Source organism: Cupressus sempervirens, chromosome 10 (genome assembly GCF_028749045.1).
Source record: "Cupressus sempervirens isolate cs-2001-9-10 chromosome 10, ASM2874904v1, whole genome shotgun sequence".
NCBI lineage: Eukaryota > Viridiplantae > Streptophyta > Pinopsida > Cupressales > Cupressaceae > Cupressus > Cupressus sempervirens.
The window spans coordinates 991,960,834-992,105,012 of record NC_143127.1 but is presented as its reverse complement, the minus strand read 5'-3'; positions in this window follow the sequence as shown (position 1 = coordinate 992,105,012).

Here is a 144,179-nt window from a genome sequence, read left to right as displayed (position 1 = left end):
GATCATGTATATCTTTTTCTGATGAATAGTTACTTTCAATTGATTAAAATATTAAAGTTATATATTAAAAAATTGGCTAGGGATACCAAGATCACCCCACAAGAGTTCACTCGGTCCAAGGCTGAAAAGATCAACAACTATTCATAAAATAGAAAATAGATAAACAACCCCCAAACAACCAAACTAGTGTTAGTTGAGAGAGGAGGATCATGGCAATCATCAGAACCCCATATAATAGTGGGGTTATTATCATTAGCAATAACAATATTATCTTTATCTTTCTCTCCCTTTTCCTTGGGAGACTAAATCACCAAATCTAGGTAGGGGAATGACCACTTCGGGTCCCTACTAGAATAGGGCCAACCAAAATCAACAGGAGGAGAAACTAGGGACCAACTAGAACCCGATGTAGAGAGATAGAGTGGCAATGTCGACCAAAAAATCCATCGGTGGAAGAGTGGTGGGGAGCCTAAGAACGTGCTGTCTGGGGGCAATGAGTAGAGCAACTTTGACCTTGCCAGCAGCCATGGGGTAGAGTACGGTCTATGGAGGAAGAATCCAATGGCACTCTAGCAACCATACATAGTGCATTAACCATTAGTTAAGTGAATCCTTAAGGTGGGCCACCTCCAGCACAACCTTGTTAGTTTTTACTTGAATCTACATCATGACATTGTTACATGAAGACATTAATATCCAAAAAATTGTGAGTGAACAAAAGAACATTTTAATCCTTCGATAGAGTAAATAAGATCTCTACTCAGAAAACATGCCAAATTAGATAATATTTGATGGGAATTGTGGGATAATCTTTCAACAGGATCATATGCCTAGAAATTAAAGGGCTCAAGCTGGAAGGGTATGAAAACTATGATATTGCTATCAGAATTTTAACTATGTGATTTTGAGTCAAGAGGAAGTCTTAGTGCTTCACCTCTGTGAGCATCAACTAGATCCAATGAGTGCTAAGTGTAGACACCTAAATTTGATTACACTACTTCGGTAATCCTATTTAGTTATCTTTGAAGGCATCATTAATTAAATTCTTATTTAATTAATCCTTTTCCATTCCCAAGCTAATTAATTTAATTAATCATCTATAGTCCTAATTAATAAATCAAATAACCCATTATTTATCAATTAATCCTATTCTCCTATCTAATTCCAAGAATCCCCATTTATTAAATAAATCTATTTAATAAATCTATCCCTCCAACCTAGTAACCCCTAAGCCTATCCCTAATCCCTCCATTAGCCTAATCCACCTCATCCACCCATACTAACCTAGCTTAGTCACTAACTCACCCATCCTCATGAATGCCATCCACTTGCCCATCTCTAATCTAATCCTAACCCAAGCCTAATTCATCCCCTAATCATTTGCACATTCCTAAGCAAGCTTAAGACTTTCCTAAACCAAGCCAAAGTCTCCTCTCAAAAATATCCCACCCACCTAGTCATAAAGGAAGCCCACTATCCCTTAAATGCCCTTAAATGCTCTTACAAGCACTTATGAGGGCCATTTAAAGCCTTGAGCCTCCCTTGTTGACTCATCCATGCCCTTTCCTCCACCACTCTCCCTGTGACTTGTGTCACTCTTTGATTGGTTGTAAAGAGGCACAATCCATGTGCTCTCCTCTCATTCAATTTGAGCCCTCCTTAACCATTTTCCCATCCTTGCATCTTGGCCCTCCATCCCTCAAGCCTCTTGCCTATAAATTGGATCCTCTCCCAAGCCAAAGGATCACAATCCATAACCTTAAAGTTACCATGCCATTTTGAGAAGCCAAATTCATACCAATTTCACATATCCACACCAAAATCCACATAAATTCCATCATTGAAGCAATTTGAAGCTTGAGCATACATTCCAAATCCACATAATAGACAGATCTCCAAATCAAGTGATCATCCTCATTGAGAGAGCCTATCCATGGCTCATATTCTCATTTGAGGACCTCACTTTGTCTCTCTTGAAGTTTATATTGATTTTGTTAGTTAATGCTTTAGTTTTAAATAGATTAGCATTTCTTGCTAACATATTAGTGTACACATTTTGGCACGCCCAGTGCGACCCCGCAAGGGTCATTTTAATCTTAATTAATGCTAGTTTTACATGCTTTTTCATGTTTTGGCTAACCATGGGAGACTAATGTTTTATGCTTTAAATTTTGTGTCTTTATCTTGTGGTTTTTGATTGAAAGGTACAATTGACCACTGCAGGAATGCGCACACAACCCTCTAAGCGACTTTTACACAGTCAACTCTCGAAAAACCTATTTTTTTCATCCTCGCAGTGGTAGGAATGCGAACCCGTCACCTCGAGAATGTGGGCGTATTTGCAAGAACGCTGTCAACATTAGCCAACACATCAACAATGACATGACATGTGGCAACAATTGTAATTGATGAACTCGTCGAAAAATCCTCTAGTGGGAACGCACTTTAGAGCAGCGAGATCATCATTCCCGCTTGTGGGGATGTGCACTAATTTTTTTAACTGCTGTTAAACTTGTAATAATTTATTTTTTTGTGGGACTTTCATTCCTGCATGTAGGAAGGTTGTAAAAATCATAAACCAGCGGGATCACTCTGTTCAAAACAAGCTCCCTAGTTTTTCATTTTGTTTTTTTACCAATTTTTGCTAGCATTCCAGCGCCGTGCTAAACTCATGGGAACGCATCCCTGTGAAGAAAATTCCAGTGGGATCACGAACCCACATGCAAGAATGTAGGTACCCATGCGGGAACATTGGTTCTCACATTTTCTCTTTGGGAACGTTGTCTATTTTGTTGGTCTGGTTATAGTCATTGTCACTTGTCTTTGCAGATTGAAAAACAATGAACTTGTATGTCTAAAAACTCCACAAATCAAACACTTCATTTTGGAGCTTAAAAAGAACAACTACAAGCTTTCAATTCTGCATGCAATCTAGGCAAACTTGAATTCTTGGGCATCTTTGAAATTCTCTAAGTTAAAACAATCAACAAAAACAACTTGAGTAGTTTATCATTGGACTCACCTTTTTCTACTAACCCATCAATTCAAACCCTTTGGTTGCAATGTTAGCACCATACTCGGGGCGATGGGTCCACTAGAAAAAGGTGTTATGTGTTCCACAATCAAACTTTACTCACTTAGTTTTGAGGGTTTGACTTAAGTTAGAGGATTTCTTAAATGTATAAGAATTGAAATTAGATCTATCAAACACTTCAAGCTTGGGCTCTAAAATTGAACAAAAAACAATTGACGTGGAGGGCCTCCAGGCGCGCGAGATTTAATTTGCAGACCCTAACTCTTCTTCTTGCTTGCATTCTTCGATCAATGTTACTTTTGTTGATGCATCTCAAATTTGGAATTGAACATCTATATCTTAATCACTTGAGTTTTCAATAGATCAGACAATCTAAGAATTAGTTGGTGAAAGAACTCTGCTTTTTAGCCCAAGGTCATCTGAATCTTCTCTCCCCTTTTCGCCTTTGTGGGCTATCTTGGGTGCATAAGACTAGGATCCAAAACCTTGTTTTTAGTTTTAGGGGGCATGCTTGGAGATTTCATCACCCCTTGGGATGACCTCAAATCTAGCATTCTGGCAAAGTATAAATACCGGGAGGTGAATCGAAAGACACCTCTCTTAGGATCAAGATTTTGTCACTCGGGCTAAGCCTCAAGGAACTTTATACCCTTGAGAAGTGAAAGAGGAGAAGTGGGTTATCACTCCTCTCGGTTGTGTGACATATTTTTTTTTTCATCTATGAATTTGGGCCTCACGTACCTTGCGTATATCGAGGACTCCCAGATAAACCAATTGTCAGTTTTGTAGCCAACCATCTAGGATGTTCATGTGCTTGAAGTGATTGTTTGAAACATTTGTAAATACATACAAACTCCTTGGCTCAAGTATCACATTCTGGAAATCAAAACTTCTATTTGGTTGTTCCTATCTATTGCTTGATCTTTTACTTGTTGAGTGAATGTTTGCCAAACTTGGTCAATCCTAGCTTAGGGCACTTAGTGTAGTTACTACCCCCAACAACCCCACGATTGTGATTTTTAATCCTTGGAAATATATCATGTCAAGCCATCCCAAGATTAAGTTTAAGAAGGCTAAGCTTCCTCAAATACCAGCCTATAACGAAATCAAAGCTAGAGCATAAGAAACATACCCCTAACCCTAGGATTGCCAAATTGGATCAAATTGAGAAAGACGGAGCTGAGGTATCATTGCAAACTAAATGGGACTACAAAATCCAAAACCTAACCCTTTGACATGGTGTTAATATGAACCTTATCAACAACTCTCCTGTTACTCATTCTGATTAGGTCCTTCCTTTTTCCACACACACTTACACACTTATAGGTTTAGTCTCTCATCTAGGAATTGCACTATCCCATTCAAGCATTTGAAGTTAGACCATCTCCTCTCATCTTAGGTTGTTGAAGAAGAATCCTCCACCTGCATTGTTAAATTCTTACTGTTATTTCCTCACTCACTTAGAAACATTTTTGCATCACATCTCTTATCATCTTGAGTATCCTTGAAACACAACACTTTGCTAGGAATAGGTTGTTTTTGGTTTCCCACATCACCTTGAGCCAAAGGTTAGGGTCACACTTTTTTACATCACCATCACATTTCCCACATTCATATTTTAGGAAAACACAAGTTTCTTGCACTTAGCACCATATCATTTAGACACCCTTAGTATCATCCCTCACTACATTTGCATCTTTAGGAAAAGCATCCTTTCATGCCACCCACCACACGTTTTGGTAGGAACACACGAAAAAAAGACATGGATCCTAGTCAAAGTGGTAATGCATCCTGAGCTCAGCCATACTCTATAGTATCCCTAACACCATTAGACCCACCACTGCAAATCCCAAAAGAACCAGGATCATCCATAAATATTGAGGCTTTCATGAACCAACCTGGTCATGCTACCATCGTAAATGCCATCATAGATTGCAACAAGGAAACCATCATGGAAAATTTCTTACGAGACAATGTTGGTGTCTTTGAGTTTGGACATCCACCACCTATCAACATAACAAATTCTACTCACCCATTGTTTGGATGGAAACCACCTTAGGTAGAACCAATAGACCCAAATATCCCCTTGACCTAGGTGTCAGTTCCCATTCCATAGAACACTCATCCCATTCTCACTCAACCATTAGTGGATACTACATCTCAATCAACCTCAAGTATACCATTTGCATCTGTTTCCACCACTCATTTTTTTGCTCCACCAAATCCTCCATTTGCATCTAGCAGCACTACCTTTTCACTTCCACCTCATATTGCATCTAGTCCATTTGCTACTCAAATACCACCATTAGGGTCCAATACCTCATCTTCCATCCCACCAAACATCACTATCAACCCCTTTGTAACTAGCCAAAGCTCTTCAGCTGCATTTCCTTTGGGACCTTGGAATATTACTACGATATAGTCACCTATCACTAGTCTTTCCCCTAGCACTGCAGTCACATCCACACCTCCGACACTGTCATCCACTACTTCAGATAGCTATTCACTCCCACCCCTCGCCAACTATTTCTCCATGCCACCTCTAGGAAATAGCTCAAATCCACCACCACTGCAGTTCCCTACAGTAAACACTTTGCCACAAAATAACTACCTTGTGCCTACTCCAAATCAGTCCTACTCTCAATTAGGCACACAACCCACATATATTGGACATGGTATATATTCCTAGAGCATAGCACAAGCATTATTTGCATTACCACCTTTTCAGCCACAGTCTTCACATCAGCAGTATGCCCAAGCACCCACACAGAACTACCTCATAGGGTAGCAACCTCATATTTATCTACCACACCAACCTCAGCAAATGCAACAATATGCACAACCCATATTCCAAAAAACCATAGCATCCACTCCGCCAGTTATGCAAACCATTTTTCCATAGATGCCATATGGTCATTAGAGTTCTCCATATCACACTTTAGATTCTGGCATGTATCCTACACCAGGGGCACCCACTCCTCCACATGTAAAGTCTGAATGGGGAGAGATGAAAAATGCTCTCAAAGCCCTCAAGGATGGGACGAACACCAAAACTTTCAAATTTGAAAATGATTGCCCACACCCTTTTGATAGGACTAGCAAATTGACTCCATTTCCTAAATATTTCAAGATCCCCAAGTTTGAAAAATTTAGGGGGAAGAGTGATCCAGTCACACATGTTAAGGAATTCTATATGCATTTTTAGGAGGTAGCTTATAATGATGTGTTCCTCATGCGGCTCTTTTCCAAGAGCCTAGTAGGACCAACCTTGGAATGGTTATGTCATATACCTCAAGGTACTATTTAAACTTTTGCAGAACTTTTTAAGGCCTTGTTGCTTAGTATACCCATCTTGTTGAAACTGAATTATCTTTAGTAGACCTTGTCCATACTAAACAAAACAGAGGGGAAAGTCTTACAGATTACTTGCAACACTGGCAGATCCTCACAACAAGGATCTCTTGTACCATCCCTGAGTGCCATCTTGTCCAGATGTTCATAAACAATGCACACCCTACCTCGCTCATCATATGGTTATGAACTATTTTCAAACATACAAGGACATCAAAGAAAAAGGAATGGGCCTCAAGCAAGGCCTCACTAAGGACGGTGTCATCAGATTATACAAAGAAAACACCTAGGACTACGGTTTGAGCAATGAAAAAACTTGATATTGGAACAAAAATAAGAATATAGTGATAGATGGTGCCACTGACACTCGACAGGTCCATATTGTTGGGGCAGCTACCAGTGTTCCCACCACATTTTTCCAACAAAAAACTTATCAACAACAACCCCCTGTGTATCACCAGCCACTCGTGCAAACTCAGCATCAAATACTAGTTCCTTGTAATCAAACTAATGCTATCACAATGTTTGCAGGTAGTAAAACCCATGTTCAGAGGCAACCATGAACATACACCCCATTGGGGAACCTCTTGATACAATCTTCAAAAAATTGGCCAAAGATAACCTTGTTCGATATCCACAAACACAACCCTTGGAACCCAATCAATCCAGAGCATCCTGGTAAAAAGATAACGAATATTGCAAATTCCATCATGTTAAAGGGAACACTACCCTTAAATGCATGCAACTTAAGGATTATGTATAGGACCTCATTGATAAAAAAGAGATCATAGTGGGGGCACAACCCTCACCTAATGCAGGATTAATGATGTATCAAAATGCTTTCCCTCCTCATAACACAAACTCGAGAAAGGCACCTGCAAACCCTTCTATCAAAAAAACCTAACAATGCTCCAGGTAGACAAGGTGACAACCAAGACATGTCTAAAAATGATACCTCAGCATACTTAGACTATGGTAGCTTAATTGGTTGCATATCCTAGGTTGAACCATCCGTCAATGTCATCAATATCAAAGGCCCAGACACTTAGAGTGCAGTTGCTACCTATCAGACGTGACTCAATATAGCTGGTCCACCTATATCCATATAAGTCAGACCACGATCAGCACAACCACCTCCATCTCAAGCATCTACATCAGAATCACCTTCACTAGGGCCATAGTATAACATCTTGGAACACCTTGGAAACACGTCAGCCCAGATCTCCATCCTGGATCTCTTATGAACAAGCCCACTTTATCAAGAGATCCTTGACAACACTCTACATGAGTCACGCATCCCCTCTGACATAAATGCCACTGAGTTTTGCAACTTGGTTGGCCATATTTCAGCCTCCTATGCCTTATCTTTCAAAACCACTCATATCCCAACAGTTGAACCTGATCACATCCTTCCACTTCACATCGCTGTTATGGTTTCTGACTTTGTAGTTAAACATGTCATGATAGATAATGGATCGACTCTAAACCTATGTACTCTAAAGTACATCAAGTAAGCAGGATATACTGAAGTAGATATCATCAATGAGGTGATCACCATCAAGGCATATGACAATTTGGAGTGTACTATTGAAGGAACCATCTTGCTCCCTATCAGAGTCGGCCCAGCCACTCAAGAAACACTTTGTCATGTAGTTGATCTTAATCTTCCATATAACATCCTCCTCAATCATCCATGGATTCATTCCATAATATTTTTCCAGTCAGTTGAGCACTGATAGTATCCACTAATCACTATCTTGGGATCGAAATTGGCACCACCATGGCTAGTTCCTCTGGCACCTACCATGATCCAAACACCATTTTAGCATCCACTCTTTCCACAATTAAGATCAACTACCAAGATTGTGGCAAGTATAGTCTCACAGATGCTTTTGCTGTTGGCACTCTACCACTTGACCCACATACTCAAGGATACCCAATACATCAAGGACCTATACCAGAAATCACCTCTTGACTTCACTAGTTAGGCCCTACCACATTTGTCAGCAAAGGTATCCTTGATGGAGCAGAAAATACACCAGACATTAACACATGGCTATACAAAGAGCCACCTCCTAAAAGTGAAGCACTTCTTGATCACTTTAAACAAAAATATACCTGGTCACATCGCTTGGCCATGGAGCAATGAGATTATCAAAGAGGTGGTTTAGGCTGCTAGGAATTAGGTATGAGATAGCCTCCAAAGGCTTAGGCTATGGACTCCCCACAACTGGGGGCACTACAACAAAAGGCCACGCCTTTATGAACATCCAAAACACCCTCGTCGAGGTTGAAGGCATCCCTGAGGAAGTTGAAAAGAAAGCTTACAATAATATTTTCCTTGATGAAATAATCCTTTGAGCCTCTGTGCTCTGCCAGTTATCCTTGAATCTCATAGACCTCCCGCTCACTCACCCCCCACTCATACATTGGGACCAACCAAGTGTCATTTATGTTAACGAGTTATCTACCAAGCACGTGCTCCTTAAATTCATGGGGGCAAAAATGCCACATAAATGGCTACCTCCACCATCGACATATGTCTACAAGCTGGATCTTGAAGGTTAGTTCAAGGAGGAGGAAATCTCTAGTCACAAAAATGAAATTCTAAAAGAAACAAAAAAGATAAAAGATAAAAGAAAAACATCCCATGGTGAAAAATCCTCTGGAACGCCTTTGGGTGATTCAAAAAATGAAATAAAAATAAAGGATGTATCCAACGGTGCAAACCTCTCAGAGGCACCTGAGGATGGAGATTTCATCCTCCCCCCACAAGAGCATTGACCTCCTATATCTTTAGTTTTGACAGAAGAAACTCAGCCTATAAATATCAGTCTGACAGAGATACCACTTATCACATACATCGCAGTCTCTTTACCACCTAAACAAGCAGTTCTTCTTCTTGAAGTTCTCCGTGAAAATATGGGCCACTTTGCATGGTCATATCAGGATATGCTAGGGTTGGACCCCAAAGTAGTTGTACACCATCTAGTAGTAGATCCAGGGGCCAACCCATCAAGTAAAAACTTCAAAATATGCACCCCAAGGTGGCTTTATTAGTCAAAGCAGAGCTAGAGAAGTTGTTAGAGGCCAAAATCATTCGACCAATAGATTATTTTGAATGGATTTCTAATATGGTACCTATTACCAAGTCCTTTGGTGATATCAAAATTTGCACTGATTTCAGGGATCTTAATAAAACTTGTCCAAAGGATGACTTTCCATTGCCAAATATCGACATGATTGTGGATCTCATCGTAGGTCATGAGCTCCTATCACTAATGGATGGTTTCTTTGGATATAATCAGATTCATATAGCAGAGGAAGATCAGCATAAGACCACATTTACTACACCTTGGGGCACATTCTGCTAAAATATGATGCCATTTGGGTTAAAGAACACTGGGGCAACCTATCAGCACATGATGACGCTCATCTTCCTTGACCTAATCCATAAGATACTTGAGGATTACGTGGATGATATTCTAGTCAAGTCTCTCAATGCTTTGGATCACTTATCTCACCTTGAGGAAGTGTTCAACTAAGTGGCAAAATATCATCTCATGCTAAATCCAAAGAAGTGTGTCTTCAGTGTTACTTCAGGAAAGCTCCTAGGCTTCATTGTGTCATAGCACAGTATTGAGATTGACCCTAAGAAGGTCAAAGCCATCATGGATATGGCTCCTCCTAAGACACTCAAGCACCTTCATTCTTTGCAAGGAAAACTCCAATCAGTCCAACGGTTCATTTCTTAACTTGCTGATAAGTGTCAACCTTTCACTCACCCGCTTAAGAAAGATCAAAATTTCAAATGGAACTCAGCTTGCCAGTGCAATTTTGAACTCATCAAGCAATACTTAGCTAACCCAACTATTTTGGTTCCTCCAGTTGTAGGGCACCCACTCATATTGTACATCACAACTAATCCCACAGTGTTAGGTGCTCTGCTAGCACAACTTGATGATGTAGGAAAGGAACAAGCTATTTATTACATCAGCTAAACATTAGTGGGCTATGAGCTCAACTACACGCCAATGGAGAAGGCATGCTTAGAAATGGTGTTTTCCATGCAAAAGCTATGTCACTACATGTTGAGTCATACTGTACAACTAATATCAAAGATTGATCCATTGAAATATATGCTCTCTCATACAGTACTCACCGGACGCCTAGCAAAATGGGTTATGCTTCTCAGTGAGTTTGACATTCAATATGTTGACAGAAAGGCCATCAAAGGCCAAGCTATTGTAGATCACTTGGCTGATGCACCTTTAGTTGCAGATCACCCACTCATCATGAAATTTCCAAATGAATACCTTTGGAAGCTATATTTTGATGGCTCCTATACATCTCATTGCTCTGATGTAGGCATACTCTTGGTTACACCTCAAGGCGATTATATTCCTAAATCTTTCAAGCTACAATTTTGGTGTACCAATAACATTATAGAATATGAGGCCTTTGTTACAAGACTAAAAATTGCCATTGAATGGAATATCACATAGCTTCAGGTCTATGGTGATTCTCAAATTATCATCAAACAAGCTTTGAATGAATATCAAACCAAGGATGACAAGTGACTACCTTACAAAAATCTAGTTGATCAATTAAAGGAGCATTTCACTTAGATCTAGTTCATATAGGTATCTAGACTCTAGAATAAGGTAGCTGATGCTATGGCTACCATTGGTTCTCTCTTGGAAATACCACACAAAGCTATGCAATATGAATTCTTGGTTGAGCAGCTACATGAACCCACATATGAGAATGATGAATCAACACAGGTCTGTATCCTGGTTGGTCCCCAATCTCCATGGTACCATAAAATTCATGCTTACCTACTAGATGGTATGATATCTCCTAACCTCACATGAACCCAATGCCAAAACCTTATTTGCAAAGCTTCCCATTACACTATCATCGCCCAAACCCTATATCGTCATGGTTATCATGATAATCTCTCTCGATGTTTAGATCAAAATGAGGCTGTGATGGCTCTCAAAGAGGTACACGCTGGACTTTGTGGTGCTCACACAAGCAAGATGGTTCTAGCAAAGTAGATCTTTTAGGCTGGATATTATTAGCCTACTCTAAAACAAGATGCATGTGAATTTGTGAAACAATTTTTACCTTGTCAAAAACATGCTAATTTAATCTGAGCTCCAGCACAGGACTTGCAACCCATTGCACCACCATGTCCTTTTTCCTACTGGGGATTCGATCTTGTTTGTCTTATTGCACCACTTTCTTTAGAAGGGCACAAGTGGATAATCATCGCCATTGATTATTTCACTAAGTGGGACGAAGAAGTTCCCCTTGTTACTGCTATGGGAGTTTAGGTGTCCAAGTTTATATTGTATCATATCATATGTTGCTTTGGTATCCCAGCTACCATTTTCACACACCATGAAGGTAATTTTGAAAACCTAAATATGGAGGAATTGTGCACTTCCCTTCACATCCATCATCACTTTTCTAGCCCATATTTTCCACAAGGTAATGGTCAGGCAGAGGCAACTAATAAAACCCTACTCAAAATCCTCAAGAAACTTGTCAATGACTCCAGTCGTGATTGGCATTTGCAAATTAATCCTACCCTATGGGCATACTACACTTCATTCTGTACAGCCACTGGCACAACTCCATACTCCTTGGTCTATGGTGCTGAAGCAGTCCTACCTATTGAGGTTGAACTCCCATCACTCCACATTTCTCTCTGAGGATAGATATCTGATGAAGAATATAGAGTGGCTCGACTTACTCAACTTGATCTACTTGATGAAAAAAGGAAATAGGCCTACGACCACCTCATGGTTTATCAAAATCGCTTCAAGCACAATTTCAATAGGAAAGTCCATCCCTGCATTTTTCAGGAAGGTGACATGGTCCTTAAAGAGAATATGAAGGTTCAAGTTGACAGAGAAAAGAAAGGCAAGTTCGAGCCCACATAGCTTGGTCCTTATGTGGTCATGACATCTTGGGGCTCAGGAGCCTATCAACTATCTACCCTTGAAGGTGAAGTCCTAAATGATCCTACCAACATTATTCACCTCAAGAAATTCTATGCCTAAGGATAGAATTTGCAAATCAAGGATAGAAAAAAGGCATAAAAAAATAAATAAAAATAAAGCGTCCGATGATGAAAACTTGGCAATTCAAGTGCCTTGGATAGGTCCCTGGTGAAATCCTAGCAAATAGGTACTAAGTGTACTATAGCTCTTCCATTATCTATCACTGACACACACCACTTTATCACCCCTCCATAATATATCACTCATCCCCCCCGCTTTTCCAAGGTGTTCCTTATTATTTTTCACCATGCTTCACAACATCATCCTCTACCACTTTGCACTATGCAACATCCCACCTCATTCCTATATTATAGCATCCCATTTATCATACTCGATGTATCCTATAGTTGTACTCTACTAGATCTACCCTATCAAAGTGATTTTTATCCTTGTACTTTACCATATGTAGCATATATAGCCCATATAGCCCATATAACACGTGTCTCTTACCTCTGCACTAACCCTTGTCTCCCATGTACCATACCTATGTGAATGCAGCAATATCTGGACCCGTGTACACAAAATCATGCTTTACATAACCCCACCTAAACAAAATCGTGTATTATAGCAATGCTATCTCCTCATCTTGAGCTTTCCCCCGTCATACATATACCTACGACTATGTTTTTCTATCTAGTCTCGAGTTTCCATGTCCTTAACTAGTCATACTTGTACATACTATCCAGGTCTTGTTGCAACCTATCAGTAGCTCATCAGTTGATCTCTTTGGCAAAAGGTTACTTTTTCACTTTGCATAATCTTTTGTTATTTTTTTCAGTTGATTGTTTCCACATATCTTTTTTTTTTTCCTCCTCAAGATTGCCATGATCATTTCATATTATGGTGTGTTTTGACTGGGGCAACTAAGGAGGTTGGTTTTGATCATAGTATTTTGCTGCTTGTGAGTCAGTTTGATATTATCCTTGCATATTTCAAACATGTTTTCATCTTTTGATAAAACATGATGCACTTGGGTAATCTCGTTTGCTTGTGGATCACCCAACATCATTCCAACACTGATCTCTCCGAGACTCATGTGTGATGCTGGGGCAATCCTTGCGTGCCTTTTTGAGTCAATCCTATGGACTTTTGGGAAAAAGGCCTTGACATTCTTAGTAACCTTGGCAGATCCCTAACAATCCTATATCAAATAAAGTGCTCACACTACATAGTGGTATTTCCTCATGAAGTACCCCATGCTCAAGCTTCCCCTATGCCTCACTTTTATTTTTAAAACCCCTAGTATCCTCCTCTTTTCATCACCCCTCTCCCTTGAACTATCAATTTTTCCACCCTCAGAATCATTTGATGCAAAACCTTGAACATCAATTCTTATTCATTCTCATCATGATGTGATCCCTACCATACATTACTATCCTAGCTCTAAAAAATCTCTGCTATCCTCCTGACTGCGAGTTTTTTGGTCACTCTTTTTCCAACATTATTCTCCTTAGTGTTAGTATCTCCTATGATCACTTTTCATGTCATAAAACACTATCATAAGTTAAAGCATTTGGTTATCCTATTCCACCATCATTGTTTGTCTTGCATCTCCTAGAATCTAGTATGTTGTATTATCATAGCTTGTATCCCTTTATCATATCTCAAAATATCATTGCATTCAATTTTTTATGTTATTCTCACATGTTTATCATAAATCTCAAGTGTATCTTTTAGTTTTTGTTTTTTTAGCATATCATAAATTTATTGTTCTCTCTTTTAGTTTACTTAAGCTTTTGCATTATAGTCATTCATCATTAGATTATGGTTCATTTTAGCATAGTCATTCATCATTAGATTATGGTTCATTTTAGCATAGTCATTCATCATTAGATTATGATTCATTTTAAGAATAGTCATTCATCATTAGATTATGATTCATCTTTGCATTATAGTCATTCATCATTAGATTAGGTTTTATTTTAAGCACTGAAGTTCATCATTAAGTTGTACTTCCTTTTTTGTATTTTCATCTTTTATTTTGTAATTCATTTTTTTAAAACTCTTTCATCCATCTTTAGTTTGTGTTAATATATCCTAAATATCATGACATTATATTCATTTTTCATATCATAAATCTATTGTTTATCCTTTAGTTGGTGATTCATTTTACATTTGTTTATACTTATCATCATACAAATACTCTTTAAAGAAATCAATTCTCTGAGATCACATCACATCCATCATAAGCCACATCACATCATCAAGATCGTATAAAAAACATATCATATCACATAACATCTATCATACAACAAATCTCATCATCATCACATCTACAATATCATAACGAAAATCATGTCATCAAGGATCACATCAAATCACATCACATTTGTGCTATCATAGACAAAAATCACATCACATCATATTTGCACTATCGTAGCCAAATCACATCAAAATCATATTATATCATATATACAATATCATCAAAACTCACATCCTGCATCAAAAACTATCAGAACAACCATAAAATCATAGCATGTATCACATCCTACATCACCAATCATCAGCAATATCATTAAAACATCACTATCTATCCAACACATATCAACCACTCAACATAACATCACTAGTCCATAATACATATCTCACCAAAATCATCATATCTATATATCAATGAAAGAATGAAAGAATAATAGTCCATTAGTGTACAATGTTCATATCATACAAACGGGTCTGAGCTCGCACAAAATCTACATGTTTCTCAAAAAAGTCGATATATATAGAGTACTTAGTATCCCAAAAAGTCACCTGCTCATCAATGGTCAACCCATCATCCCTACATCATCAATCTCCTCCTTTGCCCCTCTCCTAGCTCCTGGTGGTGGTGGTGGTGGAGGTGGTGGCCTCATTAGTCCTCCCCCTATCTCGGAGCTCTTTGTCTCCTCCCTCCTCCCCTGCCGCTAGCTTGGCTCTACCCTCTGCCTATGCCCTGTGCATTGGGACCCACCTGTAATCCCCCCTCAATGCTCCATCCACTGTCCCCTCCTCCCTACATCCCTATGTGGGAACCTGCTATCCCTGATTGTGTAGGTCACATGTAGTGCTCAATTTGTGATGCTGGCACTGTGGCATGTTACCTCCCTCGATAGAATCCAGCCCTCTCCCTCAAATCCTCCATCTTTTCTTGTAGTCTTTGCAGCTCATCCAAACCCCCTCCCACTACCACCTGCACTTGTATGGTAGCCACCTCCACCACCAGCCTATCTTGCTCTTGTCAAAGGGATTCTAGTCTTGCCTACACCCCCTATCGCTCCAAAGTCACGGCATCCAACCTCCCCTCCACTGACCCACCTCCATCTGTAGCCTCCCCACCTCCACACCTAACCTATCTGCCTACCCCTAGGCTGTATCCCACTCTTGTCTAAACTAGTTTTCCTCTACCCAGAGCTAATCTCTCTCCTACTATGTATCATGGAGTAGTTGGCTCATCACTGTGTATGCCTACTCTAGCAAGGCATACCGGGTTGCCAATCCATCATCTCCTCCCCTAGTAGACAATCCCCCTGCATCTCCCTATGCTACCCTCTGTTGCCCCTATGACTCCTTTCCTCCTCTCTCTAGCTTGGCTCCCCTCTCCTCTTCTCTCCTCTCCTCCTCCCCACCCTCCTCCTCTAGTGGGCTAGCTCCTCCTCTTGTGCAACTACTGCTGCTCACTGTCGCAACCCCCTTGCCACATACTGCCCCTGTCGAGCTACTCGGGCTAGCTCTCCTGCTACCACTACTACCCTTTTTCCCTGTGCTCTCCCCATTGGTCTTGACCACACAAAAGTATCTCGATACTCTTGTGTGGAGCCTGCATCTACCAGCCCCCTGAATCAATCCCACTACTGTAGCTCCAGCTCTCGCCATGCCCTCAACAATTTGTCTCAATGCAAGGCTGGCCCATACATCAACACTGGCTTATGTGTGACCCATTAATACTAGTGTAAATCTCTTAATGCCACCTACTACCACCCAAACTACCGTAGTGCCCTGTCTGGCCTATACTACTTTGCCACATACTCCCACCTCTTGAACTCAAAACATCGAGAATAGTGTATGGGAGCTTCTCTCCCTCCTCTGCCCATGGTCCTAGGCCCATGTATGGCCTCCACACCACTGTCACTATCTCATCAATGCACTCTCTCCAATAGTCCACTGAATCCATGTGGTGGTATGTCAATGGCTTGGCCTAGCTATATGCCACTGGCTCCTCTACCTGCCTCTCTCTATGCCCCAATGGCCTGAGCACTACAACATGCTCCCATGCCCATACCTGTAACAGTGTCAGAAACCAAATACTCCTCCCCTATCGGCCACCACCCTGGTATACTATTTGATGTAGGTCCTGATATACCTTGGCCAACATCAGCAAACCCCATGCCGCTGGGCATCCCGCATCCACAATCTGCATCACTACTAGAATCAATGCTAGCGTAACCCCTGTACCACCTGTATCTAGGGCAATGTACCCTGAAACAAGCTCTAGCACATAGAAATAGATCTGCCTCTCTATCATCACGTGAACCAAATACTCATCTAATGTGAACTGTCCCCATCAAATCCTGTACTCCACTCCAGGCCCCACTAGTCTCTGCACAATCACCTCTGCTATCATCTCTTTGGTTGCCATGACTGGTATCACCTGCACTGGCAGTCTAAATATGTGATACACATCCTCCAGTGTCACTGTCATCTCCCCCATCGGTAGGTGGAATGCTGATGTCTCACTTTCCTATCTCTTGCATAGCATTGTGACCATCGCCATGTAGGTGTGGGTATGGGGCAACCTCTCCAGGTAGCCTAGTCTGATCACCTTGATCTGTGCCCAGCCAATCGACATTAGCATCTCTCCCATGAACAACACTATTGCTAGCCACTCCCATGACACTAATGAATCCAAGGACCACTGCACACCACCAACACAAATCCAAACGTCAGCTTTCTATCTTCTTGTTTATCTTTGCACCCTCCCTTTCCTCAAGCCTAGCTCATTCTACCTTTATTCTGCAAAACCCTTGTTCCCGCGGACTCGCATTCCCACGAAGCCTCCATACTCGCATTCCCACAGAACTCTTTTCTAACAAGATCACGATGTTGACCTTGGTTATCCACTTGACCTTTTACCCTAATCCTACTAACCCTTGTTACCATGAGATCGTGTTCCTACACTGTCTCCATTTTCTCACTTTCCTATTGTGCAAAGACCTTACACATTCTTGCTACATGAATCACGTTCCTCTTTGTGGGGATGTGATCCTACCAACTCTACTCCATTCTCGCATAATTTCCCACTCCGAGATCACTTTCTTGCAATAGACTATTTAGCTACCCGCATAACTCCCACCCGATGCTATTTTTGTGAGATCATGATCTCACTAATCCCGCTCGTGTTCCTGCTAAACCCGTGCCTACCAAATCACATTTTTGCATTCACGAGAATGCCCTACCAAGTGCATACTAAAAAATCACAAACAAGTTTTAGACACTACCGATCGATCGAGTATCCCTCATACTTGTACTTGTCGCACTATGTTTGCTCGATGCTCTGGTCGCCTAATACCCGCCATCGTAATCTTTGATAGATCCTTGTAGGATATAGCTTTCCTCCTGTGTGATATTGGTTTGTTAGTACCTCATCCTACACCTCTCATTGGCAAATGGTTCTCTTTTGGATTTTTGTTTTCTTTTGATTTGGAATCTTCCCTTTGGGTCTTGAAGTATCTTTTCCAAGTAATCTTTTTGTTCCCTCCTCAAGGTTGCCACGATCTTCCATATCATGGTACACTGCAAATGGGGCCATCTGAGTGTAAGATTTTGATCAGGTCTTTTGTTTGTTTTTCTTTCCTGCTTGTGGGTTACCTAGTGTTGGTTCCATGCACTTCCTCTGGGATTCATGTGCGATGTTGGGGCAATCCTTGTGTGTTTGTTTTGAGTCCGTTCATCAGTCCTTTGGAAACTTGGTAAAAAGGTCTTACTGTTCTTGGTAACCTTGGTAATTAACCAACATTCCTATATTAAATCTAGTGCTCAACTACGTGGTGGTACTTCTCTTTGAAGTATCTCCCCACTCAATATGCTTTAATGGCTTCCTTTCATCTCCATTATCCCCCATCCATATCCAACATCCATCTCTCTGACTCTTTGAAATCCTGTTGCCTCAACTTTATATTCCCATCATCCATCTCCTCCTCCTAGTTTTGTTTTATAGTGCTCCCCTCCTTCATCCTCCCCCCAGTCCTAGAACATCTTAAGCTTGCTTCCTTTTGTGAATTTGACCTCCCTTTATCATTCTCTTGTAGTGAGAGTTTGAGCTAATTCTACCCCTTCTATTTGCCAATCTGTATCTCTGCTCGTCTCGAATTCTTATGCTTTTCAAGAAGCTATCGAGTCACGTATTCTCTCTTTGCCACCTTCTTGAGGGGGCATCTCATAGTCTAGTCTCTCCTCTTCTTATCTGAGACTAGGGAAACTTTGTTGCTAAAACATCTTCTTCATGTCGTTTATATTTAAACTTCTTTGAAATAGTGTTGTCTCAACACTATGTCAAAGAGGGGAAAAATGTAGACACCTAAATCTGATTACACTACTTCGATAATCCTATTTAGTTATCTTTGAAGGCATCATTAATTAAATTCTTATTTAATCAATCCTTTTCCATCCCCTAGTTGATTAATTTAATTAATCATCTATAGTCCTAATTGATAAATCAAATAACCCATTATTTATCAATTAATCCTATTCTCCTATATAATTCCAGGAATCCCCATTTATTAAATAAATCTATTTAATAAATCTATCCCTCAAACTTAATAACCCCTAAGCCTATCCCTAATCCCTCCATTAGCCTAATCCACCTCATCCACCCATACTAACCTAGCTTAGTCACTAACTCACCCACCCTCATGAATGACATCCACTTGCCCATCTCTAATCTAATCCTAACCCAAGCCTAATTCATCCCCTAATCATTTTCACATTTCTAAGCAAGCTTAAGACTTTCCTAAACCAAGCCAAACTCTCCTCTCAAAAATATCCCACCCACCTAGTCATAAAGGAAGCCCACTATCCCTTAAATGCCATTAAATACTCTTACAAGCACTTATGAGGGCCATTTAAAGCCTTAAGCCTCCCTTGTTGACTCATCCATGCCCTTTCCTCCACCTACTCTCCATGTGACATGTCTCACTATCTGATTGGCTGTAAGGAAGCACAATCCATGTGCTCTCCTCTCATTCAATCTAAGCCCTCCTTAACCATTTCCCCATCCTTGCATCTTGGCCCTCCATCCCTCAATTCTCTTACCTATAAATTGGATCCTCTCCCAAGCCAAAGGATCACAATCCATAACCTTAAAGTTACCATGCCATTTTGAGAAGCCAAATTCATACCAATTTCACATATCCACACCAAAATTCACATAAATCCCACCATTGAAGTAATTTGAAGCTTGAGCATACATTCCAAATCCACATAATAGACACATCTCCAAATAAAGTGATCATCCTCATTGAGAGAGCCTATCCATGGCACCTATTCTCATTTGAGTGAAGTTTATATTGATTTTGTTAGTTAATGCTTTGGTTTCTAAATAGATTAGTATTTCTTGCTAACATATTAGTGTACACACTAAGTGTTCCATTTATTCTCATGAGATATGTATTCATGTTGAATCAATACTCATGAAACATGGGTCAATGAGTTTGACTCAAAATCACATAGTTAAAATCCAAATAGCAATTTCACAATTTGACTTGTCGAAATTATCTCCTACTTATCAAGGTTTTAAAAAACTCATGAATCCAAATACAATACTAGTGAGCCCTTCTACAAAACCAAAAGATGTGTAGAAACTTTTTAGGTTTCCTAGAGAAAGGGCACCTAGGATTTGCGACCCCCCAAATGCTTGAGATGAGGGCCTAGAGGCAAACCCTAGAAAATAACACACCAGGAAAAGTGTCTAATATTTGGCTTAGTGATAGCATTCTAGAATAGTGTTGAATCTAAGCCTCTAGTTCTTTTGACAATACAAGAAACACCATCTTTGATTGAGCACATTAATCATAGGCAAGTGAGGAACCAACCAAAGATAACTCATCTTGGGTTTGTAGCTGGTCATAGGAGTGACATGGTACCACTTCCAATCCTTCTACCATGGTTTCACTAAATGAACCCCTAGTTTGTGTAGCATATGAAGAGGCACCACATAAACTAGAAGATCAAATGTCTAATGATTTGTATGTTTAAGTGGAAACTGGACTTGCATGTCCTCCCATGAGCTAAGACTCATGGTGGTCCTTGAAAAAGGTCTTTAGGAGTCTGGATGCTATGTTTGAAATAATGCAAAGAACTAGCCCCTTGACCCTTAGCCAACAAGATTCCTTTGCAGGTAAATAAGGGAGACCACCAAATGTTGTGATGGTTCATAGAAAGGCCATCTTTGAAGCCATGTCTAGACTAGTGAAGATAAGGTTTGAGGGTTTTCTAGGCTTTCCAAATACTTTGCACCACAAAAGTGCCTTGATTTGCACTTGTTTAGAGTTATGATAAGGGTTTGAAAACCAATCCCCTTCCAAGTCAATCTGTTGATTGGATACCCTAAAGATATACAATGCCCAAGGAGAATCTTCCAACCTTCATTGCTAGTGAGATCACGAATGTATTATTTGATACACATGACAATATCCTACTTTTGGGTGGAGAGGAGGCTAAGGCCTCCAGACTCTTTAGGGAGACAACAATACTCCCATGTCACTCTGTGAAATCCATTATGCTCAAAGTTTGTCTCCCAAAGAAAAACCCTAAGGAGACACTCTAGTTTTTGGTAGGAAACTTTAGAGGGTGCTGCTAGACTTTTAGTCTCCCCCCTTTTATGCTTCTAGCTTGGAGTCAATTTAATGCAAATGTTTAAATCAGAGTCTAGGCTTGCCCCTTACGTGGATCTCTTCTCATTAATTAACCTTAAGCTTGTCTAGTGCAAAATTTCAAGAATTCCCTACTGTACCTTCTTCCTCGAACCTTCATGTGGGATTCATGCCAATTAAGCACACAATCACCTTAGGAGGTCTTAGGATTGGGTGGGATTATTTTAGAGTGTCTTCCTCTAGTAAGAAGAAAGATAAAAAATCAATTTGTATCATCAAAGTTGCATAAGTATGCTCCTTTCAAAGTTTCCCATTTTCAACTACTCCTCTGCTAGAAGCGAAGCTCATTTAGTGAGTTTCTGACACATGAAGAAGATGGCCTCCTAAAGATGAAGTTTAAAGGGATATGAAATGGAATAATTTAGAGAAATATGTTTAAGGAAAAATTATTCCCTATTCTATCCTTGAAATGAAGAATAACTTAGTGTTAAGACTGCCAGATTTGCACCTATTCGACTACTTCCCCGTAGGAGTAGTCTAGAACCCACTTTTCCAATAGAGGGAGATTGATACATTTTTTGGTGATAAGAAGTGAAGAAGATGCTAAAGGGAATTCTATGCCATATTTCTCAATGAAGATCAAGTGCCCAAAGCTTCCTGATGTTGGTGTTTTTCACAACTACCAAGTAGAAAATGCCTAATACCAATATTAAGATGATTTATCTCGGTCTAAGGGCTTAGCTACTTCCTATGTTTAATTGAGAAAACTTTAGATCTTGTTCCAACTTCAATAGAATCACCAAGGTTCTCTACTCTTCAAGATTTTCAAAGCTTATGCGGGTGCACCTTAGGGATATATTGGTTATATAATTGATTATTTGGAAATCTTCTCACAATTCATTCAACTAATACTTCTCCTTTCTAGATCTATCCCTCTAAAACAAATAGTGGTCATATATCTTCTATATTTTGCAATTAATCCTTGACAATAGTAGCTAACAGTGACACTCAAGAGATTATTGCAAATAAGTGTTGACCAATAGTTTAATTATTCATACACTAAAGTAAAATTGATTTGATTTTATGTTCATGCCTAATGCAACCCTATGACTTCTTCAACATGTAATTGCATGCATGATAAGTGCCCTATCTATTGGGATTCAGAGTCTACCCAACCAAATATTTTGAACTTAATTAATTGCAATACAATTAATCTTATCAGTAATTGCCCTTAAACTCATTCTTATGAATACCCTTGCTATATAATTGGAAACCCTATCAATTTATCGAAGCATTTACTTAATTCCTTGAATTAAAAGCAACAAAAAATTAACATAAAACATATCCTACATGGATTAAATCACATAAAACTTGCATATACAATCCTAAGATAACCATCACACACCAATGGAGATAGAATTCAAAGACAAAAATATGGCAGAACTTCCTCCTTTGCATTAATTTTCATTGAAAATTGTAAGAATGTTGGTAAAACTACATAAACCTTCAAACTAAATTGGTAGGCCCTTCAATATTCACTTACATTCTCAAAGTTATAAGAGAATACATCATAAAGTTTACAAGAGACTCAACGGACTAATAATAATAGCATAATTCTCAAAATTACAAGAAAATCAAACATCTACTCCACATCTTGGGAATCCTTTTATAGAAAGGATTGCAACAAGCTTCAGATGAGAGGACACTTGTCAAACTATTAATAATAAAAAAATACAAAGAGATTCCTATTCTATTACAAATAAAAGATTCTTTTTTACTTGGCCTCATAACTAAGATGCAGTTGCAAAACTGATAGGTGATGCTTCTCTGAAAATATCAATTTGTCTTTAGCTCCTGTCACCATCCATGCCTTTCCTTTTCCTTTTCCTTTTCCAAACAACATCTCAATTGCATCTAGTCACTATCACTAGTTGGAAATGCCTTGATATCTACAATTAGCTCCCAAATGGTGATATCTGTCTCAATATTAGGTTAGGTAACATCTATGATTGTATCCAGCTCTTCCAGGCATTTGGTCCACTTGGCATCAATTATAGCTTTGACCTTAGCAAACACCTTAGGCATCTCTACCTCTAGCCTATAGAGCATATCTATCATATCATAAACAACATTGGCACTTCATTGTTATAAAAAGCTAAGAACTTGGGATGATCAAGAATATTGTCAAATGATGATGACAATTCAACCCAGTCCTTTATTTTTCCCTCACTCTCCAAAATTGTAGGCATAGAATTTGGTGTCCCAGCAACAATTATTTTTCATCTTATTTTGGAGGTTAGGTGCATCTTCCCCCCAAAGAAACCATTCAAATCTCTCACCTTATGGATTTCTTCAGTCAAATATAGATTTAAATCTATTAAAGATGATGGATGGAATTATTTTAACATTTTTAGATAGTCAGATCAATGCCATAATATAGTCACTTTTGTTGAAGAACATTCAGAGCTGTAGTAGTGGAGAATGACAAAGATGAAAAAACATGCCAGCTTTGTTCTAGAGAATGTAGAGCAAGAATAGAGGAAAAAGGCAAGGACAAAAGAAAAAAATGTCAGTTTTGTTTTAGAGACAGAGAAGAAAAAGGAAAGAAAAGAAATAGATGAGGCTATCTCTAGTCCTGCAAAAATGGCTTTTCGTAAAGAAGTCATCTAATTGGCAAAATAGACTTGACCTCATCAAGTGTGGCACAAGTTTATTTACAATTATGGAGGAGTACATCACTGCAACCATAAACATCCTTGAATTACAAAAGGCACCACTGTAATCTCCAGTTGCAGATGAAAAGTAGGTGAGAATCCAAGTTTCTCAAGCATTTTATTCAAGATCTTTATCATTCTCTTTGATCTGGGTTTTAGAGATTTAACATTCTTTGATTTGGGCTTTAGAGTTAAACATGCATGATTATGCTTGATTTGGGTTGTAGACATCAAACATTCATGATGCTTTTGTTTTGTGTTTTGGAGATCTAACATTTAATCATTTCCTTTGATTTGAGTTTTAGAGATTAAACATTCATGTTTTTCTTTAATTTTGCATGGTTCTCTTAAATTTTTATTTTAAGACCAAAGGTTCATAATTCTCTTTGACTTAGGTTTTAGAGATTTAACATATTTGATTTTCTTTGATTTGGATTTTAGACATTACACATTCATGATTTTCTTTAATTTTGGTTTTAGAGATCAAACATGCATTATTATGTTTGATTTGGGTTGTAGAGATCAAACATTCATGATGCTCTTTGTTTTGGGTTTTGGAGATTTAAACATTAATGATTTTCTTTGATTTGAGTTTTAGAGATTAAACATTCATGGTTTTCTTTTATTTTACATGGTTTTCTTTGATTTGTGTTTTAAGATCAAAGGTTCACAATAATCTTTGACTTAGGTTTTAGAGATTTAACATTTTTTATTTTCTTTGGAAAAAGAGGAGTCAAAATTTATTTAGAATGAAATACAACAAGGAGAGCTCAACAAGGAGCTCGATCTTGAGAAACAAGTTCATCAAATTCTTGCACCATCTCAAAGGAAAGTTGCCCCCTATCCATAATATTCCAACTCGGAGCATGACTAGAAGCCCATTTGGCTAAACAATCAGCAGCTCTGTTCCATTCACAAGGAATATACATAAACCTAATGAATTGAAAAGAGGTATAAAAGAGAATAATCTAATTAGCAATAGTAGCCAGCTACCAACTAACATCCTCAAGCTCCTGCGAGGAAAGCAAGTTCACCACCACTTGGGAATCAGACTCATAGATAATCTTACTCCATCCCTGCAAGCAACATTGTTCCACAACATATAAAATAGCCTAAGCCTCCATGAGATTGTTAGTGTAATCATCCTTATGTACTAAGAAAAATAATTTAACATCACCATAACTACAATGAGCCACTCCCCCAATATTAGTAGGTCCTAGATTCCCTCGGGAAGAACCGTCACTGTTAATTTTCAGAACTCCATGAGGAGGAGGAGTCCAATGCCCATCCTGATTCACCCTACCTTTCCTCTAATGCTAAGGCAGCCTAGACACATAAGGAAATCTTTGACTTGTAACCCCATCTTGAAGATGGAAATTGAGGTGATTACATATAGCAAGATCAACATGATCCATACCCCCATCAAGCTCACACTTCATATGAATAGTTCCCTAACGAGAATGTGAGATCTTCCACCAAAGATGCATAACACCAAGATGAACATCTTGGAAGTTTTATCGATTCCTCTCTAGCCAAATATGCCAAAGCATGAATGGATGGGCCAACAATCCAAGTAGCATGGAGAGGAGAAGACTTGGAGGGAGCACTGCCCAACTGGTCCCAAAATTCAAGCAAAGAGGAAGCATGCCTACAAGAGCAACCCCAAGAACTCCACCAAAGGTACCCTAGCTAAGTAGAATAGGAGCAATGGAAGAACAGATGGGAGACAGACTCCTCCCCATTACCACACAAAAAATAATAAGAGGGGCCCTAAAATCCACATTTAAAAAGATTATCCCATGTAAGACAATGGTTGTGAGCCACTAGCCACATGAAAAAATTGCACTTGGACCAAGAAACTTTATTCCAAACTTTCTTCCACCAAGGGACCTCAGTATCCCTAAATAATTGTCTAGTTATCTCCTAATACCCAATAGAGACATGATATTTACTAGACAAGGTACCTCCCCAAGCTAAAACATCTGGACCTAGCAAAGAAGAACACTCTCTAGAGGCCAAAATTTGACAAAGCTCCTAACGGTTGATTTTTGTGCCTCTAGGAGACCAATCAAAAGAGTGCTTCCATCTATAAGCAACAATAGGTCCCAATTGATAAGGAGTCTTATAATGAGCCACTTTATCCCATCCAGTGGTATGAAAAGAATCACAGAGAATCTAAAGATGAGAGTAGATGGATAATATGGATGGGAATCCATCCCAAGCATCATACCAAACCAAAGCCTCAAAACCTTGCTTACATATCCAGAAAAAACCTCTCTTGACTAACACTACACTCATCTTTAGAGTATGCCAGACCATTGAACCATGACCTTCAAGAGGAAGTGCAGAAACAGACAAGGATTAACACCCTGAAAATATTTATGAGTGATAATATGAGCCCAAAGTTGATGTTGTCCAAAGCACCATCACCAATAAAGCTTAGCAACTAATGCTTGACTACTCAAGAGAGCTGATTGAAGACCAAGACCACCCTCCTTTTTAGGCCTACAAAAAATCTCCCAACTAATCAAGCTCCATTTAGTGCTATGCAAATTACCACTCCAAAGGAATTACCAAGAAAGAACATCAAACTCCTTGAGAGAGTAAATAGGAGCAGCCTGAACCATGCTTCTATAAGTAGGAAGAGCTTGGATAACAGATTGAAGAAGAGTAACTTGAGCAGTTGTAGAAAGCCATCTATGAGTCCAATGATTTACCTTATCTTGAAGCTTGGTAATCAAATTTTACCAGAAGAGATGTGGCTACCTAAAAACAACAATAGGAATTCCAAGATAAGTGAAAGGAAGTGACCCAATTTGAAACTATAGTATACCAACAATCCTATGTTGAATAGAATCGGGAGTGTTAAAAAAGAAAATAGAAGATTTGTGATCATTAACTTTTTGGCCTAAAGCTTCCAAATAAATGTCTAGAGTATGTTAAAAGGCTTCAATTTCCTTGATCCTAGCAAGACCTGCAAGAGCAAAATCATCAACAAATTGAAGATGGGAAAGAGAAGGTAAACCATTACCCCACTACCATCCCTAAATAGAATTCTAGGACACCTAATACTTAATGAATCTCCCCAAGCCCTCATCCATGATTATGAATAGATATGGGGAGAGAGGGTCACCTTGGCAAAGGCCTCTAGAGGCACCAAAGGGCTGAGAAGGCTGACCATTAAGAAGAATAGAAAAAAAGGCAGAAGTAACACAACTCATAGCCCAACTCACCCAGTTAGAGCTAAAGCCAAAAGAAAGAAGAATACTCCTTAGGAAACTCCATTTAACTCTATCATAGGCCTTAGCCATATCCAACTTAACAAACATTATTCTCTCCCTTGAAGAAGCCATAGAGTGAATAGCCTCAATAGCAATAACCACCCCATCCAAAATTTGTCTTCTAGCAACAAAACCACCTTGTTCTTCTAACATAATAATGGGAAGCCACTTTTTAATTCTCTCAGAAATCAACTTAGTAACAACTTTGTAAACCACATTACATAAGGCAATTGCTCTTAAAAACTCCAATTGATTAGCACCCTCTCTCTTTGGAATAAGAGTCAAGAAAGTAGAATTCAATGCCTGAAGCATCTGCTTGCTAAAATAGGATTCCTTAACCACCTCCAACAAATCATGATTAATGATGTCCCAAAATTTTTGAAAGAACTCAACTAGAAAGCCATCAGGACTAGGAGCCTTCCCCTTAGGCATGAAAAATACCATCGCCTCAAACTTTTCTAGAGATATTGACCACATGAGATAATCATTCATTTCTTGAGTTATAAGGGAAGGAATATAATACAAAATAATATTTTCTTCATTATTAGCAGAAGGAGAGTCCTCAGAAAAGAGGGTAGAAAAGTACTGAGTAGCCTCCTAGAACAAAGCTAGCAAGGAAGTTAGTTGGATACCTTGAGAATTAACCAAAGAAGAGATATTTCTCTGATTCTGGCAGGATTGCACTGTTTTATGGAAAAAGGCAGTGTTCTGATCACCTTCCTGGAGCCAATCAACTCTAGCCTTTTGCTTCCAATAAATTTCCTCTTGAAGTTCCCATTCTTCTAGAGCTCTAGAAGCAAGGGATTTAGCCCTTCTAATATCCTCTAAGAAACCTTGATCTCTAATATCCCTTGTGATGACATTAAGATCTTCTTGAGCAAGCCTCTTCATAGAGTGAAGGTTCCCAAAACATTGTCTATTCCATATCCTAAGCTGACTTTTAACATATTGAAGCCTTTTAGAAAATGAGAACATAGCAATACCATATGTAGGAGCACCATCTTTCCATGAACATAAAACAAAATCACAAGGAGAGGGGTCATGAAGCCACATCAACTCAAACTTAAAAGGAGGACCTTTGGAATACAAACCCCAATAGCTGAAAATTTGATTGGCCAATGATCAAAACCCCTCCAATCTAGGATTTTCGAAGAGAGAGTAGGGGTGCCACTAACCTAGAAACAAGAAACAAGAAATTTTTCTAGATGCTCTGAGATAACATCAACCCCAATCCTTCAATTATTACAAGTATAGAGACCATTAGAAGGCTTAACATCAGAGAGATGCAAAAGTGATATGTGTTACCAAAGAAGAGTAGAAGAAGGCCCCAATCTAGCCAAACCACCTTTCTTCTCCTTCAGACTTAAAACTGAATTGAAGTCCCCTGCTAACACCCAAGGATGATAAGGGTGACAATTTCTAACTGTAATGCCCCACCAAGAGATCCAAAGAATTAACCTAAAGTTTCACTAAGTTTGGTAGCATTTTTTTTTAAAAAATGAAAGTAAAACTACAACATACATATAATAATGGAAGCATTAATCAACAATTCGAATAAAAATAAACATAACATACATAATAGATTACATTCTTGATGAATCCCTTAACATTGTATCACATCTAAATTAACTATTCATCTAACATCACATCCTTAGAAATGATACATCCAATGTTCATAAATAATATACAAGTGTCCTTTTTGTAATTACATTTTAGCTTAGCTCAATCATCCACTGTATATGTTACAAGGTATGAAAGGCTTAAAAGAATATACGTGTGTGTAAATAATCTACATCATCATACTAATTCTAATCCTTGATGCAATAACATAATGAAACCACATATCATACATGATACATCATCATCATAAAAGATAACCATATATTACAAACATAAATAACTAAGTTCATGGTTCCTCCCAACCATAAATAGCATCATTAGACCATCATGGATCCTAGCCATCCCTCCATGTGTAACATCCCAAAGTACCGAAGAGATCATCGATATTAACATAGTAGGAATGTCACTCCTAAAACATCCTACTAACATGTAAAGTAAAGCATAAGATAACATCATCTAACATATGCAAATAATCAATGTGAGGATACATGTCCACCATCATAATCTACAAATAGAAAATAGATGCCAACAAGAGAATGCATCAACCACGGTGTCTCAGATGGATCTCAAATGATAAGGGTGATAAGCACTACCACCCAACGGCATGGTACCTAAATGGTCCACTCCCACTGCGCTGAGGAGATAATCTCAAGTCCCAAATAGGTTATCAAAACCACATAGCATAAATACTCTCTAAGTCCAAGAATCCTAAAAGTATACTAACTCAAAGGTTCCAATCACAAAACTGACATCAAATCCCAAAGGCACACAATGAAATGTAGGAAACTTACTTTGTAAACAAGCAAGTGTCATTACATATATCATGTAGAAGTTACCCTGGCAGTTAGCTTACAACTCCATGGGTCCCTACTGATCCTTATGCGGCCACTAGTATCCTCTCATACTGACAAGGCATACTATGGAATGCGAGGTCACAACCAAGAATCCTCTCTGCTCCCATCCTAGTCTATACTAGCACTCGAGGCAAGGGTGAGAACATAAACAATTATCTTTTTAGGTTCATTTAATCCCCATTTAGTGTAAATGTTATCACTTATTAACAAAACTTACAATGAGTTACCCTAGCAGCCACTTAGCGCCCTGACCCTCATTGCAAGCCACTTCCTGACACTACAAGTAGATAACATACCCTAAGCTCATAGAATCATAAAATCACCCCAGTTCTACACAAGTGACTAGAAAGAAATAACAAAAGATAATCCAAAATAAGAATCATCAAATATCCACAATAAAAGCATCAAATCTCCATGAGCATCTGAAAAGCATCCATAGATGATCATGACCACAAAAGTTCTCTATTGGCAACTGAAGGCATCACTGATAATAAAGAATATCTATTGGTTCTCAATAACCAAAATATATCTCAAAATCATACTGATTGAAGACTCCAAAATGGTTGAGTCAAAACATGTCACAACATGACATCATCAAGAAATAAATCAACATTTCAGTCCCATCATGGTGACTAGAAAGTAATCGAAGGATAACTGATCGATGACTCAAAAATGGTTAAGTCAATTGTCTCAGATACATATAAATCAGCTTCACTCAAGAAGATTGATGAGAAATAACAATCATTAAATACAAATATCTCATAGAGCATTCCATCACATAACCATGGTTGGGTTTATAAAGATCAAGACCAAATAAGATAAACATGCCATCACATTTGCATAACTCCCAAGCCTCTGGTAATAACCTAAGATTGGTCAACACTAGTCAACCCAAAAACCCAAAACAAGAAGCATAGAGAAATCACAATGCAAACACATATTTTGGTTTACTAAAATCACATAGTTGAATTAAGTGTAGAGGTTTCAATTTTCTCTTTGCAAGTATACTTCAAGTGTATAAGAGTAATCATTTGACCTACAAGTCAACCTGTTTGTTCCCTCAATAACATTATCCTTCCATTATTAAAATTACATTCCAAAAATAACTGAAGGATAAATATTTACTCATTAAACTAATCTTCATTGACCTTTAATCAAATCATTCACTGTATTTTGCTAAGATCAATGTTACTAATTGAATAACTCTTCCTTAATGTTACTTCAACTTCTCAACATAATCAAAGGATCATTATTTGTTATATTATAAGAAAACTAGTTATCAATCTTTGAATAAGAAGATTATGACTTTATTATAATGATCAATTAAATCAATCATTTAACCTAGGTACACAATCCATGACTTTTATCATTCTAATAATACTTAATTAAAACTTAATTAAATATTACTAAAATTTAAGCCTCTTAATTTAATCGTTACAATAATTAAATCATCACTAATAACCATTAAAATATCTAAAGTTATTAGAATAAGACTTATCAACTTTGATGTAAATACCTAAAAACTTTTCTTGATGTAAGAATTATCAACTTTGATGTAAATACCTGACTTTCTAATGTTACAGGAAACTAAGATGAAAAGGGACCTGGTAAGAAGGATATCTTTCAGTAAAAAATTTTGCTCCAAAGCTTTTGATTCAAATGGAGCTTCAGGTGGTATCCTAACTTTGTATAATACCAGAGCTTTCAAGTTAACTAATCTTTTCAGCTCTACTAATGCTCTTCTTTGTAAGGTTTTTCACTTGCAAAGCAATGAATCTTGGTTAATCTTTGACCTATACACCCCCAATACCAAGAAAGAAAGGAACTGCTTCTGGACCAAGCTCATTGGCATCTTATCTAATTGTAACTTGAATAAAGGGATTATAATGGGGGACTTCAACTCACCTCTATCTGATGCAGACAAAAGGGGGGGTCATGCCATGGATTAGGATAGTAAATGTGACCTTGCTTCATTCATTCAGCATCTCGCCTTCCTGGATTTGGACCTTCAAGGTGGCAGCTTCACTTGGTCTAACAGAAGAATTGGGGGTGATAGTATTCAAGTTCGCCTTGATAGAGCCCTCATCTCCCCCAAATGGCTCCTCTCCCACTCTTTTAGATTATCCCTCCTCCCTAGGGTGGGCTCTGATCATTCCCCGATTTCTCTTTCTGCCTCCCCCCTTTCTAGCAATAAGGCCTTCCCTTTTCACTTTAAGAAAATGTGGCTCTCACACCCTGCGCTGGAAGGTAATATTTCCCATTGGTGGAGCATTGAGGTTGAAGGCACTGCAATGTACAGAGTTGCCCAAAAGCTGAAAAATGTGAAAAGGAACATCAAATCATGGAATAGAACTGACTTTGGCTACATCTTCCAAGAGAAAGATGAGATATCTGATTAGCTCTCTTCTATTCAGGATGAAATCTAGCATTCAGAATATAATGCTCATAATAGCCAGCAAGAAAAGGCCATCCTTTCGGATCTACACAACATCATATCTAAGGAAGAGCTTTTCTGGAAATAGAGATCAAGAGTCAGTTGGTTGAAGGAAGGAGACCACAAAACCAGATTTGTTAACTTGACCACCCTTAAGCATCAGGCTAATAATAGAATAACCAACATTGTTAAGGGCCAGGTTCAGGTTACCAAAGAGGATGAAATTGAGAAGGAAGCAGTCTGCTACTTCTCATCTCTCCTCTTAGTTGATCCTTCATTCTCTGGGTCTGAACAAGAGGAAATCCTGGTGACCATTCCCCCCATTCTTCAAGTTCACCACAACTCCATGCTGAAGGCAATCCCCTCCTTGGAGGAAATCCATCAGGCCCTATTCTCTCTCCTGGTGGACAAAGCTCCTGGCTCGGATGGTTTCCCAACATTTTTCTTTTAGATCTTTTGGAATGTATTGAAAAAGGATGTGGTTAAAGCGGTTCAGGAGTTCTTTGGAGCCAAGAATTTGCTTAAAGAACTTAATGCTACCTTTCTGGTCCTCATCCCTAAAATCTTGGGTGCTGATTCTCTGGATAAATTCAGGCCCATTAGCCTCTGCAATTCCTTCTATAACATCATTGCCAAGGTTCTCACTTCCAAGCTCCTCAGAGTTCTCCCTTTGATTATCTCTCCTCAGCAAACTGGCTTTGTCCCAGGCAGGCAGATCCTTGATTCAATTGTTTCGGTTCATGAGGTTATCCACTCTCTTGAGGTGGGCAAAAAGGAAGGCTTCCTTCTTAAGCTGGACTTGTCAAAAGCTTACGACAGGGTTGACTAGAAGTTCCTCTTTGCTATTCTTTGTGCCTTTGGCCTCGATGATCAGGTTTGCAAGCTCATCTCCCAGCTTGTGTCTTCACCCTCTTTGTCAGTTTTGGTTAATGGCCACCCCTCTCCTTTCTTCTCCCCCTCTAGGGGTCTAAGGCAAGGAGACCCCATCTCTTCGATCCTGTTTGTTATCATGGTAGAATGCCTTGGCAGACTCATCTAGAAGAAGATCAGGGATAGGTGTTTAGTGGATTTGAGGCCTTCTTTGGGTCCATCCACTTTCACTCATCAACAATTTGTGGATAACATGATTTTGGGGGGTGAAGCTTCAGTTCGGGAGCCCAGGACCTTCAAAAGCATTCTTAATTCCTACAATAGGGGTACTAGACAAGCTATTAACTTAGATAAGAGCTCAGTCTTCTTCCTCAACACTCCTTTGGAGAGGTAGAGGAAAATTGCTCGAATTTTGGGTTCTGGCATTGGGTCCCTACCGGTGACTTATCTTGGGCTTCCTCTAGGCTCCAAATCCTCAGACTCCTTTTGGACAAGCATTATCGAAAACTTCATCAAGAAACTTGCTGGTTGGAAAGGGGCCACCCTCAGTTAGGCAGGTAAATGCACCTTGGTTAACTTGATTCTCTAGAACCTCCCCACCTATGCCCTCAGTCTCTTTGGGATTCCAATTAAGTTTGCAAACAGAATGGAGAGGATTCAAAGGGATTTTCTCTAGACTAGAACTGATGACCACAAGAGATACCACCTGGTAGCTTGGGACCAAGTTTGCTTGCCCAAAAGCCAGGGAGGTCTTGGAATCAAGAAAATTTCTCACCTCAATCAATCCCTCTTAGCTAAACTCCCTTGGTACATCTTTCAAGGCACAGGGGTTTGGAGGGACATCTTTGTTGAGAAGTACCTGGGAGGCCTGTCTCTCTCCTCCATTTTCCAGGGGGCTGAGCTGCCGTTGGGTTCTAACATTTGGAATGGTATCTTGAAGGCCCTTCCCCTTGCTAAATCCAAGGCCAAATGGAAAGCTAGAATGGGAGACAAAATCCTTTTTTGGCACGACAGCTGGCTTTTTCAAGAACCTTTCATTAACCATCCTTCATTCGGCAGGTGGGCTGATCAGGCAATAGGCAGATATGGTATGTTGGTTAGGAACTACAGAAATGGGAATGAATGGCACAATCTGGTAGAGCTTTCGCAGGATCTCGAGCCTTTGATGGCCTCTTTGAATGCTATCAACATCAACCAGATAGGCAATGCCTTAGTTTGGGGAGACTCTTCTGGAGGCCATTATACTATAGCCTCAAGCTATCTCTCCCTTGTGGGCACAGGGGAGAAACCTATTTGGGCCAAGGCCTAGACCCCTGGATTAATGCCCAAAATTAACATTTTCTTTTGGCTCCTCTTACAAGACAAAATCCTTACCCTAGATAATTTAGCCAAGAGAGGCAAAATTATTCCCAGCAAATGTTGCCTCTGTAAGCATGACCTAGAAACTGTTAATCACATTTTCATTCACTGCCCCCTTTCCTCTAGAGTGTGGAGTCTTCTGACTTCCAATATAAACTTCTACTTGTGCTCACCAGCTAGTATCCAAGAATTCTTTATACATTGGAGTAGCAACCACAAAGGCCTGAACTCCCAAATTTTGAGTTCCTAGATTATCCCACACTTTTGCTGGGGAATCTGGAAGGAGTGCAACAATAGGATATTCAGAGACAGAGAAGCTCCTAAGGGTATTATAGCAGAGAAAATTGATGGCCTCATGAAAGAGAACTATTCCACAACTAGAGATGGAAACATAAAGGATGGAGGGAAAATTAAGACCAGGAAAGAAGATACGATCAAAAGAAGACAGTAGGCTACTTGGTCCTTCCCCCTCAAAAACTGGCATAAAGCCAATTTGGATGGGGTGGCTAAGGGGAACCCTGGTCCCATCGGATGTGGTGGAATCATAAGAAGTAGCTTGGGAGGGGGCATTGCTGCTATCTCCTCCCCTATTGGTCATCAAACCAACCATTTGGCTGAAGCCAGTGCGGCTAGAGTCATTGTTAAGATGGCCCTAGACTCAGGGATCGAACAACTGTGGCTTGAAGGAAACTCTCTAAATATAATAAATTATATTTTAGGAGTAACCAAACCATCATGGACCATTGAAAGCATAATTGAGGACCTAAAAAAGGACTTGAGAAAATTTTAAAACTGCCAGGTCATCCATGTCTACCATGAAGCTAATGTGGTTGCTGATTGGTTCGCAAATGTAGCGGTCACATTCAATTTGGTGATGACGTGGGGAAACAATAATCATTTTCCAGTGGTGGCTATGGAGCTCATCTGAAAGGAGAAAATTCAAGGTACCAACTCAAAATATTTTTTATGATGATGAGACATGCTAAATCATGTTTTAAAAAGGGAATCATTTGGAGTTATGCGGAACCCCTACCGTTTCATAATAACATGTACGGATTACACAAGCAGAAGAAAGCCAGAGTTAAACCCAATAACACATGCATTAAAGCTCTCATCCTTAGCAATTTTTTCATCTTTGAGCTCTGCAGATCTGTTAAGGATTTAGGGTTAGAGAGGCATAATATCACAATGGTGGGAGAAAGGATTAGAAGAGAGCAATGGGGAGAAATAGAGAGCTGGAAAGAAAAAGGGAAGGTTTGGAAAAAACTCTAAAGGGCAACATAACCAGCTTCTCGGAGAGGCCCCATGGTTTTGATGTAGGGGTTACCAAGATTATGGTTGAAACTTGGCACAACGAAAAGGTCAAAATTGATGGTGTCTCCCACCAAATCACAGAGGGTCTCATTGCGAAGATGACAGGCTTCTTCCAGGAAGGCATGAGCTTCTTCAGGGATAAGAAGATGTTTGCCAATGCTATCAATGCTTTCATCAAGAATGACAAGGAGAAAAGAAAACTGTTACAAATTGACACCTACTATGACATTGAGTCCATCAAGAAGATCTGTGGGCATGTTCTGAGGATCAGCATAGAGCATTTCACTTTGGAGCCCAGGTTTGATAGAGTCAGGACCCATCATTTTGTTCTACTTAATCATTTTAGACATAAAGTGAAAATCTCCTTTCCTTTCTATATTTATACTTCTATGACTAATAATATAAAGAGTTACAAGAAATGTCCTGTCAAGAACCCCACCCTTCACGAAGGTCTTCTGCTCCTCATTTTTGAGTTTCTGAAAACCCAGAAAAAGAGTCAAGTCCATAGGGGTTTTGGTGGCTCCTAGAAGGACATCACCAGCTCAGACTTAGGGGAAGTGTGTGTTGTGAAATCTGTCAAGTCTAAAACCCCAAAATCCAATCCCTCTCCCCGCTTCCCTAGAAGGAAGAGCCCCAGGTGCCCTCCCCCTAACCCCCCTTCCCCTCATCCTAAGGAGTCTAGTGATGATTCGGATACGGAGTCAGAGGAGGCAGATTTGGTGGCAAAGAAGGAAAGTGAGTTGGAAGACAACAAGGAGAAAGATAATGAAAAGAAGGAGGTGACTATCATGTCCCCTTTTCAAATAATTAAAAATAATAATCTTTGCTAAGGCAGGCAGGCCCAAAAAGGTGAAGTTTCAGTAAAAGGGGATAATCTTTGGAAGTGAATGGACTAATAAATGAAAATTAATATTAAAATATGTTTTATTAACCCCTCTTGGATGTGAGTTAGGGTTATGCCCTCTTTTAAGGGGTTTGGAGGCATTTTGGCCTCATTTCAGAACTTGATTTTTGGCTCATTTCTTTGTTATTCTTCAGAGGCTGCCAAACCTGTGGAGAAGGAGACCCAAGAACGGGAGTTTGCAGGTTTCTAGGGAGACCCAAGAATGGGAGTTTGTAGGTTTATAGGAAGGCTAAGGATGGGAGTTTGAAGCCATTCCATGTGCATGCTCATGTAGAGTTTTCCTTTGTGCTGAACAGTGTAGATTTGTGGGTTTTCAGGTGTATATTTTGTAAGAGTTTGATGTTTCCAGTTGAGGATTTCATATCAGTTTGGGTTGCTACTGTATATCAGATTTTTAAATGTTAAAATAGAGCTTAAAATATGTATTTGGATATGATTATATTTTTGTGATAGATTATTAAGTTTTTGTGGTGATTTCGAGCTATTTTGTGCTATTTTCGGGAGCCCGATGAGCATTGTTTTTGTCCTCCGTTTGGGAGCTATTGTGTGAATGTTATACAGATCTAGAAATGCCATTTTATAGGCTATTATGCTGCTCAACTTTCTATAAAAATATCCACTTTCAGATTTATTAATAATAGGTGAAGCTGTGAAGCTTTTGGCACTATTTCTGGCATACCCGATTTGGGGTTTACTGAGAAATTGGTGGATCTTTGAAATATTGGTTGTTTGATCTTAAAGATCTGATTAGAGGTTGGAAATATCATACAAAATCAGTAAAGGGACATTTCAGTGGTATCAGATCCATGATCTTGCCAGCCTGAGGGTTTGTAGAAGTTTGCATGTCAATTTTGACAACTACCCAGATCTTGCATGTTAGTTTTGACAACTACCCAGATCTTGCATGTCAGTTTTGACAACTATCTAGATCTTGCATGTCAGTTTTGACACTACCCATATCTTGCATGTTAGTTTTGACAACTACCTAGATCTTGCATGTCAGTTTTAACAACTACCCAGATCTTGCATGTCAGTTTTGACAACTACCCAAATCTTGCATGTCAGTTTTGATAACTATCCAAATCTTGATGTCAAAATTTATGGTTGCATGCAACTAAGTGAAAGAGAAAAGAGATATTTACAGAGAGAAAAGAATAAAGAAATTTTGATCAAACCTCCAGTTGAAAGTAAAAGTATAAAATCCAAGGAAGAAAAAAGTATGGCTAATCTAGATGAGATGGCAAAGAAATTCTTCCAAGACATCCAAAATACTCAGAAGCAAATAGTGGATAGTTTGGTAGAAACTAGAGAGGGTTTGCGAATATTGACAGAAAAATTGCAAGGAGTTGCATCTATTAATGAGAAAGGGAGCACTTCAGAGGAGTCAAGAAATCTGAAACTCACACCCTCTCAATCAACAAGAACTATTTTTCTGCATGCAGATGTGCCACTAGTGCCAAATCCAGCCCTTAATCCCATGGAAAAGGTTACAAGTAACTTGATTGCATTAAGAGCTACTTACAATGGTTTAGATAATGACTTTCACAGTTTAGTTCCTTTTAGAGAATATGTGGATATGATGAACACTTTGATGCCCAAGAAAGAGTACAGAAGGGAGCATGACATAAGTGGAAGAGAGCTCAAAAATAAAATAAGCAAGTTTATAGCACCTACTTTTGATGGAACAAATAAAATTTCAGCTAGAGCATGGCTACAAAAATTACAGACCTCTTCACACTTAACCCCATGAAGGAGAGTGATGCTGTTCAAATTGCAAGTCTACACTTGGAAGATGTAGCCTATGATTGGTGGTATCATGGAATGACTACTCAAGGTCATGATCAGGTAACTACATTTGATGATTTTAGTCAAAGAGTGATAGATAGATTTGACCTCAAGGATGATGATTACGAGGATGTTGTTGTGCATGATGGTGAGATACCTGGTAGAGATGAGTAGACATTGAGCAATCATGACTTTTTTGAGAAAGAGTATCAGGCACAGCTAGATGCTTCGACACATGAGGTTGAGACGGGTAGTACTTCACATGATTTGTCCAGCCAGCTGAAAGTGAACAAAGACAGTATTTTGACTTCATTATCTCATCATGACAGGTATGTGAAGTTAGTTAGTATTGGTCATATTACTTAGGTGAGGAGTTTTCTTCAGTTACCAGCTGATTCTAGTTTACAGATAGGGACTCGAGATTATTATATTGGCATTTGGGATTTAGTTGACTAGAGATCTTTAACACTTTTTGGTATTAGTGTTTGTTTGGGTGCTATCATGGATTTGATTAGCAGATTGCATAGTGTTGTCTTTTCTTGTGCCAACAGCTTGTCCAATGCTGGTATTAGTTTTATACACCGGTGTTGGGCTTTGTTCATATATCTAGTCGACCATACTTGAGGGAATGTGTTGATGATCTTTCATATTTGGCAGTGTGTACCAATGAGTCCCAAGATCATATTGCCATTGATGACATCAAGGAGGATGTAGTGGGTAGTTTTGAAGACTTAGTTTCCTTGGCAGTTTCTTTTGGTACAAAGGAGTTAGACATCAATGCTATAGTTTTTGAGACTCCATATGTTAATATGAGCTTTGGAGTTGATTCACAGGATATGGATGGTAATTCTCTAGAGACTGGTAATTTTGAGGATACTCCTTTAGACAGTGCATCAGAGGAGATTTGTAGGAGACAGTCTAGCCAGTGCCATCATGTGTCTAATCAGTTGAGAGTTAGTGAGTGAGACATTGCTATCGCTTGCCAGCATTTTGATGTTTCTCGTCAGTTGTTAGCCATTTATGGATGGGGTTCTCCTACTAGTGATGAGTAGGGAAGCAGTTATCTTTCCTTGACAGAGTTCCACTCTTTATGGGGGGCTATCCAGATTCTAAGACAAGATTATATGCAGTTGGTAGTTGATAGAGATTATCATATGGAGTGGGGCAGTACAACATATGATGCATTGTTGGCCAAGGAAGATGAGGTGAGTGAGCTTACTCAGTAGCTTGAGGTGACTTATGAGATTCTTAAGAGTACACAGTTGGCTTTCAAGGAGTCACATTTTCATTTGGCTAAGGTTACCATGGAGTTAGAGTGACTACAGTCTTTACTTGATTCTATATAGTCACAAGCTATGGTGTTTGGTGATCCAAGGATGTCCATGGCCAAGATTGTCAGAGATAGTGGAGATGGGGATGCATCCATCCTTGATACTAACATTGGCATATCAGGTTCATTCCCACTAGAGTCAGGTTCAGTTGAGTTGGGTGTTGTACCAGATTGTTGTACGCCTGACATGGTGGTGGCCTCTAGTACTGATGGCACGAAGACTAGAGATGTATCAAAGATCATGTGTGATGTTGGTGAGTTGGCAGTTGGCATGTTTCCTGCTAGTAATACTACTCCCTTGGTGATATCTTCGGAGGTAGTAGTCAGTTCCAACATGGCTAATGATCAATTGCAGTTAGTTTCATCTGGATTATAGTCTGAGCCACTGATTGAGATTGGCGCATTCTATCAGCATTACACTATGAGGTACGCTCATCAATTTGCCTTTGATGACCATGTTGATGAGATGATGATACAAAGATGTACTTTGGTTCCTAGTGCTTGTCATTAGTTATGAGATAGTTTGACACCTCGGGATGAGATTTGTGATGGGCATGACATGGTGATAGGTTCTACAGTTGACAGCTTGATAATACATGATTTAGAGCAGGAGTTTAGGGGTGATGCTTCAGCAGTTATTGTTACTAATTCTACTCCTTTGGCTATGAAATCTCCTAGCTTAGCTGGTAGTCAGTCACAGTGGGCTATATCACTTGTTCATGGAAAATTTGGTTTGGGTTCCATTTCTTACTCTTTATCTTCTAATGTCTTTTCACCATCAGCAGTGCATGGGAGTTATGGTTATGAGATAGTGGCCGGTGATTTGTAGAGTTGTGTTGACTACAAGAGTTGTATAGTGTGTGGATTCTCCATACTTGGTACAGTTTCATTCGAGAGCATTCACCATTGTTGCAGAGTTGGATTGTACATTTCGTATAGGCCAGTGGGATGCATTGATGGTATTTACTGTGTTGGTAGTTTGATTTGTCCACTTTACTTGGTTTTTGATGTTCGAAGAGTTTGTGTCTCATGGGTTTCTAACTGTGGCAGTGGTGATTTTGGAGTTTGGTTGAGCTATAATTGTTAGTTTGATTATGGATTCCTCTTGGTCATATTGTAGAGGATATTGCAGGAGCTTCTGTTAATTGGCAGTAGTATAGTTCATGAATACATTTGGGATCCAGGTGGATTGATTGTTTTATTGTTCAACCATTTCTTGAGGACAAGCAATATTTGGGAGGGGAGGACTTGTCATGTCCCCTTTTCAAATAATTAAAAATAATAATCTTTGTTAAGGCAGGCAAGCCCAAAAAGGTGAAGTTTTAGCAAAAGGGGATAATCTTTGGAAGCGAATGGACTAATAAATGAAAATTATTATTAAAATATGTTTTATTAACCCCTCTTGGACGTGAGTTAAGGTTATGCCCTCTTTTAAGGGGTTTGGAGGCATTTTGGGCTCATTCCAGTGTAGAACATGAATCTTAGTGTGCAAAGAACATTAACATTAAAGAAAACATTCACAAACTAAAACCATATTCACATATGAGATTAGACAAAAGAAACAATCAAGGAATGCAAACCCAAAAAAAGGAAACACTCCATGCTTCCTTGATTTTGTAGATGTGTCCTTTGATGTGGATGTATGCTCAAATGCTCAAAGTTGTTTCAATGGTGGAGATGGATAATAGCAAATTGGTAGCTTTGTGAGCTCTCAATTTGGCATTATAAGGGTATCGGTATGGCTTTGGTTCTCAACATAGCATGGTAACTTTAGCTCCAAGCTTGTTGATGAAATGGCTTGGGATGGGATTCAATTTATAGGCTAAGGGGTAGAGGGATGGAGGGCTTAGATGGAAGGATGGATGAAGGCTTAAGGAGGGCTAGGATGCACTCAAAGGAGAGCACATGGATTGTTCTTGTTTAGCACCAATGGGAAGGTGACACTTGTCACAAGGAGGATGAGTGTGAGAGGGTAGGGTAAAGGGTTGGTTAAGGGTATGATGAGTGGGGTTGAGTATGTAAGAGAGGTGTAAGAGGAATGAGTTTGGAAGAGGGAAGAGTGTGGAAGATGGATGTAAGAGTCATGAGTGGGCTTGTAAGAGTCTTTTATGGTTTGTAAGAGCACTCATGACTTGGTGGTTGGGATTTTTGAGGGGAGACTTTGATTTGGTTTAGGAAAGTCTTAAACTTGTTTAGGGAATGTGACAACATTAGGGGGTGGATTAGGCTTGGGTTTAGGATTAGATTAGGGATGTTAGAGATGTACAAGTGGATGGAATTAATGAGGGTGGGTGAGTTAGTGGCTAAGCTTGGTTAGTATGGGTGCATGGGGTGGATTAGGCTAAATGGAGGATTAGAGATAGGTTAGCGGATTTTGAATTTGAGGATTTCATTTATCAAATAGATTTATTTAATAAATGGGGATTTTTGGAATTAGATAGGAGAAAAGGATTTAATTGATAAATAATAGATTATTTGATTTATCAATTAGGACTATAGATGATTAATTAAATTAATCAACTAGGGGATGACAAAGGATTAATTAAATAGAAATTTAATTAATAATCCCTTTTTTAGATAACTAAATAGGATTACTAAAATAGTGTAATAAAATTTAGGTGTCTACATTTTGCCCCTCTTTGACATAGTGTTGAGACAACACTATTTCAAAGAAGTTTGAATGAAGACAACATGAGGAAGATGTTTTAGCAACAAGGTTGCCCCAGTCTCGGATAAGAAGAGGAGAGACTAGACTTAGATGATGCCCCCTCAAGAAGGCGACGAGGAGAGAAATGAGGCTCGATGACTATTTGAAAAGTACAAGAAATTGAGATGAGCTAAGACACAGGTTGGAAAAGAGAAGGGGCTGAATTAGTTCAAACTCTCACTACGGGAGAATGATAAAGGGAAATCAGAGGCACAAAAGTAAAGCAAGCTTAAGACTTTCCAGGATTGGGGGGGGGGGGAGATGGAGGAGCGGAGCACTATAAAAGGAATTTGTGGAGGAGGGGAGGGATGAAGGGATGATAAAAGCTGATGCAACAAGATTTCAAAGAGTCAAATTGGCGGAAGATGGGTTTCGGAGATCCCTAGGACTAGGATTGTGGATCTCAAAAGATGAGGCTTGGTGGATTGATTTGATTGGTGGATCCCTAAGACTAGGATTTTGGATCCCTAAAGCTAAGCGTGAGGAGTGATTCAAAGAGATACTAATGCATAAGCTAGGGTAGGAGTGACAGATGTAGGATATGGATGGGGGATAATGGAGATGAAGGGAATCCATTGAAGCTTTTTGAGCGGGGGGATACTTCAAAGAGAAGTACCACCATGTAGTTGAGCACTAGATTTACTATAGGACTGTTGGTTAATTGCCAATGTTACCAAAAACATCAAGGCCTTTTTACCAACCGTCCAGAGGACTGACGAACTTGACTCGAAACAAACACGCAAAGATTGCCCCAGTATCACACATGAATCCTAGAGGAAGCAGCGTGGAAATGACACTAGGTAACCCACAAGCAGAAAAAGAAAACAAGCAAAAGACTTGATCAAGACCTTACACTCTGATTGCCCCATTCGCAACATACCATGATATGGAAGATCGTGGCAACCTTGAGGAGGGAACAAGGAGATTGCTTGGAAAAGGTACTTCAAGACCCAAAAGGGAAGATTCCAAATCAAAAGAAAGTGAAAATCCAAAAGAGAACCATTTGCCAACAAGATGGGTAGGACGAGGTACTAATGGACCAAGATCAGACATGAGGAAAGCTATATCCTTAAAGGACCTATCGGAGAGCACCTAAGCTGATGGATCGGGATGAGTGATGCGTCTAGCAAGCTGAACTAAGAAGGATAACACTTTGGTGATAGGAGATCTAGCTAAAGGATGTATTGGAATAGCTAACCAAGGTGTGCGATGTGTGCAAGATGTTGACCAAGGATGAACTAACATGAAAGCCGGATAGATACAATGATACTAAGCTAAAGAGGATGTACAAGCTGACGGACCAAGATATGTTACAAATGTACAAGTTTGTTCATGTTTTTTTTTTTTTGTGAGATGGAAATGTTTGTGAAGGATGGGATGTCTATAATAGTTGATAGATGGATAGGTAGATGGTTTGTGAAAAGCTTAAGGAAAATGGGATTATGTGTGTGCATGTGATAGGATACAAGCTAGGATACAAGATTATCTACAAGCTGGAGTATGGTACAAGCTTTGGACAAGATTTGGATATACAAGGTATGGTACAAGATTTAAAAGGTATAATACAAGCTTTGGTACAAGATTTACAAGCTGTAAGGAGGTATTTACAAGCTCCATCAGATTTTGGATATTTGATTGGAACACCAAGGGAACAAGTAGGTGTTTTATGGGATGGTGGGTGGATGGATGAGGGATAGGATAGTGATAGATAATGGATTAGTATTTAGTACACAAGGCGCCTAAATTACCAGGTTTTCACCAAGGTACCTGTCCAAGGCGCTTGAATTGCCAAGTTTTCACCATTGGATGCTTATTTTTCTTTACTATTTTTTTGTATTTTTCAAAAGCTGGGTATACCAAAGATCTTCAAGCATAGAACTTCTTGAGATGAATGATGTTAGTGGGATCATTCAAGAGTTCTCCTTCTGGTGTAGATAATTGATAGGCTCCGGAGCCAAAGGAGGCAGTAACCACATAGGGACCAAGCCATGTAGGTTCAAACTTGCCTTTCTTTTCTCGATCTGCTTGGACTTTCATATTTTCTTTGAGGACCATATCACCTGGCTAAAAGTGTCATGGGAGCACCTTCTTGTTGAAATTCCTTTTGAGACGAGTTTGGTAGACTGTGAGATGGTCATAGGCTTGTTGTCTCTTCTCGTCTAAGAGATCTAGCTGGGTGAGTCGAGCTACTCTGTATTCTTCATTTGAGATTTGCCCTCGCAAAGATATGTGTAGTGAGGGAAGTTCAACTTCTATAGGTAATACCACTTTGGAACCATAGACTAGGGAGTATGGAGTTGTGCCTATGGATGTACGAAAGGAAGTTTGATAGGCCCATAGAGCCAGATTTATTTGAAGGTGCCAATCACGGCCGGAATCATTGACAACTTTCTTTAGGATTTTGAGGAGGGTTTTATTAGTTGCCTCTGCCTGGCCGTTACCTTGTGGGAAATATGGGCTAGAAAAGCGGTGATGGATGTGGAGGGAAGTGCATAATTCTTCCATGTTGAGATTTTCAAAGTTACCTCCGTGGTCAGTGAAGATGGTGGATGGGATGCCGAAGCGGCAAACAATGTGGTACAAGATGAACTTGGAGACTTGAACTCCTGTAGCTAAGACTAGGGGGACTGCTTCCACCCACTTAGTGAAATAATCTGTAGCTATTATTATCCATTTATGTCCATCAGATGAGAGAGGGGTGATAGTTCCAACTAGATCAAGGCCCCAACAAGCAAAAGGCCAAGGTGGTGCAATACGCTGTAGATCTTGTGCTAGAGCGTGCAAAAGATTTGCATGCTGCTGACATGGGAGACACTTTCTGACAAAGTCACAAGAGTCTTCTTCAATGGTAGGCCAATAGTAGCCTGCTCTAAGGATTTGTCATGCTAGGACAATACCACTCGTGTGGGCACCACAAAGTCCATAATGTACTTCTTTTAATGCCATCGCGGCCTCATTTTCATCTAAACATCGAGAGAGGGTATCATGATAACCCTGACGATATAGGGTATTGGCTATGATAACATAGCGGGATGATTTTTGAATAAGGTTTTGGCGTTGGGTGCGTGTGAGGTGAGGGGATATGATACCATCATTAAGGTAAGCGTGAATTTCATGGTACCAAGGGGATTGGGGACCAACCAAGATACAAACACAGTTTGAATCCTCATTCGCATAAGTGGGTGTGAGGAGTTGCTCAACTAAAAATTCATACTACGTAGCTTCTTGGGGAATTTCCAAGAGCGAGCCGATAGTGGCCATGGCGTCTGCTACTTTATTTTGCATTCGTGGCACTTGTGTAAACTAAAGCTTTGTAAAATGCTAGGTCATCTGATCAATTAGCTCTTTGTAGGGTAATAGCTTTTCATTTTTGGTTTGATATTCATTTAAGACTTGTTTGATGATGAGCTGGGAATCACCAAAGACTTGTAACTCAGTGATATTCCATTCTGCAGCTATCTTTAATCCTACTACAAGAGCTTCATATTCTGCTATATTGTTGGTGCTAGGGAATTGTAGCTTGAAGGCTTTTGGAATGATATCTCCTTGAGGTGTAACTAATAATATTCCTACCCCTAATCCATGAGAAGTGTATGAGCCATCAAAATAAAGCTTCTATGGGGGCTGTTCTTCAATTAGGCAGATATGCTCATCTAGAAATTCTATGAGCAAAGGATATGCATCTACTAGAGGTGCATCAGCTAGGTGATCTGCTATAGCTTGCCCATTGATTGCCTTTCTATCCACATACTGGATGTCAAACTCACTTAGTAGCATAACCCATTTGGCCAAACGTCCTGTAAGTGCTATTCTGGAGAGCATATACTTGAGAGGGTCAATCTTGGAGACTAGTTGGATGGTATGACTTAGCATGTAGTGGTGAAGCTTTTGAGTTGAGAAAAAAACTGCCAAACAAGCTTTTTCCATAGGAGTGTAATTGAGTTCATAACCAACTAGGGTTCTACTGATATAGTAGATGGATCTCTCTCTGCTATAATCATCATGTTGTGCTAGAAGTGCCCCTAGAGCAACAGGTGTTGCTAATATATACAAGATCAAGGGATGACCAGGAACTGGTGGAACAAAGATAGGGGGATTGGTGAGATACTGCTTGAGCTGATCGAAGCTGCGCTGACATAAAAGATCCCACTTGAAGTTCTCATTCTTCTTTAGCAAGTGTGAAAATGGTGTACACTTATCTGCAAGTTGGGAGATGAAGCGCCAGACAGATTGAAGTTTTCCCTAAAGAGAGCAAAGCTGTCATAGTGTCTGGGGAGGAGGCATGTCTAAGATAGCCTTGACCTTTTTGGGGTCGATCTCTATACCTCGTTTAGAAACTATGAAGCCTAAAAGCTTGCCAGATGTGACCCCAAAGACACACTTCTTGGGATTTAGCATGAGATGATATTGGGCCAGCCTATCAAAGACTTTTTCCAGGTCATCAAGATGATCCATGAAGGTGTGAGATTTGACAAGGATATCGTCCACATAATCTTCCAAAATGCTATGGATAAGATCATGGAAAATGGTTGTCATAGCTCTTTGATAGGTAGCCCCAGCATTCTTTAGGCCAAAAGGCGTCATGGTGTAGCAAAAGGTTCCCCAAGGGGTAGTGAATGTTGTCTTATGTTGGTCCTCTTTTGCAATCTTGATCTGATTATACCCAAAAAATCCATCCATAAGGGACAGAATTTCATGTCCAGCTGTAAGATCTACAATCATATCTATGTTGGGCAAGGGAAAATCATCCTTTGGACAAGCTTTGTTAAGATCTCTAAAATCAGTGCAGATTTTGATGTCACCGGAAGGCTTAGTGACAGGGACCATGTTGGAGATCCATTCTGAGTAGTAGATAGGTCGGATAACCTTAGCAGCTAACATTCTTTCTAGTTCAACTTTGACTAGTAATGCCACCTTGGGGTGCATTTTTCTAAGCTTTTGTCTGACGGACTTGATCTTTGGATCGACTGCAAGATGATGAACTACAAGCTTTGGATCAAGTCCTGGCATGTCCTGATATGACCATGCAAATCGGCCAATGTTCTCTCATAAAACCTCAAAGAGGAGGTCAGCTTGGTCTTGTGATAGGGATGTAGCAATGTGAACAACTCTAGGGATCTCTGAAGAACCAATGTTGACTTCTCTAGTATCCTCTATTAGAATAGAAGACACCTCTGGTCGATTATCTTGAGGAGGCAATACTAAATCCTCATGTTCTACTTGTGGCTCCAAATTTTCTTGCTGAGGGGTTCTCTTTGCTGCCTTAGCTAGTCCCAGATTTACCTTAGTTCCTATTTTTGGTGTATCAAAACTAGGTTGGGGATTTTCCCCAAAATACCCCTTGGGATCTAGCTTGTAGATGTAGGCAGAATCTGGCTTTGTCTTCTTATGAGGAGTATGGCATTATAAGGGTATGGGTATGGGTATGGCTTTGGTTCTCAAAATAGCATGGTAACTTTAGCTCCAAGATTGTTGATGAAATGGCTTGGGATGGGATTCAATTTATAGGCCAAGGGGTAGAGGGATGGAGGGCTTAGATGCAAGGATGGATGAAGGCTTAAGGAGAGCACATGGATTGTGCTTGTTTAGAACCAATGGGAAGGTGACACTTGTCACAAGGAGGATGAGTGTGAGAGGGTAGGGTAAAGGGTTGGTTAAGGGCATGATGAGTGGGGTTGAGTATGTAAGAGAGGTGTAAGAGGAATGAGTGTGGAAGAGGGAAGAGTGTGGAAGATGGATGTAAGAGTCATGAGTGGGCTTGTAAGAGTCTTTTATGGTTTGTAAGAGCACTCATGACTTGGTGGTTGGGATTTTTGAGGGGAGACTTTGATTTGGTTTAGGAAAGTCTTAAACTTGTTTAGGGAATGTGACAACATTAGGGGGTGGATTAGGCTTGGGTTTAGGATTAGATTAGGGATGTTAGAGATGTACAAGTGGATGACATTAATGAGGGTGGGTGAGTTAGTGGCTAAGCTTGGTTAGTATGGGTGGATGGGGTGGATTAGGCTAAATGGAGGATTAGAGATAGGTTAGGGGTTTTTGAATTTGAGGATTTCATTTATCAAATAGATTTATTTAATAAATGGGGATTTTTGGAATTAGATAGGAGAAAAGGATTTAATTGATAAATAATAGATTATTTGATTTATCAATTAGGACTATAGATGATTAATTAAATTAATCAACTAGGGGATGACAAAGGATTAATTAAATAGAAATTTAATTAATAATCCCTTTTTAGATAACTAAATAGGATTACTAAAATAGTGTAATCAAATTTAGGTGTCTACATCCAGAACTTGATTTTTGGCTCACTTCTTTGTTATTCTTCAGAGGCTGCCAAACCTGTGGAGAAGGAGACCCAAGAACGAGAGTTTGCAGGTTTCTAGGGAGACCCAAGAACAGGAGTTTACATGTTTCCAAGAAGGCTAAGGATGGGATTTTGAAGCCATTCCATGTGCATGCTCATGCAGAGTTTTCCTTTGTGTTTAACAATGCAGATTTGTGGGTTTTTGAGTGTATATTTTGTAAGAGTTTGGTGTTTCCAGTTGAGTATTTCATATTAGTTTGGGTTGCTGCTTTATATCAGACTTTTAAATGTTAAAATAGATCTGAAAATATGTATTTGGATATGATTATACTTCTATGATAGATTATTAAGTTTTTGTGGTGATTCTGGGCCATTTTGTGCTATTTTCGGGAGCTCGATGAGCATTGTTTTTGTCCTCCATTTGGGATCTATTGTGTGCATGTTATATAGATCTGGAAATGTCATTTTATAGGCTGTTATGCTGCTCAAATTTTTTTTAAATGTCCACTTTCAGATTTATTAATAATAGGTGAAGCTGTGAAGCTTTTAGCACTATTTCTGGCATACCCGATTTGGGGTTTATTGAGAAATTGGTGGATCTTTGAAATATTGGTTGTTTGATCTTAAATATCTGATTAGAGGTTGGAAATATCATACAAAATCAGTAAAGGGGCATTTTAGTGACCCCCTTGGTAACCCAGGATAACCCCAAGAAAAGAAAATTGTACCAGACCCCAAACCATGATCATCTCAGTGACCACGCCGATTTGCCCCCCAGCCCTAGTGCGCCTACCTCCCCCCTGGAGGTCCCCATTTCACCCCCAAAAGAGATGATAGAAATCATGGTTGAAAAGGGGGGGGGAGGCCATCAAGAAAAATAAGAGAAGAGCCTGGAGCAATTTCAATGTGGATAGGGTCAGTATGGGCATTGTCAAAGAACCTGCTAAAATACAAGTGTTGGGGGATCTCGATAGTAGCACCCACTATGACGAGCTCCTTGACCCGACTCTTCTGGTTCTCTATAACAATGTTCGTGAAACAAGTTTAAACTTTTTCAATAATGCAAAGAATAGCCTAATTGATAATTTATGCTCCATTAAGTGGCTTTTTCAAGAAATTGAGACTTTGAAGGATAGGTCCAACCAGACCAACAACAGGGGGGATGTCAAGGATCATGAGGCCAGAGGTAGTAAAGACCAGGTGGGCAGCCAAGAAAAAGATAGAAACTAGGACCCCAAAGACAATCAGGAGGACAGAATCACTCGGCTCAAGCAGAAGGTCCAAAGGCTGGATTCCATCCACCAGATTGTGACTAAATAGATTGTGGATACCCTCCATACCTTCAATGAAAATATTTTTAATCTGGGGGACTATCTGACCAATGCCGGTCTTGTGGGGAATGTGGAGCAGAGTACAGAGGATGAAACTAGCTAGGAAGATCCTCAGAAAGAGACTGGAATCTAGGAAAGTCAGGGGGACTAGATGCTTCCCTCCCCATGATCTAGGAGGAAGAGGCCAACCAGAAGGAAAGTGATGTTGCAAAAACCCTACAAGCAATGGAAAAGAAGGAACACTAGTCTGCCCGCTAGGCTCTGCTCCTGGCCTTTGTTTCTCAGGCTTCGGGCCTTTTTGTTTCTAGCCTTTTGAGGCAGCTTTTTTTCTATCTTTTCTACTTTAAGTTGTTTTCTGCTGTAAAACTTTGGGTTTCAGGATCCCTATAAAACCTGTTTTCCTAATCAAAAACTTTGCTTGAAGAATCGATATTAGCATATCAATTAAAACTCTATGATGTATCTTAATTATTAATTTAATTTAATTAACTCTAATTAATTAATTTAATTAATAATTACATAACCATACCAACAACCCAATAAATATTAGTTGATTAATAACTAACTATAATTTGTATGTTTAAAGTCAGCCATAATCCAATACACAAATATCCATATTCATAGTTCAATAATAATAACTTGTTAATATTTAATAACAAGCTATATTGGGAATCTTATTAATAAATCTATAATGACCACCTTCATCACTCTTCAATGAATACTAACATTTAACGATAATCATTTAATCCATTATACTATTATTTATTAATAATTTGCTAGACCCAACAAACATTAATAAATAATAAACTCATCAAAACTATTATTAATTGATCTAGAGAAACCTTACAAAACTTCATTGGTTAATATTTAACTAACTCTTAACACCATTAAGGTATATCAATAAGTTATTTAATAATACATAACGTATTAATAATAACATAATAATTCAAATCGTAGCAATGTTATAACAATGTTATAATGTAACAATGACCCATTGTCAATTAAATCTTAATCCAATATCATTAAAGTCTCTTAATTTAAATCAACATAATAATCATCATTAAACATCTTTACATAATATAAATTACCATCTCTTAATTATTTAATACATATATTAAATAATATTTAATATACATTAAATAATTAATATTAAAAATCAACCATAGTCCAACTCGCTAATACTCATACTGATAGTTCAATAACAATTTACAATAATTTTCTTAATGAAAATTCTATTATACTAGATTCATCACTATGGATACTAATGTCTTATTCCAGTTTAGTGATAATTATCGAATTATTATCAATAATCCATATTTAACATTATTGTGATTATAACACTAGCCAATGTAACATATTGACCATAACAATTAATATTTGTAACTTTACAAATATTAATGTTATGTCATGACTTTATATTACATAACAACATATATTACCATTGATAGCTATATATATTATATATTAAATTTACATTACTTAATACCATTAATATTCATAACCATCAATTTATAAACAAAATCGATTTATACTACTATTTATTTTCACATTAGCATATGATAATAAATATTACTTACAACCTAAAACTTAATCGAATTCCAAATTATATAACATATACTGCACGTGACTAAAGTTTTGGGCAATTTATGAATCACTGTTTCACATACATATGAAACATGTACATTTTTTGTAAAAACGTAATCAAATTTTAAAACAACTCAAAATGCAATTTAAATATCACTACAGGCCTTCGTTAGTACAAGATCTGCTTGATCGCAGGTACCCTACAATGACGTAGGTACTCTACGATCACGCAGACCTGTGCCATCAATGTTGCCGAAAATAAAAGGACGGGGTGCGAAGGATATACATCTCGTCCACCCAATGTAATATATATACAAACATTTTTTAATAAATGCCACTCAAAAGAAATTTCACGTTTTCAAATAATCCAATTCGAATTTTATATATATAATTTCCACTGCGATTAAAAATAAGTGTTTCAATAAATAAATAAATAAATATATGTATATATATCTATGTATATATATACACAAAGATTTATTAAGTACTACAACATTTTTTAATAATAAACATATATATGTATGTATGTATGTATGTATATGTATGCAGATTCATTTATTTAAAAAGAGGACATATAACCTTTAAACAAAAAGGGCTTCTCAATTCTATAAATCAAGAATCTTGTTTTTAAAATAACTGTTCTCTAAAAATGTCCATAAATCCATCTGATAGATTTGTCCATATGCATCTAAAAACCCTTTTCTAATCAAATCCTCGGCTCTATTACAATTTGAACCCAAACCCGATTTAAAACTAATTTCTTTTTTTTCTCTAAATTGAAGCTAGGGTTTTCTATTGTTTTCTTTGCAACCAAATAACATACATATCTAGATTCCAATTTCAAATTGCAGATTCAATCACAGAGAGTATTCAGACACATATAACAGACACGATGAATATAGGAAGAGAAAGAGTGCAAATAGAATAAGCAAAAATCCCGAGTGCACCTGGACACTGATGCTAATTTGCCATGCCTCAGAAGTCCATAGAAAATCCCTTCTTTCTCCAACATTCGCAATTCCTCCAATATCCAAGCCAACCGAAATTCCCACGTGACTAGAAGTGCTTATAGAAGCATATGAGCATGTAGAAACGTATGAGCATGTAGAAGCATATGGGCATGTAGAAGCATATGAGCTTCTCAAATGCATGTAAGCTTTGAAGCTTGTCCAAACACACTAGGAGAGCCTCTATTTAAAGGCCTCTAAGATGCATGTAGAATGTCTCTAGAAACAACTAGAAGATAAGCATGACAACTAGGCATGAGTCTTCTCCAACCTTCTAGATGAGTCATAAGGTTGTAGACACCATCTGCTCAAATAATATGCAAACTCCTAAGTGTAGACAACATGTGTATACTTAGAGTGCAAACTTCTGTGTAGTCTACATGACAACTCTCGAGAATTTGGAAACTCCTAAATATTAAAATAATGAACATTAATTAATTTAATATTCACTTTACTCTTTTCAATTTAATTTATTAGTTTTTAAATCTTATGCACTCACTTTAATAACTCCACTTTTTGATCTTAATATATTTATATTTTAATCACATGCACACATCATGCAATTTATAATCTTTTAATAATTTTAATATCTTTTCCACTTTTACATTTATTTTTTGAAACTTAATTGATAAAATATTTATTAACTTAAATAAATATTATCACATTCCAACTTTAAAATTATAACTTTTATCTTCAAATTTAATTATTTTATTTAATTAATTTTCTAATTAATTAAATAAAATAAATATTAAAATATCATATTAATTTTATATTAAATTAAACCATTAATTAAATCTTTTAATTAGGCTTAAATAATAAAAAATACACCAAAGACTCAAAAGGTAAAAATACGAAAACCCATCATAGCCAAAAATACATACAAAATCAACCAAGAGTTAATATCAAGAATTTTGTCATCTGACGCATTCGTAGGGTACTCAACTCATATACTTGTCCTAATTTCCAATTAGAACAAATGGCTTAAAGGGTTAGGATTTGGACTTGAGAATTTATCTCCCCTCTCTTACCATTGCGATAATGTGATAGGGAACACTCATCCTGGAAATTTAGGGAAGTCGATAATCGATACCTGCAACCTGCATAAAAAACCATGCATTTACATACACAATATATACTAAGCTAAACAGGCAATGGCAGGAAGTGGTGCATCGTGTAGATCCTGACTAGCAAGTGACTACGACTCCCTTCCTTAACCACATTAGAAATGCCATACAAAAAGGAAACAAAAACGCACACCATACACATGCAAGTATGGGGTAAGTATACATAAGAAAACACATATAATAATAAACCATCTAACTAATCAATAACTGAAAATAATGTAATAATCATCATGCATACATGAAATGTAGAGTCTAAGTAATCTCATCACATATCAACTGAATCCATAGCACAATATCTACTAGTCTCAAACCAATGCTGCTAACCATCAAAATAAAACTAGCCCCAAAAGAGTTCGACAATGATAACAAAAATGTGACCTAGGGGCAAGCACTACACTAACATATTGACTATGCCTCCAAAGTTCCTCCTTTCCCACAAGATCAAAAGGCACATACACATTAGTAACCATGATTACCTCTCCTGAGTCAAAAGTAGAAGCCACCATAGAGAGAGCTGAGCGAGAAGACACCTAGCCAAGGGGAGAAATTTTTCATGGATCCCAAAAGATAGCTAAACCACCAGCACTGCCCATAGCCCCAACACACTAGCATTGCCCATGAGACCAAATACTAGAGGCATGTTAGACCATAGACTCCATAGAGAGCTTAGTCTCTTGGATACAAAAAATATTAGGAGAATGATCAACCACCAAATTTTGAATAGCCTTTTGTCTAGGGATGCTATTCAACCCCCTAACATTCCATGAGAGAATAATCATCATTAGTAGAATGGGAAAAATGAGCATCCAATGGTTTCATTGACCCAAGCTCTATCAATATATCTCCTGTGAGTTTAATCTTCTCTTGGTTTGTTTTGTGCCCACTCCTTAAAGGAGATGTAAAGGAAACTTTCTAAAAGGGTCTATGCATCATCCATAGGGGGAGAGGAGACCCCTTACCCTTACCTAATTCTAGTACATCCTTAACCAAGTCAGTCACTAGAACAATGTAATTATCCTCCGACACTGTAGGTGTCACTAGAGCCTCTGAACTAGGAGGTACATGGACCTCACAGTTCTAATATACCACAACTTGGGATGCCCCACAAGAATCATTAGGTGCAAGTCCCTCATATGGGCAAACATGCATGATTATGTTTGATTTGGGTTGTAGAGATCAAACATTCATGATGCTCTTTGTTTTGGGTTTTGGAGATTTAAACATTAATGATTTTCTTTGATTTGAGTTTTAGAGATTAAACATTCATGGTTTTCATTGATTTTACATGGTTCTCTTTGATTTGTGTTTTAAGATCAAAGGTTCACAATAATCTTTGACTTAGGTTTTAGAGATTTAACATTTCTGATTTTCTTTGATTTGAGTTTTAGACATTACACATTCACAATTTTCTTTAATTTGGTTTTTGAGATCAAACGTTTATGATTCTCTTTGATTTGGGTTTAGATATCAAAAGTTCACATGAATTTATTTGATTTGGGTTTTAGAGATGAAACATTCACAATTTTCTTTGATTTTGGTTTTAAAGATTAAAAGTTCATGATCTGGGTTTTAAAGATTAAAAATTCATGATTCTATTTGATATGGGATTTAGAGATAAAACATGCTTGATTTATGTTTAACAGATCAAATGTTTAGGATTTTCCTTCATTTTGATTTTAGAGATTACTAGTCAGTTATGATTTGTCCTATAGGGGTTAAAAAGGAGGAGCATCATCGAGCTTGGAGACCCCATGAGGAGAACCAGACGAAGGATGGCTTCTTGCACTTCATGGGGTAATTTAGTCCATTTTATTTAATAGTTGACAATCAATCTTTCTCAATTTAATTCAATGATATTTTTATCATTACGTGCAAGTAAATCTCAATCTAGAAAAAATGGAAACTAAATACAGTTAATAAGAAACCATTTGAAGTGAAGAAGCCCAATGTTTTTCCAGCAGTTGAATTTCAAGTGCCACAATAGTCAAAAGAAATAGCTCTAAAAAATTTAGAGCATGTAGAGTAGGTTCGGTCACTTTCTAAGGAAAAATCTCCCTCTCGATTAAACTTGAACAATGATCTTCAAGTTTCATTAGGATCTTAGTTAAAAGTAGGTGCATATTCCTTTTGTATACAATAAATAATTGTTTTATGTATACATATAATAGTTTTTTTGGAATCCATATCTATCTTTGTACTATCTCTAGATTCAATTTATGTATGTTTATTTATATCAAAAAATCATACTCAAATATTACACTCAATTTTGCTTCTTGTTTTCTTGTTTGGCCGATAACTTGAGCCCTATATTTAGTTCAAAGGACCCCTCTACACCTCCAACTACAACTTCTGAAGAGGAGGCTACAAGACGTTTGACTGAAATACAACTTGAGTTAGGTTGTAGGATTTTAGAAAATTTGCTTGATGAATTGAACATTCTAAATGAGGAGGATGCCATAACATAGCTGAACTAGCTAAAACTTGAGCTTGTTCATAATATTTTAAGAAAATTTGGATGGGATAACATCTTCTCTCAAAGAAAATCTGAGTTAAAGACAAATATTTGAAGAGATTGACAATCTTCCCTTAACAAATCCTCAAGAAGCAACTATGTCTTATGAAATTGAAGATATAGGTATCCATCATTCTGATCTAGGTTATGTTAAGGTAGACATGACATTGAATTGATCTTTCATAGTTTTTACTAGTTTCAGTTTCTACTTTTCATTCAGTGATGATCATACTAATTATATTGCCATGATATTTTATGTGACAAGATGTTTCTCTAGCTTATTTGGAATGATTGAAATGAAGTGGATTTTCATGCTAGGAAACACTTAAATTGTTAGTATCTTTAATTGCTAACAAAAGAAATGATTGATAAGTAGGAGATAATTTCCACAGCTAGTCAAATTATGATATTGCTCTCAAGATTTAACTGTGTGATTTTTGAGTCAAACTCATTGACCCATGTTTCATCAATAGTGATTCAACATGAATCCATCTCTCATGAGAATTAGAAAGCCCCTTAAGCTCATCAATTGATAAGTAGGAGATAATTTCCACAGCTAGTCAAATTATGATATTGCTATCAGGATCTAATTATGTGATTTTTTAGTCAAACTCATTGAACCATGTTTCATGAGTAGTGATTAAACATGAATCCATCTCTCATGAGAATAAATGGAACACTTAGCACTCATTGGATCTAGCTGATTCTCCCAAGGGTGAAGCACCAGGACTTCCTGGGAGGTCACCCATCCTAGTACTACTCTAGCCTGAGTGCGCTTAACTACAAAGTTTCCTCCATGGTTAAACCCAAAGCTTGCAACCCCATTTACAAAACCTTCTCCAAGTGTTGTGCCTTATGAACCATTCATTATAAATCCCCTTAAGCTCATCAATTGATAAGTAGGAGATAATTTACACAGCTAGTCAAATTATGATATTGCTATCAGGATTTAACTGTGTGATTTTTGAGTCAAACTCATTGAACCATGTTTCATGAGTAGTGATTCAACATGAATCCATCTCTCATGAGAATAAATGGAACACTTAGCACTCATTGGATCTAGGTGATGGGTGACCTCCTGGGAAGTCCCGGTGCTTCACTCCTGGGAAGATCCAATGAGTGCTAAGTGTTCCATTTATTCTCATGAGAGATGGATTCATGTTGAATCACTACTCATGAAACATGGGTCAATGAGTTTGACTCAAAAATCACATAGTTAAATCTTGATAGCAATATCATAATTTGACTAGCTGTGGAAATTATCTCCTACTTATCAATTGATGAGCTTAAGGGGCTTTCTAATGAATGGTTCATAAGGCACAACACTTGGTGAAGGTTTTGCAAATGGGGTTGCAAGCTTTGGGTTTAACCATGGAGGAAACTCTGTAGTTAAGCGCGCTCAGGCTGGAGTAGTACTAGGATGGGTGACCTTCTGGGAAGTCCCAATGCTTCACCCCTGGGAGCATCACCTAGATCCAATGAGTGCTAAGTTTTCCATTTATTCTCATGAGAGATGGATTCATGTTCAATCACTACTCATGAAACATGGGTCAATGAGTTTGACTCAAAAATCACACAATTAAATCCTGATAGCAATATCATAAAAAGAAATGATATCAAACAATTTGTTGCTCAAGGAAGATTAGGACCAATGGCTCACACATTGAAGAATGAGGAAAGATATCTAATGATGTACAATTCATGACTCTGATGCTTGGCTAGTTAAAAAAGTGTTATTGTTGAAAGAAGATCAAATATTGACTCACATTAAAAAAAAAAGGAAAGATATCTAAAGATAGTTTATAACCCTAATGGTTGGGCAATTCAGAAAGATGTTATTATGGAAGGTAGGTCAATTGCAAACACACATTGAAGAATGGGGATTAAAGATGATTGACGACACAATATATATGAAAGAGCTAAAATATAAAATACTAATTTTATTGATTCATATTTTTTGAATACATATGGATACAAACTTAATTCATACTGAAATGATATTGAATTGATATTGAAACGATACTGAATATTATTTACATTGATGTCTAAGCATCTTTATATAGTCTTATTTTCCCTTATAGAAACTACTTATGGGAATAACTTCCCACAACTATATATTGAACTAATTTTATTTATCTAATCTAAACACAGAAACTAACCTAGTTAATGTAATAAATCTAACATTCCCCCCTTATTACATTAATTCAACAATCTAACATTCTTGCTTATTAGAAACTAACCTAATTAATGTAATAAGTCCAATATTCCCCCCTTATTACATTAATCCAATAAAAGTGAAAAGCCTTCACCAATATTATTCCTCTAGAAACTTTGATGAAGCTCCTTCATCAACCTTTCAAAGTAGATTTTCTCTCTACAACTTCATATTGCAAATCCTAATCTTGAAGTTGTCCTCATATCCCAACTTCAGACTGCAAATTCTAAAGTTGTACTCATACTAACATTGTTTCCACCTCCCTTACACAATGAGACATAGTTCCTCCAAAATTTCACATCTCCATGGAGTGTGTCTGATGCCTCCTTTGGTGCTACACATGAGACACCTTTCTTCCAAAAGTCTACATCTCCTCCAAGTGTGTCTAACACCTCCTCAAGTGCCATAGAAATAATCACCACTAATATGTCATGGACATCTTTCCTCTGAAAGTTGACATCTCCTCTAAGTGTCTCTAATGTCATTCTTTAAATCTTGCCCCTCTGCAATTCATAGAAGGACAATCACATAGCCAAGCCCCAACCTTACAAGGACACAAATAGGTGCTTCCCATGCAAAAATCATCTCTAAGCAAGAAGCTAGCTCGAGATGATAAAAAATCCTCCAACCTCCATTGCCTCTAGCCTCCTATTTACTTCTATTCTTTATAGCAAAAATCTTGTAGCTTTTTCACCAACCCACAAACAATATCCCATAGATTTTTTGCAATCAAAAGCAACTGTATATTAATTTTCCATGTGTAGAATTCAAAACCTTCAAACTTAGCTATAGTAGAAATTTAACCATTTTCTTCTTGATTTTTTTGAAAGAAAAACAAGCAACTTAAATTAAATGCACAATAGAAAAGCCAACATTCTTTAGAAATTTTCAAATAAAAATGCATCCAACACTGCAAGAAATGGTTCTCCAAGTTGACTAGCATATGAACCAAAGCAATTTGCAAATTATGAAAGGCCTAGCAAAATTTGTGTCGTAGAAGCATCACATACTCTCCAAATTAGTGATCTCACAAAATACCAAATAGACACACGGTAGCACTGCTCATGATCTTATTGTGAAAGAGAAAATAACCAACCAGAATCATTCCTCTTGCATTTATAATGAATGCAATGCCAACTTCATTGTTGCATACAAACATTGTCGTCACTATTGGGAACAACATATTTTCATCTCACCATTAACTCTCCATTGCCTATGTACTTGGCTCTGATACCAAATGAAAGAGCTAAAACATAAAATACGAATTTTATTGATTCAGATTTTCTGAATACATACAGATACAAACTGAATTCATACTAAATTGATACTGAATTGATATTGAAATGATACTGAATATTATTTACATTGATCTCTAAGCATCTTTATATAGTCTTATTTTCTCTTATAGCAACTACTTACGGGAATAACTTCCCACAAATATATACTGAACTAATTGTATTTATCTAATCTAAACACAGAAACTAACCTAATTAATGTAATAAATTTAACAATATAACTCATGATTGGTCAGTTCAAGAAGATATAACAGATACTTAGAATTGTATTACTATTTAGTGGCTCTTGAAAGCTATAGAGGATAGAGTTGTATGGTCAACATTGTCATGCCCATTTGAGATATCTTCAGGAGAAGCTTTGAGGCATTGGAAGAATCCACACAAAAATTTAATGGCTTAAAAGTTAACAACGATGTCAATTTGATCTTATGAGATAAGAATAATGGAGGTTGTCACTCTCTGAGGGAGAATGAATCCATGATTTTTAATAAGATTCGGTTTTAAAATGGTTGATTGATTGTGGAGACTAGAGCACAAGTTTCTATTTTTGCAGTTACATATTAAAACTTACATAAATTGTGTCACCAAATAGTTAGCATGGCCTCTCTTAATTACCAAGGAATTCTTTTGGTTATTTTGCATTCTAATACTTTCTAAATATTTTTGTGATAGATATTGGTTTTCTCTTAATTCTCATCTTAATTGAATGTTAAAATTGAAAATCAAGTAGAAGCTTTTCTGTAGAGTTCATGCTCATTTGTGAGTGCAAGTTTTGTTTTGGATTAGTTAGATTTTTGTTTTTATGTGCAAGTTTTCAGTGCATATTAGTTATATTTTTGTTTATTTAAAATTACAAGACCTGAGCCATCTACACCATAAACATAAATCATAAATGAGAGGGGGCATGTTCTTTGCATATTTAGTCTCAGAAGGACATCAAGCTTTCTCACTCTCTTGGCATCAGATTAAAATTTGTGAATGAAATCATTGCCCACTAGTATTATATGAGTCATGGAAAGAAATGAAGGTATAAGAATGTATTAATTCAACAATTTGATTTTTTTTTTCATACAATTTAGCAAATCATGGCTTTTGCAAAACTTATTATATTACAATTGAAATGCAATCTGAAAATAGATATAGTTGTTGTTATATTGTTATCCGAATATCGAAATTGTCTCAATTTTTTATCTTGTTAATCCTATGGTTATTTTTGAAATATGCCTCATTATAACCGTTGAAATGGTTATTTCCTCTCTGATTTTTTGAGAAAGTATTCCCTTCAATGTCTCCAGCTTGTTCCCAGCTTCACCTAAGTGCTTTGAATTTTCAAAATCCAACTTCTGAGCCCAAAGTTATTGCAAGTTAATGGAGAGACCCAAAAATACATATTCTCAATTTTATCATTAACCATTAACCTCTCAAAAGGTTAATGATAAGTTTCAAATTACATATTTTGGAGGAGGTTGATTAACCTCTCCAAAATTACGTATTCTCTCTCTCACCATTAACCTCTCAAAAGGTTAATGATAAGTTTCAAATTACGTGTTTTGGAGGAGGTTAATTAACCCCTCCAAAATTACGTATTCTCTCTCTCACCATCAACCTCTGAAAGAGAGGTTAATGTTTGAGTCCCAAATACGTTGTTTGGCATAATTGCTAACCAGTTGGTTATTAAAGGAAGCCAAATGCACCCCAAGAGAGAGGAAGCCTGTAATGGTAAAAGGAAAAGAATAAGAGTACGCTGCTGGAGCCACATTATGGACTGAAGCTTTGTTTAGAGCTTGCTCAGGTTTTTGAAGAAGAAAGGTTGTGGATATAATAGCTCGAGTTTTATGGAAATACGAAACTATCAAAGAGAAGAAATCTTTTATTTTCCAACCTTTCATGACTCATGGAAATAGCAATAAAGATAATCCTGAGAAGTTCCTGACTCCAACAAAGAAAAAGCAAAGATAAAAAAAAGAGAGCTTTTAGATGGTTGTGATTATCCACCAATACGTAGTGGGAGATAGTTCAAACTGTATAAGCAATATGGGGCTATGACATGCATAAAGGCCAACCCAGGTGCATCATTTTCTCCACGTGAGTAGTTGATATGTTCATACCCACATCACTTTGACTTGAGGATACATAGTGTATTACCTAGTCTCATGCTAGGAATATGAACCATTGGCACGAGTAAAGAGTTCCTTGATAACCCCATTGCCAACCCAACTACCTAAGATTTGAAAAATTACTCTCAACCCACTGTCTTCCTATATTTTTAGGCTTGCAATACTTAACGTGAATGCATCAAGAATGATATCTTCAGCTCCATGCGCAGAAAGGGGTTCATTTTCATATTTATGACATGTAATGGAGAATGTAAGCAATACATAGGACTGAACTTGACTTGTTTGATGGAATGTGCAATCACAATGTGATTGAACTATTTGATACAATTCTTCAATCGCCAACACACAGGAAATGTTTGGCTCTTCCTCCCCATGGTATCCATAGAAAGACTTCAATGACACTAATTGGTTCGAAGGGTTGGCAAAATGATGGAGTGAATATATTCAAAGACCAAATATTAGCAACAAATTGCAATGAGTGCAGCTTATGAGTAAGACCATTGCCTCCATCTAGTTTTTAATATAGATCTTCTTAAACTGATGACAAGAATGTTGAATAAGTCACACTTTTCATTCTCCCTACTCATGAAGGAAGACATTTGGGCGGATATGCATGCATGGTATGAAATCTTAGACAAAGCACATGAACTATCTGACAGAATACCTTAGGAAATACAACACTTAGGCATTGCGAGCATGTGAAAAAATATAAAGAAGGAATTCCTCAAATAGAGTGCAACAGAGGGTGATATGTTAGCGAGAACATGCTGAGGTGCAACTTGGAGGTACAAAAATAACTGAATCAGAACATAGCAATTCATCAACAGGTACCATGAAGCAAAGTTAAGATCTAGTGAGGGTGGAGGTGGAAAGATCCTTTCACAAGCTTTGGAAAATGTAAACATCACTGAAATAAAAGAAGAAGAAGAGATGAAGACGAAGATGGTGGATGATGAACCTCGACTTCCATTGGAGACATTTTGTACACATTATGAGGAGAATAATAATCTAGTTTCAAAAGGTGTAGAGAAAAATACATTAAGCATGATAGGTGAAATTATTCCTGAAATCAATGAGAGCATTCTTGCTTCAAAAGGCATGGAGAATATTATAGACATGATATCAAATGAGAACATGTTACCAATAAGAGAAGCGGGCATAGACTTTGGAAAAGAACTAGAATTTGCATCTAATCTTCCATTGGATCATGATTATAATCCAAGTTCTAAAGAGAATATAGATTTTAATTGTGAATCGTTGCTCAAAGATCTCAAAAAGCTACCTTCTACACATTGTTGAAGGAGAAGATCCAATGGCTACAATCAAGATCAAGTATTCAGTGCTCTTCTCAAAAAGTTTGCCTCTAGAGTCACTCTAGTTAATTATTGTATGGTTAATTAACTTCTCCAAAATTACATATTTTGGAGGTGGTTATCAACCGCAAAGAGGTAGTTATTAACCTCTATGTCTATATAAGGACTCCTTTTGGCTTTGTAAAGGGATTTTTTGGCTTTAGAATAAGGGAACACTGTGCTGAAATTTTGATCAAGAGATAAATTTTGGAAAGTATGTATAGTTTTTATCTCTAAAATCAAAAATCTCTATTATGTTCTTGGTGCAAGGAAATGAAATGAGATGCACTTTTGATTTCTTATTCTAAAATCAAAATTGTTGCAGTTGTAGTGAGAATTCTCACAGTATTGTGCGAATTTTTATGAATCATGAATTTGTATTTCAAGCATAGTTCTTTCTCACCTTTGTTATCATTCTTGTTTACTCAAGAAAGTTTTGAGGTCGTGTGGTGCATTCGTCCTGAATGACTTTCTCTCAATTTTTAAAGTGATAGATTCTTTATTTGAAAATCCTTAAAAATTATATCAAACGAGGGAGTTGCCCCTCTAAACGTAGAGGAAGGTCGCTTACCAAGGGCCTATCCAATTGTTGTGAATGGTTTGCCACATACACTCCGTTGGGCGAATTTTAATGTGACAAATCTGTTTACCAACATATATAAAAAAAAAAATCAGTTAAAAATTTGAATGGATATTATACTTTTACTTATTTAAGGCTTCCTTACCAAGGCATATTATTTACCAAAATGTTTGGGTGCTGGAGTAAGCATAATCCAACCAGATTAGATATCAGTTATAAATCTTTAGATCTACTTAACTTTTATTTTGGCAAAGTTGGATATATTTCTTTAATACAAAATATACAACATTCTTAAATTCTTAATTCTTTTAGAAATCATCTCATTTCATCACTTTAGGAATCATCCATCTTCATCATTTTGGAAATTTCAATATCTATAGATTGTGATGTCCATTAAAAAAATCTTGGAAATAATTTCACAATATACCGGAGCTTGGTCAGATCTGATTATAGATTTGTATACACCTGAATTTGGTTAGCAACCTCATAACAACCTTCTCATTTTACCTTTGGTAAATGCCATCTACAAGGACACCACATTTATATAACAAGAACACTCTGTTACATACATAATCTAAATGTGACATTTTAGTACTTGCTCACTTCAGCACACTAAAAAACCATTTATACAAGATTTCTCTAACAAGGAGACCATGTTACAATACATGATTTGAAATTGATATTTTTTCATATTATAAAATTAGGTTGAAAATGAATGACTATATATGAAGAATGAAATACTCTACTAATTCTCTACTGAATACAAATGCCACTAGTGAAAACATCTTTGCTAGGCCCATAATTTTTACTTAGAAAAGATTTAAGAAAAAACAAAAAAATCACTTATGTTACACAATTTAAGGAACTCCATCTCTTTTTATCCATCTTTGCCATGACCTCCTATCATATTAGATGGAATAATAATTAACGATATACCATCAATATCATTTAAGATAGTTTGACATACTTAACCTTCAACACTGATGAGTTCAGCTACCTAAAGAATGCTTTGGCTTCGATATAGCTCTAATATTTGAGAATAAAAAGTTTTGTTGTTTCTAGTCGTCGATTATAAAGTTCATTACTATGAACCCTTGGCCTCACTAAATTTTAAACTACCTTGAGACAAGCATTTGCAGAGGGTTGTACAATGTAAGGCAAGAAAACTCATCTTAAACTATGAAGTTAATTAATGGCAAGGAGATTTTCATCATCTATAATTCTTGTTTATAGAAATGCTAGTGATTAAAAACACATGTTGGTATTCTATGTTCAGAGTGGCTTTTTTCACAGAATTATGCTCTTAATATTTGACCTTTGAGGACAATGGTGGGCTAGACTCTTTTCAGTTTGGTTAGAATTGTATCCCAATTTTGTAAAATCAATGGTCTCTCAGATAAATGTTTGTAGAGGTAGTTATCAAGTTTGGGTTATAAAACAAGCACATGTTATATGAATAAAAGTAGCCACACTCTTGGCTAAATGTGATTTTGCTGGAGGTTTGGACCCTAGAGATGTTGGTATTTATTCATGCCTTTCCTTTCCTCTTCAAGGAGGTGCTCCCTCTCTTCCCCATAAATGCTATGGGAATAGAGCTAGGCAGCGCTCTTAGCATGTTAATCGTGAGGGGCATTGGATTCCTCCTTAGGCTAGAGTTCTTAAAATCAACATTGATGGCTCTTCTTAGGGAAATCCTGGACTAGTTGGCATTGGGGGAGTTGGGTGTCATAGCTCTGGTGATGTTTAGTTTCTATTTTCTATCTCTAAGGTTACCATGAAAATAACCTCATCAAAGCCCTTGCTATCTTGGTAGCAGTGGAACAATGTTGTCAATGTGGCTGGAAAAGAATTGCCTGTGAGATTGACTCGTAGGTGGTTGTGAATTTATTGAATAGATGGAACCTTGTGGATGTGGACTACCATTTGGCTCTAGTTATTCAACAGATCACTTAGTTATGCAATTCTTTGGATTCTCTATCTTTTATGTATATCCCTCAGGAGTGGAACAGTGTGGCTGATTGCTTGGCTAAATGGGTCTCCGAGCATGCACTGGATTGGAACATTCTTGATTATAGGATGCTTCCCCCCGATTTATCTCATAGGCTAGCTCAACTTGTTGACCAAGGTAAAGCTCTTTAGTGCTCTTTGTTTCCTCTATTTTTTTTTTCTCTTTGGTATTCAATTTTCTTTTTTCACCTCTCTTTTAGTTTTATAAAAAAAATTAGCCACATAATGTTCTATCTATTTATTATAAGAGAAGAGACCATACAACACGAGTTAGATGTAATGATGAAAGTGACACTATGACAAGAAATTAAAATAATATGTTGGCTTGTTTTCTATTGATGCAAGAACATTCTTGGGTAGTTGACAATCTTGAATCATTCAAAATATTTTCTTTCTATTTTTTTTCTTATTTATTAGTTTTCGTATTTAAGTAATGATTGTTCCTATTGGTTCGTTAACTTATGTTCTTCTTATGGTGTGTTCTAGACATTGTAGAGATCTTATGTCTAGCTTCAAAACTTGATCCTTTCTTTCCTTACGATGTTATCTTTAGATTAATTCAATCCTATATTGGTCTTATTGTTCTAATGACCAGGATAGAAAGATTTACCTTGCGATGTCATTTCATGACCCATGATGATAGGTTGCACATTGTTCAAGGCTAATATATTTGTGGTTGATCTCCATGTGCAAATTACATGACATATCAACCTTATCTAATAGATTTTTTATGGATTTGGGTCCTAACCTATATGTTGTAATATGTTTTCTTCATCATTGAAATCTATGATTAGATAAGTCAACTTATGGCTAACAATCTTGTATGTAAGTAGGGTTGTAGCTCTTTTTTAAGAGGAAGGAAGTGGCCAATTGAAGTAGTCATGAAATAGAATTAGTAATGATTGGAAAGAAAGCTTGTGTTTTTAGTAATGAGACATGCCTATTGTGAATCTATAAATTGCATGTTGCAAGATAATATAATGAGATTAGATTGTTCTCTTATTTGCTACTATTGAATTATTGTTATAGCGGTATGATTTTTGTTGTGTTATCTCTTGTTGCAAGGTTGGATAATCTACTTTGGGGGTTCTCCTCTCTTGGCTGCATTAAATGGTATCAAAGCAAGGTTGTGATTCTTGCAATTATAGATTTGAGTTCCTAAGCTTGCAAAGTTGCAATTTTGTTGTTTGTAGGGTGGAAGAACTAGGGATCAAATCTGCATCAATAAAGGACTTGCACAAGGTGGCTAGGAAGAGGATTTGTTTCTGCTTATGCACAAAAAAGAGAGTTTCAACAATACGATTGATCTATTTGTGGTTCTAAGATTGTGAACCCTAGAGATTTTAGTTGTGGGGTAGAAGAGTTGATATTTGACCTATAATTGCAAATAGTTTTATAAGGGAATCTTGAGAATGAATTGATGGATCAATTGGTAGTGTAGTTGGTGGTTTCAAAGCCTTTATAGATTGTGGATTGGAGGCAAATTGTAGGATTGTTGTTAGATTGCAAGATTGAGTTTGAAAATCTATATTTGATAGTCATTTTTTTGGTGTTGAGGATGATTTTGGAATCTCTATCTAAGACTATTCTTATTGTAAAATCATGAATTTTTAACAATCTACTTGAAGAATAGATTGGTAATGTGGCAAGCATCACATGTTGTCTTGCATGGCCCAAAGCAAGTCATCTTATTGAACCTATCTACCACTAAATAGATACTATCATGTAACCATATTTAATCTTAGGTAGCCCAACCCAAATATTCATGCTTAGGCATTCCCAAGGTGTTTTAGGAATTGGGAGAGGTTGGTATAATCCTACATTTGTAGATAGCCCCTTGGCATTCTGAAAAATAATGCATGTTTCAACATACCTCTTGACATCTCTACTCATTGTAGGCCAATAGTAGAATCTATGCACTAAGTCTATTTTTTTATGGATGCCAAATTTCCCACTCATGACACCATTATGCTATTCTTGAACTAGGTTCTCTCTCATGAAACCTTTAGGAATAAAAATTTGTCCTCCTTTCAACAATAGACCATCCTACAAAGTAAAGTCATTAAATTCATGATGGAAATGGTTCTTAAAATCCAAGTAAACTGTGTAGGGTGTATCAAAATCTTCATCACTTGGATACTTGCATTCTTTAAAGCTATCAATTCCAATGCTCTTCAATTGAATTTCTTTAAGTGTCAGGAGTCTTCTACTCAATGTGTCTACCACCTCATTGTCTTTCCCTTTTTTTTGCTTAGTGGAGAATGTATAGACTTGGATATCCTCCACCCATTTCATATTCCTGTGACTAAGTTTATCTTGTGAATTCAAAAAACTTAGGGCATGATTGTCTGTATAGACTACAAACTCCTTGGGTAGTAAATAGTGTCTCCATTTTCTAAGGGCTTGCACTAAAGCATACAACTCTAAGTCATAACATGGGAACTTTCTTTTTTCTTAATTAATCTTTTCACTATGAGAGGCTACTAGTCTTCCCTCTTGGCTTATGATTACTCATATGGCCACATTACTGGCATCACACTCAATAGTAAATAAATTTTCAAAGCTAGGTAACATTAGAATAGGTTGTGCAACTATCTTCTCCTTTAATGTCTCAAATCCTTTATGAGCTTGTTCATTTCACCTAAACCTAGCTTTCATACCACCCTTTATGGTGTCTAATAGTGGAGCACTATCTCACTAAACTATCTGATTAATTTCCCATCAAATTAGGCTAAACCATGAAAGCTCCTTACTTGAGTGGCTGATTTAGAAGTTGACCAATTGACTATGGATTATATCTTTTTAAGATCCATCTTTAAATTTCCTTGGGAGACTAAAAAACTGAAGTAGATCAGCTCCTACTTCATGAAATCACATTTCTCCAAATCGATGCTGAGATTTTCATCATGTAACCTTTGTAAAACCAACTACAAGAGTTTAATATGTTCCTCCTTTGTTCTACTAAAAATTAAGAGATCATCAAGGTAAACTACAATAAACTTGCCTATGAATTTGTGTAGCACTTCATTCATCAGCCTCATGAATGTACAGTGTTCATTTTTGTCAACCCAAATGGAATTACAAGTCACTCATACCATCCTTTAGTGGTTTTGATAGTTGTCTTCCACTCATCACCCTCTTTTATCCTTATTTGATGAAACCCATTTTTAAGGTCAATTTTTGTGAAGTATCTTACACCTCCTAGACAATCCATCAATTCTTCAATCCCTGGTATGAGAAATCAATATCTAATAGAGATCTTTTTTATGGACCGTGAATTAGTACATAATCTCCATGTACCTCCTTTCTTAGGTGCTAGTGAGGATTGCACAAGGACTCACACTCTTCCTAATTAGTTCATTATCAAGTAACTCCTACACTTTCTTGGCAATTTCCTCATGTTGTTTTGGTTTCATCTTGTAGGATGCTTTGTTAGGTAGGGATGCCTCAAGTATGAAATCTATTTGTTGACTTATAGTCCTCTCAAGTGGTAAGGTAGTTGGCTGGCCATCACCAATGATATCTTCAAATTGATCTAAGATCTCTTACACTTCCTTAGGAATCTTTATTTACCCATTTATCTTCTACTCTACTAGTTTTTCCACTATGGCATGTCTTATTCCTTTCCCTTCCTACATTGTATTGAGAAACTCTTTTTCTTCAACCATTAAAAAATTAGGCCCTACTAATTGGGTTTCCCCTTCATCCCATAATGACTAGATTTTGAGCGTTACCCCATCCTTCTTAAAACTATAGACATTCTTTTCCCATCATCTTCCCTATAAAATTGCCACGATCTTCCTAACAATACATGACAAGCATCCATAGGTAAGATATCACAAAGAAATTTTTCTATATAGCTTCCTCTACTAAAATCTACCCAAGCTTGCTCATTAACTATCACATACTGTCCTTTGTTCAACCAAGTGACCTTATAGGGGTTACTATGAGACCGTATTCTATTCAATTTAGCTTAGTCACTATTTCATCAGATATTATATTATCACTTGAACTCAAATCTATAATCACTTTACATACCTTGTTCAATATCTTGCATTTGATCCTAAAGATTGTTCTCCTTTTTCTTGATTTTGTTAGAAAAGCTAGGGTTGGTATTGCACCAAAAGAACAACCTATCAATTCTCGATACAACCAATAGTATTATCAAACCACAAGAGGCAATTAAACCATGTCACAAATCTTGCAAGGGATGGTGTCACTCATTATGGGCTGCGAGATTCAATCCTATGACCAAGCTTTGATACCAATTGTTAGAAAGGCCAAGGTTGTCATTGCACCAAAAGATCAATCTATCAATTCCTGATACAACCAATAGTCTTATAGAACCACAAGAGGTGGTTAAGCCATGTCATTAATCTTATGAGGGATGTTGGCCCACTACCAATAGGTTCATCCTTCATAGGTTCCTTGATTAGTGTCCTTCTAATCATGGCATTTTCTCCTTCTTCTAAGAGTAAGGGTACTTCATTTGAATTTCTAATAGATTCTTCATTTTGTGCATATGTCAATCTTTTGTTTCCTTGTGTGACTAATCATTTCTTAGGGCACCTATCGCTAGGATGCCCATACTAGTTACATGTGTAACACTTAATAGTTACAAAATGTGAAAACCCCCTTTCTTGGCTACTTGGCCTTACTCTGGAGTTATTATTAGATACCCTACCTCTACTTTATCCTCCTCTTTGATAGGTTGACCCACATTTTTAGTCATTTTGGTTTCTCCTTGTATCATCGATTCTATATTCCTACCTCCAAAAGTCCCTCTATGGTCTCTTGTATCATTACCTCTACCTCTTCCTCTTGAGTTTAACCCATGCTTCTTCTTGAGCTTTTCCTCCAGTTTGAGGGCTAACTGGTAACACTTGTGAATAGTGCTTGGACTCCATAAGTTTATTTCCTCTTAGATATTCCACCTCAAGCCATTGATGTATCTGATTACTTTGATTCTCTCTGCCTCTTTGATGCAAGGAAGGGGTGAATAAATAAGGACAAAGGCTCACCCAGCTATCCAAATCACCCTACAAGAGTTAACACAATGGAAGAAAACACAAAGAACAACCAAAGGAGGAAGAAGAGTGAAATATTTTTATTGATTCATCAAAATATCTTCATACATGCTTAGTTGTAAAGCCTTCTAGGTTATGGCCAAATAAAAATCCATTCACATTCAAAGATCCAATAGCAAATTTGAACCTTCCAGTTCTGCTCTGCAATTCTCTTCAAAAACTACTTAACTCTAAGCCTAAACACCCTATATATACTTGCCAAAATGGCTTACAAATCATTCTAGAACATTACATAAGAGGAAGGCCAACCTAATAATGGTCTAGACACATCCCAAGAAAAGATCTTAACATAAATATTGTGATTGAAATAAATCTCACAAGTCAGCTCATAGAAATCATGTCCAAATGCTGACACTAGGCATAAACAAGAAAACTCAACACATGAAGGGCCACTCAGCATACACTGGGTAACTCGGCACATGAACAGTCACTAGGCATACACTAGGTAACTTGATAGCAACTAGAACTTGACAGTAACTAGAACTCGACAGTAACTGGCACTCGATAGTAACTGGGACTCGGTAGTAATTGGCACTCAGTAGTAACTAGAACTCGATAGCAACTGGCAAAATGAATAAAAAGTGTAGGATTACAAGGAAACCCAAGATGCTCCTGCATCAGACAACTAGGGTTGGAAGAAATGAGTCTCCTAAATCATTTAGATGTCACAACCTGAGTTGAATCCAACTCAGATTGAGAAATCCATGAAGCATCTTCAATAGGTCTGTTCTTCCACTTCACTAAATATTCATAGTAATCTTTTCCTCTTGTGCTCTTGCCAACTCTCTAATCCAATATATGTTCAACTTCTTCAATTTGCTTCTTAGGATAATCATCTGATACACCAACTTCATCATCTCACTCATAATACTTATATAAAGATCAGCAAAATTGAACATAGCAGATATATCCATGTCATCAGGTAACTCAACTTCATAAGCATTACCACTATCAAACTTCTTCAAGATCTTACAAGGTCCAAATTTCTTTATCTTTGGCTTACTATATGTTCCAACAGGAAATTTTCCTTTCTTTAAATGAATGATCACCTCATCACCAACTTCAAAATCATGATGTCTTCTAGACTTATCAGCATTCTCCTTATACTTCTGATTACTTTGTTCCAACCTCAGCTTCACTTTCTTATGCAAAGACTCCATAAAATCAGAAAATTCTTCTCTTGTAGTGCTTCTCTTTTCTTCACCAGCAACACCTCTCAAATTTGACATACCTCTAGGCTACATTCTAGTAACAATCTCAAAAGGTGTTTTCCCTATTCTCCTATTCATAGAATTGTTATATGTAAACTCAACTTGTGCCAACACTACTTCCCAATTACTTGGCTTATCTCCAATTAAACATCTCAGCAAATTACTCAAGCTTCTATTCACAACCTCTATCTGTCCATCTATTTGTGGATGGAATGTAGAACTAAACTTCAACTCAGTACCCATCTTCTTCCACAAAGTCTTCCAAAAATAACCAAAAAACTTACTATCTCTGTTAGAAATAATACTCCTTGGTAATCGATGCAATATCATTATCTCTTTAAAGAAAATTTTAGCAACACGCTCAACATATGATGTCTTCTTACATGGTATGAAATGAGCCATCTTAGAAAATTTGTCCACTACAACAAATATGGAATCATACCCCTTCATTGTCTAAGGTAATCCATGAACAAAATTCACATTGATGTCACTCCAAGGTTTCTTAGGAACAATATTAGGTGAATAGAAACTAGTATTTTGACTTATTCCTTTTTCAATTTGATAAACTCCACAACTCTTTACAAATTTTTGAACACCCTTATACATTTGTGACCAATAATACTTCTCTTTCAGCAAACTCCATGTCTTATCAATTCCAAAATGTCTAGCCAATCCACCATTACGCTTTTCCTTAATCAGATTCAACCTCATAGAACTTATAGAAATACACAACTGAATGCCTTTGAACAACATACCTTCTTGAATGAAATACTCATCATACTTGTGTGATCTCTCAGATTTAGTGCTCTGCACTTTCTCCACACCTTAGAAAAATCAAGGTCAATATCATACAACTCTTTCATTTCATCAAAACGAAGAACTTCAACCTTTATTTCAATCAACAAAGAACATCTTCTACTCAATGCAACGACAACTCTTTTAGTATCTCCACTCTTATGCTTGATCCTAAATGTGAAACTCTACAAGTACCCAACCCACTTCATATGTCTCTAGTTCAATTTATGCTGACTTCCCAACTATTGTAAATCTTTATGATCAATCTTCCACCAATCTGACTCTTTGAAATCGTGTTACATCAGCTTTATCATTCCATCATCCATCTCCCTACCACTGATTCCTTTTATAGCGCTCTGCTCCTCCATCCTCCCCCCCCAATCCTAGAAAGTCTTAAGCTTGCTTTACTTTTGTACCTCTAATTTCCCTTTATCATTCTCCTGTAGTGAGAGATTGAGCTAATTCAGCCCCTTCTCTTCGCCAACCTGCGTCTCAGCTTGTCTCAATTTCTTGTACTTTTCAAGAAGTCATCGAGCCTCATTTCTCTCCTCACCGCCTTCTTGAGGGGGCATCATCTAAGTCTAGTCTCTCCTCTTCTTATCTGAGACTGGGGCAACCTCATTGCTAAAACATCTTCCTTGTGTCGTCTTCATTCGAACTTCTTTTAAATAGTGTTGTCTCAACACTATGTCAAAGAGGGGCAAAATGTAGACACCTAAATTTGATTACACCGCTTTAGTAATCCTATTTAGTTATCTCTAAAGGCATCATTAATTAAATTTTTATTTAATTAATCCTTTGCCCTCCCTAGTTGATTAATTTAATTAATCATCTATAGTCCTAATTGATAAATCAAATAACCTATTATTTATCAATTAAATCCTATTCTTCTATCTAATTCCAAAAATCCCCATTTATTAAATAAATCTATTTGATAAATAAAATCCTCAAATCTAAAAACCCCTAACTTATCCCTAATCCTCCATTTAGCCTAATCCACCCCATCCACCCATACTAACCTAGCTTAGCCACTAACTCACCCACCCTCATTAATGCCATCCACTTGCACATCTCTAACATCCTTAATCTAATCCTAAACCCAAGCCTAATCCAACCCCTAATGTTGTCACATTCCCTAAACAAGTTTAAGACTTTCCTAAACCAAATCAAAGTCTCCCCTCAATAATCCCAACCACCAAGTCATGAGTGCTCTTATAAACTATAAAAGACTCTTACAAGCCCACTCATGACTCTTACATCCATCTTCCACACTCTTCCCTCTTCCACACTCATTCCTCTTACATCTCTCTTACATACTCAACCCCAATCATCATGCCTTTAACCAACCCCTTATCCTACCCTCTCACACTTATCCTCCTTGTGACAAGTGTCACCTTCCCATTGGTGCTAAACAAGCACAATCCATATGCTCCCCTTTGAGTGCATCTTAGCCCTCCTTAACCATCTCTCCATCCTTGCATCTTAGCCCTCCATCCCTCAAGCCCTTAGCCTATAAATTGAATCCCCTCCCAAGCCATTTCAACAACAATCTTTGAGCTAAAATTACCATGCTATTTTGAGAACCAAAGCCATCAATCTTACCCTTATAATGCCAAATTGAGAGCTCACAAAGCTACCAATTTTCCATTACCCACCTCCATTGAAGCAACTTTGAGCATCTTGAGCATACATCCACATCAAAAGGACACATCTACAGAATCAAGAAAGCATGGAGTGTTTTCTCTTGTGAGATTTTCACTTTTTGTTTGCTTTTCTTTGCCTAAACATATATGTGAATTTAGTTTTGGTTTGTGAATGCTTACTTTATTTGTTAATGTTCTTTGCATACTAAATCTTGTTCTACACTTGTGACCTACTAGAATCCATTGAGCTGAAGATAAATGTTTTTGTTCACAAAGAGGCCTTTTTGGTTCAAACCAATTTCAAATAAGATGACCAATCTACCTGTTGTTTCAAAATTAACCATAAACAAGATATGTTTTTTGGTATTTTCTATTTTTAAATGAATGCAATCTAACAATGCAGCTAGATGAATTCCTAATTTATCCAAGGGTTAGCAAAGTAAATAATGAAGATAAGGTAATGAGAGATTGAAGAAAATAACGTGAAATGGAAATTACCAACAAACATAAACCATAGTAAAAACACATCTGTGAGTTAAATTATAAAAAAGATCAGGTAGGAAACTAAAGAAAATAGGAGCAACACTTCCTCAAACCCACTGATGCAATCATCGATAGAAACTTAGTAAAAATTGAAAGATGTTTCACTTCTCATCAAATCACAAGGCCATGGAAAGTGCACTCATGCAAGACAAGAAGCTATGTAGGAACAATAGGGTGATCTCTTCTCCAACTTAGTACATTAGCGAAATTCATCAACATGCCACAAACACTAGAACTAATAGATTGCACGATGAAATCAACAACAAAACCATTGGCTTCATTATTATCATGAACAAGAATTCACATAAAATAACACACTCTAGCAAGAATAACTACACTTAGAATGAGAGCACCAATAGAATATATTATTGCATCAAAATAATGGCCTGAAATACATATTTATTTCCTCAATTTATAGGCAATTGTCTCCTCAGTTTGCATTGAGAGTGAGAGATTCCTTTATGAAAATATATGCTTAAAACTAATAATAATCATCTAATTATATACAAATTGACTCTCTAAGTGGTGCTAAGTATGACTCCACCCTTGTTTATATTAATTAAAGGGTGTATGAGGCTTTACATGTCTTAAAACAAAGAAATAAGTAGTAGATAAGAATAAGGGATTTGTAAGAGGATTTAGGAGTTGTTGGAAGCTCTAAAATGGAAGCTTGGCCTTCTATGAAAGTTTCTAGGAATTAAACCGCTGTCAGAATGCATTTTCAGTGCATGGAAAGCTCTAAATTTTGAACTGGTAGTTAACTGTTAGCACACCTCTGACTTCTTAAAAATTATTAGTGCACCTTTGGAGTAGCACACTTTGCACACCTTGCGCACCTTTGGAGTAGCGCACCTTAATGAAATTTATGCAAGGTGCTCAATTCACCAAAAAAATCAAAGTTCTCAGTTTTGATAATAGTTTCTGGGTTTTACTTAGACAAGGTCTGGGAGCCCTGTAGTGTAATTATTTTTCCCTTTTTGATGATTTATACCCTCTTTATAGCCAAAATTTTTATAGATTTATACTCCTTTTACTTCTTCTATCTGAAATCCCAATGCACGTATGATGAATCTTGTCATTAATAGTTGCATAAGATGAGGAACCTATTTTGGTTCTTATGTCCAACCTCTATATCTTTGATCTTTAGTGTAAATTTCTTGATTTTTTCTTCTCTCCATCTACTTGATCCTTCCCAGTCAAAGACCAAGTGATCTAGATTATCCAAAATGATCAAATGTTTGAAACTTTTTCATATCTTTTTAACAAGCTTTATAAGGCATTTTTAATTGGCCTTTTTAGAGACTTCTGCTCAAAATTTCAAGTTGAAACTTTTGTCGGTCCCTAAAACTAGGCAACCAAGGACTCTCTATTTTAGGGATTGAAATTATATTTTTAGTTCTTCTTCCAACGGTGTAAACAATTTTGAATTCTGAGCTCTAGGTCACAAGTTATGACCCCAACAAGTTAAGGATGCTATATTTATCTACACAAAGAAGAAAACATTAGTCCAAAATGCTAAAAAATATAACTTAAAACAAATGGTAATTGATAAAAAATCTAGCCCAAATCACAAAAATAGTAAAAAACTAGCTTAGTCCCCCCTAATAACCCTAGAAAGCAAAACAACACACCTTGTGCACCTTCACAGGTGCACTGAAAAGGTTTATCAAGGGTATTTTGGTGTAGTTGTGCACCTGTGAACCTGGGTGAGCTATGCACATGAACATTTGTGCATATGCGCTTAGTGCAAGTGTTATGTTAGTGGGGACTTAACTTTTAAATGTGAAAAAAAGGGTGTGCACTTATGCACCTTCACATGCACACCCTTATGTTGGTTTTACGAGAAAGGTGTGCATGTGCACACCTTGGAGAGGTGCACACCTTTCCTTGGGTTTTTTATGTTATGTGTGAACAAAGGTGTGCACATGTGAACCTTGGATAGGTGTGCATGTGCACACATTTGGTATTGTCTAACTTTTTTTGTGTTGTGTGTAGGTTTAGCACACTTTTGGAGGTGTGCACCTTGGACATGTGTGTAGGTGTACATCTACAAAGGGGAAAGAGTGTGCACTTATGCATTTAGCGCACCTGCGCACCCAGGTTTGGTGTGCAAGTGCACTAGTGCCCTTTTATGCAAAAAAAACATTCTTTCCTACACAATTTCCTAGTTCTAACACAAGGGGGCTTCTTAGCTAGAGAAAAATGCTAGACCCAAACTCAAAAATAGTTTAAAAAATGACCCAGGACCCAAACTAGGGGTTTGGGAAACAAAATTTTTATTAGAGGGTCCCCATTTCTAGTAGAAATGGGGCGTGCATTGTGAAACCCTAACAAATAGCCCCAACAAAAAGGAAGAAATGGAAAATGCATTTCTTCATCAGAAAACATTCTTCTGACATGTGTCAAATAACAACTAAATTATGAACAGTTCAAACAACTTTCAAGTTCCTTGATAGTCAAAACTTCATAATCTCAAATCTTCAAGCTCAATTTGTACACAGTGTGTTCATTTTCTTTGATATTTCAAGATGCCATCTATTATGAGTCATGTAAGAACTTAGAAATAGTCCTCGACTCCACTAGTCCATTCACCAGGAATCCTAGTAGATCATGTGTAGTAATCACTATTTAACCAGATGAGAGAATCCGTTCAGAGGTCTCTTGATGGGTTATCATATTTTGCATTTTAGGCCCCGAGTAATCTTTTGAATCTTGCTTCATAAAGCTCGCATGCTTCCATTTGATTCTTCTATGAAGCAATTTGTATAAGTACTGGATAGCCATTTTTGGAGGGCATATTCCTATTGTTGGATTATCTTTCTCAAACCTTTTTGAATATTTCATTCTTAACACTATCATTCCTTTTTTTATTTTCATTATGTACCTTGACCGTGCTTAGACTGTGTGGCCAAGGCATTGGTGTCATTTCTTAGATTCTTTCCTTGGTTTGAAAACCTTTGCATTCATCTTTTAAGAACTTTTGGATACTCTCACACTAAATAATGACCCTAGCAATTCCTTGAAAAGACCTTTTGTCTGAACTGACAAGTTTTGGACTATCCCTTATTGTTGTCAACCTTAATTTTAAAAAAAAAATACTCCTATGAGAATGCAAATACCAACAATAGCCAAACTGATAATAATTCTTTGGCTTGTGGGTTTCCTTCTACAATAATCATGGCCTTCATAATAGAGATGCACATTTCCCAAAAGACTACAAAATAAATAAATTTTAAATTAGATAATTACTAACTTTTGGGTTTGAAGTAGAAATAAAAGTTTTGACACAAGGGAAAATGACCCACAAAACTATAATTAAAAGTCCTTATTCATAATGGATTTTTGTTGACTTAACCTAAGAGTTAGGTTCTTTTTACTTTTCAAAGCTGCGGGAACTATTCCTCTAAGGTTGTTGCTCTCCAGGTCATTGAAATCAATGTTTCATTCATTCACAAAAGATATTTAGATTGAAGAATCACTATCATCTACCTTAGTTCTATAGCAAGTAAAATAATTCCCTTTACATATAAAATAGTAGAACAAGTAGGAGAACAGAGAGTGCACAATTTTAAAATTTCAAGGAGATACTCATAGTTTCTACAAGTTTGTTAGACTAGCAAGTGACTCAGGTATTGTTCCATTTAAACTGTTGTCAGACAGATCACTAGAAAACATACATATAATTTTCTTACATGAAGCCTTAAGAAACATGTAATCCTTATTTGAAAATTGTTAGAATGTGTAATTTCCCCTCAAATCAAATGTAAAAACATAATAGAGGATTCTAGAAATTCCAGATTCACGAATAGGGTTAGGTAAAATTAATACTTAGGTTTGTAAAGTTCTAGAAGTCATTTATGTTTAGATAGTTCTAGAAAAGTCTATTTGTTTTATCCATTTCTAGAAATAATCAAAAACTCTATAAATAGAGGGCAAAATGTAATTAATTTGAGCAATGTAATTGATATGGGAAAGTTAATGAAATATATTAGTGTGGAAGCACTGTGAAAATTTTTCCATTTTTAATTTATTTTGTCCATCCACCTTTCACAAGGTGTATAAGAATTTTTTTCAGTTTCAAATTTGAATGGATATTATACTTGTACTTATTTAAGCCCTCCTTACCAGGGCATATTATTTACCCAAATGTTCGGCTGTTGGAGTAAGCATAATCCAACCAAATTAGATATCAGTTATAAATCTTTAGATTAGGCATCTGGTGTATGAGGTTATAAATCTTTAGGTCTAATTAATTTTTATTTTGACAAAGTTGGATATATTTCTTTAATACAAAATATACAACATTCTTAAATTCTTAATTCTTTTAGAAATCATCTCATTTCATCACTTTAGGAATCATCCATCTTCATCATTTTGGAAATTTCAATATCTATAGATTGTGATGTCCATTAAAAAAACTTAGAAATAATTTCATAATATACCTAAGCTTGGTCAGATTTGATTATAGATCAGTATACACCTAAATTTGGTTAGTGACCTCATAACAACCTTCTCATTTTACCTTTGGTAAATGTCATCTACAAGAACACCGCATTTATATGACAAAAATACTTTGTTACATACATAATCTGAATGTGATGTTTTAGTACTAGCTCACTTCAACCCACTCGAAAACCATTTACACAAGGTTCCTCTAAAAAGGAGACCATGTTACAATACATGATTTTTGAAATTAATATTTTTTCATATTATAAAATTAGTTGAAAATGAATGAGTATTTATGAAGAATGCAACACTATTGATTCTCTTCTAATTCCAAATACCATTAGTGAAAACATCTTTGTTAGGCTCATAATTTTTTATTTAATTTTTAATTGAAGTGGGCTAGCCACCATAAATATATTAATAATAGAAATTGATTCAAAGACTAATCTAGGAAAGAATCAGAAGGAAAACCCAAAATCCTTGTCATATACATGCATAAAATTGACAGTCACATTCTATTTTCAACAGTGAGATCTCGCATTCCTTGAAGATAAAGCATTGTTCTTCATGTCCTTCAACATCAGTCTTTTGAGTTCCCTATTAGACTTAATAAATGCCCCAGATTTAGATCCTAAAAATCCATCTCGTCACATCCTATGTTAGCCAAAAAAATTTCTAGGATATCACCTTCTCTCAGGGTGTATGAAATATGGATAACCTTAAATGAGTCAAAAATCAACCATATTTATTGAAGGATATATGAGAGTTTCCAATTATGAGATTCTCATTTAATACATGCATTTATGATCACCAAGGAATCACCTTCAATTTGAATTAATTGGTAACCCCTTTTTTTGCCAAAATTAATCCTTCAAAGAAGGCATAACCCTCAACAACGTTGTTGGTTTCTAATGGAATAGGGGACGCTTTGATTGCAAGAACCTCTCCATGATGATCTCTAATACAAATGTCAATCCCAAATTTTTTTGGATTGTCGTAGGAAGAACCATCAAAGTTAACTTTAACTGAACCACATGTGTGGGGCAACCATTGAACTGAATCCCTAAGTGATGAGAAGGTAGGTTGTTTGTGATGAAGCCATCCAAAAGGAATTTGGATGCCTTTATGATCCCAAAAAGTTTAAAATTTTGACGAAACTTAAATTTAGTGTCAAAATTTTGACATCCCTTAAGTTTAGTGTCAAAATTTTGATGAAACTATGATATAAAAAAAAGAATTCAAGCTCAACATTTTTTTTGGGAGGATCATGGGTGGGAGGAAGGGCTTGTGTTGCATGATGTAACATTGTCTAGTAAGTCTTTTTTTGCATTGATGGTAGTATTCCACCATAATGGTCATCAAATGAAACTATGAATGTGTGTTGGTAGTAATGGTGTAAATTAATTGAATGAAAAATATGGTTTGCCCTAGAAAATGGGTGTAGGTAAGATCAATTAAGGATTATCTTCATTGCCTACCATATACATGTGTTTTTCCTTTTCAATTTATTCTATCTCCACTGAAACCTAATACAAGGAGTAAATCATTTCTTCCATCTCCAACTCCTTGGTTTGTATGTGTATAAATTCCTAAGAATATAACTAGTTTTGGTGGCTATAATGAAGCATGGATTTGGAGACAATTTTGGGCTATTATTCTATTGGGATCAATTAAATGCATTAAAAGGATTCACTATTGTCAATCATTATTACCAGAGAGTTTATATTTTTGCATTCTCATGCCATTGTGTAGTCTTTTAAAGAGAATAATTATGCAACAATTTTATTATTATTAAAAATGGTATTGCTTGTTAAACATCTTAAGTATTTGATTACGACTAATCGATAAACTTCGGATAGAAAGAAATGATTTTCTCCTTGTATTAAAATTCTAAATATTATGGAAGATCATTGCAGAGACATAGATGAAAAGGGTACAACAATAGACAAAACACATAGTCACTCAAACCTAAATTAATGAAACCTAAAAAAAATCCACCTATTTCTTATAAAATCCATTCAACTTTATCAATCAAAACCCCATAAATTAGGGTCAACAGATGTTTTTTTTTTGTTCAATACATATTGATGTATATTGTTATACCCTATTGTGACATAGATGGACTTGGTTGAATGTACATCTAGTATTTTGAATCTATTTCTTCATTAATCCATTATTGGATGTGTTTAATGTGTTTCTTTATTCCTTTATTTAAGAAGTATTTACATAAAAATCTTCAAATTTCATAGCATAGATTAGATTACAATCAGAATAGGACAATGAAAGCATGTATGTGATTTATATAGAATGAAAGAAATCAACATAGGGTTTTGATCAAACATATTAGCGAAATTTCTATACTTGTAGTGACTAGACTAGACCATGACATCTAGGTATTGCTAAAACAAATTACTGAGTTTTCCATTGTAATACTCACTGATGAAAATGGTCCAAAGATGGTCATTATGAGTTACAAATAGACATTAAATTTTCACTTACTAGTAGATGAGATTGACATATAAGACACATATAAAAAAGTAAATCTCATCCATAGTTTACATAATAAAATAATGATCATGAAGTCAATTGATCCTTATTTTGGGTTGTCTAATAACTCACTATGCATCCTCCAAAATCTAAACAAGGGAAAGCAAAGAATTTTGGTGGCTAATGGTGGTGACCTTTTATCATGAATCTATCAATAGATATCATGAATGTAAACTATGCCCACATTAAAAAAACCTTAAAATAAGAGTACATATTAGCTTGAAATAAGTTACATTTTTCAAGCACATTTGTAAACATATACATATTCTAGAAAGTAAGAAAAAATTGTCTACGTTATTATTAAGTGGTTATAAAGCTTTGCTATTAAGAAATGACTTACAAAGAGATTTTTTTCAAGTGTACTTTCCAAGTCAAAGTTAGAGTACTCAAAGGTGTTGGGTAGACATCATTATTATTTTTCCTATGTTTTCCAAGTGAGGTCCGACCAAAGCTTGCAAGGAATTATCATTGTGAAATTCTCTAGTTTTAGTAATAGATGTATGTAAATGATTTAAAATTCTTGGAGAAGCCATATATACCTTGAGTGTGAGTCACAAAAGTTTACAAATGTTTTGAAACCCTAGTTAAGAGGCCACAAATTCATTATGGGGAGCCTACAATGATATTTTCATTGCTACTAAGTTATGTTATAGGTGTAAAACATTTATGAAGAAGGATTACTATTTAAGAAAAGTAGTCCAAAAAATCTTATTAAGTCCATAAGAGGTGATGGTTATAAAACCACCTCACATGAAAATAAACCTATATATTGAAAGGATACCAATCTCACTATAAACCTTAATTTTTTTAATTATATCTTATAAAAATTTAAAAATATTATCTTGACTATATAATTATATTGTTACTTTTGATGATGAAAATATAAGTTTACTATTTAAGATGCTTAGAGTTGATCAAGATTCACTCCACTAATCTCTGAAAGGAAGCTTGCTACATAAGTACACAAGTAGGACCTCTTTTAGTTTCATAAAAAATTTGGTTTCTCTTAGATCATCCTTGGATGAAAAAAATAAATTTATATTATTTTTTTCTAAAAAATTTAGTATATAATTCTTAACATGTAAAATTACTAAGACAATCTTTCTTTAATACCATATTGTTTGTTTGAGAAGATAGTAGCTACTGATCTTATTTTCCAAGTTGATTCGTGCACCACTCTCATTCATGTCTACAAAATCATAGGCTCTTCTTGCATCACAGGACACTAATGATGAGGAGATTTTACATGAATAAGAAACCAATAAAAGAGAACTTCAATTCATATGATCTACCCAAGGACTGATAATCACATGATTTCTCAAAATTTTCCTCTTCCAAGAGGTCTTATTAATAATGCTAAATCAAACTCTGCATATTGCACTACGCTAGAATATGGTGAGCATCAATATTATACAAACAAGATTGATGAGATATAAATGTCATAGTCCTTGATGCATATATCATTTCTTTCATCATTGAATGATAACTATTATCAGTCTAAGATATTTGTATACATGCAACCTTAGATCCATAATATAATAATGCCACCACATTTAAGGCTACAAATTTTGTGTAGAATTCATGTGATTGATCACTTTGATGTCATTTCTCATGCTTGTGTCATTTTATATGCACTCATGATCTCATGAAAAGTTGTTATTATGGCTCTTGACTAATTGTAATTATATTCACTTTCCAACACTATATCTTTTAGATTTATCACATTATATGTTGCTAAAGAGAAAACTATTATATTGAGAGGGGGAGGGGAGGGTGATGGTGGTGGGGTGGTGATTCAATATAATAAAAAATTCCCCAATTTAAAAATTTTATCCAAACAATTAGCTTCAAATACTCAAATGAACAATTATGCACATCAACACATTAACACATTGATTTGCATGGAAACCCAATGTGGGTGAAAACCACAAAAAAAAAAAAAAATATTAAATTTGTTCTTTTATCATGTATTGTAGGCTTCAACCTACTAGAGGCTCCAACCTCTATGTTTATGAGAACCAACTCACTACAAGCTCCAACTCCTACACTTTGTAGGCTCCAACCTACTAGAATCACCAAGCCCTACTACACATAAAATTATTTTCACCTCGTTGATGTTTCTTCATCAATTGATGATGGAGTTCTTAACTATGAAAATTTTAGAGATGTGGATATGGTAATTGAAGTAAGTATGATATAACATTTTTTTTTAATCTATTACTAAGAAACATTATCTTTATTTTTTCATGGGAAAAAAATTTGTTGCATGTTGATGACTATCGCAAGTCCAAGCCCATTTTTTAGCATTAGTTTGAGCACATAGGGTCCTCTAGCAAGTTATCAGAATGTAGTGACTATGACTAGAGTTGTAAATCCAAGACATTATGACTTTGTTTGTCTTATTTCCCTTTCTACTTTAGAGTAAGAATTGACAATTTTTTTTCATATTTATATTTGAATGGGTTAGATTTGAAAACCATTATTGCATTGGATTCAAGGTTATGTTTTTGCCTTGTATTTAAATTGACAAGGTTACTATTTGTGGACATTAATATGACTTTTTTTGGTCTTCTTCATTTCCTTGAGTTTGTATTGATCATAGAATTTTAGATTACCTTCTGAATGCAATTAAGTTCTCAGAAATAGGGTATCTGAAGTCCCATCCTCTATTATGCCACTATATCCTATAAAGTTACAAGTTTATTCTCAACATTAAAATATAGTGAATGAAACCATGCCTTATTCATGTTAGTGAAATAAATGGTTTTTTAATTGATATGGGATAGAAGGTCTAAGATTAATGGGAAGTAAAAATAAAATATTTGGTTGGGTCCATTACTTGCTTAAGTGCTTTAAATTTTCCACATAGTTTTATGTGGAATTCATCATTTTCCTTAAAAGCATATTTGAAGTATTAAAATTTTCTTTAAGGATTTAGATTCATTTTCTCTCATCCAACATAAACAATTTATGTTATGTGATGATTGTGATTTTATGATTATTTTTCTATAATTCTATATTTTGTTAATATGTTTGAATTAAGCAACATTATTATGAATTATCAATTTAATGGCTTGTTGTTTTAACAATGATTGGGTTTATTTTTTTCAATAGTAAGGTATGCAAACTCATTCAATCAATAGTTCTAGGGTGTTCATCTATAAGATATGGATGGGGCATGGTGGGATGTATTGGATTAGTTGGGAATTGAAGGAGGAAATTAGCTAATGGCCCATTTTGAAAATTAGAAGACAAAGTGCGATGAGACTATCACCATAGACCAGCTCAGGCTCCACTCAAGGGAAGCCCATGACTCTAACTATGTCAATTTGTTGAAGTCCAACATGGATATCTTGGTCTTCAAGAAATTGGCATAGTCAAAGTTGAAGGTTTCCCTTGAGAGGAGCCTAAGTTGGTCTAAGGTGGTGCTCTTGTCATACTTTTTTGTCTGATTTAAAAAATGGCTCAACTTCCCTCATTCAATTTGTAGCTGCTCAACATCCCACTAAACCCCATCAACATATGCATCCACTTCAACCCCTACCATATCATCTCAATTTTCCTTTGTTTCACACAAACAACCCAATAGAAAAAACTATAGGTATAACAATATGCATGACATTTCATTGCAACCTTCAAATCCTGTCAGAAAATCTGCATGCAACAAAGGCTATGATGTGCATCATACTAATGGAGGTATTAATGTAATACATGTAACAATTTATTTAAAAAATAAATAAAATTAATCCATTTTCCTTTTATTATAATGGACCCCCCTTTGCATTTGCACTCCTACCATTGTTGTTACAAATGTGCCATTGTAATCTACACCTCAAAACTACATTGATACATACTTCAAGGTAATGGCTCTATATTTATTTGCAAAATTTATTTTTTCTCATTTTTTTCACTATTTCTTATCAATAATCCACTTGATGGTGTATAGACCTTGATTACATAACTGGTTATATTTGGTCTAAATTTTATTATAGTGTTGACATCAAGCAACTTCCTACCAAGGATTGGCATGTATTCTTTGCCATAGAAAAGGAAGCACATTCCTTGTTTGAAAGAAAATTGGCTAAATCAAAGCTAGAGGATTCATTTCATATCCAATGATTATATATTGGCTGATCATATCAGAGGTCTTGAGCATTCGAAGAGAGGAATAATCTCAAATCAGCTATGTTTTCTCTATTAATAATGATATAGTATGTAGGTTTAATCTTTAGAGACCTAAAATATACATGTGTACTTTTGAATCAACATTTCCTATTGCTTTTGTACTTTTGTGCACATTCTTTGTGGTTTGGTAGTTTCTTGAGCATTCTTTGTATTTTTATGTGCATCACATTAACAAATTAGAGGACACGTGTATTTGACAATTGAAAGGTTTCATTTATACAACAATTCAAAATATGTATGAACATTTGAAGATATAATGAAAGATAAAAGAAATCCAATTGAAAAATTAGAGTTAAGTATCAAAGTAACTTTATCCATAACCAATCCAATCTACATTTTCAGATTAAATTTTTTGTAGACTTTTGCACTAGATCTAAATTTCTCATCTACATTAGGCTTTCCAATCCATATTAAGACCATGCCAAAATTCACTATCGATATTGAGATCTATCTACACTATATCAATTAAAAAGAATCTAAGAACATCAAAAGGTAATTTTTTGTCAAATCCTTCTAACATAATTAAAATTAGAAGTGATCTTTACTATATCTCTATAGGCCTTGCCTAACCTGAGCAACTACTATTAAATTAGGCCACCAACATTTCCTTATTTGCAATCGTAATAATCACACGTATGACTAGGTTAAGTAATGTGATTATGTGAGTTTTGAAACATTTGACACTAAATTAATGTGGCATTACTATTATTATTTACTTTAGTCTTTTAGTTTTGCAATATTATTATTTTTTATTTAGTACTAAACTCTTTAGACTATTAAAAAATCGTCATCTCCAAGTATCCCCATCTCCTATTTTAGAAAAATTGTCATATTGGTAGCTATACCAGTACCAAAGACCTCCAAGTCTCCCCGTCTCCCAATGACCTTGCTTAATAATATACCTTTAGCTTGAAAGGCACACACTTTGTAATGAAAATGTTCAAGCTGGACTTTTTGGCCCTTCTCATTAGTATAAACTTTCACTTCTTCCTCCCATTCCAAAATCTACTACAACTATAAATAAAATATGTACCACTTTGTAACATGTCCTTTCAAAATTTCTATTGTACATGATCAACCATGTTCATGTTGCAATAAAGTTACATGTCATTTTTTTATCATTTTAGTTAGTATTATCCTTAATGCATCTTAATACCAATTGTGCCTTTAATTTTTCTTTTATGTTTAACATGTTTAAATTTATAGGGCACTCACCTCTCACTTTAGCCATGTCTCACTCTCTAATAGCAATTTGAAACATAAATTTAAACAAACAACTTGCATTGGATCTTCATCTTGTTGTCAAAGACTACATTCATTTGACAGAAAACAAGATAAATGTAAACCAATGTTCAACAATGATCCAATAATGCAAATTTCAAGAGATCTCAGTAAGATACCACAACCATAACATCAAAAGGAAAGAGATATAACTACATTCCATGCAATATTTTCCATGTTACCTCATCTTCCCACCTTTTCCCTTTTGTTCTTTAGAGTTGGGGATTTTTTGTCAAATTTTTTTTAGCTTATCTCATTGAATTGTTGCTCTTTTGCTTGATAGTTTTATTAAACTACATACTATTATAGCTCAAAGGAAATTGCTTAAATTAGGAAATTGCTTAATTTTAGTTTCTTCTCCATATTTATGTTATGATGGCATCAAGTGCCAATAACATGGATGATTGTAGATTTATTTAACTTATTTGTTTATGAATTTTTATGTATCACAATAGGGGAAGGTCACATAGAAGATACTAATATATATATTTTTATATGCAACATTTCCTCTCCTAAATTAACAATGTAGAAAAGTAATAAAGCAAGATACATGAAAAAGCCATGTTTAGCAGTAGGAACAATCCCATACTAAAAATATATGAAAGTAGAATGATGAGATCAATGATCTACAACTTAGACCTTGGTCCATATTTGCAAAGGTTTCCCCTAGGAATTTTGATTGTTGTGATTATACATGATCATAAGATAAAGGTGCTTGGAAGAAAAAGTTCAATTTAGACAATGGTGTTGTGAATCAGTGCATAGTTCCATCAAAGAAAATGAATGATTTGTTTTATACAAATGAAACTCTAGAAATAAATGCTATGGGATGCCACTCTAACTAAAAATACATGATAGTTGGCTTAATCTAGTAAATGTTATTTGCAATCATATTGTCTTTTTCTTGTTCTTGCTCATAACTTTATTAATTAACTCTTAAATTGTTTGATCGGATTGATGGGCTTAACTTTTCCCTCTCTTTAGAATATAGCTCTTGTTGTGTCAACAATCAGTATGGTATGAATGTTTCATGTGGTTCTCTAGGACATGGTGACACACCTTCAATTGCAGTTGTAAGTATTTAGGAAAATTTTATCAATGCTTCCAATTTAAATATGACATATTTAAGTAAAATTGAGTGAATGGATACTTAGTTTCTTAATTAGTAACGTCTCTAATAAAAATTTAATTTCTTTGGAAAAACTAAATCTTATGGATGCATAATTAAAATTGAATGTTGTATTTTTATTCTGTAAAATTGTCAATACATTTTAAGTTCTTAATCAAATGAAATGTCATACAATTTTGAACTTACTTCTGATTGTTTTGGTTTGAGCCATATTGAACGTGTGCTCAAAATGTAAACTTTACATGAATGGAAAAAAATGATGTATAAATGAACATGATTTATATTTTTTTTCTACATATTCATCAGGTTTCAAGTTGAAATATCTAAGAGGATTGGATTCTTGAAAAATTAGTGTGCATGATTTAAGATTATGTTTGTTGAAAAGCATGAATAATATGTGACTTATTGTTTATCTTTGTACTCATTTTTTAATGCTTTTGGTGGTATGACCTTAAGAAATTATGTTTTCAAAAACAATTTTCTTGACAAGTTGTTTCTTCTAGGCAATGGCCTCCTATTTCAAAATACAAAGCTTTAGTGATGACCCATTCTCAAAAGGTCAAGATGATTAAAGCCTTATACAAACCAAGATGTTTGGAAGATGGAAAAACAATTGATGTTGGCATGATAAGGTGTTGCCCCTTTGGGATATCAATAGTTTTAATTGTTTTATACTCTTTACCAGTTTTAATTTTATGTATTGTTAATCATCTTTGAAAGTTTCTTTATTGTGAAATACAATTATAAAGTTACCACTAATATTGTCCATGTGTTTGCTATTGTGATCATAAGAGGGCAATGATGACATTCTTTTTCTTGGAAGATGAAACTATAGTAAAAAAATTATCCTTTTGAGGAAACTTGGTTTGTATCTTTGTTATTGAAAGAGCAATAGCTCTTCTCATCTCAACAAATTTAATTGATTTTCAATGGCTACTCTCTTTCATTTCTTCATCATATTTGTTTGGTCATTGATATGCATATTCATGTTTGCAACTTTCTAGGTAACATATTGTGTACTGCTATAAGAGAATTTTTGGAAAAAAAATATAGTTTTGTACTCATGTGATTTAACTAGAATATTAGGGCTTCTTAATGCAAATATGTTTATTGAAATAATTCAAAGAGAACTAATATTGCTAAGCAAAGTTCTGGTAGTGGTACTAATGAAAATGATGAAGAAGTTGTGTGTGTTTCTATGAAAGATGATTTCAATGAAGTTGAAAAATGTGAACAGACTACTCTAATTTCACATATAAGAAAAAATGAAAAATGGATAATTAATAGTGCATGTTCACATCATATGACTGGTGATACAAGTAAGTTTGAAAGGTTGATTCAGTATAATGGTAATGGTATTAAACTTGGAAATGATGCACCATGTTATGGGAAACAAAAAGGATCAATTTTTCTAAATGAAAAAATCATATGTGATAATGTATATTAGGTTGATGGTCTAAAATACAACTTGTTGAGTGTGGCATAGTTGATTAGTTCTGGCTACAAGGTTGAATTTCTAACAAGAAGGAAAAGATCTATGATGCTATTGGTGAACTAATTAGAAGTGGAGAGAAAACAAGAGGTAATTTGTTCAGTCTAGACCTATCTAAAGATACATGCTTATTTTCACAATATGAAGATATTTGGTTATGGCACAAGAGATTGTGTCATATAAATTTTGACAATTTGAATGAGATCGGCAAGAAAAGAAAAGAAAGAGGATTGCCAAGATTGAGAAAACCGAAAAAGTTGATGTGCAAACAATGTCAATTGGGAAAAATAACTAAGTCTAGTTTCAAGAGAAAAAAATTCTCTTCTAATAATATTTTGGAATTAGTTGATACTAATTTATGTGGTCCTATTGGAGTGCAAAGTTACTATAGAGATAAGTATTTTATCTCATTTATTGATGACTTCTCTAGAATGATGACTGTAATGTTTCTTAAAGAAAAATCTAATTCTTGTCAAATGTTTAAGTGGTATTTGGCTAGAGTGGAGAAAGAAACAAGTAAAAATTTGAGGTGCTTGAGATCAGATAGAGGAGGGGAGTTCATATCTAGAAAGTTCAACATATTATGCAATGATAGAGGAATCAAAAGGAAAATGTCTACACCTGGAACTCCACAACAGAATGGTATAGTTGAGAGAATGAATTGATCCATAATGGATTGTACAAGAACATTGATGATGGAGTTCATAAAAGCATTGGAGAGAAGGTATCAACACTATAGTCTACACACTAAACTGAGTACAAGTCAAGAAAGATACAAAAAAAATACTTTTTGAGCTATGGTATGGACACACACCTAATGTAAATTATTTCAAAGTTTTTAGAAGAAAATGTTATGTTCTAAAAGATTCAAGGAATGGAAAGCTTGATGCTAGAAGTGATGAAGGCATATTCCTAGTTTATTCCACAAAAATGCAAGATAAATAAATGTTTGAATTCTAACACTAACAACGTTGTGGAAAGTGCAAATGTTAGAGTTGTTGAATTTGTAGAGAAGAATGAGGTGGAATGAAAGAAAGAGCCAAAAGACTAGATACATTTTGTATATGTACATGAAGGAGAACCAAGCACCATTTTTGAACTTGAGAAACCAACTAAAGAAATACAGAATGTAAACATTGCCAAGTCACAACAAAAGGACCCTATCAAGCAAGAATAACCTATCAAGCATCAGACTATAGAAGCTAAGCAATAAGAAGAGAATGGAAACCATCAAAATTATGTACCTATAAAACATAAATAAATACAACAAGATGAACTTGAAGTGATTGAATATGTTAAACTAGGTGAACCTAGTGAAAAACAACAAGAAAGAGGAAAACAACCTATCCTAGCAAAGTATGTAAGAAGAAATCATGCACCAAACTAGATCATTAGAGAAAATGATTTGTGAGTTATGAAAAGAAGCAAACTAAGGAGTGATACATTCTTATTGTATGAGTATGAGCCTAGATCAATCAAGGATGCACTTGAGAATGAAGATTGGAGTGCAGTCATGAATGAAGAGGCTGAGAAAATTGAAAAGAACAAGACATGGACACTAGTACCCATACTAAAGGGGAAGAATGTGATTGGAATAAAGTGGGTATTCAGAAATAAGATGAATGTGAAAGGTAAATTCACAAGGGACAAGGAAAGACTAGTTTGTAAAGGATATGCACAAGAAGAAGGAATAGATTATAGATAAACTTTTGCTCCAATTGCAAGATTAGGAGTAAGGACTTTGCTTTCATATGCTACTTACAAAGCTTTTAAAGTTTATCAAATGGATGTGACATCTACATTTCTAAATGGTATACTTGAAGAGGAAGTCTACAATGAGAAACCTGAAGGTTTTGTTGATTCTAGCAAGAAAAACATGGTATGTAAATTGCATAAAGCTTTGTAGGGTTTGAAACAAGATCATAGACAATGGTATGAGAGATTGCATGCATACTTGGTGAAAAAATTCTTTTGCAAGAACAAAAGACAATAGTAATCTATATCTGAAACATGAATCTAAGAGCAAGATATTGTTAACATATTTTTTTGTGGATGACATCATATTTGGAAGAAAAGATGAATTGTGTAAATCATTTGTTGATGAATTGAAGAAATATTTAAAATGTTTGTGTTTGGAGAGATCAAATTTTTTGTTGGCCTGCAAGTATATCAGATGAAGAAGGTGTCTACACTACACAATCAAAATATATCAAGGAGATACAAAAAACTTTTAGTATGGAAGACTCAAGACTAGTTTAACTCCTATGGCTATTGGACATAAACTTTCAAAGAATGATGATTCTAAAGAGGTGAACTAGACATTGTATATGTCGATGATTGAAAAAATCCAGTATGTAGTTTGTAGAAGTCCTAACATTGCATTAGTAGCTGGAATAGTTGGAAGATTTTCTACTAATCCTAAGGAGAGTCACATGATGGCCATGAAAATGAAACTAAAATATCTGAAAGGAACAAAGAATTATGGCCTATGATATAAGAAGAATGATAAATTTGAGTTTAAGGTGTATACTGATGAAGATTGGGTTGGAAATGTTAATGACAAAAAATGCACTAGTGGAGGAACTTTCTTTCTTAGAAAGAGACTAGTTTCCTAGATGAGCAAGAAGTGGAACTACATTTCTCAATCCATAGCAAAAATTAAATAAGTTGTTGTAGAAATAAATTGTTCCAACATTGTTTGGATTAATCAATTGTTGAAAGGTATGAAGGAAGGGATTATTGAGCCTATAGTAATCTATTGTGATAATACAAGTACTATAAATATTTTGAAGAATCCTATAATACATACTAAGACAAAATATATTGAGATCAAGTATCATTACTTAAGAGAGTTGGTACAAGACAAACAAGTGAAGCTTGAACATATGAACACTAAGAAACAAATAGTTGACAAATTTACTAAGAAATTACCTAAGGAAGCACATGAGTACTTGAGAGACAAGTTAGGGGTCCCACACTGAAGCTAACTAAGGTGAGATGTGCTATTGTATCAATTATTATTGTCAAAATATAATACACATTGATGCAAAATATCACACTTTAGGATCTACCTAAAGGTTTGAAATGATGTGAAGAGATGATCTTGAAGATGAGCTTGATGATAGGGGGAGAAAATATACAAGTGAGATAGATGATATCTACTTGAAGAAGATGTATGATATTGCACCTGATGTTGTTATGGTGATTAAAATGCACTTGGCATTATTGTTGAAGAGGAAGATGAAGACTATTATTAATGAAAACATAAAGAAAGAGGTTGATGTAGACTGTAGATAGTTACCATCATAGACATAGAAGGAGATGAAGATGGAAGATCATATGTGTGTTGAAGACTATTTTTATTACACTAGCAAACTGGATGAGAACCACAATGAAACTAAGGAGTTATACTGATTGAACACAAAGGGACCAATGTAGTTGAACACTTAAGATGTTGTGTCACTTTTTGGATTGCATGGTAACTTGAAGATATTTCATATCTCATGAAAGGTGGAAAGACGTTTCCATTGAAAAGGTGTTGTTGGCAATGTGAAAGAGGGAGATTATTGGAGCTACCATTGTTGATAGCTTAATTGGAGAAATTGTTATATTGTCATTGATTTCAAGGTCTATTGGTAAGATCAAATGTCAAACCAACTAGAGAGACATTCACTAACAATGTAGAGTGCCATATCTATTGATTGATGAAGAGGATTTGAAAGGAAGAGATCATGATATGATCTAGTGAAAGGTTGAGTTGAGATGTAATTATAATGAACACTTGATAACTTAGTACATGACAATATACTTTATTATTTAATCAATACATGAAGTGAAGATTATAGTTGGATGAGGCTTAGAGCTGAAAAAAGTCATAATGATAATCTTGACTGAGTATTAGTGTTGCACAATCATTGAAGGAGTTGAAGCATAAGATTAAGGAACTTAAGACTTGTCGAGGAGAATAGTGTTGGATGAGTACCTATGTTGGCCGAGTGAGAGAGATTGTTGAGTGACTGAGATTGTCAAGTTAAATAGTGATGACAAAGTCAGATAATTCAATGATGACTGAGTGATACAATGAGGATTGAGCAAAAGAACATAGCAATGACCTAGTATTAGTAAAAGAACAGTCTATGAAAGAATCAAGATTTGTGTCCGATATAATTGAAATCTTGGAATAAGTGAAACGTGTTGACAATAAGGATTGATGAGGTATATTATTTAATATAAGGAAAGGACTAGTTGAGAAATCAAAGGCTATCATTTGAGGAGACATTTCTAGAAGTGTTGAGAAGAGAAGAAGAACAAGAACGTGGATATAATCATTGAATGTTTTGGATTTGATTGTAAACCCTAAGATATACGATTATGATTAAGCAAAAAAAGATCAAAACCAGATATTTAATGAGGTATCTGATATATTTTGGGGGGTTTGTTGGACTGGGAACTTTCAAAGACATACTTAGAACGAGAAGTGTGAAGTTTGTGATGTGAAGGATTGCTTGAGGAGTTTCCAAGTAGAACTGAGATGATGAGAATGATGGAGTCCATTTAATGAACCAGAGTTGAGCCGAGCATAGATCTTAATTTGTAAATGGAGTTGTATTTTATTAGATCAAAAATTTGGTATTACTTTCTAACTATTGTGGTAGTAGTAAAAATCATTTTGATAAGGTTTACCTAACAGTCATTTGTAAATCTTTTAATCAAGGTGATATTTTAATGTAATGTTCATAAGCCCCCTAGCAATGCCACTCTTAATAGGTTGGTTAAATCCTTTTATAAGGTCACACCTAATAGTGTGTTTTGTAACCTTTAACAGTGTTGGCTCCTAATAGAGCCCACTTTAAAAGAGTGAAAAAGTGGTAGTGTGTTATTGGTGGTTTTCCCTAAATTGAATTTCCATGTTAAATCCTAGTGTTAAACATTGTGTGGATGTTTATTATGTGTTTATGCTGCTTTTTATTTTTAAGTTTAAGTTTATTATTGACTATGATAAGTTTTTGCAAGTTAGCACATATAGAACAAAGAGCTATAATGCAATGAATAAGTTGGATTATAGTGAATAGTTTTAATTAGTGAGTTATATGGTTAAGTTTGTTGAAGTTTCATATGTTAGATTTATACATCAGAACCTAGGGATAACTAATTCACTCCCCCCCTCCCCCCACCCTTAGTTATTCCCAATATTCTAATAGGTTGACCATAGAACTAGTGAGACTATAGTTGAATGAGTAGTTTAACAATTGTCATGTACTTGATGTCTATTACCCAATTATCGAAATTGTCTCAATTTTGATCTTATTAATGCTATGGATTTTTTGAAATATGCCTTGTTTTAAGCATTAAAATGGTCATTTCCCCTCTAATTTTTTGATAAATTTTTCCCTTCAATACCTCTAGCTCATTCCCAGCTTTGCCCAACACTTTGAATTTTCAAAATCCAGCTTCTGAGCCCAAAGTTATCGCAGGTTAATGGAGAGACCCAAAAATATGTATTTTCAATTTTTTCATTAACCATTAACCTCTCAAAAGGTTAATGATAAGTTTAAAATTACGTATTTTGGAGGAGGTTCATTAACCTCTCCAAAATTATGTTTTCTCTCTCTCATCATTATCCTCTCAAAAGGTTAAGGTTAATCTCCAAAATATGCATTTTGGAAGTGGTTAATTAATCTCTCAATATTCTTCAAGCATTTGCAACTGGAGGTTATGTAGAAATGCAGCGTGTATTCCAGTGGGATCTAGATTTCACTTCTCATAGTGAGCAAGGACAAAGGTATCTGGAATTGGTCCATACAATAGATGAAACTCTTGGATTAATGGCATCTTGTGGGCTTATAATGGAGGATCAAATCATGAACACCACAGAGTTCTAGACATTACATGAGTGCCTTGGAAACTTTTTTAAAAAATGGCAATTGGCAGGTATTAAGCTGGACTCCATAACCCTTGCCACCATCCTTCCAATATGTGCCAACAAGGGAGCTTTAGAACAAGGTATAGGTATCAATCAAAGCATAATTGGAAGCAAATATTTGTCAGATATTGTAGTCACAAGTGCCCTGGTAGATATGTATGCAAAATGTGGAAGCCTTCACGTAGCACATGAACTATTTGACAAAATGCTCGGAGGAAGTGAAGTTGGAAAAGCATTGGATACTTTATTTATGTTTCTTAAGATAACAGACAAGAAGGAACAGAAGGGGGCATTAAGATTTTTTTTGACTTTTTCAAGCTCTGACCTTGCTACTGAAATGGTTGTGGCCATGACTATAGCTTATATGGTCTTTAAACATGCTCAACCATAGTACTCACAAACCTTATCACAACATTCTATACAACTTTTCCAATTTGTAGACTAATACCGTTGCAAATATGACAACAACATTACCAATGTTTAAAAGTTCTATCAATCTACAAGTGGATACAAAGATGAATTATTGTGGGCTACTTTGTGGCTATATGAGGCTACCAATGAGGATTCTTATTTGCATATGTAGTAAACAATGTTGAATCTCTTAGAGGCATTGGATGGAAAGTGCAGGAATTTACCTAGGATGTCAAATATGCAGACTTGCAGATCCTTGCAACTAAGATATTGCTGGAAAGAAAAGGTGGTCAATATGTTTTAACATTGCAACAATCCTAATGGAGAAGACAATCAATCCTGAGAACCAAGAACCTAGTTTGTTGAATAAATTTGAGATATAGAAGCCCTACATAGAATCCAAAGAGGTCTCCATTAATTGGATTTTTGTGGTTTTTCAGATTGAACCTGCCCACTTTCAAGGTTGTGATTCCTTTGTATGAGAATGTAAAGGGAGGATTGAAATTTTGTCAATGTCTAGTCACAAGGATGATGACGTAAGAGTTGAATACGATGGTAGTGATGCTTCCTCAATAAATTTTCACATTTTTGAGCTAGGAAGAAGTGAATCAAAGAGTGAAGTTAAAGAAATGACAATAAGCATGTAGAACACTACAATTGCAGAAGATAATTCATCTGGTGAAAATATTCACACTAGCCAAGAAGCTAACAATGTAGGTGATGAATGCAGATTGAAACTAGTACAGGCTATTTTAAGGCCACTAATGTTGAGGAGGACAAAAGACAACACTGAGAAAGATGGCAGGCCCATTCTTGTTCTTCCTCCAACTGATGTCCAAGTTATTGAGTGTGAGCTTTCTGAAGCCAAGAATGACTTCTATACAGCTTTGTATAAAAGATCTAAGGTCAAATTTGATCAGTTCATAGAACAAGGAAAAGTTCTTCATAACTATGCTTTGATTTTGGAGTTGCTTTTAAGGTTACGCCAATGTTGTGATCATCCCTTTCTTTTCATGAGTCGTGGTGATATACACTTGTATTCTGATATGAACAAACTAGCAAAATTTTTTCTTGAATCAAATAATCTATCCACCAAAGGAGATTCTCATAATGCACTCACAAAAGCCCATCTTGAGCAGTGAGGTAAAATAATTTAATTTGGAGACACAAACAAGGTGCTATCCTTCCTACTTGAGTCGAGTCATAGTAAAAGCACTCAAATGATGTTTAGGGAGCTGTTGGAGGACCTTTATAAAGAATCACATTTGTAAAGCTCAAATTCTACCACACTCGTCGAATGGTGATTTAGATGCAATTATTGTGAAGACATATCACATGTTGAGGCACCTAAACTCTCAAAAATCCCTCATAGGCTTGTAGATATGTTAATTTTATGTGAAGCCTCACCCAATCCATCATAGTATAGATGACATAATTGCATTGTGGTACTTTTAATTCGGTACTTTCATATACTTTCAAGGCTATAGGGTTATGTTATTTTAATATCTACATTTTGATGATCCACATTTATGTTTGTACATTAAGGCCTAAATAGCATAATTAATGATTTCGTTCATGAGCTAGACCTTTTATATTCCTTTAATAAAGGCTGAATTGCAAAAATGCTTGTGATTCAATATTTATATTCAGTATTTGGATATTTGACATTATTCAAGATCTAGTAGGACAATGGCTTACTTTATCTATTGATTTTGACACTTACAGGAGTGTTTTGCTTCTACGATATGCACTACAAACCTAATATTGTGAATGGAATGATCGAACACATATGGATGCAACCTTATGACATGATAAAACTAGACTATAATATGATGATTACGATGATCTATGACATGCAGATAAATGATAATTTGATTACAATGGCTTATGATTTAAATGTGGATAAATGTTCATTTGATAATGATGATTTAGGATTTAATGTGGTATGCAGATAAATGTTAATTTGATTATGATGATTTATGATACATAGACAGATGTTGATTTGATTTTGATATGCAGATCTTGATATTTTAACATTTTGAATGATTTACTTGAAATGATTAGGAAAGGAAATTTATTTGAATTATGTTAATAAGATTACATAACGTTTGAAATTATAGGCATTTCTGATATTTATTTATATAACCTCCTTGGACTACTGATGCTTGAGTTGAATATGCAGGAAGTGGAATCATGGAATTTTTTTTTGGGGAAACAAGTTCCAAACCTATGTGAACACAGTTTAACCAAGGCAAATCTTTGGAAGATTCAAAAGCCTCATTGTGAAAGTGTTTTGTTTTTGTAATGTAAATTTGTTTGCATGAGGAAATGCTTAATCATAATTTAGTTGTATTAAGGACATGCTATGGTGAAGTGTAATGTATTTTAATGTGTCACTTGACACTTGTATTTGTCTATGTGTTGATGACATGTCACCTAGAGTGTTGGTCATAAGGTCACTTAATCTTAGTTATTTCATTTTCTTCAATTAATGTTTAAGTACACTCACTTGGGAGAGAGTGTTAGGATGGGTCAACATCATGTTGATTTTCGAATTCAGACTTGTTAGGGATTTTAGAAGGCCTAAATGGGATCCTAGAGTGTCTTTTTATTGAAAATAAGCCACCCTAATGGTAGTATAACATGTTAGGGGCCTAAGTTCAACCACTTTAGTGATTTGCTAACTTAGGAGTCCCCTTAAACAATGCTCTCTTGAACCAATTCGAAATTTGGGGTTTCCCCACGAGTGTACCATCACCATCCCACTTGGTCAAATTTCTTATTTGGAAGGAACAACAATGTAAGAAAAAGGAGGCTAGATGTTCCTACTAAAAAAAGGTTGGTAGAGAGTCTTTTTAGTGGAGGGGTGACAAGCTAATGAGTTGTTCACCCACTCTCTAATTTTAAAGACAATTAGGTTTGGAGGGAGATTAAGGGAGCTCTACTACAACTATCATTACCTTAGCTTGGACCAAGGTTGGTGTTTTTCAACTATGCTTCACTTTCCTTTATTCTTTCTTTTAATATGGCAAGTAAATCTGCAAGTTTGAAGGTTTTGTTGATGGAGTATGTATTGTGCCTCGAATCTTGTATTGTGGGCTTGGCATTTTATTGTGTAAATGTGATTGTGTTATGTGATCTTGAAGATTTCCTTGGGGTTATTTTGCCTTCTTGATTTTCTTCTTTTTGAATGCAAGTGTTGGAATGTGTTTATGGGTGTGAAGGCTTCACTCACCCTAGGGAGGTAAGAGAAGCCTTGGGTGAAGGGAATAGTTGGGCTTGCATAGTTGAGGACCTTGGAGTATGGGCTCCATTGTATGCCATTTTCATTCATATTCTGCTTTGGGGGTGATAAGGGAAAAATGGTGAAGAAAGGAAGTAAATGAAGTATGGGTTTCAAGGAAGCTACAGTTGTTGATAGTGAGTGGTGGAGGATGTGTATGAAGCCCCGAAAGGTTATGATATTTTTTTGATTTATGAATCCTTGAAAGGGCATGCTATTTTGTTGATTTGTGAAGCCCCAAAAGTGCATGAAATTTGTGTATGGTAGATATGATATGATATGGCAAACCTCCTCAAAAGCATACCTTCACCCTATGTTCAAGGTTCCAATGGTGAATCTTTGTGAAATACCTTGGGATGGGATTGTTAGGTGTTGAAATGTGATGTTCATGCATTTGTAATATTGGGATGAAACTCGGTTTGGATCATATTTCCCCTGCTCGAGGGTGGCTTTATAGAAGCCTAGGTTGGGAGGTGACCCTCCATGGTTCCTATTTGTGTGTGTTATGTGTAGGTTTTGTGAAGATGCATGCCATGAAGTATTAGGGTTTCACCCTTGTCAAAGTGGAGAAGATCCAAATGTGCAAAGAGGGCTCAATGTTCATGTTTCTCAATGATCATGATTTTGGAAAGTCTCTTGTTTTGTCTCATTGCGATGTGAAGAGATTGTGCCATTGTTACTATGTGAATATGTAGAGGAAAGAATTTGAGAACGTTGTACATGTATGTTTCCTTGTTAAGAAATGATCATTTGAAGTTTTATGAGTTATGGAAGAGTTAGTATGAAATGTAGAATCTATTGGTATCATTCTTACCATTTGAAAATTGTGGAAAAAAGAAGAAGTTGAAGGGTTGTATGCTTATATTTTACTTGTAATGAAATCCTCTATGATAAATTTCATCTGTTATGAAGTAAGATTGTAGATAATTCTTCTCTTTGATGTATTGTACATATGTATTTTATATGTGACATGTAGAATAATGTTATCAGAATAATTGGTAAGATTCAAAATGTATAAGTTGCATGGAAAAGTTGAATGTTGTGCATTCTATAACTTGGAAGAAAATCATCTTGCTTGATTATTCATTGTATATGTTTGATCATTTATTCATTTGATTTTTTTGAAGATCAAATAAATTTTCTAAGTAGACAATACCATCCTATTACAAATATATCCACTTAGAATTTTTAAAATAGAATAAACTAACTCAAAATAAGGAAAGGTTAGTTGGGAAAAAAATAACATTTAGATCAAATCCAAAATAGACTTTCTATAGACCCACATTTTCCTCTCTGGAAAATGTATGGGGAGGAAAATAAAGTCCTTTCCTAGATTACAGAGGAATATTTTATTCTAGAGGAGTCCTAGAGTCACGGGTTTCAAGAAAATATACATTAATTAATAAATAATTTATGTGTACTAAATGAGACCAAAGTATTATAGTATGTTACTCTATCAAATTCTTGTAAGAAACAAACATAAATCTCATGACCCCAGGTCTCCATAAAATCTACTTCCAAATAGAAGGGACAAGGGCATGACAAACCAATAAAATATTAGCTTGGTACCTAATACTAACCTAGCATACACCCTATGAAAGTTTCCATATTCTCTTTCACCTCCTTATTTAAAAAATAATAATAATAACATGTGGAGAGGACTATCCATAGATATGTACTAGCAGCCTTATGCTGAACCCAATATCCTTTAAAAAAAATAAAAGATCTATACAACTCACCACATGCGAAATGTTTAACCATTTGGAAGAGGGAACAAGGCAATCATGACTTGACATGACTAATACGTTGTTATAACCACCTACCCTCATGCCTAGCAAGGAAGGAAGGAGTAGAATTTGTAAAAAATAAAATGAGTCTTTTATTCCCATCTTGCCTAGGTAAGAGGGCCAGGCGCTTAGAAGAAAGGGGGAAGAGAGTAGCTTGGGGGGAGTCTTGTAGGGGGCTAAATAAACACCTTGAAATTAATGAGGTAGCTGTCTACACCAGTAAGTCAATCACATTTCCTTGGGAAGCAATGTTGAGTCCTTTCACATGCATAACAATCACCTCTCTTTCCCCACATTCCTAGGAAGAGTCACATGCATTTTGAAAAAAGTGGAGGCTAGACAAGCTTTGGTGAAAGTGTTCCAAGATAATGTTGGATAACATCAAACTTGCTGCCATAATCTTCTTTGATGAATGTTTTATTTTCAAACATGGATGTAAGAGAGTCTAGGTGGACATGTGACCCCATGTCCAATCATCAATATTGTAAAGAGGGGGCTTTTCATTTGAAGGGTGGGGTTTGTGTATTTAAGATTAAAATTTTAAACATTTGTTAGGAATTTTTTTTGAGATTAAAAAATAATGGTTACAAAACTAAATAAAGCTAATCATCATAGGCATGTCTCCTCATAAAACTAAGGAGATGTAATACATTAACTTGGGTTATAAGAATTTTAATAATTAATTAATTAAGTAGCTATGAGATAGTCTTGGGGACTATAGGATAAGAATAAAAATTATAAGAAAATTGGATTACATATAGGTAAGAAATATGCGAAGGTAAAAGATAGACTTGAAAATGAATTAGAAATGATATAGTGGTGATACGAATAGGAGTATGGTGTACACCCATCATTTGTAGGGATTTTAAACAATGGATTTTAAATGTTAGGAGAATTAAGTGAGTCCGATTCAACCCAATGTTTTTTTCCAAGAAGATTAGGCATGATGCATCGTGTTAAGGGTTGAAATTATAGTTAATGAGAATAAATTAGTGAGCAAGCTAATAATTAATTAAAATTAGATCAAGAATAGATAAATGATAAATTAAATAAATAAAATAGTGGAAATTTGGCAAATAATTAGAATGACCCTTTTTCCCTAAAAACACTAAAATGGAAGGTTTGATGTTAGCATTAAAAAAAAATCATTCTATAGATTGAGGAAGGGAAGATTCAATAGTTAACTTTATAGTAAAGGTAACAATGAAATAAGTATTTAAAAAAAATTGGGTTCTGTTTTTAACTAGTAAAATTTAAGGCATGACATTTGAACATTTGATGCTCAATGGGCAAAGGGAATCATTCAATATGATCAATACCATGAAGGGTATGTATGCAAGATTTGATCATATCATCATATGATCTTTTCTATTTTTCAAAGGACCGTAATCTTGGAAGAAAGAGATGCTTGGCAATTCTAAATGCGATTGGAAAGATGGTGAACATAAAGTCAATACTTGGTGGACATGTATATACTTCATGTGCATGTTTTCTTTGACTCAAGTTGCATATGTACTCATTAAACAAGTGACATACTTAAAATAGGTGGTTCATGTATCAAAAAGGGAATGGTAAAGATTGATTATTCAATCTTCTTTTTGAAGAAGTCTAAAGTTTGAGTCTCGAGTGATATTTAAGTTAAATTTTGTAAGGTTAATTAACCTCACCCAAATCACGTATTTGGGAAGTGGTTATTAACCAAAAAGAGGTAGTTATTAACCTCTATGTCTATATAAGGGCTCTTTTTGGCTTTGTAAAGGGACTTTTTGGACTTTAGAAAAAGGGAGCACTATGCTAAAATTTTGATTAGAAGATGATATTTGGAAAGTATGTACAAATTTTGTCTTTGTAATCAGAAATTCCTCTTAGGTTCTTGGTGCAAGAAAATGAAGGAATGTGCAATTTGAGTTCCCTCCTTTTGAATCTAAATTGTTAGAAATGTTGATTCTCTTTGCAGTGAGCATTCTCATGGTATTGTGAAGATGTTTATGAATATTTTGATCAACATTTTGCTAGTAATAGTTCTTCAGTGTAGATCTTGATTGTTGTTATTAGCAGTTTTATGTTAATTCATGAAAGTTATGAAGCTGTGTGGTGCATTTGTCATCATGAGCTCTCTCATCTTTTAAAGTTTGATTTCATATTTATTCGAAAAACTTCAAAGTTATATCATACGAGGGAGCTAGCCCTCCAAATGCAAAGGAAGGTCACATACCAAGGGCCTACCCAACTGTTGCGAATGGTTTGCCACATACACTCCATTGGGCCAATTTTACAGTGACAAATCTGTTTACCAACAATGTCATAGTTTTTATACTAATTATAAATTAGAATTTAAATTAAAAATCTTAATACTTAATTTCGATTTGAACATGGTTTACCAAATTTGTTTATGACATAGTTGAATTTGGTTTGGTTTGAAATGTTGAGTTTAGCAAAAAAATTTAATAGTAGACAATTCATTGTTTTCCCATCTAACTCCGTCAATTCTAAAAAACGTATTTTAATATTGAATACAACTATTATTTTAATATATTTTGAAATTTTTTATTACAAATAGGAACAATTGAATTTCAAAATAATATGAGACTAATTTGGCATTCATGAACTACATACAATATATCAAATAATTGTAAATAGAAAAGAAATATCTATAGTAAATTTGAGAAAATTAATTTTTATAATATATTAAATTCATAACTAAATAAAAAAAATTTAAATGACCAAAAACTAGTTATATGTAATGTAGAAATTAATTGGCTAATCATAAATAGCTATAAAATATATTATTGTAAATAAGATCCAAGAAGAAACAACTTATGCAAAATATTTAATATAAAGAATTAAACCCTAATATGTATGAAGTGGTGGTGAATGTAGTGATACATTGTATAATTTACATAGTTTTGTATTTACAATAGTTATCAAAATATTAATATAATTACTTAGCAAGTGATTAAATTTTTTATCTTCGTCATCATATTAAAAAATTAATCAAACTTAATACTTGCCTAAAATCTAATGGAAAATAAATCAATATTACTCTATGAGCACTAATTTTATAGTTTTAACCATATTTTACAATTTTGAAATCAATTAGACCATATAAATTGACTGATATTTTTATAAAGTCATATGACATTATATATTATACCTAACCCTAAATGTTTTTTATTAAAAATAAATATAATATAGTATTCTCATTTATAATATATTGGTTTTCATAAAAAAATTTACAAAAATATAAATTGACACAAAATATTTTTTTAAAGATATAATTTTTAATTTCTAGATTTGTTTTAATATAGATTTTAAAAGTAATTTCTAATATGAATTTGAAAATTTAGAAACTTCATCTATTTTTAAAACTCAATTCTCTTATCACATTTTGTTGTCATTGTTTTGGTTAATGATACAAATTTTAAATAAAAATAATAAAAACAATAGCATTAAAGTTAACCATTTTATTTTTTATATCAATCAATTATAATTGATATGCATTTTTTATACTTTTTAATTGTATACATCTCTTTTTATCTTCCATCCTAATGTTGGATCTAAAATATTGATGTTAAAAACATATACACAATTGAATATTGATGTAAAAAATATATAGACAACCAATTCTAGAAACCTATGATAACAATTGTGATAGATTGTGAAAAATTGTTATGTATGAATGTTTAATTTTAATTAAATAATTTTCAAAGTCTAAGCAATGAGAGAGATATCTAAAATATCAATTGCAAATTATATAATTAAAATAAAAAAGTGTCATATACTATAACCACTTGTTTAAAAATAAAATATCAATATCTATTTATCTTTTTCATGAATTAATTGATAGTATCTTTTGTTGTTGGGGTCTTTAATTGCAATGTTGTACCTATTGGCCATATAACTAGTGAGACTAGAGTTGAATGAGTATTTTTATAATTTGATAGTTTTAACCATATTGTACAATTTTATAATCAATTAGACCATATACATTGACAAATGATATTTATGTAAAATCATATAACATTTTATATTATACCTAACCCTTAATAGTTTTATTACCTGAAAATATACAATGTCACAACAAGATTTTCCCTGCCTCATCGCTAGTGAGCCCTAATGACCCACTTAGCACAAAGGCTAACCCCATGTTTGTGAGTGGAAAGTAGTCCAAGACCACCAAATTCTTTGGGTAAACAACAAAAATCCACACAACTCTATGAAAGTCATGATGCCCAGAGGAAATGCCTTAGGAGACACTCAAGCTTGAGGTATGAAGCTTTGAAAGGGGAACAACACAAGGAATAGTAGACATGCATAACAACCAACACTTTAGAACAAATTTGAAACTCTAGTAAGGGAGAAAGGCTTGGTGATCCACTAGTCCAATTTCTTCTCAATCCATGTCGATAACATTCCATAGCTCCATAGGGGAAGCTTGAAAAGAAAATTCCCAAAAGACTTAAAGATTTTTCCATGTTGAATCCATTTCCACTCATAGCATTGCAGCCATAGAGGGCCTGACAAGAAGGATTGTCTATCATAAAGGATCTTGTGCCATTGAATAGAATCCCCAAAGGAAAGGCAAAAAGCATCCAAGCATTATAAGGCATTGGCAATATTATCTTTGTTGGGACTCAAAATTGCATCCCCGATTTGAGTACCATTTTAAGCTTTTGAGTCATTTTGAGCCCCTATAAGCACATTTATTGCTTGTGTTCATGATTGTCCTTTTTATGTTTCTAACACTTTGCATTCAGTGTGTCCATGCATCTTGTAATGATGAATTGTCATTCTGATACATTCTGTGAAGTTTCATTTTGAGTATTGTTTAGATCTACATTTTTGTCAATAAGAAGCCTAGTTTGCAATTGAATATCTTGCACCCAGTTATGTTTCATGACTCGCCTATTTGGGAGTATTCAGTATGCATATCAAAGAGACTATGTTTCAATTTTTGAGTCATTTCAATATGTTTTGAACAGGTTTTAAGTTCCCCAAAGTCGGTTGTTTACTATTGTTATGCTGATGCATAATTGTTCAGAATTTTGGGAGGCCCTATTTGACCAATTATAACTTTGACCCATTTGACCGAACTAAGGATTTTCCTTTTGCATTGCATTCTAGAGGTTAGACACTTGCTATGTTTTAGATTTGACTCTATGAAAAATCTATTTGACTAGTTTTCAAATGTGATTCCAAATGCACTTTGTAAAATTTTACTAGTTTCAAGGCATGTAGATTGGTTAGTACCCCTATTCGGGATGTCATAAATTTGAATTCGTGATAGATGAGACCAAATGGTTTGTACCACTATGTTATACTTTAAAATTCTTTAAGAGTTCCATTTTTCAAATCTTGACGAATCCGTTTGCACACTTTCCTACATCCATTTTGTTTGAGAAAATCACTTTTCTGATAGTGTTCCCAGTTCTGCAAATCCAAGTACCCCACTTTGAACACTTTCCAAATGTGCCCTATTATTTCTCATGGGCCGAAATCATAGATTTATACTCTCCTTGTGACAATGAACTAATGCCCCAGTTTTTGTACTCCCAAGTGTTAGTTTGACCTATTTCTAAAGTCAAAGTTGAATGCATTTTCTTGTTTTTTGACATTTTTTTTTTTGCAGGCAATTTCACGGACTTAACTTTGATGGTCAATATATTTTGACCCAGACATTATTAGTACATGAGATCTATTAGGGTAAGATAATGTGGAATAGAAAATTAGTATGTCAATTTTTAGAGCCCAGTTGTTGGATTCAGTAGGTTTTTAAGGCCAATCAGATGACCCCTTGGCACAAAAATCACAGTTTACAAAAAATGGTAAAATGAGTTTTAATTGGTATTTCAATGATGAATTTTGATTTTGATCAATACCAAGTATTCAGTGAGTCAGTCTAAAGGATCAGGGGTTTAAGTTTGAAAAAAAAATTAGTCGAACCCACTTTGGGGGACTAATTTCGTCAGACTAATAAGATGTTGGGGAATGAAGGTGTTTTAAAAGATATTATAACGATTCTTTTCATGTTGATGTTTTGGCATATGAACATAATCATTGAAAATCAAATGGGTATGCTGCTATTCTTAATAGGAAAGAATGTGAGGTTGTCATTAATTGGGCTAGAGGTCATAATCATCCACAAAAATGGGTGCAAATTGAAGATTTTGAAAGGGAAATTTTAGGAATTCTGATTGTTAGAATGTTTCACCAAGTGCATATCATCATTTGAGTTCAAACGGATGTGTAGGATTAGACATATTATGAATAATAGACGAGTCAAATATGCGTGAGTGGATAAATGGATGTTTTAAAGCAACATGAATGATAAAAAAATATGTTGACTGTCGAATGACGATGAGTAGATAAGAGAGGATATTTTACTTTTCTACCCATGCATGGAAATGCTCGTGGTTGAAGTTAAGTTGATTTTACAATAAATGTGTAAAATATTGTACGGTTTGTGAATCAATTGTTAACGGGCCGGAGAGACAAAATGTTGATCGCCTACCATGTGGAGTATTTGTTATTGGTGTATGTTGTTCGGTTACCATGTTTTTTGTGGTGAGAAATCTGGGTGTGAGACGCTTCTCCATTACCAGATTAAAATAGATCTGTGTCGCCTATCACACGTCTATGAAAGGACTGTGTGTCATTTTAAAAGTACGAGGAAATTACTTCTTTTGACCCTTGGACATGGAATAGTTTACTACTAGCTTCAACACTTATAACATTCTGGATCATATGGTGATGCCCAAATTAACAACAGTAGCAAACACGTAGGATGTGAGAAATAGTTGGCGGATGAGACAACAGAGAAGTGTTGGGGTAAAATTGAGTTTTACTTGGGTGAGGCTGAGTTGTCTGCCATTTAGATGGGTGAACGAGAGGCCTCGTTTTACATGTTACAATTTTAAAATCAACTAGACCATATAAATTGACAAATGATATTTTTATAAAGCCATATGACATTTTAAATTATCCCTAACTCTAAATATTTTTATTACAAATAAATATAATATAGTATTATCATTTATAATATACCTTTTAATAAAATAAAATAAAATCAACTCAAAATATTTTTTAAAGATATAATTTTTAATTTCTAGATTTTTATTAACGTAGATGTTTAAACTAATTTCTACTATGAATTTGTAAATTTAGAAACTTAATCCATTCTTTCGAACCGAGTTCTCCAATCACATTGTGTTGTTTTACACCGACGAAAATATCTGCAAGAAGATAAATCACGAGTGTCAAAAGGAATAAAAAATAGGAAAAAATACCTTGTACCCACATAGAAACAGCAGCAGTTCTAGCAGAGAAACTTGATTTACTGAAGATTTCTTTTTATTTATTTAGCAATTTCAATCAAGTCGAATGCAGCGGCGGAGAGAAGTGAAGTTAAAACAAAGGAAACTTGCCATGAACAAGAAATGGAAACTTACCTTACTATGAAACAATCATCCTGCGCAAAATTTATATATAAACCAGGAACAAGCCTTTGCTGTAGACTGCAATTGCATCGAAAGAAGAAAAAGAACAACAAACTTCAAAGAGGAGAATGGCGATTGCTGAGATGGTGAGAAAAGTTGTGGATCCAGCCAAGCGTCTTATTAAATGGTCCTTCAACTACGTTTCCAGGAAGCGCACATTTGAAGCAGCTGTGGAGGGAGCTGTGCAAAATGCAGAGCCAAAACAGAGGAAAAAGGCGAGGAAAGGAAAACATGTGACCTTTGATTTAGATAAAAATGTCACCTTTGTTTTAGGGCATGCAGAACCAGAACAGAGGAGAAGCTTCAATACAGAACCAGATGAGGCTACCTCTAGTCCTGCAAAAATTGCTAGAGATTTTATAGGTTCCCTGTCTCGTCGGCGTTCTGTAAAGAAGTCATCTAATAGGCTTCGAAACAGACCCCAACTCCTCAAGCATCGCACAAGTTCATTTACAATTAGTGAGGAGCAGATGGCACCCCTGCAATCTCCCACCGCAAATGAAAAGCAGGTGAAAATCCAAGTTTCAAAAACACTTTTTTCAAGTTTTTCATCATTCTTCTTTATTTGGGTTTTATAGATTAAACATTCATGTTTTTCTTTGATTTGGGTTTTAGAGATTGAACGTGCATGATTGATTCTCTTTGATTTGGGTTTTAGAGATTAAACATTCATGATTTTGTTTTTTCAGTTTTAGAAATTAAATATTTCTGATCATCTTTTATCTGGGTTTTAGAGATTAGACATTCATGATTCTCTTTGGTTTGGATTTTAGAAATTGACATCTGATTATGATTTTCTCTGTAGGTGTTAAAAAAGAGGAGCATCATTGAACTTGGAGACCCCATGAGAAGGACCCGACGAAGGATGGCCTCTTACACCACATGGGGTAATTTAAGTCTGTTTTATTGAATCAGTTGACAATACACCTCTTTCAATTCAATTCAATGATTTTTTTTATATAATAAATAATTGTTTTGTGTCTCTATATAATAGTTTTTGTTTTACAATCCATAGTAAATCTTTGTACTGTTTTTGGATTCAATTTATGTGTGTTTATTTATATCAACAGATCATACTCAATTTTGCTTCTCGTTTGTTTGGCAGATAATTTGAGCTCTGTATCTTGTTCAGATGGCCCCTCTACATCAATTTTTACAATACCTGAAGAGGAGGCCAGAAGAAATTTGACTGAAATACAACTTGAGTTAGGTCGTAGGATTTTGGAAAAATTGCTTGAAGACTTGAACATTGTACCAAGTTCAAATGAGGAGTTGACCCAGCTAAAACTTGAGGTTGGTTATAAAATTTTAGAAAATTCGGATGAGATAACATCTTCTCCCGAAAAAAATCTTTGAGTTTAGATAAGTACTTGAAGGGAATGACAATCTTCCCTTAACAAATGCTCAAGAAGCAACTATATCCTATGGAATTGAGGATATAGGCATCACCATTCTGATGTAAGTTATGTTAGGTAGACACGACACTGAATTAATCCTCATTTTAATTCTCTCTTAATTCTCATCACCATTCTCTCTTAATTCTCATTTTAATTTGCATGTTCAAATTGAATCTCATGTACAAGCTTTGCTGTAGATTTCTTGCTCATATGTGTGTGCGAGTTTTGTTTTGGATTAGTTGGATTTATGTTCTTCATGTGCAGGTTTGCAGTGTATATTAATTGAATTTTTGTTCATTTTGAATTACAAGATTGAATTTTTGTTCATTTTGAATTACAAGATCTGGGCCATCTTTGTTGTATTTGGGACTCAGTTATATGTGACTAAGATTTTTTAAATGGTGGCAAAGAGCTTTGCTTTTAGTTTTATTATAATTATTTTCTCTAAAGCCAACTAAATGTCATATTGTAAAGAAGTAGAAGAAGTAGAAGAGGAATGAGAACGAAATCAATTACTGAGCAACTTGATAAAAAAAATATGCCGTTCGCATGTCTGGTCTCATCGACAATCTCACTTCTCCATTTTTTACTTCACTTTTAAGCAAGTTTTTTTTTTTTAAGCAAGTTAATATGTGATCAATGACAAATGATAATTTGTTGATGATCCATATAATGTTCAGTCTATTTTTTTAAATATTTATATTTTCGTATATCAAAATGCTAATGTATACTTCTTTTATGTGAAGCTATTTTATACCTTTTGGTTGAAAGTATAAGGTTGCATTACAGTTATATTTCTGCCTAATGCTTGCAGGACAGTTTCCCAATATAGGTGACATGCTTGTGCATAAGAAAATAATGAATCTGAATATAGCGGACAATTTTCTTGTTTGCCAAGTTTGATCGACGATCACATTGTACGAGCCTCTCATTGTTGTCCTTCACAAATATCCCTAATTGAACTGCAATATCTGTTCTACAATAGAAAACAATATCCTTTTCTCTGCAACATAAACATAAACATAGACATAAATATAATCCTAAATGCAAAGTGAACATCATAAAGGTACAGGCTAATCTCCAAAAAAAAAGTACCAAAGACAAAACAAACTCAAACTTTTTTTTTTCCCAAATTCATGAAAATGTAGTAATTTTTTTCTAAATTTTTTATTGTTTTCGACTACAAACTATGCAGATCATGAAGATCAAACGCTGAAATTTTCAAAAAAATCCATGATGTTTTCAATTTTTTGAAAATTGGTCAACTGCACATGTTTGTGGGATGATAGTTGCATCCTCATCTAAATGGATAGTACACTTGTACTTATTATAGACCTCCCTATGAGGGCATCCTACAAACCTTGCAATTGCGGGCATTTGTTGCATGCAATTATAAATCTTTATGTCTACTCAATTTTTATTTTGACAAAGTTGGATATGTTTTTTTAATACAAAATATGCAATATTATTAAATTCTTTTAAAAATCATCTGACTTAATCAAATTAGGAATCACACCTCTTCATCACTTTGGAAATTTCAATATCTATAAATTGTGATGTCCATTCAAAAAATTGGAACAATTTCCCAATATACAAATATTACATCTTCACAACTAATTTTCTTTATCTAAGCTTGGTCAGATCTGAATATAGATCTGTTTACACCCGACTTTGGTTAGTGACATTTCTCTAACAAGGAGACCATGTCAAATTCATTATTACATACATAATCTGATTGTGGCATAAGCTCACTAGAAAACCATTTACATTACATTTTTCCAAAAAGAAGACCATGTTGCAATCTATGATTTGAAATTGACGTTTTTTCATATTATAAAAATAATTGAAAATGAATGAGTATTCATGAATGAATACTCTATTAGTTTTAAATGACCACCCTAAAACATCACACAATAAGGAAGAAATTAAGCTTAGAAAAATAAGTCAATTTTGACTATTTAACACTTTTAGCCTAGGATTCAAGCCTTAGTGTGTGATGTTTAAGTCATTATGTTTCAAATGCCAAACATTTAGTAAAAAAATCTTTGTGAGGCCCATAACTTTTGGTGAAAAAAAAAACTTATGGTACACTACTTAAAGAACTTGTATGCTACATCTTGATACAGAAGGAAACTTTTTCCATTGTGTACGAAAAGAACACTCATGATTCATTAAAGAGAAACACAAATTCAATCTCTTACTATCCATCTTTTCCATAGCCTGCCCTCATATTAGATGGAATAATAATTAATGAGCAACTTGATACATTTAGGGGCTACAGATCAACCCAATACTAAACAGATATACCATCAATATTATTTAAGATCGTTTGACATACTTAATATTGTTTTTTGAAATCAAACAAGCTACTCTATACTTAACCTTTAACATTGATGGGTTCATCTACTTAAACAATGTTTTGGATTCAAACTCTCTAATATTTGAAAATAAAATGTTTAGTTGATTCTATTTGTCGATTTTAAAGTTCATTACTACAAAACCTTAAATCACTAAATTTAAAAGTGTCCTAAAACGAGCATCTAGCAAATTAGTTTTGGAAAATGTAGAGGGATGTACAATTACAAATTAACTAGATAAATTGATAGTAGATGGTAATTTTTGAAACAAGTGATTCTCATTCTTTAAAAAAGTAGAATACTTAAGATCATGTATATCTTTTTCTGATGAATAGTTACTTTCAATTGATTAAAATATTAAAGTTATATATTAAAAAAATGGCCAGGGATACCAAGATCACCCCACAAGAGTTCACTCAGTCCAAGGCCAAAAAGATCAACAACTATTCATTAAATAAAAAATAGATAAACAACCCCCAAACAACCAAACTAGTGTTAGTTGAGAGAGGAGGATCATGGCAATCATCAGAACCCCATATGACAGTGGGGTTATTATCATCAACAATAACAACATTATCTTTATCTTTCTCTCCCTTTTCCCTGGGAGACTAAATCACCAAATCCAGGTAGGGGAATGACCACTTCGGGTCCCTACTAGAATAGGGCCAACCAAAATCGACAGGAGGAGAAACTAGGGACCAACTAGAACCGATGTAGAGAGATAAAGTGGCAATGTCAACCAACAAATCCATTGGTGGAAGAGCGGCAGGGAGCCTGAGAACGTGGTGTCTGGGGACGATGAGCATAGCAACTTTGACCTTGCCAGTAGCCATGGGGTAGAGTACGGTTTGTGGAGGCAGAATCCAATGGCACTCTAGAAACCATACATAGTGCATTACCCATTAGTTAAGTGAATCCTTAAGGTGGGCCACCTCCAGCACAACCTTGTTAGTTTTTACTTGAATCTACATCATGACATTGTTACATGAAGACATTAATATCCAAAAAATTGTGAGTGAACAAAAGAACATTTTAATCCTCCGATAGAGTAAATAAGATCTCTAGTCAGAAAACATGCCAAATTAGATAATATTTGATGGGAATTGTGGGAGAATCTCTCAACAGGATCATATGCCAAGAAATTAAAGGGCACAAGCTGGAAGGGTTTGAAAATTGTCATATTGCTGTCAGGATTTTAACTATGTGATTTTGAGTCAAGAGGAAGTCTTAGTGCTTCACCCCTGTGAGCATCAACTAGATCCAATGAGTGCTAAGTGTAGACACCTAAATCTGATTACATTGCTTCGGTAATCCTATTTAGTTATCTCTGAAGGCATCATTAATTAAATTCTTATTTAATTAATCCTTTTCAATCCCCAAGCTGATTAATTTAATTAATCATCTATAGTCCTAATTGATAAATCAAATAACCCATTATTTATCAATTAGTCCTATTCTCCTATCTAATTCCAAGAATCCCCATTTATTAAATAAATCTATTTAATAAATCTATCCCTCAAACCTAGTAACCCCTAAGCCTATCCCTAATCCCTCCATTAGCCTAATCCACCCCATCCACCCATACTAACCTAGCTTAGTCACTAACTCACCCACCCTCATGAATGCCATCCACTTGCCCATCTCTAATCTAATCCTAACCCAAGCCTAATTCATCCCCTAATCATTTGCACATTCCTGAGCAAGCTTAAGACTTTCCTAAACCAAGCCAAAGTCTCCTCTCAAAAATATCCCACCCACCTAGTCATAAAGGAAGCCCACTATCCCTTAAATGCCCTTAAATGCTCTTACAAGCACTTATGAGGGCCATTTAAAGCCTTGAGCCTCCCTTGTTGACTCATCCATGCCCTTTCCTCCACCACTCTCCCTGTGACATGTGTCACTCTCTGATTGGCTATAAAGAAGCACAATCCATGTGCTCTCCTCTCATTCAATTTGAGCCCTCCTTAACCATTTCCCCATCATTGCATCTTGGCCCTCCATCCCTCAAGCCTCTTGCCTATAAATTGGATCCTCTCCCAAGCCAAAGGATCACAATCCATAACCTTAAAGTTACCATGCCATTTTGAGAAGCCAAATTCATACCAATTTCACATATCCACACCAAAATCCACATAAAGTCCATCATTGAAGCAATTTGAAGCTTGAGCATACATCCCAAGTCCACATAATAGACACATCTCCAAATCAAGTGATCATCCTCATTGAGAGAGCCTATCCATGGCTCATATTCTCATTTGAGGACCTCACTTTGTCTCTCTTGAAGTTTATATTGATTTTGTTAGTTAATGCTTTGGTTTTTAAATAGATTAGTATTTCTTGCTAACATATTAGTGTACACATTTTGGCACGCCTGATGGGACCCCACAAGGGTCATTTTAATCTTAATTAATGCTAGTTTTACATGCTTTTTCATGTTTTGGCTAACCATGGGAGACTAATGTTTTATGCTTTAACTTTTGTGTCTTTATCTTGTGGTTTTTGATTGAAGGGTACAATTGACTGCTATAGGAACGCACACACAACCCTCTAAGCGGTTTTTACACAGTCAACTCTCAAAAAACCTATTTTTTTCATCCCCGCAGTCGCAAGAATGCAAACCCGTGACCTCGAGAATGTGGGATCATCTGCGAGAACGTTGTCAACATTAGCCAACACATCAACAATGACATGACATGTGGCAACAATTGTAATTGACAAACTCGCCGACAAATCCTCCAGTGGGAATGCACTTCAGAGCAACGAGATTGTCATTCATGCTTTTGAGGATGCGCACTAATTTTTTTAACTGTTGTTAAACTTGTAATAATTTATTTTTCCATGGGACTATTATTCTCGCATGTAGGAAGGTTGTAAAAATCATAAACTAGCAAGATCGCTCTGTTCAAAACAAGCTCCCTAGTTTTTCATTTTGTTTTTTTACCAGTTTTTTCTAGCATTCCTGTGCCATGCTAAACTCACGAGAATGCATCCCCACGAAGAAAATTCCAGTGGGATCACGAACTTGCGTGCAAGAACGCAGGTACCCTCGCGGGAATGCTGGTTCTCACATTTTCTCTGCGGGAATGCTATCTGTTTTGTTGGTCTGGTTATAGTCATTGTCACTTGTCTTTGCAAATTTAAAAACAATGAACTTGTATGTCTAAAAACCCCACAAATCAAACACTTCATTTTGGAGCTTAAAAAGAACAACTACAAGCTTTCAATTCTGCATGTAATCTAGGAAAACTTGAATTCTTGGGCATCTTTGTAATTCGCTAAGTTAAAACAATCAACAAAAACAACTTGAGTAGTTTATCATTGGACTCACCTTTTTCTAACCACCCATCAATTCAAACCCTTTGGTTGCAATGTTAGCACCATACTCGGGGCGATGGGTCCACTTGAAAAAGGTGTTAAGTGTTCCACAATCAGACTTTACTCACTTGGTTTTGAGGGTTTGACTTAAGTTAGAGGATTTCTTGAATTTATAAGAATTGAAATTAGATCTATCAAACACTTCAAGCTTGGGCTCTAAAATTGAACAAAAATCAATTGACGTGGAGGGCCTCTAGGCGCCCGAGATTTAATTTGCAGACCCTAACTCTTCTTCTTGCTTGCATTCTTTGATCGATGTTACTTTTGTTGATGCATCTCAAATTTGGAATTGAACATCTATATCTTAATCACTTGTGTTTTCAATAGATCAGACTATCTAAGAATCAGTTGGTGAAAGAACTCTGCTTTTTAGCCCAAGGTCATCTGAATCTTCTCTCCCCTTGTCACCTTTGTGGGCCATCTTGGGTGCATAAGACTATGATCCAAAACCTTGTTTTTAGTTTTAGGGGGCATGCTTGGGGATTTCATCACCCCTTGGGATGACCTCAACTCTAGCGTTCTGGCAGAGTATAAATATTGGGAGGTGAATCGAAAGACACCTCTCTTGGGATCAAGATTTTGTCACTCGGGCTAAGCCTCAAGGAACTTTATACCCTTGAGAAGTGAAAGAGGAGAAGTGGGTTACTGCTCCTCTCGGCTGTGTGACATATTTTTGGTTTCATCTATGAATTTGGGCCTCACGTACCTTGCGTATATCGAGGACTCCCTAGATAAACCAACTGTCAATTTTGTAGCCAACCATCTAGGATGTTCATGTGCTTGAAGTGATTGTTTGAAACATTTGTAAAAACATACACACTCCTTGGCTCAAGTATCACATTCTGGAAATCAAAACTTCTATTTGGTTGTTCCTATCTATTGCTTGATCTTTTACTTGTTGAGTGAATGTTTGCCAAACTTGGTCAATCCTAGCTTAGGGCACTTAGTTTAGTCACTACCCCCAAAAACCCCACGGTTGTGATTTTTAATCCTTGGAAATATCTCATGTCAAGCCATCCCAAGACTAAGTTTAAGAAGGCTAAGCTTCCTCAAATAACATCCTATAAGGAAATCGAAGCAGAGCATAAGCAACATACCCCTAACCCTAGGATTGCCAAATTGGATCAAATTGAGAAAGACGGAGCTGAGGTATCATTGCAAACTAAATGGGACTACAAAATCCAAAACCTAACCCTTCGACATGGTGTTAATATGAACCTTATCAACAACTCTACTGTTACTCATTCTGATTAGGTCCTTCCTTTTTCCACACACACTTACACACTTATAGGTTTAGTCTCTCATCTAGGAATTGCACTATCCCATTCAAGCATTTGAAGTTAGACCATCTCCTCTCATCTTAGGTTGTTGAAGAAGAATCCTCCACCTGCATTGTTAAATTCTTAGTGTTATTTCCTCACTCACTTAGAAACATGTTTGCATCACATCTCTTATCATCTCGAGTATCCTTGAAACACAACACTTTGCTAGGAATAGGTTGTTTTTGGTTTCCCACATCACCTTGAGCTAAAGGTTAGGGTCACACTTTTTTGCATCACCATCACATTTTCCACATTCATATTTTAGGAAAACACAAGTTTCTTTCACTTAGCACCATATCATTTAGACACCCTTAGCATCATCCCTCACTACATTTGCATCTTTAGGAAAAGCATCCTTTCATACCACCCACCACACGTTTTGGTAGGAACACACGAAAAAAAGACATGGATCCTAGTCATAGTGGTAATGCATCCTAAGCTCAGCCATACTCTATAGTATACCTGACACCATCAGACCCACCACTACAAATCCCAGAAGAACCAGGATCATCCATAAATATTAAGGCTTTCATGAACCAACCTGGTCATGCTACCATCGTAAATGCCATCATAGATCGCAACAAGGAAACCATCATGGAAAATTTCTTACGAGACAATGTTGGTGTCCTTGAGTTTGGACGTCCACCACCTATCAACATAACAGATCCTACTCACCCATTTTTTGGATGGCAACCACCTCAAGTAGAACCAACAGACCCAAATATCCCCTTGACCTAGGTGTCGGTTCCCATTCCACAGAACACTCATCCCATTCTCACTCAACCATTAGTGCATACTACATCTCAACCAACCTCAAGTATACCATTTGCATCTATCTCCACCACTCATTTTTTCGCTCCACGAAATCCTCCATTTGCATCTAGCAGCACTACCTTTTCACTTCCACCCCATATTGCATCTAGTCCATTTGCTACTCAAATACCACCATTAGGGTCCAATACCTCATCTTCCATCCCACCAAACATCACTATCAACCCCTTTGTAACTAGCCAAAGCTCTTCAGCTACATTTCCTTTGGGACCTTGGAATATTACTGCGATATAGGCACCTATCACTAGTCTTTCCCCTAGCACTGCAGTCACGTCCGCACCTCTGACATTGTCATCCACTGCTTCACATAGCTATTCACTCCCACCCCTCACCAACTATTTCTCCATGCCACCTCTAGGCAATAGCTCAAATCCACCACCACTGCAGTTCCCTACAGTAAACACTTTGCCACAAATTGACTACCTTGCGCCTACTCCAAATCAGTCATACTCTCAAGTAGGTGCATAACCCACATATATTGGGCATGGTATATATTCCCAGAGCATAGCACAAGCATTATTTTCATTACCACCTTTTCAGCCACAGTCTTCACATCAGCAGTATGCCCAAGCACCCACACAAAACTACCTCATAAGATAGCAACCTTATAGTTATCTACCACACCAACCTCAACAGATGCAACAGTATGCACAACCCATATTCCAACAAACCATAGCATCGACTCCACTAGTTATGCAAATCATTTTTCCATAGATGCCATATGGTCATCAGAGTTCTCCATATCACACTTTAGATTCTGGCACGTATCCTACACCGAGGGCACCTGGATCGAGGGCACTCACTCCTCCACCTATAAAGTCTGAATGGGAAGAGAGGAAAAATGCTCTCAAAGCCCTCAAGGATGGGACAAACACCAAAACTTTCAAATTTTAAAATGATTGCCCATACCCTTTTGATAGGACCATCACATTGACTCCATTTCCTAAATATTTCAAGATCCCCAAGTTTGACAAATTTAGGGGGAAGAGTGATCCAGTCACACATGTTAAGGAATTCTATATGCATTGTCAGGAGGTAGCTTATAATGATGTGTTCCTCATGCGGCTCTTTCCCAAGAGCCTAGTAGGACCAACCTTGGAATGGTTCTGTCGTATACCTCAAGGTACTATTTAAACTTTTGCAGAACTTTCTAAGGCCTTTGTTGCTCAGTATACCCATCTTGTTGAAATTGAATTATGTATAGTAGACCTTGTCCACACTAAACTAAATCGAGGGGAAAGTCTTATAGAGTACTTGCAACACTAGCAGATCCTCACAACAAGGATCTCTTGTACCATCCCTGAGCGCCATCTTGTCAAGATGTTCATAAATAACGGACACCCTAGCCTCGCTCATCATATGGTTATGAACTATTTGCAAACATACAAGGACATCAAAGAAAAAGGAATGGGCCTCGAGCAAGGCCTCATTAAGGATGGTGTCATCAGATTGTATAAAGAAAACACCTAGGACTGCGGTCTGAGCAATGAAAAAACTCGATATTGGAATAAAAATAAGAATATAGTGACAGATGGTGCCACTTGTAGACACCTAAATTTGATTACATCACTTCGGTAATCCTATTTAGTTATCTCTGAAGGCATCATTAATTAAATCCTTATTTAATTAATCCTTTGCCATCCCCTAGCTGATTAATTTAATTAATCATCTATAGTCCTAATTGATAAATCAAATAACCTATTATTTATCAATTAAATCCTATTCTTCTATCTAAATCCAAAATCCCCATTAATTAAATAAACCTATTTGATAAATAAAACCCTCAAATCTAAGAGCCCCTAATTTATTCCTAAACCCTCTTTTTAGCCTAATCCACCCCATCCACCCATACTAACTAAGCTTAGTCACTAACTCACCCACCCTCATGAATGCCATCCACTTGCAAATCTCTAACATCCCTAATCTAATCCTAAACCCAAGCCTAATCCACCCCTTAATGAAGTCACATTCCCTAAACAAGCTTAAGACTTTCTTAAGCCAAAGAAAGTCAACAATCTCAACTCCCCTCAAAATATCCCAACCACCCAACAATGAATGCTCTTACAAAAGCCATAAAGACTCTTACAAGCTCTTACAAGCCATAATGAAGGGTCTTTATGAAGATATTATCCTTTGAGCCTCCTTTGTTGACTCATCCTTCCCCTTTCCTCCATCCACTCACCTTGTGACATGTGTCACTCCCTGATTGGTGCTAAACAAGCACAATCCATGTGCTCCCTTTTGAGTGCATCCTAGCCCTCCTTAAGCTTTCATATTTCCTTGCATCTTAGCCCTCCATCTCTCAAGCCCTTAGCCTATAAATTGAATCCCCTCCCAAGCCATTTCATCACAATCTTGGAGCTAAAGTTATAATGTCCTTTTGAGAGCCAAAAGCCATCAACCATACCCTTATGATGTCAAATTGAGAGCTCACAAAGCTACCAATTTGCCATTTTTCATCTCCATTGAAGCTAGTTTTTGGGAACCTTGAGCATACATCCTAATCTTTAGACCCATCTACCAAGCAAGGAGCCAAATCCCATTGGGAGAGTCCATTCATTTGGCTCACATTTCCAATTGGGGTTTCCTCTTTAGTCTCTCATTTATGTTATGGTTTATATGCTAGTTAATGCTTTTGTTTTTGAATAGATTAGTATTACTTGCTAACATATTTCTCATATACACCACTGACACTCGACAGGTCCATATTGTTGGGGCAGCTACTAGTGTTCCCACCACATTTTGCCAACAACAAACTTATCAACAGCAACCCCCTGTGTATCACTAGCCACCCATGCAAACTCATCAGCAAATACTGGTTCCTCATAATCAAACTAATGCTATCACACTATCGGCAGGTAGTAAACCCCATGTTCAGAGGCAACCACAAACATACACCCCATTGGGGAACCTCTTGATACAATCTTCAAAAAATTGGCCAAAGATAACCTTGTTCGATATCCACAAACACAACCCTTGGAACCCAAACAGTCTAGAGCATCCTGGTAAAAAGATAATGAATATTGCAAATTCCATCATGTCAAAGGGCACACTACCCTTAAATGCATGCAACTTAAGGATTATGTACAAGGCCTCATTCATCAAAAAGAGATCACAGTGGGGGCACAATCCTCACCTAATCCAGGATTAATGATGTATCAAAATGCTTTCCCTCCTCATACCACAAACTCGAGAAAGGCACCTGCAAACCCTCCTATCAAAAAACCTAACAATGCTCTGGGTAAACAAGGTGACAACCGAGACACATCTCAAAATTATACCTCAGCATACTTAGACTATGGGAGCTTAATTGGTTGCATATCCTAGGTTGAACCATCCGTCAATGTCATCAATATCAAAGGCCCAGACACTTAGTGTGTAGTTGCTACCTGTTGGATGTGACTCAATATAGCTAGTCCACCTATATCCACACAAGTCAGACCACCATCAGCACGACCACCTCCATCTCAAGCATCTCCATCAGAATCACCTTCACTAGGGCCATAGTATAACATCTTGGAACACCTTGGAAACAAGTCGGCCCAGATCTTTATCCTGGATCTCTTATGAACAAGCCCACTTTATCAAGAGATCCTTGACAACACTCTATGTGAGTCACGCATCCCCTCTGAAATAAATGCCACTGTGTTTTGTAACTTGGTTGGCCATATTTCAGCCTCCTGTGCCTTATCTTTCAAAACCACTGATATCCCAACAGTTGAACCTAATCACATCCTCCCACTTCACATTGTTGTTATGGTTTTTGACTTTGTAGTTAAACGTGTCATGATAGATAATGGATCAACTCTAAACCTATGTACTCTAAAGTTTATCAAGCAAGTAGGATATACTGAAGTAGATATCATCAATGAGGTGATCACCATCAAGGCATATGACAATTTGGAGTGTACTACTGAAGGAACCATCTTGCTCCCTATCAGAGTCAGCCCAGCCACTCAAGAAACACTTTGTCATGTAGTTGATCTTAATCTTCCATATAACATCCTCCTCGATCATCCATGGATTCATGCCATGAAGGCTATTCCATCCACATATCATCAATGCGTCAAATTTTTGCATAATGGCACTGAGATAACCATCCATGCAGATCATAAACCCTTTGCTTATTGCAATGCGGTTGAAGCTTCATACACTAATCACTGTCTTGGGATCAAAATTGGCACCACCATGGCTAGTTCCTCTGGCACCTACCATGATCCGGACACCATTTTAGCCTCCACTCTTTCCACAATTAAGATCAACTACCAAGGTTGTGGCGAGTATAGTCTCACAGATGCTTTTTCTATTGGTGCTCTATCACTTGACCCACATACTCAAGGATGCCCAATACATCAAGGACCTATACCAGAAATCACCTCTCGACTTCACCAATTAGGCCCTACCACATTTTTCACCAAAGGTATCCTTGATGGAGCAAAAAATACACCAGACATTAACACATGGCTATACAAAGAGCCACCTCCTAAAAGTGAAGCACTTCTTGATCACTTTAAACAGAAATATCCCTGGTCACATCGCTTGGCCACAGAGCAATGAGATTATCAAAGAGGTGGTTTAGGCTGCTAGGAATTAGGTATGAGATAGCCTATAGAAGCACACCAAGGTCAGAAAACCAAAGGCTTGGGCTATGGACTCTCCACAACTAGGGGCACTACAACAAAAGGCCACGCCTTTATGAACATCCAAAACACTCTCGTCGAGGTTGAAGACATCCCTGAGGAAGTTGAAAAAAAAGCTTACGACAATATTTTCCTTGAAAAAATAATCCTTGGAGCCTTTGTGCTCTGCCAGTTATCCTTGAATCTCATAGACCTCCCCCTCACTCACCCCTCACTCATAGATTGGGACCAACCAAGTGTCGTTCATGTTAACGAGTTCTCTACCGAGCATGTGCTCCTTAAATTCATGAGGGAAAAAATGCCACATAAACGGCTACCTCCACCATCAACATATGTCTACAAGCTGGATCTTGCAGGTTAGTTAAAGGAGGAGGAAATCTCTAGTCGCAAAAATGAAATTCTAAAAGAAACAAAAAAGAAAAAAGATAAAAGAAAAACATCCCATGGTGAAAACTCCTCTGGAGCGCCATTGGGTGATTCAAAAAATGAAATAAAAATAAAGGATGTATCCAATGGTGAAAACCTCTTAGAGGCACCTGAGGATGGAGATTTCATCCTCCCCCCACAAGAGCATTGACCTCCTAAATCTTTAGTTTTGATAGAAGAAACTTGGCCTAAAAATATCAGTCTGACAGAGATACCACATATCACATACATCGCAGCCTCTTTACCACCTGAACAAGCAGTTCTTCTTCTTGAAGTTCTCCGTGAAAATATGGGCCACTTTGCATGGTCATATCAGGATATGGTAGGGTTGGACCCCAAACTATTTGTACACCATCTAGTAGTAGATCCAAGGGCCAAGCCTGTCAAGTAAAAACTTCAAAAAATGCACCCCAAGGTGGCTTTATTAGTCAAAGTAGAGCTAGAGAAGTTGTTAGAGGCCGAAATCATTCAACCAATAGATTATTTTGAATGGATTTCTAATATGGTACCTATTACCAAGCCCTTTGGTGATATCAAAATTTGCACTAATTTTAGGGATCTTAATAAAGCTTGTCGGAAGGATAACTTTCCATTGCCAAATATCGACATGATTGTGGATCTCATCGCAGGTCATGAACTCCTGTCACTAATGGATGATTTCTCTGGATATAATTAGATTCATATAGCAGAGGAAGATCAACATAAGACCACATTTACTACACCTTGGGGCACATTCTTCTACAATATGATGCCATTTGGGTTAAAGAATTATGGGGCAACCTATCAGCGTGCGATGATGGTCATCTTCCATGACCTAATCCATAAGATACTTGAGAATTATGTGGATGATATTCTAGTCAAGTCTCTCAATGCTTTGGATCACTTATCTCACCTTGAGGAAGTGTTCAACTGACTGGCAAAATATCATCTCATGCTAAATCCAAAGAAGTGTGTCTTCAGTGTTACTTCAGGAAAGCTCCTAGGCTTCATTGTGTCACAGCACAGTATTGAGATTGACCCTAAGAAGGTCAAAGCCATCATGGATATGGCTCCTCCTAAGACACTCAGGCACCTTCATTCTTTGCAAGGAAAACTCCAATCAATCCAATGGTTCATTTCTCAGCTTGTTGATAAGTGTCAACCTTTCACTCACTTGCTTAAGAAAGATCAAAATTTCAAATGGGACTCAGCTTGCCAGCGCAATTTTGAACTCATCAAGCAATACTTAGCTAATCCACCTATTTTGGTTCCTCTAGTTATAGGGTGCCCACTCATATTGTACATCACAGCTACTCCTATAGTGTTAGGTGCTCTACTAGCAAAACTTGATGATGCAGGAAAGGAACAAGCTATTTATTACATCAGCTGAACATTAGTGGGCTATGAGCTCAACTACATGCCAATGGAGAAGGCATGCTTAGCAATGGTGTTTTCCACGCAAAAGCTATGTCACTACATGTTGAGTCATATTGTACAATTGATATCAAAGATTGATCCATTGAAATATATGCTCTCTCGTATAGTACTCACCAATTGCCTAGCAAAACGGGTTATGCTTCTCAGTGAGTTTGACATTCAATATGTTGACAAAAAGGCCATCAAAGGCCAGGCTATTGCAGATCACTTGGCTGATGCAACCTTAGTTGTAGATTACCCACTCATCATGAAATTTCCAAATGAATACCTCTGGAAGCTATATTTTGATGGCTCCTATTCATCTCATGGGTCTAATGTAGGCATACTCTTGGTTACACCTCAAGGCGATTATATTCCTAAATCTTTCAAGCTACAATTTTGGTGTACTAATAACATTGTAGAATATGAGGCCCTTGTTGCAGGACTAAAAATTGCCATTGAATGGAATATCACAGAGCTTTAGGTCTATGGTGATTCTCACATTATCATCAAACAAGATTTGAATGAATATCAAACCAAGGATGACAAGTTACTACCTTACAAAGATCTAGTTGATCAATTAAAGGAGCATTTCACTCAGATCTAGTTCATACAAGTACCTAGACTCCAGAATAAGGAAGCTGATGCTATGGATACTATTGGTTCTCTCTTAGAAATACCACATGAAGCTATGCAATATGAATTCTTGGTTGAGCAGCTGCATGAACTCGCATATGAGAATGATGAATCAACACAAGTCTCTATCTTGGTTGGTCCCCAATCTCCATGGTACCACAAAATTCATGCTTACCTACTAAATGGTATCATATCTCCTCACCTCACACGAACCCAATGCCAAAACCTTATTTGCAAAGCTTCCCATTACACTATCATCACCCAAACCCTATATCGTCATGGTTATCATGATACTCTCTCTCGGTGTTTAGATCAAAATGAGGCTGTGATGGCTCTCAAAGATGGTGCTAGCAAGTAGATCCTTCGAGCTGGATATTATTAGCCTACTCTAGAATAGGATGCATGTGAATTTGTGAAACAATGTTTACCTTGTCAAAAACATGCTAATTTAATCTGAGCTCCAGCACAGGACTTGCAACCCATTGCACCACCATGTGCTTTTGCCTACTGGGGATTTGATCTTGTTGGTCTTATTGCGCCACTTTCTTCAGAAGGGCACAAGTGGATAATCATTGCCACTGATTATTTCACTAAGTGGGATGAAGCAGTTCCCCTTGTTACTGCCACGGGATTTCAGGTGTCCATGTTTATATTGTATCATATCATATGTCACTTTGGTATCCTAGCTACCATTTTCAAAGACCACAGAGGTAATTTTGAAAACCTAAATATGGAGGAATTGTGCACTTACCTTCACATCCATCATCACTTTTCTAGCCCATATTTTCCACAAGGTAACGATCAGACAGAGGCAACTAATAAAACCCTGCTCAAAATCCTCATGAAACTTGTCAATGACTCCAGCTGTGATTGGCATTTGCAAATTAATCCTACCCTATGGGCATACTGCACTTCATTCTATACAGCCACTAGCACAACTCCATAATCCTTGGTCTATGGTGCTGAAGTAGTCCTACCTATTGAGGTTGAACTCCCATCACTCCACATTTCTCTCCGAGGATAGATATCTGATGAAGAATATAGAGTGGCTCGACTTACTCAACTTGATGAAAAAAGGCAATAGGCCTACGACCACCTCATGGTTTATCAAAATCACTTCAAGCGCAATTTCAATAGGAAAGTCCATCCATGCATTTTTCAGGAAGGTGACATGGTCCTTAAAGAGAATATGAAGGTTCAAGTTGACAGAGAAAAGAAAGGCAAGTTCAAGCCCAAATGGCTTGGTCCTTATGTGGTCGCGACATCTTTTGGCTCAGGAGCTTATCAACTATCTACCCTTGAAGGTAAATTCCTAAATGATCCTACTAACATTATTCACCTCAAGAAATTCTATGCCTAAGGATAGAATTTACAAATCAAGGAAAGAAAAAAGGCACAAAAAAATAAATAAAAATAATGTGTCCGATGGTGAAAACTTGGCAATTCAAGTGCCTTGGATAGGTCCCTGGTGAAAACCTAGCATATAGGTGCTAGGTGTACTCCAACTCTTCCATTATCTATCACCGACACACACCCCTTTATCACCGCCCCATAATAAATCACTCATCCCCCCCGCTTTTCCAAGGTGTTCCTTATTGTTTTTCACCATGCTTCACAACATCATCCTCTAGCACTTTGCACTATGCAACATCCCACCTCATTCCTATATTATAGCATCCCATGTATGATACTCGATGTATCCTATAGTTGTACTCTACTAGATCTACCCTATCAAAGTGCTTTTTATACTTGTACTTTACCATATGTAGCATATACAACCCATATAACATGTGTCTCTTACCTCTACACTAACCCTTATTTCCCATGTACCATACCTATGTGAATGCAGCAATATCGGGACCCTTCTACATAAATCACGCTTTACATAATCCCACCTAAACAACATCGTGTATTATAGCAATGCTATCTCCTCATCTTGAGCTTTCCCCCGTCATACATATACCTACGACTATGTTTTGCTATCTAGTCTCAAGTTTCCATGTCCTTAACTAGTCATACGTGTACATACTATCCAGGTCTTGTTGCAACCTGTCAGTAGCTCATCAATTGATCTCTTTGGCAAAAGGTTACTTTTTCACTTTGCATAATCTTTTGTTTTTTTTTTTTCGGTTGATTGTTTCCACATATCTTTTTTTGTTTCCTCTTCAAGATCACCATGATCATTTCATATTATGGTGTGTTTTGATTGGGGCAACTAAGGAGGTTGGTTTCAATCATAGTCTTTTGCTGCTTGTGAGTCAGTTTGATATTATCCTTGCATATTTCAAACATGTTTTCATCTTTCGATAAAACATGATGCACTTGGGTAATCTTGTTTGCTTGTGGATCACCCAGCATCATTCCAACACTGTCTCTCTGAGACTCATGTCTGATGCTGGGGCAATCCTTGCACGCCTGTTTGAGTCAATCCTATGGAATTTTGGGAAAAAGGCCTTGACATTCTTAGTAACCTTGGCAGATCCCTAACAATCCTATATCAAATAAAGTGCTCACACTACATAGTGGTACTTCCTCGCAAAGTACCCCACGCTCAAGCTTCCCCTACGCCTCACTTTTATTTTTAAAACCCATGGTATCCTCCTCTTTGTCATCACCCCTCTCCCTTGAACTATCACTTTTTCCACCCTCAGAATCATTTGATTCAAAACCTTGAACATCAATTCTTATTCATTCTCATCATAATGTGATCCCTACCATAAGTTACTATCCTAGCTCTAAAAAATCTTTGCTATCCTCCTGACTGCGAGTTTGTTGGTCACTCTTTTTCCAACATTATTCTCCTTAGTGTTAGTATCTCCTATGATCACTTTTCATATCATAAAACACTATCATAAGTTAAAGCATTTGGTTATCCTATTCCACCATCATTGTTTGTCTTGCATCTCCTAGAATCTAGTATTTTGTATTATCATAGCTTGTATCCCTTTATCATATCTCAAAATATCATTGCATTCAATTTTTTATGTTATTCTCACATGCTTATCATAAATCTCAGGTGTATCTTTTAGTTTGTGTTCTTTTTATCATATCATAAATGTATTGTTCTCTCTTTTAGTTTATTTAAGCTTTAGCATTATAGTCATTCATCATTAGATTATGGTTCATTTTAGCATAGTCATTCATCATTAGATTATGGTTCATTTTAGCATAGTCATTCATCATTAGGTTATGATTCATTTTAAGAATAGTCATCCATCATTAGATTATGATTCATCTTTGCATTATAGTCATTCCTCATTAGATTAAGTTTTATTTTAAGCATTGGAGTTCATCATTAAGTTGTACTTCCTTTTTTGTATTTTCATCTTTTATTTTGTAATTCATTTTTTTAAAACTCTTTCATCCATCTTTAGTTTGTGTTAATATATCCTAAATATCATGACATTATATTCATTTTTCATATCATAAATTTTTTGTTTATCCTTTAGTTGGTGATTCATTTTACATTGGTTTATACTATCATCATACAAATACTCTCCATACAAATCAATTCTCCGAGATCACATCACATCCATCATAAGCCACATCACATCATCAAGATTGAATAAAAAACATATCATATCACATAACATCTATCATACAGAAAATCTCATCATCATCACATCTACAGTATCATAAGGAAAATCATGTCATCAAGGATCACATCAAATCACATCACATTTGTGCTATCATAGACAAAAATCACATCACATCATATCTGCACTATCATAGCCAAATCACATCAAAATCATATTATATCATATATACAATATCATCAAACTCACATCCTGCATCAAAAACTATCAGCACAATCATAAAATCATAGCACGTATCACATCCTACATCACCAATCGTCAGCGATATCATTAAAACATCACTGTCTATCCAACGCATATCAACCACTCAACATAACATCACCAGTCCATAATACATATCTCACCAGAATAATTAGATCTATATATCAATGAAAGAATGAAAGAATAATAGTCCATCAATGTACAATGTTCATATCATACAAACGGGTCTGAGCTCGCACAAAATCTCCATGTGTCTCAAAAAAGTCGATATATATAGAGTACTTAGTATCCCAAAAAGTCACCTACTCATCGATGGTCAACCCATCATCCCTACATCATTAGTCTCCTCCTCTGCCCCTCTCCCGGCCCTTGGTGTTGGTGGTGGTGGAGGTGGTGGCCTCATCAGTCCTCCCCCTATCTCGGAGCTCTTTGCCTCCTCCCTCCTCCCCTGTCGCTAGCTTGGCCCTACCCTCTGCCTATGCCTTGTGCATTGGGACCCACCTGTAATCCCCCCCCCAATGCTCCATCCACTGTCCCCTCCTCCCTACATCCCTGTGTGGGTTCCTGCTATCCCTCATCATGTAGGTCGCATGTAGTGCTCAATCTATGATGTTGGCACTGCGGCATGTTACCTCCCCCAATAGAATCCAGTCCTCTCCCTCAAATCCTCCATCTTTTCTTTTAGTCTCTGTAGCTCATCCAAACCCTCTCCCATTGCCACCTGCACTTGTACGGTCACCACCTCCACCACCAGCCTATCTTTCTCTTACTAAAGGGTGTCTAGTCTTGCCTGCACCCCCTACTGCTCTAAAGTCATGACATCCAACCTCCCCTCCACGCGGCCCACCTCCATCTGTAGCCTCCCCACCTCCACACCTACCTTGTCTGCCTACCCCTAGGATATATCCCACTCTTGTCTAAACTAGTTTTCCTCTACCCGAAGCTAATCTCTCTCCTACTGTGTATCATGGAGTAGCTGGCTCATCACTGCATATGGTTGCTCTAGCGAGGTGTACCAGGTTGCTAATCCATCATCTCCTCCCCTGGTAGACGATCCCCCTGCATCTCCCTGTGCTACCCTCTGTTGCCCTTGTGCCTCCTCTCTCTAGCTGGGCTCCCCTCTCCTTTTCTCTCCTCTCTAGCTGAGCTCTCCTCTCCTCCCCCCCACCCTCCTCCTCTAGCGAGCTGGCTCCTCCTCTTGTGCAACCGCTGCTACTTGCTGCCATAACCCCCTCACCACATACTACCCCTGTCAAGCTACTCAGACTAGATCTCCTTCTACCACTACTGCCCTTGTGCCCTATGCTCTCCCCATTGGTCTCGATCGCACAAAAGTATCTCGATACTCTTGTATGGAGCCTACATCTACCAACCCCCTGAATCAATCCCACTATTGTAGCTCCAACTCTTACCATGCCCTCAACAATTTTTCTCAATGCAAGGTTGGCCCATACATCAACACTAGCTTACGTGTGACCCATTGATACTACTGTAGATCTCTTAATGCCACCTGCTACCACCCAAACTACCATAGTGCCCTATCTGGCCTATACTTCTTTGCCACATACTCCCACCTCCCAAACACAAAACATGGGGAAATAGTGTATGGGAGCTTCTCTCCCTCCTCTGCCCATGGTCCTAGGCCCATGTATGGCCTCTACACCACTGTCACTATCTCATCAATGCACACTCTCTAGTAGTCCACTGAATCCATGTGGTGGTATGTTAATGGCTCGGCCTAGCTGTATGCCACTGGCACCTCTACCTGCCTCTCTCTGCACCCCAATGGCTTGAGCACTGCAATATGCTCCCAGGCCCATACCTATAACAGTGTCAGAAACCCAATACTCCTCCCCTATCAGCCACCACCCTAGTATACTATCTGATGTAGGTCCTGGTATAGCTCATCCAACATCAGCGAACCCCATGCCGCTAGGCGTCGCGCATCCACAATTTGCATCACTATTGGAATCAACGCTAGCGTAACCCTTGTACCACCTGTATCTAGGGCAATGTAAACTGAAACAAGCTGTAGCACATAGAAATAGATTTGCCTCTTTGTCATCACGTGATCCAAATACTCATCTAATGCAAACTTTCCTGCCAGATCTTGTACTCCACTCCTGGCCCCACTAGTCTCTGTACGGTCACCTCTGCTATCATCTCTTTGGTTGCCATGACTGGCATCACCTACACTAGTAGTCTAAATAACACATCCTCCAGTGTTACTGTCATCTCCCCCATCGGTAGGTGGAACATTGTTGTCTCACTGTGCTATCTCTTGTACAACATTGTGACCATCGCCATGTAGGTGTGGGTATGTGGCAACCTCACCAGGTAGCCTAGTTTGATCACCTTGATCTGTGCCCAGTCAACCAGCATCAACATCTCTCTCGCACACAACACTATTGCTCACCACTCCCGTGACACTAATGAATCCAAGGACCACTGCACACCACCAACACAAATCCAAACATTAATTTTCTATCTCCTTGTTTATCTTTCCACCCTCCCTTTCCTCAACCCCAACTCTTTCTACCTTTATTCTGCAAAAATCTCATTCCCGCAGACTCTCGTTCTCGCAAAGCCTCCATACTTGCATTCCCGCGGAACTCTTTTCTGATGGGATCGCGATGTTGATCATGGTTATCCACTTGACGTTTTACCCCGATCTTGCTGACCCTTGTTCCCATGAGATCGTGTTCCTACACTATCTCCATTTTCTCACTTTCCTGCTATGCAAAGACCTTACGCGTTCTCACTACATGAATCGCGTTCCTCTTTGTGGGGACATGATCCTACCAACTCTACTCTGTTCTCGCATAATTTCCCACTCCAAGGTCGCTTTCCTGCAATAGACTATTTGGCTACCCGCACAACTCCCACCCAACACTATTTTTGTGAGATCACGATCTCACTAATCCCGCTCACATTCCTGGTGAACCCGTGCCTGCCAAATTGCATTTTTTCATTCACGAGAATGCCCTACCAAGTGCATACTAAAAAATCACAAAGAGGTTTTAGATCCTACCGATTGATCATGCATCCCTCGTACTCGTACTTGTTGCACTATGTCTGCTCGGTGCTCTAGTCTTCTAATACCTGCCATCGTAATCTCCACTTTAGAGCTCCTAACCAACAATACCTCCTCCTCAATCTGACTGCAATTGACCCCTTCTGGCCCCCTCTTTGCCCCTTATAGCCCACTCCAGTGCCCTAACCACCCCTCTCAGTCATCCCACCCTTCAAAAACATTGCCATCTCACAAAAATAAAACAAAACAACTTTGTACACTTGTAACATATCTTGATCTATCAGCTTGTACAACCTCTTTTTCTTAGTATCCTTGTATCTATCCTAGCTTTCGCATCAATTCATCCTTGATTAGCATCTTGCACACATTGCCCAACTCTTGGTTAGCTATTCCAATACATCCGTTAGCTAGATCTCCTATCACCAAAGTGTTATCCTTCTTAGTTTAGCTTGCCAGATGCATCACTCATCCTGATCCATCAGCTTAGGTACTCTTCGATAGATCCTTGTAGGATATAGCTTTCTTCCTGTCTGATCTTGGTCCGTTAGTACCTCATCCTACACCTCTCATTGGCAAATGGTTCTCATTTGGATTTTTTCTTTCTTTTGATTTGGAATCTTCCCTTTGGGTCTTGAAGTATCTTTTCCAAGCAATCTTTTTGTTCCCTCCTCAAGGTTGCCACGATCTTCCATATCATGTTACACTGCAAATGGGGCCATCTGAGCATAAGGTTTTGATCAAGTCTTTTGTTTGTTTTTCTTTCCTACTTGTGGGTTACCTAGTGTTGGTTCCATGCTGCTTCCTCTGGGATTCATGTGCGATGTTGCTGCAATCCTTGTGTGTTTGTTTTGAGTCCCTTCGTCAGTCCTCTGGAAACTTGGTAAAAAGGTCTTATGATTCTTGGTAACCTTGGTAATTAACCAACATTCCTATATTAAATCTAGTGCTCAACTACGTGGTGGTACTTCTCTTTGAAGTATTTCCCCACTCAAAATGCTTCAATGGCTTCCCTTCATCTCCATTATCCCCCATCCAAATCCAACATCCATCTCTTCAACTCTTTGAAATCCTGTTGCCTCAACTTTATATTCCCATCATCCATCCCCTCCTCCTAGTTTCCTTTTATAGCGCTCCCCTCCTTCATCCTCACCCTTGTCCTAGAACATCTTAAGCTTGCTTCCTTTTGTGAATTTGACCTCCCTTTATCATTCTCCCGTAGTGAGAGTTTGAGCTAATTTTGCCCCTTCTCTTTGCCAATCTGTGTCTCTTCTCGTCTCGAATTCTTATGCTTTTCAAGAAGTTGTTGAGCCTTGTGTTATCTCTTCGCCGCCTTCTTGAGGGGGCATCTCGTAGTCTAGTCTCTCCTCTTCTTTTTTGAGACTAGGGCAACTTTGTTGCTAGAACATCTTCCTTATGTCGTTTATATTCAAACTTCTTTGAAATAGTGTTGTCTCAACACTATGTCAAAGAGGGGTAAAATGTAGACACCTAAATCTGATTACACTGCTTCGATAATCCTATTTAGTTATCTTTGAAGGCATCATTAATTAAATTCTTATTTAATCAATCCTTTTCCATCCCCTAGTTGATTAATTTAATTAATCATCTATAGTCCTAATTGATAAATCAAATAACCCATTATTTATCAATTAATCCTATTCTCCTATATAATTCCAAGAATCCCCATTTATTAAATAAATCTATTTAATAGATCTATCCCTCAAACCTAATAACCCCTAAGCCTATCCCTAATCCCTCCATTAGCCTAATCCACCCCATCCACCCATACTAACCTAGCTTAGTCACTAACTCACCCACCCTCATGAATGCCATCCACTTGCCCATCTCTAATCTAATCCTAACCCAAGCCTAATTCATCCCCTAATAATTTGCACATTTCTAGGCAAGCTTAAGACTTTCCTAAGTCAAGCCAAAGTCTCCTCTCAAAAATATCCCACCCACCTAGTCATAAAGGAATCCCACTATCCCTTAAATGCCCTTAAATGCTCTTATAAGCACTTAAGAGGGCCATTTAAAGCCTTGAGCCTCCCTTGTTGACTCATCCATGCCCTTTCCTCCACCTACTCTCTCTGTGACATGTGTCACTCTCTGATTGGCTGTAAGGAAGCACAATCCATGTGCTCTCCTCTCATTCAGTCTAAGCCCTCCTTAACCATTTCCCCATCCTTGCATCTTGTCCCTCAATCCCTCAAGCCTCTTTCCTATAAATTGGATCCTCTCCCAAGCCAAAGGATCACAATCCATAACCTTAAAGTTGCTATGCCATTTTGAGAAGCCAAATTCATACCAATTTCACATATCCACACCAAAATTCACATAAATTCCACCATTGAATCAATTTGAAGCTTGAGCATACATCCCAAATCCACATAATAGACACATCTCCAAATCAAGTGATCATCCTCATTGAGAGAGCCTATCCATGGCTCATATTCTCATTTGAGGACCTCACTTTGTCTCTCTTGAAATTTATATTGATTTTGTTAGTTAATGCTTTGGTTTCTAAATAGATTAGTATTTCTTGCTAACATATTAGTGTACACACTAAGTGTTCCATTTATTCTCATGAGAGATGGATTCATGTTGAATCAATACTCATGAAACATGGGTCAATGAGTTTGACTCAAAATCACATAGCTAAAATCCAGATGGAAATTTCACAATTTGACTTGTGGAAATTATCTCCTACTTATCAATGTTTTGAAAAACTCATGAATCCAAATCTAATACTAGTGAGCCCTTCTACAAAACCAAAAGATTTGTAGAAAATTTTTAGGTTTCCTAGAGAAAGGGCACCTAGGATTTGGGACCCCCCAAATGCTTGAGACGAGGGCCTAGAGGCAAACCCTAAAAACTAACACACCAGGAAAAGTGTGTAATATTTGGCTTAGTGATAGCATTCTAGAATAGTGTTGAATCTAAGTCTCTAGTTCTTCTGACAATACAACAAACACCATCTTTGATTGAGCACATAAATCATAGGCAAGTGAGGAACCAACCAAAGATAACTCATCATGGGTTTGTAGTGGGTCATAGGAGTGACATGGTACCACTTCCAATCCTTCTACCATGGTTTCACTAAATGAACCCCTAGTTTGTGTAGCATATGAAGAGGCACCACATAAACTAGAAGATCAAATGTCTAATGATTTGTATGTTTAAGTGGAAATTGGACTTGCATGTCCTCCCATGAGCTAAGACTCATGGTGGCCCTTGAAAAAGGTCTTTAGGAGTCTGGATGCTATGTTTGAAACAATGCAGAGAACTAGCCCCTTGACCCTTAGCCAACAAGATTCCTTTGCAAGTAAATAAGGGAGACCACCAAATGTTGTGATGGTTCATAGAAAGGCCATCTTTGAAGCCATCTCCAGACCAGTGAAGATAAGGTTTGAGGGTTTTCTAGGCTTTCCAAATACTTTGCACCACAAAAGTGCCCTTGATTTGCACTTGTTTAGAGTTATGATAAGGGTTTGAAAACCAATCCCCTTCCAAGTGAATTTGTTGATTAGATACCCTAAAGATATACAATGCTCGAGGAGAATCTTCCAAGCTTCATTGCTAGTGAGATCATGAATGTATTATTTGACACAGATGACAATACCTTACTTTTGGGTGGAGAGGAGGCTGAGGCCTCCAGAATCTTTAGGGAGACAAAAATACTCTCATGTCACTCTATGAAATCCATGATGCTCAAAGTTTGTCTCCCAAAGAGAAACCCTGAGGAGACACTCTACTTTTTGGTAGGAAACTTTAGAGGGTGCTGCTAGACTTTTAGTCTCCCCCTTTTATGCTTCTATCTTGGAGTCAATTTAATGAAAATGTTTAAATCCAAGTATAGGCTTGCCCCTTAGGTGGATCTCTTCTCATTAATTAACCTTAAGCTTTTCTAGTGAAAAATTTCAAGAATTCCCTGCTCTACCTTCTTCCTCGAACCTTCATGTGGGATTCATGCCAATTAAGCACACAATCACCTTTAGAGGTCTTAGGATTGGGTGGGATTATTTTAGAGTGTCTTCCTCTAGTAAGAAGAAAGATAAAAAATCAATTTGGATCATCAAAGTTGCATAAGTATGCTCCTTTCAAAGTTTCCCATGTTCAACTACTCTTCTGCTAGAAGCGAAGCGCATTTAGTGAGTTTCTGACACATGAAGAAGATGGCATCCTAAAGATGAAGTTTAAAGGGATATGAAATGGAATAATTTAGAGAAATATGTTTAAGGAAAAATGATTCCCTACTCTATCCCTAAAATGAAGAATAACTTAGTCTTAAGACTGCCAGATTTGCACCTATTCGACTACTTCCCCGTAGGAGTAGTCTAGAACCCACTTTTCTAATAGAGGGAGATTGATACATTTTTTGGTGATAAGAAGTGAAGAAGATTCTAAAGGAAATTCTATGCCATATTTCTCAATGAAGATCAAGTGCCCAAAGCTTCCCGATGTTGGTGTTTTTCACAACTACCAAGTAGAAAATGTCTAATACTAGTATTAAGAGGATTTATCTCAGTCTAAGGGCTTAGCTACTTCCTATGTTTAATTGAGAAAACTTCAGATCTGGTTCCAACTTCAATAGAATCACCAAGGTTCTCTACTCTTCAAGATTTGCAAAGCTTATGCGGGTGCACCTTAGGGATATATTGGTTATATAATTGATTATTTGGAAATCTTCTCACAATTCATTCAACTAATACTTCTCCTTTCCAGATCTATCCCTCCAAAGCAAATAGTGGTCATATATCTTCTATATTTTGCAATTAATCCTTGACAATAGTAGCTAACAATGACACTCAAGAGATTATAGCAAATAAGTGTTGATCAATAGTTTAATTATTCATACACTAAAGTAAAATTGATTTGATTTTATGTTCATGCCTAATGCAACCCTATGACTTCTTCAACTTGTAATTGCATGCATGATAAGTGCCCTATCTATTGGGATTCAGAGTCTACCCAACCAAATATTTTGAACTTAATTAATTGCAATACAATTAATCTTATCAGTAATTGCCCTTAAACTCATTCTTATGAATATCCTTGCTATATAATTGGAAACCCTATCAATTTATCCAAGCATTTACTTAATTCCTTGAATTAAAAGCAACAACAAATTGACATACAACATATCCTAGTTGGATTAAATCACATAAAACTTGCATATACAATCCTAAGATAAGCATCACACACCAATGGAGATAGAATTCAAAGACAAAAATATGGAAGAACTTCTTCCTTTGCATTAATTTTCATTGAAAATTGCAAGAATGTTGGTAAAAATACATAAACCTTAAAACTAAATTAGTAGGCCCTTCAATATTCACTTATATTCTCAAAGTTATAAGAGAATACATCATAAAGTTTACAAGAGACTCAATGGACTGATAACAATAGCATAATTCTCAAAATTACAAGAAAATCAGACCTCTACTCCACATCTTGGGAATCCTTTTATAGAAAGGATTGCAACAAGCTTTGGATGAGAGGACACAGGTCAAACTATTAACAAAAAACAAATACAAAGAGATTCCTATTCTGTTACAAATAAAACATTCTTTGTACTTGGCCTCATAACTAAGATGCAGTTGCAAAACTGATAGGTGATGCTTCTCTGAAAATATCAATTTGTCTTTAGCTCTTGTCACCATTCATGCCTTTTCTTTTCCTGTTCCTTTTCTAAACAACATCTCAATTGCATCTAGTCACTATCACTAGTTGGAAATTCCTTGATATCTACAATTAGCTCCCAAATGGTGATATCTGTCTCAATATTAGGTCAGGTAACATCTCTGATTTTATCCAGCTCTTCCAGGCATTTGGTCCACTTGGCATCAGTTATAGCTTTGACCTTAGCAACCACCTTAGACATCTCTACCTCTAGCCTATAGAGCATATCTATCATATCATAAACAACATTGGCACTTCATTGTTATAAAAAGCTAAGAACTTGGGATGATCAAGAATATTGTCAAACGATGATGACCATTCAACCCAGTCCTTTATTTTTCCCTCACTCTCCAAAATTGTAGGCATAGAATTTGGTGTCCCAGCAACAATTATTTTTCATCTTATTTTGGAGGTTAGTTGCATCTTCCCCCCAAAGAAACCATTCAAATCTCTCACCTTATGGATTTCTTAAGTCAAATCTAGATTTAAATCTATTAAAGATGATGGATGGAATTATTTTAACATTTTTAGATAGTCAGATCAGTGCCACAATATAGTCACTTTTGTTGAAGAACATTTAGAGCTGTAGTAGTGGAGAATGATAAGGATGAAAAAAAATGCCAGCTTTGCTTTAGAGAATGCAGAGCAAGAATAGAGGAAAAAGGCAAGGACAAAAGAAAAAAATGCCAGTTTTGTTTTAGAGCCAGAGAAGAAAAAGGTAACAAAAGAAATAGATGAGGCTATCTCTAGTCCTGCAAAAATGGCTTTTCGTAAAGAAGTCATCTAATTGGAAAAATAGACTTGACCTCCTCAAGCATGGCACGAGTTTATTTACAATTATGGAGGAGTACGTCACTGTAGTCATAAACATCCCTAAATTACAGAAGCCACCAATGTAATCTCCAGTTGCAGATGAAAAGTAGGTGAGAATCCAAGTTTCTTAAGCATTTTATTCAAGATCTTCATCATTCTCTTTGATCTGGGTTTTAGAGATTTAACATTCTTTGATTTGGGCTTTAGAGTTAAACATGCATGATTATGTTTGATTTGGGTTATAGAGATCAAACATTCATGATGCTCTTTGTTTTGTGTTTTGGAGATCTAACATTTAATCATTTCCTTTGATTTGAGTTTTAGAGATTAAACATTCTAGTTTTTCTTTGATTTTGCATGGTTCTCTTAAATTTTTATTTTAAGACCGAAGGTTCATAATTCTCTTTGACTTAGGTTTTAGAGATTTAACATATTTGATTTTCCTTGATTTGGATTTTAGACATTACACATTAATGATTTTCTTTAATTTTGGTTTTAGAGATCAAACATGCATTATTATGTTTGATTTGGGTTGTAGAGATCAAACATTCATGATGCTCTTTGTTTTGGGTTTTGGAGATTTAAACGTTAATGATTTTCTTTGATTTGAGTTTTAGAGATTAAAAATTCATGGTTTTCTTTGATTTTACATGGTTCTCTTTGATTTTTGTTTTAAGATCAAAGGTTCACAATAATCTTTGACTTAGGTTTTAGAGATTTAACATTTTTTATTTTCTTTGGAAAAAGAGGGGTCAAAATTTATTTAGAATGAAATACAACAAGGAGAGCTCAACAAGGAGCTTGATCTTGAGAAACAAGTTCATCAAATTCTTGCACCATCTCAAAGGAAAGTTGCCCCCTATCCATAATATTCCAGCTCAGAGCATGACTAGAAGCCCATTTGGCTAAACAATCGGCAGCTCCATTTCATTCATGAGGAATATACAAAAACCTAATGAACTAAAAAGAGGTATAAAAGAGAATAACCTGATTAGCAATAGTAGCCAGGTGCCAAGTAACATCCTCAAGCTCCTGCAAGGAAAGCATGTTCACCACCACGTGGGAATCAGACTCATAGATAATCTTACTCCATCCCTACAAGCAATATTGTTCCACAACATATAAAATAGACTAAGCCTCCATGAGATTGTTAGTGTAATCATCCTTATGTACTGAGAAAAATAATTTAACATCACCATAACTGCAATGAGCCACTCCCCCAATATTAGTAGGTCCTGGATTCCCTCGAGAAGAACCATCAGTGTTAATTTTTAGAACTCCATGAGGAGGAGGAGTCCAATGCCCATCCTGATTCACCCTACCTTTCCTCTGATGCTAAGGCTGCCTAGACACAGAAGAAAATCTTTGAGTTGTAACCCCATCTTGAAGATGGAAATTGAGGTGATTGCATATAGAAAGATCAACATGATCCATACCCCCATCAAGCTCACACTTCATATGAATAGTTCCCTAAAGAGAATGTGATATCTTCCACCAAAGATGCATAAGACCAAGCTGAACATCTTGGAAGTTTTGCCGATTCCTCTCCAGCCAAATATGTCAAAGCATGAATGGATGGGCCAAAAATCCAAGAAGCATGGAGAGGAGAAGATTTGGAGGGAGCACTACCCAAGTGGGCCCAAAATTCAAGCAAAGAGGAAGCATACCTACAAGAGCAACCCCAAGCACTCCACCAAAGGTACCCTAGCTAAGTAGAATAGGAGCAATGGAAGAACAGATGGGAGACAGACTCCTCCCCATTACCACACAAAACATAATAAGAGGGGCCCTAAAATCCACATTTACAAAGATTATCCCATGTAAGACAATGGTTGTGAGCCACTAGCCACATGAAAAAATTGCACTTGGACCAAGAAACTTTATTCCAAACTTTCTTCCACCAAGGGACCTCATTATCCCCAAATAATTGTCTAATTATCTCCTAATACCCAACAGAGACATGATATTTACTAGACAAGGTACCTCCCCAAGCTAAAACATCTAGACCTAGCAAAGAAGAACACTCTCTAGAGGCCAAAATTTGAGAAAGCTCCTAATGATCGATGTTTGTGCCTCCAGGAGGCCAATCAAAAGATTGCTTCCATCTATAAGCAACAATAGTTCCCAATTGATAAGGAGTCTTGTAATGAGCCACTTTATCCCATCCAGTGGTATGAAAAGAATACTAGAGAGTCTAAAGATGAGAGTAGATGGATAATATGGATGGGAATCCATCCCAAGCATCATACCAAAAAAAAGCCTTAGAACCTCCCTTACATATCCAGAACAGACCTCTCTTGACTAACACTGCACTCATCTTTAGAGTATGCCAAACCATTGAACCATGACCTTCAAGAGGAAGTGCAAAAACAAAGCAAGGATTAGCACCCTGAAAATATTTATGAGTGATAATATGAGCCCAAAGTTGTTGTTGTCCAGAGCACCATCACCAATAAAGCTTAGTAGCCAATTCTTGACTACTCAAGAGAGTTGATTGAAGACCAAGACCACCCTCCTTTTTAGGCCTACAAAAAATCGCCCAACTAATCAAGATCCATTTAGTGCTACAAAAATTACCACTCCAAAGGAATTGCCAAGAAAGAGCATCGAACTCCTTGAGAGAGTAAACAGGAGCAGCCTGAACCATGCTTCTATAAGTACGAAGAGCTTGGATAACAGATTGAAGAAGAGTAACTTGAGCAGTAGTAGAAAACCATCTATGAGTCTAATGATTTACCTTATCCTGAAGCTTGGTATCTTGACACCTGATACTTAATGAATTTCCCCAAGCCCTCATCCATGATTATGAATAGATATGGGGAGAGAGGGTCACCTTGGCAAAGGCCTCTAGAGGCACCAAATGGCTGAGAAGGTTGACCATTAAGAAGAATAAAAAAAAGGCAGAAGTAACACAACTCATAGCCCAACTCACCCAATTAGAGCTAAAGCCAAAAGAAAGAAGAATACTCCTTAGGAAACTCCATTTAACTCTATCATAGGCCTTAGCCATATCCAACTTAACAAACATTGTTCTCTCCCTTGAAGAAGCCATAGAGTGAATAGCCTCAATAGCAATAACCACCCCATCCAAAATTTGTCTTCTAGCAACAAAACCACCTTGTTCTTTTGATATAATAATGGGAAGCCACTTTTTAATTCTCTCAACAATCAACTTAGTAACAACTTTGTAAACCACATTACATAAGGCAATTGGTCTAAAAAACTCCAATTGATTAGCACCCTCTCTCTTTGGAATAAGAGTCAAGAAAGTAGAATTCAATGCCTGAAGCATTTGCTTGCTAAAATAGGATTCCTTAACCACCTCTAACAAATCATGATTAATGATGTCCCAAAATTCTTGAAATAACTCAACTAGAAAGCCATCAGGACCAAGAGCCTTCCCCTTAGGCATGCCCAATACCACTGCCTCGAACTCTTCCAGAGATATTGGCCGCATGAGATAATCATTCATTTCCTGAGTTATAAGGGAAGGAATATAAGGCAAAATAATATTTTCTTCATTATTAGCAGAAGGATAGTCCTCAGAAAAGAGGGTAGAAAAGTACTGAGTAGCCTCCTGGAACAAAGCTAGCAAGAAAGTTAGTTAGATACCTTGAGAATTAACCAAAGAAGAGATATTTCTCTGATTCTAGTGAGATTGCACTGTTTTATGGAAAAAGGCATTGTTCTAATCACCTTCCTAGAGCCAATCAACTCTAGCCTTTTGGTTCCAATAAATTTCCTTTCAAAGTTCCCATTCTTCTAGAGCTCTAGAAGCAAGGGATTTAGCCCTTCTAAGATCCTCTAAGAAACCTTGATCTCTAATATCCCTTGTGATGACATCAAGATCTTCTTGAGCAAGCCTCTTCATAGAGTGAAGGTTCCCAAAACATTGTCTATTCCATATCCTAAGCTGCCTTTTAACATATTGAAGCCTTTTAGAAAATGAGAACATAGCAATACCATATGTAGGAGCACCATCTTTCCACGAACATAAAACAAAATCACAAAGAGCGGAGTCATGAAGCCACATCAACTCAAACTTAATAGGAGGTCACTTTGGAATACAAACCACAATAGCTGAAAATTTGATTGGCCAATGATCAAAACCCCTCCAATCTAGGATTTTCGAAGAGAGAGTAGGGGTGCCACTAACCCAGAAACAAGAAACAAGAAATTTGTCCAGATGCTCTGAGATAACATCAACCCCAATCCTTCGATTATTCCAAGTATAAAGACCATTAGAAGGCTTAACATCAGAGAGATGCAAAAGTGATATGTGCTACCGAAGAAGAGTAGAAGAAGGCCCCAATCTAGCCAAACCACCTTTCTTCTCCTCCAGACTTAAAACTGAATTGAAGTCCCCTACTAACACCCAAGGATGATAAGGGTGATAATTTCTAACTGTAATGCCCCGCCAAGAGATCCAAAGAATTAACCTAATGTTTCACTAAGTTTGGTAGCATTTTCTTTTTTTTTTAAACATGAAAGTAAAACTACAACATACATATAATAATGGAAGCATTAATCAACAATTCCAATAAAAATAAACATAACATACATAATAGATTACATTCTTGATGAATCCCTTAACGTTGTATCACATCTAAATTAACTATTCATCTAACATCATATCCTTAGCAATGATACATCCAATGTTCATAAACAATATACAAGTGTCCTTTTTGTAATTACATTTTAGTTTAGCTCAATCATCCACTGTAGATGTTACAAGGTATGAAAGGCTTAAAATAATATACGTGTGTGTAAATAATCTACATCATCATACTAATTCTAATCCATGATGCAATAACATAAATGAAACCACATATCATACATGATACATCATCATCATAAAAGATAACCATATATTACAAACATAAATAACTAAGTGCACGGTTCCTCCCAACCATAAATAGCATCATTAGACCATCATGGATCCTAGCCATCCCTCCATGTGTAACATCCCAAAGCACTGAAGAGATCATTGGTATTAACATAGTAGGAATGTCACTCCTAAAACATCCTATTAACATGCAAAGTAAAGCATAAGATAACATCATCTAACATATGCAAATCATCAATGTGAGGATACATGTCTACCATCATAATCTGCGAACAAAAAATAGTTGCCAACAAGAGAATGCATCAACCACGGTGTCTTAGACAGATCTCAAATGATAAGAGTGATAAGCACTACCACCCGACGGCATGGTACCTAAATGGTCCCCGCGCTGGGGAGATAATCTCAATTCCCAAATAGGTTATCAAAACCACATAGCATAAATACTCTCTAAGTCCAAGAATCTT